General features: G+C 45.6%; 1 protein-coding gene across 2 annotated transcripts; it reads right to left on the reverse strand.

Annotated features, from left to right (window-relative positions):
- Positions 1-17805: 17805 nt before the first annotated feature.
- OPLAH (5-oxoprolinase, ATP-hydrolysing) lies at positions 17806-79648 on the reverse strand. Of its 2 annotated transcripts, none has more exons than XM_044295320.1 (27): positions 79442-79648; positions 49853-50037; positions 49585-49776; positions 49333-49447; positions 47472-47595; positions 47188-47383; positions 46926-47091; positions 42113-42251; positions 40260-40327; positions 39390-39655; positions 37115-37227; positions 36862-37032; positions 34381-34518; positions 34149-34287; positions 31071-31183; positions 30374-30525; positions 30125-30285; positions 28770-28871; positions 27395-27569; positions 26742-26926; positions 23091-23237; positions 21753-21887; positions 21356-21505; positions 20953-21110; positions 19640-19800; positions 18556-18653; positions 17806-18110 (listed from the first exon to the last, which is right to left on the reverse strand). In XM_044295320.1, the coding sequence occupies exons 2-27, from the start codon at positions 50018-50020 to the stop codon at positions 17961-17963; spliced, it is 3882 nt and encodes a 1293-aa protein (XP_044151255.1). In that variant the 5' UTR covers positions 50021-50037; positions 79442-79648; the 3' UTR covers positions 17806-17960. The 2 variants fall into 2 exon arrangements, with proteins under 2 accessions (XP_044151255.1, XP_044151254.1); XM_044295319.1 differs by having other exon boundaries at positions 79238-79494.
- Positions 79649-144179: the final 64531 nt, after the last annotated feature.

Consider the following 144179-nt stretch of genomic DNA (forward strand, 5'->3'; position numbering starts at 1 on the left):
ATTAGAATGTATTGGCTCCGATGAGCCAATTTTATTGCTTTGCGAAGTCTCGCGAGCCTTTGCGCAATAACTTCATAAATTAATTTGTGCTGTAAAAAAACATTTCCCGAACTCGGGTTCAGTTCCAAGGAAAATGTTTTTTTACAGTACTTTTTTTCATCGGAGCCAATAGATTCTAATACTGTACGGAGCTCCTGCTCTGTACAGTATTAGAACAACATTTTATGTAAATCGACTTTGGATGTTTCATCCGAAGTCGATTCACTCATCCCTATTTATTACTGTCTATTGCTCATTTCTTATGTTGGTCTACCATCTGGCAGCCAAAATAAGAATTGCAGCATTAATGCTCTGGGTCTCGTCAGCGAGACTCAGAGCATTCAAAGCAATTTTAAAAAAAACTCAGAGACACACTCACTTTTCTTACAACTCTGAAGTTTGGCAAAAAAGTTTGGCAAAATATTGAGCAAACATGGTTCACATTTGGCGTCTTTCAAACCCTTAGTGACCCCCCAATACACCTTTTTACGGCAGTCACTAAGGGGTCTTTTTAAGGTGGGTGCTGCATGGTTGTCCTGGGCATCGGAGAGCACGGCTGTAACATGAGAGCTGTGCTCTTGCTCTAATAGCCCAGACCATCAGGAACGCCGATCCGGGCTGTTTAACCCCTTTCATGCTGGGGGTAATAGCGCACAGCACATGTAAGCGGTTACAGAGGGCGCGGACTCTCCCATCCCACAAATGAGATGGCGGGGTGCCGACGGCAGTGCCGGTAGCACCAGGCCTGCCTCCAGCAATTTCCCAGCGGGCTGTGGCTCTCTGGCGCAGGCTGCTGGTGAATGTCAGTATAGCAATGAAAATAAAGTATATTGCACTACTACAGGAATAGTGCAATGTATTTTAGAGGCGATCAAAAGATCACCTATTAAAGTCCCCTTTAAGGACTACTAAAAGGGTTAAAAAAAGATGTATTAAAGGAGTTGTCCAAGTAATTTTATTGAAGACCTATACAACATTACTTCACGACTCACTGCCGCCATTGAATTTTTTTTTTCCTCTAGGTAGATTTTGGTGAAATGATTAGAATCTGCACAGTTCGGTCATACTCTGCCCCCATTGTACAGAGGAGACACACTGTGAGGTAAAGTTACCTCATTACATATGTCAGCCTGAGCCTTATTCACACTGACCTATGAACAGGCATTTACAGCTAAGTGCTCTCTCTGCCCTATAACTATCACCATTCTGCTGTGCGGCCTAAACACCTATCCTCCCCAGCAATGGCGCCCCCACAGAGCTCCTCCACTGCCTTCTCTCCTCCACACTCCTCACAAAATGGCGCCACTCCCCTCAGAACACATCTATTACATCCCCACAGGACAGAGCAGATGTCAGAGGACAGAATCCTAGCGACACCTGGTGGTGGGAGGAGGGAACTGACGCGGCCTCTCCTGCTGGGATTATCAGTATTCCAGTGCCCTGACATTGATCACAAGCTACAGCAGATGTTATGGGGGCTCTGTGGCTGCAGTCACAGTTATGGGGGCTCTGTGGCTACAGCAGATGTTATGGGGGTTATGTGGCTGCAGTCACAGTTATGGGGGCTCTGTGGCTGCAGTCACAGTTATGGGGGCTCTGTGGCTGCAGTCACTGTTATGGCGGCTCTGTGGCTGCAGTCATTGTTATGGGGGCCCTGTGGCTGCAGTCACAGTTATGGGGGCTCTGTGGCTGCAGTCACTGTTATGGGGGCTCTGTGGCTACAGTCACTGTTATGGGGGCTCTGCGGCTACAGCAGATGTTATGGGGGCTCTGTGGCTGCAGTCATTGTTATGGGGGCTCTGTGGCTACAGCAGATGTTATGGGTGCTCTGTGGCTGCAGTCATTGTTATGGGGGTCCTGTGGCTGCAGTCAATGTTATGGCGGCTCTGTGGCTGCAGTCACTGTTATGGCGGCTCTGTGGCTACAGTCACTGTTATGGCAGCTCTGTGGCTGCAGTCACTGTTATGGCGACTCTGTGGCTACAGCAGATGTTATGGGGGCTCTGTGGCTGCAGTCACTTTTATGGGGACTCTGTGGCTACAGCAGATGTTATGGGGGCTCTGTGGCTGCAGTCACTGTTATGGCGACTCTGTGGCTACAGTCACTGTTATGGCAGCTCTGTGGCTGCAGTCACTGTTATGGCGACTCTGTGGCTACAGCAGATGTTATGGGGGCTCTGTGGCTGCAGTCACTTTTATGGGGACTCTGTGGCTACAGCAGATGTTATGGGGGCTCTGTGGCTGCAGTCACTGTTATGGCGGCTCTGTGGCTACAGTCACTGTTATGGCAGCTCTGTGGCTGCAGTCACTGTTATGGCGACTCTGTGGCTACAGCAGATGTTATGGGGGCTCTGTGGCTGCAGTCACTTTTATGGGGACTCTGTGGCTACAGCAGATGTTATGGGGGCTCTGTGGCTGCAGTCACTGTTATGGGGGCCCTGTGGCTGCAGTCACAGTTATGGGGGCCCTGTGGCTGCAGTCACAGTTATGGGGGCCCTGTGGCTGCAGTCACAGTTATGGGGGCCCTGTGGCTGCAGTCACTTTTATGGCGGCTCTGTGGCTGCAGTCACAGTTATGGGGGCTCTGTGGCTGCAGTCACAGTTATGGGGTCTCTGTGGCTGCAGTCACTGTTATGGCGGCTCTGTGGCTGCAGTCATTGTTATGGGGGCCCTGTGGCTGCAGTCACAGTTATGGGGGCTCTGTGGCTGCAGTCACTGTTATGGGGGCTCTGCAGCTACAGCAGATGTTATGGGGTCTCTGTGGCTGCAGTCATTGTTATGGGGGCTCTGTGGCTACAGCAGATGTTATGGGGGCTCTGTGGCTGCAGTCATTGTTATGGGGGCCCTGTGGCTGCAGTCAATGTTATGGCGGCTCTGTGGCTGCAGTCACTGTTATGGCGGCTCTGTGGCTGCAGTCACTGTTATGGGGGCTCTGTGGCTACAGTCACTGTTATGGCAGCTCTGTGGCTGCAGTCACTGTTATGGCGACTCTGTGGCTACAGCAGATGTTATGGGGGCTCTGTGGCTGCAGTCACTTTTATGGGGGCTCTGTGGCTACAGCAGATATTATGGGGGCCCTGTGGCTGCAGTCACAGTTATGGGGGCTCTGTGGCTGCAGTTACTGTTATGGCGGCTCTGTGGCTACAGCAGATGTTATGGGGGCTCTGTGGCTGCAGTCACTTTTATGGGGGCTCTGTGGCTACAGCAGATGTTATGGGGGCTCTGTGGCTGCAGTCACTTTTATGGGGGCTCTGTGGCTACAGCAGATGTTATGGGGGCTCTGTGGCTGCAGTCACAGTTGTGGGGGCTCTGTGGCTGCAGTCACTGTTATGGCGTCTCTGTGGCTGCAGTCATTGTTATGGCGTCTCTGTGGCTGCAGTCACTGTTATGGCGTCTCTGTGGCTGCAGTCACTGTTATGGCGTCTCTGTGGCTACAGTCACTGTTATGGCGGCTCTGTGGCTACAGTCACTGTTATGGCGTGTCTGTGGCTGCAGTCACTGTTATGGCGGCTCTGTGGCTACTGTCACTGTTATGGCGGCTCTGTGGCTGCAGTCACTTTTATGGCGGCTCTGTGGCTGCAGTCACTGTTATGGGGGCTCTGTGGCTGCAGTCACTGTTATGGGGGCCCTGTGGCTGCAGTCACAGTTATGGGGGCCCTGTGGCTGCAGTCACAGTTATGGGGGCTCTGTGGCTGCAGTCACAGTTATGGGGTCTCTGTGCTGCAGTCACAGTTATGGGGGCTCTGTGGCTGCAGTCACTGTTATGGGGGCTCTGTGGCTACAGTCACTGTTATGGGGGCTCTGCGGCTACAGCAGATGTTATGGGGGCTCTGTGGCTGCAGTCATTGTTAAGGGGGCTCTGTGGCTACAGCAGATGTTATGGGGGCTCTGTGGCTGCAGTAATTGTTATGGGGGTCCTGTGGCTGCAGTCAATGTTATGGCGGCTCTGTGGCTGCAGTCACTGTTATGGCGGCTCTGTGGCTACAGTCACTGTTATGGCAGCTCTGTGGCTGCAGTCACTGGTATGGCGACTCTGTGGCTACAGCAGATGTTATGGGGGCTCTGTGGCTGCAGTCACTTTTATGGGGGCTCTGTGGCTACAGCAGATGTTATGGGGGCCCTGTGGCTGCAGTCACAGTTATGGGGGCTCTGTGGCTGCAGTTACTGTTATGGCGGCTCTGTGGCTACAGCAGATGTTATGGGGGCTCTGTGGCTGCAGTCACTTTTATGGGGGCTCTGTGGCTACAGCAGATGTTATGGGGGCTCTGTGGCTGCAGTCACTTTTATGGGGGCTCTGTGGCTACAGCAGATGTTATGGGGGCTCTGTGGCTGCAGTCACAGTTGTGGGGGCTCTGTGGCTGCAGTCACTGTTATGGCGTCTCTGTGGCTGCAGTCATTGTTATGGCGTCTCTGTGGCTGCAGTCACTGTTATGGCGTCTCTGTGGCTGCAGTCACTGTTATGGCGTCTCTGTGGCTGCAGTCACTGTTATGGCGTCTCTGTGGCTACAGTCACTGTTATGCGTGTCTGTGGCTGCAGTCACTGTTATGGCGGCTCTGTGGCTACTGTCACTGTTATGGGGGCTCTGTGGCTGCAGTCACTGTTATGGGGGCCCTGTGGCTGCAGTCACAGTTATGGGGGCCCTGTGGCTGCAGTCACAGTTATGGGGGCCCTGTGGCTGCAGTCACAGTTATGGGGGCCCTGTGGCTGCAGTCACTTTTATGGCGGCTCTGTGGCTGCAGTCACAGTTATGGGGGCTCTGTGGCTGCAGTCACAGTTATGGGGTCTCTGTGGCTGCAGTCACTGTTATGGCGGCTCTGTGGCTGCAGTCATTGTCATGGGGGCCCTGTGGCTGCAGTCACAGTTATGGGGGCTCTGTGGCTGCAGTCACTGTTATGGGGGCTCTGCAGCTACAGCAGATGTTATGGGGTCTCTGTGGCTGCAGTCATTGTTATGGGGGCTCTGTGGCTACAGCAGATGTTATGGGGGCTCTGTGGCTGCAGTCATTGTTATGGGGGCCCTGTGGCTGCAGTCAATGTTATGGCGGCTCTGTGGCTGCAGTCACTGTTATGGCGGCTCTGTGGCTGCAGTCACTGTTATGGGGGCTCTGTGGCTACAGTCACTGTTATGGCAGCTCTGTGGCTGCAGTCACTGTTATGGCGACTCTGTGGCTACAGCAGATGTTATGGGGGCTCTGTGGCTGCAGTCACTTTTATGGGGGCTCTGTGGCTACAGCAGATATTATGGGGGCCCTGTGGCTGCAGTCACAGTTATGGGGGCTCTGTGGCTGCAGTTACTGTTATGGCGGCTCTGTGGCTACAGCAGATGTTATGGGGGCTCTGTGGCTGCAGTCACTTTTATGGGGGCTCTGTGGCTACAGCAGATGTTATGGGGGCTCTGTGGCTGCAGTCACTTTTATGGGGGCTCTGTGGCTACAGCAGATGTTATGGGGGCTCTGTGGCTGCAGTCACAGTTGTGGGGGCTCTGTGGCTGCAGTCACAGTTGTGGGGGCTCTGTGGCTGCAGTCACTGTTATGGCGTCTCTGTGGCTGCAGTCATTGTTATGGCGTCTCTGTGGCTGCAGTCACTGTTATGGCGTCTCTGTGGCTGCAGTCACTGTTATGGCGTCTCTGTGGCTACAGTCACTGTTATGGCGGCTCTGTGGCTACAGTCACTGTTATGGCGTGTCTGTGGCTGCAGTCACTGTTATGGCGGCTCTGTGGCTACTGTCACTTTTATGGCGGCTCTGTGGCTGCAGTCACTTTTATGGCGGCTCTGTGGCTGCAGTCACTGTTATGGGGGCTCTGTGGCTGCAGTCACTGTTATGGGGGCCCTGTGGCTGCAGTCACAGTTATGGGGGCCCTGTGGCTGCAGTCACAGTTATGGGGGCTCTGTGGCTGCAGTCACAGTTATGGGGTCTCTGTGGCTGCAGTCACTGTTATGGCGGCTCTGTGGCTGCAGTCATTGTTATGGGGGCCCTGTGGCTGCAGTCACAGTTATGGGGGCTCTGTGGCTGCAGTCACTGTTATGGGGGCTCTGCAGCTACAGCAGATGTTATGGGGGCTCTGTGGCTGCAGTCATTGTTATGGGGGCTCTGTGGCTACAGCAGATGTTATGGGGGCTCTGTGGCTGCAGTCATTGTTATGGGGGCCCTGTGGCTGCAGTCAATGTTATGGCGGCTCTGTGGCTGCAGTCACTGTTATGGCGGCTCTGTGGCTGCAGTCACTGTTATGGGGGCTCTGTGGCTACAGTCACTGTTATGGCAGCTCTGTGGCTGCAGTCACTGTTATGGCGACTCTGTGGCTACAGCAGATGTTATGGGGGCTCTGTGGCTGCAGTCACTTTTATGGGGGCTCTGTGGCTACAGCAGATATTATGGGGGCCCTGTGGCTGCAGTCACAGTTATGGGGGCTCTGTGGCTGCAGTTACTGTTATGGCGGCTTTGTGGCTACAGCAGATGTTATGGGGGCTCTGTGGCTGCAGTCACTTTTATGGGGGCTCTGTGGCTACAGCAGATGTTATGGGGGCTCTGTGGCTGCAGTCACTGTTATGGCGTCTCTGTGGCTACAGCAGATGTTATGGGGGCTCTGTGGTTGCAGTCACAGTTGTGGGGGCTCTGTGGCTGCAGTCACTGTTATGGCGTCTCTGTGGCTGCAGTCACTGTTATGGCGTCTCTGTGGCTACAGTCACTGTTATGGCGTGTCTGTGGCTGCAGTCACTGTTATGGCGGCTCTGTGGCTACAGTCACTTTTATGGCGGCTCTGTGGCTGCAGTCACTTTTATGGCGGCTCTGTGGCTGCAGTCACTGTTATGGGGGCCCTGTGGCTGCAGTCACAGTTATGGGGGCCCTGTGGCTGCAGTCACAGTTATGGGGGCCCTGTGGCTGCAGTCACAGTTATGGGGGCTCTGTGGCTGCAGTCACAGTTATGGGGGCTCTGTGGCTGCAGTCACAGTTGTGGGGGCCCTGTGGCTGCAGTCACAGTTATGGGGGCCCTGTGGCTACAGTCACAGTTATGGCGGCTCTGTGGCTGCAGTCACTGTTATGGCGGCTCTGTGGCTGTAGTCACAGTTATGGGGGCTCTGTGGCTGCAGTCACAGTTATGGGGGCTCTGTGGCTACAGTCACTGTTATGGCAGCTCTGTGGCTGCAGTCACTTTTATGGGGGCTCTGTGGCTACAGCAGATGTTATGGGGGCTCTGTGGCTACAGCAGATGTTATGGGGGCCCTGTGGCTGCAGTCACAGTTATGGGGGCTCTGTGGCTGCAGTTACTGTTATGGCGGCTCTGTGGCTGCAGTCACTGTTATGGGGGCTCTGTGGTTGCAGTCACAGTTATGGGGGTTCTGTGGCTGCAGTCACAGTTATGGGGGCTCTGTGGTTGCAGTCACAGTTATGGGGGTTCTGTGGCTGCAGTCACAGTTATGGGGGCTCTGTGGCTGCAGTCACAGTTATGGGGGCTCTGTGGCTGCAGTCACAGTTATGGGGGCTCTGTGGCTGCAGTCACAGTTATGGGGGCTCTGTGGCTGCAGTCACAGTTATGGGGGCTCTGTGGCTGCAGTCACAGTTATGGGGGCTCTGTGGCTGCAGTCACAGTTATGGGGGCTCTGTGGCTGCAGTCACAGTTATGGGGGCTCTGTGGCTGCAGTCACAGTTATGGGGCTCTATGGCTGAGACCCTGCTACAACGGACAGGATCAATCATGTAAGGATAGGCCATATCAAAATCCTTTAAGGGGTGGACCCCTGGGATTGTGCATGTTCGCGATTGCATTAACTCCAGCAGCCTTATTCTTGTGAGATGCAGGAGATAAATTCCTGTGGCTTAAAATAATCAAATTTTCCATGTACTTTACTTTTAATCCAGAGATGAAGAAGGGCCGACTGGCAATAGATCCTACAGGGTAGATTTCAATGCCCAAGGGGTCGCCTGAGCAGGGTAAATAAAGATATGATGCTCCCAGCAAAGGGAGGTACTTTTGTATCAGATGGGTGGCCTCCTGAACTCAACTGTATTGCTGTCCTCAGAAGCTGTCATGGCTATATGGAGCAGATGAGAAATGAGAACTTCTACATCAGAGGAGACATCGCTGGAAGTAAGAGGTATGCAGAGCTGTATTCTCCTGTATTACACACAACCATTTCTAGGGTTTACAAAGAATGGTGTGAAAAGGGAAAAACCTCCAGTATGCGGCAGTCCTGTGGGCGAAAATGCCCTGTGGATGCTAGAGGTCAGAGGAGAATTGGTCGACTGATTCAGGCTGATAGAAGAGCAACGTTGACTGAAATAACCACTCGTTACACCCGAGGTATGCAGCAAAGCATTTGTGAAGCCACAACACGCACAACCTTGAGGCAGATGGGCTACAACAGCAGAAGACCCCACCGGGTACCACTCATCTCCACTACAAATAGGAAAAAGAGGCTACAATTTGCACGAGCTCACCAAAGTTGGACTGTTGAAGACTGGAAAAATGTTGCCTGGTCTGATGGGTCTCGATTTCTGTGGAGACATTCAAATGGTAGAGTCCGAATTTGGCGTAAACAGAATGAGAACATGTATCCATCATGCCTAGTTACCACTGTGCAGGCTGGTGGTGGTGGTGTAATGGTGTGGGGGATGTTTTCTGGGCACACTTTAGGCCCCTTAGTGCCAATTGGCCATCGGTTAAATGCCACGGGCTACCTGAGCATTGTTTCTGACCATGTCCATCCCTTCATGACCACCATGTACCCATCCTCTGATGGCTACTTCCAGCAGGACAATGCACCATGTCACAAAGCTCAAATCATTTCAAATTGGTTTCTTGAACATGACAATGAGTTCACTGTACTAAAATGGCCCCCACAGTCACCAGATCTCAACCCAATAGAGCATCTTTGGGATGTGGTGGAACGGGAGCTTCGTGCCCTGGATGTGCATCCCTCAAATCTCCATCAACTGCAAGATGCTATCCTATCAAAATGGGCCAACATTTCTAAAGAATGCTATCAGCACCTTGTGGAATCAATGCCACGTAGAATTAAGGCAGTTCTGAAGGCAAAAGGGGGTCCAACACCGTATTAGTATGGTGTTCCTAATAATTCTTTAGGTGAGTGTATATATAAAAGTCCAGCGAGATTGATGTTGATAATATAAAGCATAGGGGTAATCATATATATCATATATACAACAGAACGTCCAGCAATAGACCCTATTGAAAGATATAATGACTATATTTAATGAGGAAACTATAACTCTAACAAAGTCAGATCGGGAGGGCCACAGATGAGTAGGACAAACTGGGTAAGCGGTGGGGAAGATATCCCTGCCACTGTTACCCTGATCTAGTCCTATGCCCAGGGACGTCTCCTGGTGGTGGGGACTCCCTGTCCTCGTGCCTAACCTAAAACTCCTAACAAACCCTAATAAGGTGAAGATAGGAGGAATGCTAGTAACGGAGAGTGGCCCCCCTCGAGGATTGACTAACACAAAAAACACCAAAGAATACAATCAAAGAGGTGTCCACAGTATACGACCCTCGTGACCTATTGCCAGGAGGTACCGGGTACACCTAGTGGTTAAAAATTACGTAGACAGAGCATACACACAAAAGGAACATATATACGAAAATTAAATGATGTACAAAAGATGCAGAATTAACCCCGACGCGTTTCACCCACGGAGTGGGATCCTCAGGGGGTAATGCGAGATAAATATATAAAGTATAGAAGGCCCAACTAAAAGATGCAGTGGGCCCCGTCTAATGATAATACGTAATTAATAATTGTATTATGAAAAAACAGACACCAGACCCAACCAAATTAATAAATAAAGTTGATAAATCAGCCCCCGAAGGAGAGTACATACAGTCAATGGGAAATGAAGTGAACGTCAGGATGACATACGTCCATGCGAGATTGCGTCTCTAATGGAAACATAAATGTAGGTATAAGAAAAAAGAGAACAAAAACAGATGCGCGTACACATCTAAATTAGTACGTAGATGAACGGATACCTGAAAACAGAGGGAGCAGCCCTATCTCACAAAGGTAAATAGTGCGGGTGCTCAGAGAGGGGCATCAAAGATGATGACCCCACATCATGGTGGATGAGGCTGCCGTGCACTCCCAATGTGAGGATTGCTCGCTGAAAATAGCTCTTATGGTGTAGAGCTATCCACCCAAGAGGACCTAAAGATAAACAGAGGCTAATATGTTAAACCTAAAGCCGAACAGTTCCAAAACCAAAAGATCATTAGGGTGGGTACTCACATGTTAATGGAGCTGATGAGAAGAGGGTCTGGAGCAACAAAGATGGAGACCAACCTCCCCCTTATTTATGTGAATTAACCGACCCGCCGTAAAAAATAAGGACCTCCCCCAGATTAGTGGCCGCGTCAAATGCCGCTTGTATGGTGCGTTCCACAGTGGGACGCACACCCAGGGCTGGTGACTGAGCCGCTCCCGGGCAGATCATGCGTTCCACAGTGGGACGCACGCCGAAATCACCTAATCGCGGCACTGCCGGGCGGATATCCGGTGTATGAGCCGCACTTCCTGTATGCCGTCATTATGCGTCTCAGCCTGAAACGCATGCCGTGGATGATGCTTCCGGATTAGATCCGAACCGGGTAACAGATACAGGGAATATAAAGATGATCGTGCACACTCCTCAGAGAGCCCTAAATTACGGTAATAGAGGGATGATATTAATAATGATGACCTCTAAAGATCTATAAAATACATGGCGGAGCGCTAATGACGGTCTATGTTGACTGATACAAATTGCTAATTGAAAATTAGAAAAGGGGGGGGCGCAGACGGGTAGGGGTGGGGGGGGGGTTAAAATTGTGCAGAGAATAGAATGCATAGAGAAATAGAATAACATACTCAAAATGTACGGTAAAAGACTGGCTACCGTACTAATAACCGGATGCCAGATACACGGTGTGCTTGGATATAGAGTGACACCTTCGTAAATAATACGTTCGGGTACTTCACGTACCCAGGCTACGAAACAGGGAAAAGTAAATAATTGTACGGATGGCCAAACTGGCAAATGGGACCTAACAGGGAGAGTCACCGCACAGGGCCAGGGATGCAGCAAAACAGAATAAATGCAATATGATAGAAATATGTATCATTAAATATAAACAGATGGAAAATAAAGAGGTAGAGCCTGTATGACAGGCGAAAAAAGTGTGGGAGAGAATAAGAAAAATATATATAGGGAAGATTAAAGGCCCCAGACACAAGTAGTGCTCATAAAAAGCAAGAAAAAGTTAGACACTCATTGAGACCACGAGGAGATTGTGAACGGAACCTGTGTATCCATTCGCTCTCCTTTTGTAAGATTCGCCTATCCCAGGCACCTCCACGTGGGGAGGGGGGCACCAGTTCAAGGACCGTAAACCTAAGTACAGAGGGATCCCCCCCATGACAGTCATTGACATGGGTGGCCAAGGGTGTTGGCTCCTTCTTGGCTACATCGTTAATGTGTTCAAGGATCCTTCTCCTGAACTCACGTATTGTTTTACCCACGTAGTCCATGGGACAAGGACACTGGCAAAGATACACCAAACCTTTAGACACGCAGTTGATAAAATCGCGAATCTGATATGACTGACCCGTGGCCGAGCAGGTGATGGTCCTCGCAGTCGAGATGTATTTGCAGGCCTTACATCTCCCGCACTTAAAGACGCCGATAGGTTTACGGTCGAGCCAGCAGCCACCTCTCATTGGTGGTGAGAAGTGGCTGCGGACAAGGCGATCTTTTAGGCTCCTACCTCGTCTATATGAAACCAAGGGGTATTCGCTCACGATGTCCGACAGGTCGGAGTCCATCTGTAATATAGGCCAATATTTGGTGAGGACTGCTCTAGTTTCGCGATTGGCCGTGTCGAAGTTTGCAATGATCCGTGCTGGTTGGGGACCATCAGTGGTTCTACATCTCGGAACCAGAAGTTCGGTTCGAGGTTTTGCTGCTGCCCATTGAAAGGCCTCCCGAAGTACTCCACTGGGATACCCCCTTGCCAGAAGTCTCTGCTGCAGATTCCCAGCCTCATTAAAAAAGGAACTATTGTTGGAACAGTTCCTCCTTACCCTGAGGTATTGACCTCTGGGTATGCCTCGTTTAAGGGCAATGGGATGGTGGCTGCTCCAATGGAGCAGGGAGTTTGTGGCAGTACTCTTACGATAAATATTGGTGGATAGAGAGTCCCCTACCTTAGTAACCCTTACATCGAGGAAGGCTAGAGACACCGGGTCCATCTCGTATGTAAACCTGAGGCCAACCTGGTTCTGATTGAGGTCCAGGACAAACTGTTTGAAACTATGAGGGTCACCCTTCCAGACAACAAACACGTCATCTATATAGCGTGTCCAAAATTGAATATTGTCTGCCCACCAGACAGCGTGGTCCGGAAACACGTGGGTATCTTCCCACCAGCCCAGGAAGAGGTTGGCATAAGATGGGGCACATGGACTGCCCATTGCCGTCCCCCTGAGCTGGTGGTAGAACCGCGCATCGAACAGAAAAAAATTGTGATTAAGGGTGAACCTCAATAGTTCAAGAATAAACGCGTTATGGGGAAAACAATGGATACCCCTAGTTCTTAGATAATGGTCAACAGCCTTGAGACCCTGGTCGTGTGGTATGGAACTACCGTATTTTTCGCCCTATAAGACGCACCTAGGTTTTTGGGGAGGAAAATAAGAAAAAAAATTTTTTTAACCAAAAGGTGTGCTGTGGGTTTGGAACTAATGGTGGTCTGTGGATGGCACTATTACTGGGGATCTGTGGATGACGGACACTGTTATGGGGGATCTGTGGATGACGGACACTGTTATGGGGGATCTGTGGATGACGGACACTTATGGGGGGATCTGTGGATGACGGACACTGTTATGGGGGGATCTGTGGATGACGGACACTGTTATGGGGGGATCTGTGGATGACGGACACTGTTATGGGGGGATCTGTGGATGACGGACACTTATGGGGGGATCTGTGGATGACGGACGGATAACTGACACTGTTATGGGGGGGGATCTGTGGCTTGCACTGTTACAGGGGGGGGGGGGTCTGTGGCTGACACTGTTACAGGGGGGATCTGTGAATGGCACTGTTATGGCCTGGGGGGGGTCTGTGCATGGAACTGTTATGGGCTGGGGGGGGTCTGTGGGTGGCACTGTTATATATGTGCCATCCACAGACCCCCCCAGCCCATAACAGTGCCATGCACAGACCCCCCCCAGGCCATAACAGTGCCATCCACAAATCGCAATCCGAACTGCCCCCCCCTCCTCCCGCCCGCCGCACAAAATATAAGTTGTCATATTGAATTAATAGTTATTAAACATGCCCCCCAACTCCTATTACTACCTTTCATCCTAATCGCTGCTGTAGAAATCAGGCAGGCAGGACAGCCGGACGGCGCGTCTCACTGACGTCACTTGCCTGCGCCGCCTACTTCATTCATAAAGTAGGCGGCGCAGGCACGTGACACGAGTTACGCTGCCGCCCGCCCGCCTGGCCTGAATTCTACAGCAGCGATTAGGAGGTAAGGTAGTAATAGCAGTTGGGGGGCATGTTTAATAACTATTACTTCAATATGAGATCTTATATTAGCATACCGGAGTGGCGGGGCGGTGCTATACTACACTGACTGCACCGCCCCGCCGCTATTGCCGGCCCCCAGCTCCGCCCAGTCCCTCCCCGAGTCCCCGCTCTGCTCATACATCGCTGCCAGCGATGTAAAAGTGGCAGCATTCGCCCCATAAGACGCAGGGGCATTTCTCCCCCATTTTGGGGGAAGAAAAAGTGCGTCTTATGGGGCGAAAAATACGGTATATAGAGCCTCGACGTCAATGCTGCCCAGTAAAAAGTCTGGATCAAGATTCAAGGTATTGATTTTATTGAGGAAGTCCATCGTGTCCCTCGTGTAAGCCGGGAGGGACACGACGAACTCCCCCAGAATCTGGTCCAGATAGATGCCACAGTTCTGGGTCAAGCAATTGACGCCTGAGACTATCGGACGACCCTTGAGGGGAGAGGTCCCCTTATGGACTTTCGGAAGTTCATAGAAAGTGGCTGTAAGTGGATTGACCGGCAGAAGAAAATCATATTCAGCTGCACTTATGACTTTGTTCAATACCCCCTTGTTCAAGATATTCTTGAGTTCCACTAAATACAGTTGAGTAGGGTTAGTGGATAGGACCTCATAACACCCTCTGTCCTTCAAGAGGTCCAGACACATATTTCTGTACCTGTATATATACACACAAGCAGTTGTCGCTCCCTCTCTACAAACACATATTTATATTGTGCTGTATTCACATCAATATTTTGTTTTCTGTTCTTCTAAATCGTCAGAAGAACAGAATAAAAATAATCCTCTTATTTTGCATCCGCTTTTGTCAGTTTTGTCAGAGATCCGTTATTTTGAATGGGAGAAAAAGTGAAGGACTTTTTCTGCCATCCAAAATAACAGATCTCTGATGGAACTGACAAAAGCGGATGCAAAATAAGGATTATTTTTTATTCTGTTCTTCTGACGGATCAGGAGAACAGAAAACAAAATGTTGATGTGAATACAGCACAATATAAATATGCGTTTGTAGAGAGGGAGCGACAACTGATTATGTGAACACAGCCTTACAAATATATGTAATGTATATAGAGAAGCTTATAGAAATAAATGCACAGACACAGTACAGACTAGTAATCTACAGGGTGGGCCATTTATATGAATACACCTTAATAAAATGGTAATGGTTGGTGATATTAACTTTCTGTTTGTGGCACATTAGTATATGTGAGGGGGGAAACTTTTCAAGATGGGTGGTGACCATGGCGGCCATTTTGAAGTCTGCCATTTTGAATCCAACTTTTGTTTTTTTCAATAGGAAGAGGGTCATGTGACACATCAAACTTATTGGGAATTTCACAGGAAAAACAATGGTGTGCTTGGTTTTAACGTAACGTTATTCTTTCATGAGTTATTTACAAGTTTCTGACCACTTATAAAATGTGTTCAATGTGCTGCCCATTGTGTTGGATTGTCAATGCAACCCTCTTCTCCCACTCTTCACACACTGATAGCAACACCGCAGGAGAAATGCTAACACAGGCTTCCAGTATCTGTAGTTTCAGGTGCTGCATATGCTGTGAAGATACGAGATGTTTGTAGCAAAAAGATCACAGAGAGGCGCGGAGCATCATCGATCATGTTACTGCTCCGAGTCTCTGCTGTCCGGAACGGGGCTTGGCTCTGTTTCACGCAGCAGATTACCCGCACGGCATCCGCTCGTGAGATAGAGCTCTAATATGCGCGTTCACGTCTCACTAGCAGTCAGCTCAACCGGGAAGCAGCTGTTACCTCAGGCTGAACAGTGTCTCGAGCTGCTGGCGTTGACGCAGCCCGTCCTAGTGAGCGTAGTGGGCCTTCTAGGACGTGTTTCTGACGCAATGACTTGATGGCAGCCATTTTAGAGTCCCACACTGATAACCCCCTAGGGCAAACTAACTTCTTTGGATAAATAAAGGTACTTATGAATGTTTTTACTATGACACATTATTTCTTTTTTTTATTTAGTTTAGTTTCCCGGAGCACCCCTTTGAGGTGCTTTGAGGAAAGGTTAAGGTCCTCATTAATGAGCCATCGGACTACTTTTTATTCCCTACTGGATTATTTGGTGCCAGATTAAAGGACTTTATTAAATAAAATTGCCATGCTTAGAATTTCTGGTGCACAGCGCAGGTGAGAGATTACAGGGCCAGATGAGAATAGTTCTCAGAATCATAGGGAAGGAACAACGGTGCACCGATGGGAAAAGTCCCGCCCTCAGTGCACAAAGAACTCATCTGCATATCTCTTCAAATGACCCTTTCTGACAATTAAAGCAATGGTTTACCATAAGAGACGATCACAACTTAAAGGAGTTGTCTCAACATGGACAATGTCTTATAGGTGCGGGTCCCACCTCTGGGACCCGCACCTATATCGAGAATGGAGCCCCGCAAGGTGGTGGCTGGAGGACTCCGGTCCGGCCACCACCAAGCCGGCTCCCATTCATTTCTGTGGGGCCGACAGAAATATCCGAGCCAGCGCTCGGCTATTTTCGCCGACCCCATAGAAAATGAATGGAGGGCGGCTGCACATGCGCAGTGCGCCCTCCTTCACTTGCGGGGCTCCGTTCTCAATATAAGTGCAGGTCCCAGCAGTGGGATCCAGACCTATAAGACAATGGGGGCATATCCTAGCGATATGCCCCCATTGTCCTTGATGAGACAACCCCTTTAAATGTCTCCCCTAGCACTACCCGACACTGTGTTTAAGGTGAAAGACCAAGACCTCTTTCACACGGGCGTCGCGTGTGAGGGCCGTATAGGATGCGGGTACGTTGCAGGAAAATGCGTGATTTTTCGGCGCAAGTGCAAAACGTTTTAATGCGTTTTGCCACGCGCGTGAGAAAAATCGGCATGTTTGGTACCCAGATCTGAACCCGGAATTCTTCACAGAAATTCGGGTTTGAGTTAGGTATTCTGTAGATTTTATTATTTTCCCTTATACCATGGTTATAAGGGAAAATAATAGCATTCTTACTACAGAATGCATAGTAAAATGTCCATTGAGGGGTTAAAAATAATAAACAAATTTAACTCACCCCATCCACTTGGTCGCGTAGCGGATCTCCTCTTCTTTCTTCAGGACCTGGCAAAAGGACCCTTGATGACGTCACTGAGCTCATCACATGATCTATCACATGGGCCATCACCATGGAGTTGGATCATGTGATGAGCGCAGTGACATCATCAAAGGTCCTTTTCCCCCATGTCATCAAAGAAGAAGACAGAAGAGAAGCTGGGCTGCTCGAACAAGTGGATGAGTTGAGTTACATTTTTTATGTTATTTTTTTAACCCCTCCATCCCTAATTTACTAAGCATTCTGTATTAAGACCACTATTATTTTCCCTTATAACCATGTTATAAGGGAAAATAATAAAGATCGGGTCCCCATCCCGATCGTCTCCTACCAACCATGTGTGAAAATCGCACCACATCCGCACTAGCTTGCGATTTTCACACAGCTACATTCACTTCTATGGGGCCTGCGTTGCATGAAAAACGCACAATATAGAGCATGCGGCGATTTTCATGCAACGCACAAGTGATGCATGAAAATCACCGCTCATGTGCACAGCCCCATAGAAATGAATGGGTTCGGATTCAGTGCGGGTGCAATGCGTTCACGTCACGCATTGCACCCGCGCGGAAAACTCGCCCGTGTGAAAGGGGCCTAAAGGCTATCTTCTACTTTGCTACCAATTATTTATTTTTTCATTATTGCTCCAAAGATATAAAAATGCTTCCTTCCTGCTAATTCATTGTCGTTTTTAATCTTCAGCTCCTATGCAAATCTATGTGCCTCCATGATAACAGAGAAGAAAAATGTCTTGTGTAGTCGGATCCTGCAGCCATACTCACATCTGTCCTCTACTTCTTCGTAACTTATCAAATATATATTAGCAAGTATGGAGTAAAGTGTCGAGGTATCGACTGAAGTGTGACTACACAGGGCTTGTTTGTAGTCTGTTACCATGGAGACATACATAGACGTTATAGACACAAAACTACAGTATGTTACTCATTTTCAATCAAGACACATTGTCCACTTCCTTCATTTCTAATTTGAGATGAATTTGATGTGTGGCGATGTGATATCACTGAGACGTAAAACATCACGAGCAGACGATCTCCAGGATATAGAGAAGGAGATAGAGATGACGCTTATGAAATCAAAATCTGAGATTCCTATTTTTAATAATAGAACTCTGCCATATATTTCTCACGATCAGATCATAGCACATGTAGGGGACAGACGTCACCCAGCCCCGGTCTCCTCAGCGTCTATACATTGGTCATTCATGGATCTCGGCAGGAGGTTGTCACACAGTCTCCTGAGCCATTCGGTAATCGTAGACGCTTCCCCGCTCCGCAAAACTGCGACTTTGACTCTTCGTAGGCATCAACGTCTTATCCCCCACGTTGTGATCACCATATCCTCCTCCACCGGGAGTATGAAGTGTGAACACGTCCTGCGGAAAGAAAATAAGGTTACTCATATGTTCCACCATAATTAGGCCAGTGTCTCCATGACTGGTCCCTCAGCTTCACCTAAAAGCAGCTCATCTGTTTCAGGCAAATACTGAAATGCCAGGATTAACCCATTAATGACCAACGGCGTACTGTATACGTCATGATGTGGTGTTAGTTACCGCATCTTGACGCTGCTGTGGCATCGCCCCGATTGATCATAACAGAGGGAGGGAGCTCCCCCCATCCATCGGGCCGCTGCTCTGCTGTGTCATGAAGTACAATGTGTCACTAGAAAACACTCTCAGAATGGCTTGGGTAAATAAAAGTGTTTCAAAGTTCTTACCACATAAAGTGATACATGTCAGATTTTCAAAAATAAGCCTGGCCACGAAGGTGCAAAATGGGCCGGTCATTAAGGGGTTAACCATGTATTTATTCTCTTACCCCAGGTTGTAACGAAACAGATGTTTTCCCTCCCAAGTTTATGGTTTTTCCTTCGCTCCGATGCAAGAGGTTGAGTCCAGGCGCACCAGGAGATCCACCTAAAATTTGCAGGTAAAGGTGGTTAAAGGGGAACCTTTAGGGGGATCTCTGTGACCATCTCAGCAGAACAGTTGCCCATTGCTGCACACTCTGCATTTTCCAGCCGTTGCATTCTGCACTGAAGTCTATGAGAACTGCAGAAGGAGCCGAGGATGCAACATCCGGGAATGGGCAAATGAAGGTCACTGGACCGCTGTTCTTCAGATAGTGTGGGTCCCACCTAAGGCCAACTTTAAACTTGCGGCAAATCTATCCGGCAGCTGTTCCGGCACCTGCCGGTGTTCTCCAGATCCAGCATAGTCAGGTAATGCCATGTGCCCTCCGGACCCCACTGACTATAAGGGGATCCGGACGCTCCCCAACATAAATGCCAGGATTCAGCTTGACAAAAACTGTTGCGTGCAGCAATTTTTTTCCAGCCAAATCCTGGCATTTATGCTGGGGTAGCGGTCGGATCCCATTAAAGTCAATGACGTCTGGCGGGCATGCGCCACTATCCAGCTATGCCAGATCTGGAGAACACCGACAGGCTGGTCTCTGCGGGATAGCTTTGCTGCAAGTGTGACGTTAACGTGACCTATCATTTATGGTATGGACTTTGCATATCCCAGAAATGCTCAATTGGGTTTTTTCTGTGATCCAGTAACCCCCACCTTAAAGGGGTCATTAGTATCTGATGGGTGGGGTCGCGCCTTACCAAGGAGCACACCGCACATGCGTGAGACTTCTGGCTGTCAATCAAATAAGAGAGGGGGCGTGCTTACCTTGACTTGAAGCTGACCGACAAGATAGCGCTGATGGAGCTTGAAATATAGTTTTTTTAGGCTATTGAGCATCAGACTACCGGATCAAAGATAGGACTATGAACAGACTGGGGGCCACTATAAGGTAATGCTGGCGGTTTTATATGCGTTTTTCAGGTGACAGGTTCCCTTTAAGGTAATTGTCATATAAAGCAGGAAGAGGAGGAAAGTCTGAACTTCACCTTGGATGCCGTATGGTTGGAAAACCCTTCGTTCAGTGAGAACGGACAAGATGACGTGTTCTCGGAACTGCAGCTCCCGAATGACTCCATCCCCCCCACAGAAGGTCCCCCGACCACCGGAGCCTGGACGTAGCTGGAAACGTTTCAGGATTACTGGGTACCTAAAGACAGGCAGAGTTATCCACCACCAAGGCTCGAAGAGACTCTCCTGGGATGTCTATTACACTCAGGCCTTCAACCCATCCCCACCAGTGACCAGTCACAGACTCTCTAAGGCCTCATGCACACGGATGTATTTTCTTTCCGTGTCCGTTCCGATTTTTTTTTGCGGACCGTATGCTAGAACCATTAATTTCATTCAAATTACTCTGTGTGCATTCCGTTTCCGTATGTCCGTATTTCCATTCCACAAAGAAACAGAGTATGTCCTAATATTGTCCGGATTACGGACAAGGATAAGACAGTTCTATTGCAGGCCGGCTGTTCCGTTCCGCAAAATTCGGAATGCACGCGGACATCATACGTATTTTTTGCGGACCACAAAATACATAAGGTCATGTGCATGAGGCCCAAGGCTGTAATTATCGCTTAATACACGCCTTTAGATCTTACTATTATTTGCAGTATAGATGACCAAACTTTAAAGGGGTCATCCACAGTTAGTAAAACTGACCTTTTTCTTCCAAAAACAGTCCAAAGCCACGCCTGTCCATAGGTTGTGTCTGGTATTGCAGCTCAGCTCCATTGCAGTCAATGAGGCCGAGATGCAATACCTCAAGAACAACTTGTGGAGGGGGGGGGGGGGGGTTAGGAAGAAATGGGCTAACCCTGGACAATCCCTTGAAATAAATTTTTCCACCACAGACATTTATGGCAAATCCACAAGGGACCCTCGTTCTCATGAGCAGGACCACTACCTATTAGACATTAAAGGGGTATTCCGATGGTAGCAAGTTATTCCCTATCTACAGGGTCCTACCTCTGGGACCCATACTGATCACAAGAACCCCACAGCCTGCGCGGCCCCACAAAATGAGGTTGAGAATGAGAATCTCCATTCATCTCTATGGGACCTCCGGAGACTGACTGCTTGTACTTCACCATCTCCATCAATTCCATGGAGCTGGAGTGTGCACACTCAGCCTGTCACTCCACTCATTTCAGGAGGGTACCCATTCTTGTGACCGGTGGGGGACCCAGGAGTAGGACCACCACCGATCCAATAGTTATCTCCTCTCCTGTAGATGGGGGCACCAGGCTATAGCCGGGCCGTGTATACATTCATATAATGGGGTTCAGCCTAAGATACATACCGTTTCTCCAGAATCTCCGGGTCTGTAATCCGCGTGTTGGTCATGTGACTATGAATACCGCTTCTCCCGACCCAGTGTGGGCCGGCTCCAGCACCGCCGGCCACCGTCTCATAGTATCCGATGTTCTGGTTTCCAAATGTGATGTTGTTCATACAACCCTGGAGAAAAAGGGAACCTGGAAGCAATGTCGGGTCTGTGGTATGACGGATACCGCCGGTCACCACTTATAAAGGGATCGGTCGGATTCTGTCGTCTATGTTGTACTATGGATGGATCCTGAATTACGGAGGCTACGGGAGGTGACTACAGTGCCTCACGGTGGTCATACTGCAGAATACAGTTCTTACAGGACCGCACACGGCACAGGGTCCGCACACGGGGAGTGCACCTTCAGACATCTCACCTGTGACGCTGCACACACTTGAAAGGCCTTAAAGATGACATCAACAATCCTCTGTGACGTCAGCACATTTCCTCCCACAACTGCCGCGTCCGGAGAGGGATCCAGGATAGACCCTTTTGGGATGATGACTCGGATGGGCACAAGGCAACCCTAAAAATACACATTAAAAGGGGTTGTAGAGGATTGGAGAAACATGGCTGGCTTTTTTTTTTTCTAAAACAGCACCGCACCGATCCACAGGTTGAATGTGGCACTGGAGCCCGATTCACTTCATGGAGCAGAGCTGCAATACTAAGTACAACCTAAGGACAGGTGTGGCGCTGTTTCTCCAAAAAAGCAGCCCTGTTTTTGTAGTTCAATAGAAACCCCTTTAATTATCAGTTACATTACTACTGACCTGGTTAAGTGGAATATCTTGGCCCACCATGCAGCGCAGACAGTAAATGAGGGCAGAGAGGGTGATGGCCCGAGGGGCATTACAGTTCCCGAAGACTTCATATCCGGAGTCGGTAAAATCAAACACAGCGCTCCCCTATGACAAAGGGAACAGTCTCATATCCTCCAAAAAATATCCGCAAAAGTATAAAAAAACAAATAGATGTGCCCCTAGTGGAGTCATCAGGAAGTACACTGTAATGCTATTTTTACCTTGACTTCTGAGACTAAAAGACTCGAGCTCAGAGTGAACTGTAGAATAGCTTACTTTTATACATGTTAATAAATCCATTGCGAAGTTAAAGGCACCCGTCAGTAGAAGCTACCCTACTAAGCTGGGCATGCTGACTATTAGGGTTAATTCCGGCGAGTATAACGATACCCGTCTTGTGAAAATCGGTTTAAGCGTTCCTGAAAAAAAAAGACTTTTATACTCTGTGCAAATGTGGGCCAATAGTGGAAACACGAGGCGCATGGAGGGGCTAGGCTCCACCCCTTGCCTAAAGGATATGGGTGTGCCCCGTGCCTGTATTATGGACTTGAATTGGTACGCAGTCCACAAGATACGGGCAGTACGGAGGCATGGATCAGAGGCCCCCGGAAGGACTACAAAGCCAAGCGTCTCCGACAGATCGAGGACCCATTCAAGTCCTTTTATTTTTACGCAAGCTAAATTGTAAAATAATCTTGGAGTAAGTATCGCAAGTCAAACTAAGGTCTCTTTCACGCACCCGTGTCAGTGATGACCATGGTTCAACCAGGAAGATGTCTGTGAAGGATCCATGTTTGGTCCGTGTGTCCGTTTTTTGCTCCCCATGTGTCTGCTGTAATCCACAGACACTGCTAGGCTGAGCAACGGTCCACAAAATCCACAAACCCAACATAGATGGCGGCTGTGTTACGTCGGTGGTTTTCGCTGATTTGTATGCTACAATGTGCGTGAGGGATCTATAATCACGGACAAAATAGGGCATGCTTCAGTGGTGTCTTCACAGACTCTTGATCAAAATCAATGGACACGTAAAAGGTCCATGTAGACCACGGCCAGCACGCGTACGCCAATTTACTGAAGAGGCCTTAACTCTCCACCAGCCACCTAATAATACATTTATACTATCCGAGAGCCCGGACCTTCTCTCTCTGACATCAGGAGAGATTTTGGAGGCCCCCATACACATAAGATGGTTGGTCAGGTCCGCCAGAGTTGTCTGGTGTGTCCAGCATTCATCTAATGAACAGTTTAGCACCCACCATACACAAGAAACCAAGTCACAGCGCACTACAGCACGCGCTCCGTTACCTCTTCTTTGTTGATTGTCACCTTCAGCTTGATAGGAGACCCATCATCCATATAATCCACAGAGTCCACCTCCAGTGCTCCGCTCTGCCGCTCCCACCGCTCAGCAAACTCCCGCAACATCTCTCTGACTGCCACCTCTGCATTGGCCTATGTGGAAAGATACAAAAAAAGCATTGTACGCCCTTATCCATACCAAGGTATATAATACTGCAGAGAGTGACCCAGGAGAAGAATAAAACAAGACACAGATCTATCAAGCTACAGAGACAAGTCTGTCATATGAGGAGTGACACAGAGAAACTAGGCAATCAACCCCGACTGGCTCAGCTTTCTATTACTGTACATGGGGAGCAGTATTATAGTAGTTATATTCTTGTACATAGGAGCAGTATTATAGTAGTTATATTCTTGTACATAGGAGCAGTATTATAGTAGTTATATTCTTGTACATAGGAGCAGTATTATAGTAGTTATATTCTTGTACATAGGAGCAGTATTATAGTAGTTATATTCCTGTACATAGGAGCAGTATTATAGTAGTTATATTCTTGTACATAGGAGGCAGTATTATAGTAGTTATATTCTTGTACATAGGAGCAGTATTATAGTAGTTATATTCTTGTACATAGGAGGCAGTATTATAGTAGTTATATTCTTGTACATAGGAGCAGTATTATAGTAGTTATATTCTTGTATATAGGAGCAGTATTATAGTAGTTATATTCTTGTACATAGGAGCAGTATTATAGTAGTTATATTCTTGTACATAGGAGCAGTATTATAGTAGTTATATTCTTGTACACAGGAGGCAGTATTATAGTAGTTATATTCTTGTACATAGGAGCAGTATTATAGTAGTTATATTCTTGTACATAGGAGCAGTATTATAGTAGTTATATTCTTATACATAGGAGCAGTATTATAGTAGTTATATTCTTGTACATAGGAGGCAGTATTATAGTAGTTATATTCTTGTACATAGGGAGCAGTATTATAGTAGTTATATTCTTGTACATAGGAGCAGTATTATAGTAGTTATATTCTTGTACATAGGAGCAGTATTATAGTAGTTATATTCTTGTACATAGGAGCAGTATTATAGTAGTTATATTCCTGTACATAGGAGCAGTATTATAGTAGTTATATTCTTGTACATAGGAGGCAGTATTATAGTAGTTATATTCTTGTACATAGGAGGCAGTATTATAGTAGTTATATTCTTGTACATAGGAGCAGTATTATAGTAGTTATATTCTTGTACATAGGAGCAGTATTATAGTAGTTATATTCTTGTACATAGGAGCAGTATTATAGTAGTTATATTCCTGTACATAGGAGCAGTATTATAGTAGTTATATTCTTGTACATAGGAGGCAGTATTATAGTAGTTATATTCCTGTACATAGGAGCAGTATTATAGTAGTTATATTCTTGTACATAGGAGGCAGTATTATAGTAGTTATATTCTTGTACATAGGAGGCAGTATTATAGTAGTTATATTCTTGTACATAGGGAGCAGTATTATAGTAGTTATATTCTTGTACATAGGAGCAGTATTATAGTAGTTATATTCTTGTACATAGGAGCAGTATTATAGTAGTTATATTCTTGTACATAGGAGCAGTATTATAGTAGTTATATTCCTGTACATAGGAGCAGTATTATAGTAGTTATATTCTTGTACATAGGAGGCAGTATTATAGTAGTTATATTCTTGTACATAGGAGGCAGTATTATAGTAGTTATATTCTTGTACATAGGAGGCAGTATTATAGTAGTTATATTCTTGTACATAGGAGGCAGTATTATAGTAGTTATATTCTTGTACATAGGGAGCAGTATTATAGTAGTTATATTCTTGTACATAGGAGCAGTATTATAGCAGTTATATTCTTGTACATAGGAGCAGTATTATAGCAGTTATATTCTTGTACATAGGAGCAGTATTATAGCAGTTATATTCTTGTACATAGGACCAGTATTATAGTAGTTATATTCTTGTACATAGGAGCAGTATTATAGTAGTTATATTCTTGTACATAGGAGCAGTATTATAGTAGTTATATTCTTGTACATAGGAGCAGTATTATAGTAGTTATATTCTTGTACATAGGAGCAGTATTATAGTAGTTATATTCTTGTACATAGGAGGCAGTATTATAGTAGTTATATTCTTGTACATAGGAGGCAGTATTATAGTAGTTATATTCATGTACATAGGAGGCAGTATTATAGTAGTTATATTCTTGTACATAGGAGCAGTATTATAGTAGTTATATTCTTGTACATAGGAGCAGTATTATAGTAGTTATATTCTTGTACATAGGAGGCAGTATTATAGTAGTTATATTCTTGTACATAGGAGCAGTATTATAGTAGTTATATTCTTGTACATAGGAGCAGTATTATAGTAGTTATATTCTTGGACATATGGAGCAGTAATATAGTAGTTATATTCTTGTACATAGGAGGCAGTATTATAGTAGTTATATTCTTGTACATAGGAAGCAGTATTATAGTAGTTATATTCTTGTACATAGGAGCAGTATTATAGTAGTTATATTCTTGGACATAGGAGCAGTATTATAGTAGTTATATTCTTGTACATAGGAGCAGTATTATAGTAGTTATATTCTTGTACATAGGAGCAGTATTATAGTAGTTATATTCTTGTACATAGGAGCAGTATTATAGTAGTTATATTATTGTACATAGAAGCAGTATTATAGTAGTTATATTCTTGTACATAGGAGACAGTATTATAGTAGTTATATTCTTGTACATAGAAGGCAGTATTATAGTAGTTATAGTCTTGTACATAGGAGGCAGTATTATAGTAGTTATAGTCTTGTACATAGGAGCAGTATTATAGTAGTTATATTCTTGTACATAGGAGCAGTATTATAGTAGTTATATTCTTGGACATATGGAGCAGTAATATAGTAGTTATATTCTTGTACATAGGAGGCAGTATTATAGTAGTTATATTCTTGTACATAGGAGGCAGTATTATAGTAGTTATAGTCTTGTACATAGGAGCAGTATTATAGTAGTTATATTCCTGTACATAGGAGGCAGTATTATAGTAGTTATATTCTTGTACATAGGAGCAGTATTATAGTAGTTATATTCTTGTACATAGGAGCAGTATTATAGTAGTTATATTCTTGTACATAGGAGCAGTATTATAGTAGTTATATTCTTGTACATAGGAGCAGTATTATAGTACTTATATTCTTGTACATAGGAGCAGTATTATAGTAGTTATATTCCTGTACATAGGAGGCAGTATTATAGTAGTTATATTCTTGGACATAGGAGCAGTATTATAGTAGTTATATTCTTGGACATAGGAGCAGTATTATAGTAGTTATATTCTTGTACATAGGAAGCAGTATTATAGTAGTTTTATTCTTGTACATAGGAGCAGTATTGTAATAGTTATAGAGATATTAAACACGTTGGGAAGCTTTGTGGTGCACAGACGGCCTGCATCTTGCCATAAATTAGGTACAACCATTGGCAGCACAGGTCATCCGTCTTGATAAATCTCTCCCATTGATTTAGTGAATATAATAAATTATTTACAATAGGATATATATATATAATCGATGACTGCTGTTGCGCAGTAATTCGGATGTAAGACTGACCTGGATATGTCCCATGTAGGCCTGTACGACTTCTAATCGATAGATATCAATTAACTCATTTACTAACTGGATGCCCTTCTGGTTGGCTGCCACCTGTGCTCGCAAATCGGATAAATTATCATGGAGGTTACGGGTCCCACTGCTGCCAGGTATCAGTCCTGGAGCCATCAGCGCCTCAGTGACAGCTGTTGGGATTCATGGGTGTAAGAGACAGAAGATGTTTAATGGCACTTATATAATATGAAATAACAGGACCCATAAACTACACACAAATACACACATCACTGAAGTGACAACTATCCAGGTTCTATTGAAGACATACATACTAGTGTCAGAATATAACCCAGTATCATAGAGGACAAATAATCTGTCATGTGAACAGGATCAACCCTATTAAACGAGACACACTGACTGGTAGGGTTGAGCCTGCCGATTAAAATGATACTTGTCTTTGAAAATCGGTTTCTCTTCTGCCCCATGCCTACCTTTAAAGCAAGTAGTGACATCATTCATACCCTGACACTGCGCATGGTCACTGTATGTGGGGTGGATTGCAGGTGTTGGAGGCCTCTGATGCTGAACCTCAGAAATTTTGCTATTTGCAATATTTAATGCTCTGCCTGCACCACCTGGATTTTTTTATGTCCACTCACCTTCTTCTTGGAATGTTCCTTCCTTCACAAGTTTGAAAGAAGTAAAAACGGCCCCTTCTTCCTTTAATGACTTGGAATGTGGTGGCATGGAGCCGGGGGTGATGCCTCCAATGTCAGCATGGTGCCCACGGGATGCTACGAAGAAAACTGGACGAGGAGCTTCCACCCGGAAGACCTACAGGAGAAGATTTACAAGAATACAACGAAAAAATACATAGAAGGGCACACGACTGTTTGTATTTAGAGGTCCGCAAAACAGGCATCTGCAAAAACAAAACAAAACGGATGACATCTGTGTGACGTCCGTGTTGCATCCTTTTATTTGCGGATCAATTGTAACAATGCCTGTCCTTCACTTACTGGAAGCCTTTTGGCTCCAGGAGAGGTATAGGGTGGACTCTCATTGCATTCGTTGGGGGCCATCTGGCACCAGGAGAGGTGTGGAGTGGGCTCAGCATGCATGTTGGTACCTGCATCCCTGGATTTAATGGAAGCCATTTTGGCACCAAAAATGAAAAAAATTAAGGTGGGCCCAGCATGCATGTGGAACCTCCCTGAATTGTATGGTAGCAATCATGGCACATAAGAGGTAGAATTTAGTGTTAGGTTCCCGTCTTACAGAGATTGCCTTGACGTATGGCAGACGGGCCCAAAAAGTTTGTACAATCTTAAATTTACTTAATAAGCATAGCATTAGAATACTTTTTTGCACTGTTTTTGGTTTGCAGAGTGCTGTTGCATTGTATTTTTTTCTTAATGCCTGTCCTTGTCCGCAAAACGGACAAGAATAGGACATGTTCTATTTTTTTACAAAATGGACATGTGGACATATGGACACGGAATGCACTCGGACATTTCATATTTTTAAAATTTTTTTGCGGCCCTGTTAAAATGAATGGTTCCACATACGGGCCGCAAAAAAATGGAAGGAACACGTACAAAAATACGTTTGTGTGCATGAGCCCTAAGAGGGAACCGCTGGGAATTGAATACTGACTGGCTGCCCTTAGGATAGAACGTCAATATTTGACGAGGATACAACTCCAGGTACCCACGGAAGTCAACATACTGTAGTTAAAAGGGGTTGGCCCATTTCAGACATTGATGGCATTTTGCTAGGATATGCCATCAATGTGCATTCTGGAGATAGGTGGGACCTGCACCTATCTGATATGGATGGCATATGCTGGTGATATGCCATCAATGGGCAAACCCCTTAAAGGCGCTGAGCTCTTGCGAATGGGACTAATGGGGCAAAACCAGACTGATATCCGGCTGTGCCTGTACGAACAGTGAGAGCGATGTGAACAACACCATATAAAACAGAGAATAATTCTTCTGAGGCACAGACTGCTGGGGCTGGGTAAGTACTTACTGGTGTGATCACCGTCAGGTCCGGCAGGTGACTGCCCCCGGCACACGGGTGATTGCTCAGAATCACATCCCCTTCTTTCAGATCATCTTGCAGGTTTTTAATCTAAAGCCAAACCAAAAATTATAAAATTAATTACTATATGATTTGGACAAATCTCTTAACAGCTGAAGTATCCAGTGTAGTATGTTTTTTTGGTAACTTATTACAATTTCTTTGTGAAGATTTTGGTTTCCATCATTCACTGCGTGGGACGAATAATCTGTTCATTTTATTTCACAGGTTATTAAAAGTCCAGTGACTCCAAATAGATATTTCTTTATTAATTTTAAACTTTTGCACAATTTTTTTTTCAATAGAATTGTTTTAAAACCTTAGGCAATTTCTTTTTAATAAACATTAACTTTCTTTATTTTATAATCCCTTGATCGCTGCAAAACATTGCATACTTCTTTACTGCAGGGTATAATTGCAGTTTTATATACCACTTTTATTAGGAAATTGTGACTTAAAGGCTATGTACACTTTCAGAGGCAATTTTTGTTTATGATTGCATTTTACTCATTTTTGGCTAAAAATCATCTTTTCAGTTTGCCTTAATTAAAAATATTGAGCCGTTCTGTCACAAAGGGTTAACCGTTTCTAGCTGTGTGACTGGTACTTTCACTTTCTGCCGGTCATCTAATAAACCTTATCTGTAAACTACTAAGAGGTCATAAACACTTAGCCATATTCTTATCAGTAAGACAAGTATTGAGCTATAATGAGTGATTATAATCTCAGAGAGCAGAGATAAGGAGCCTGTCTGCTCCCCAACTGACGGAAAAGAGAAAAAATCCACAGGCTGCTTCGAGAGCATGTCAGCTCTGTACAGAAAAAGGGGCTCCATATTTTTAGAACAGACAAATTGAAAAAAATTATTTTAGCTCAAAATGAGTACAATGCAGTAATAAGAATATTGCCCCCAGAGGTCAGGACCCTTATCTCTTAGCCGGAGCACAAAGCGATTACAAAGATCATCTCTCGCTCTTGAGGACATGTCCTGTGCAGTATTATGCAGACAACCACTTGATGTGAATGAACCCTGTGTAATACTTTAATTAGACTCTAGAGGTGCTGCAGAGAAACTGAACACTCGCTGCCAGGTTTCTAGCTACAGATTACAGCTGATCGCTGGATGTCCAAGTAGTAGGACAGCTTTGTGATCAACTTTATCTAATTGTTGAGAATGTGCAACAACATGGATAGAGGCAAAGACAGAAATCATGAACATGTCAATAATGAAAACGTTCCAGAAGTCAAGATGTTCTGGAGAACCTCTACTGGGTCTCCATGAGGCGACATGCACCCAACCTTACCTGAAATTGGACTGTTTCCTGCATGGCTCCTAAATGCACTGGAATATGGGGAGCATTGGACACCAGACCCCCATCAGGACCAAAGAGCGCACAGGAGAAGTCCAGACGTTCCTTGATGTTGGTGGAGATGGCTGTTCTTTGAAGGATACGACCCATTTGTTCTAGAGGAAAGGAGATTACGTTTTCATTAGTATTGGAATGGATGTAGATAAAATAGCCCCATAACAAAAGACAATGTAAGATTCTGACCGGCTATGCTCATGAATCGGTGGGAAAAGATGGACAACTGAATGGTGTCGAGCTCTGGTCCAACTGTTTGCTGTTTTCCGCTCCCTACAGAGATCTGGATATCGCCATACTCCGTAATAGACGCGGTGCAGTCTGGTTCCACCAACACAGTGCTAGAATAAAGAGCAAGCCAACATGTTGATTCCAGCCAAATACTCTGGATCACGAAATCTAGAAGTGTGAGCCTAGAGTTTAATCGCACGCTAGATTTCTTTCCAGAATCCACACAAGCGCTGGCATTAGAGCCCGAAGCCACCATGTTTGGACATTAGCCCCTTGGCACACGATAATAAAACTGGCCTTCCCAACAGACTTCACGATGCAGTTATGTCAGGGGGGTCATGCTGGCACAGCAGTAATGGGCGGACACCTGTGATAAGGCACCCCCGCTCTAATGAGCAGGATCAATGCTGATCACAGCATCTATGTGGTACAGACATGGGAGGGAGTTCTCCCTGTTTCACTTTCGCGTGGGGATGACAATTTAGATCTGGCATCCTGGACCTATTTGATTCCTCCAGGGCTATCCTCCTCCGATATCTATTAGGGCAGAACTCAGGTTGCTGTTTTTTGTAGAGAAAATTATTAAGTATTATAGAAAATTATGTAGAAAGCCACCATAGAAGTTATACTGTAAATTCATCACTGACGTCCACACCTGTTCTTATCGATGATAATGGCTGGTCCAACGATTGTGTGGTCACAGGACAAGTCCTCCAGAAGATACACGCTGGTGTCCATGTAGCCTTCTTCAAAGTAGCATTTAGTGACCTGCGAGGAGGAATCAAAGGAAAGGGTTCTCAGGTATCAAGAACTGAGGAGGTGAGGTCTCTACTATAATCTATATCCACTGGGTGAGCGGGTAATGCCAGGTATTTAATAGCAGAGTGGGGTGTGACGGTGGAATATATCGACAGGTGAGTGGTGTGTGTGACATATCCAAGGGGTGAACGACTTGTGTGTAGCATGTTTGTGAATGGATCTTAAAGGAAATGTGTCACCAAAATTTTTATCTGCCAGTTAAAACCTGATAGTAACACATCTCCTTTTTTCTAATCTCTTTTTTTTTTTCGATTACAGATTTATTTATTCTATTTCCTGTACATGATTATGGGGGCGGCCATCTTACCCAAGCTATTGTTAACAGTTTTTCCAAAGCATTAAAAAAATTGTTTTACGGCATCCCCATGCGCCATAGTCAAGAGGGGTCAGGAGAAGACCTCATTGACTTCTGTGGAAGAGTTTTCTAGACATGCTCTGTGCCCTGTGCAGAGGTCATTGTACAAGGAAAGAATAGATAAGCTCTGACAATCATCCATTGTGAATGGAGGATCCTGTCTTATCTGTCATTCTAATCCTGCCTGTAATGATATCACCTCTGTGTATTGATGAGCAGATAACTGCAGTAAAGTGATCTGTACAGACCAAGAAGTGGCATCTATTATCAGGCTCAGTGACCAGTGCGAAAACTGCAGGATTTTATTGTTCTTCTTTAAATATAGATATTGACATGGAAAATTCTAAATATCAAAAAAAGTCTTAAAGAATATGTTAAACATAAAAACGTGATTTAAAAAAATAGGTAATTTTCTGATGACGATATTATCTTTAAAGGTTAACCGAGCTTCTCACAAACTAAAGGGGTATTCCCATCACATACAATGGGGGCATATCGCTACGATATTCCCCCATTGTCTGATAGGTAGGACCCGCACCTACAACAAGAATGGAGTGGGGGGAGCTGTGGCTAGAGGACCCCAGATGTCCCGGAGTCCGTCCACCACTAAGCGCTGCTCCCATAGAAGTGAATGGGAGCGCACCGCGCACGCGCAGGCCTTGCTCCCATTCATTTCTATGGGGCTCGGCTATTTTCAGCAGCCCCATAGAAAAGAATGGAGGGTGGCTGCGCATGCGTCCTTCGTTCATTTCCCCGCTCCGTTCTCATTGTAGGTGAGGGTCCCAGAGGTGGGACCCGCACCTATCAGACAATTGGGGCATATCCTAGCGATATGACCCCATTGTCTGAGATGGCAAAACCCCTTTAACTTCTGCTTTTGCTGGGGACAGTGTCAGAAACCATTCCAGCCTTCCCCACTGCTCTGGTCGCTTATAATGACTTCTAGCAGGCCCCAGTGTGATAGTCTTGCATCTAACAGTTGTCCTCAAGCCTGGGGGAGCGTCCTAATAAAGGCAGTCTGCCAGTACTAGACTGGTCTAGACTTCCTTTCCCATGCTTCTAGGCCAATGGCCAGTAAGCCCTATCCTAATCCTTGCCCCTATCCTCAGCACACATAGTGTGTAAGAGACAGTTTATGCTCTCAGCACACAGATCTAGGACTCAGAAAGCAGATTATCATGACAGCATACAGAAGGCAAAATAATTGCAGGTCACAGAAGAGCATGGATGGGGAGAAGGAAAGAGTCAGAAAACAAGGACACAATGAATACAGCTTAGATGGGGCAAGGAATATGCTAATAAGTTAAAACCATCACATGCAGAGGCACACAAGCGCTTCATAAATGAATTCCATTATGACTGGAGAACGAAATGCAGTTACGATGTACTGAAGGGAAGATGTGGCTGTCTATACACAGAAAACAGCAGTCTGAGATGCTGAGCATTCTGCATTGTTCAAGCTCTGAGTCCTGGATGGGGAAGGGGCCTCTGCACTGAGCTCTGGAGCCAGCCAGTGAAGAAAGACATGCCCACTTCCATCAGTCCATTTATGCTGCTAAGGATAGAATTTGCCTAATAACTGTGAGACCCCTAATGGCAGATATTTCAGAAGTGTTTTTAAGGTGGACAACATGAATATTTTAAATCTAAGTGAGTAACCTAAAGGGACCTTTTAGAAGAAATTGTTAGAAGAGTTAGTGCCATTTAACGTTTAGTTGTTCGGTGGTGTGGAATGTGTCTAACATGTGTCCGTGACCAATGTGTGCGCAGTATATGATGTCCAGCAGACATGGCATGTGTAAAACTTTTATTAAAGAAGGATGAGTGGCGCAAACAATCACTCATCTCTTGTTTTCCATATGTATATACAAGTGAACCCTAAATTCCACCCACACCTCTGTTTCTGCCTACTTGCACGACCACACTAAGTGGTGGACCAAAACTGGTCGACGGTCCTTGTTTATTTACGTGCTGGGGCTTACCAGGGAAAAAACAACAAACAAAGCGACAGGCAGGCACACAAGTACTGAGAAAAAACCCAGAACCAGAGTACTCAGAGTCAAACATACCAAATCGAAACCAAAAGAGGACAATAAAGCCAAATCAGCAGATCACTAAACAATACCAATCCGAGGTCATACACCAGCAGTCAAGTCCATGTCCAAATAAAGTACCTCAGGCAGAAGCGAGTCCAAGAACCAACCCATGGTCAAACCATAAGATGCAAAAAAGCCAAATCAGAATCCAAGAATTGAGGACAAAAGTCAGGAGGTCAGAACAATTTACAATCCAAAACGTTGGTGAGATATATATAACCATTTACAGATTGTCTGTTTAAAAGCCCCGCACCATCTGGTCAAGTGACACACAAGACATCACGTGGCCTATGACGTCAGAACTGATCAGACTGTCTCCCTGGCAAACAGGTACGCAGGGAATGGCGTCTGCCGGCGCTGGTAATGACAGTAGATATATCTCTCAGTGGTGTTACAGCCATTGAGGGGAGGAGGACACATGCATGGAAACACTAAGTAATCACCGCCTGTAGGATTAACTCACCAACTCCACACGAGCCGGCTGTCCACTTGGCTTGATCCGAGATTCGCAGCGGATGCCAGTGCTGCCTGTCCCTCGTACACGAATGTCGTCCACAACAATATTCCGGGATGGGATAGTGAATCCAAACTCCTTCATATACCTGGTGAAGGTCACACTCAGGATCAAGGCCCTTATAATTAGCTTCAGTAATCAAAAATATGATTTGGGGTACAAAAACAAAAACCTGCCTTACCTGGCTGTGAAGGCCTCCTTGAAATCCCCCACACGGCAGGAGTTGGGGTTCACAGGGTATCCCCTCGCTGAGCACATTAACGCACAGTCCGTTCGCTCATAGCGGAGATGTAGGAAGGGCTCAGTGTCGATCTGAGACCTGTGTACAATAATACGAGTGAGTGAGGTTGCCCATTGTTCTGATAGTCTAAAGAGCTAACAATCTAAAGTGCCATTGCTTTTCTCTTTCTCCTGGACATGGACCTCTGTCAGAATTAGATCAGGCATATGGCGGTGATGGTTACTGTTTTGCAGTACTGCAGTACAGCTCACATTGCTTGTCCATCCAGGAGAGGTGGTGCTGCATTTTAGATTACCTAGCTGCTGGACGGAGCTCTGGTCTGAACTATGGACAAGCAGAAGAGGAAACTGTACCGTTATCATTTGTAGTAACATAGACTATATGAAACTAATAATACTTAATCCGGTACAAGCCATATAAGTCCAATTATCTAAACCACCAGGGATGCAGGCACTAACCTCTCCAAATATCTAGACCACCAGGTATGCAGGCACTAACCTCTCCAAATATCTACACCACCAGGGATGCAGGCACTAACCTCTCCAAATATCTAGACCACCAGGGATGCAGGCACTAACCTCTCCAAATATCTAGACTACCAGGGATGAAGGCACTAACCTCTCCAAATATCTACACCACCAGGGATGCAGGCACTAACCTCTCCAAATATCTAGACTACCAGGGATGAAGGCACTAACCTCTCCAAATATCTACACCACCAGGGATGCAGGCACTAACCTCTCCAATAATCTAGATCAGGCATGCTCAACCAGCGGCCCTCCAGCTATTGCAAAACTACAACTCCCAGCAAGCCTGAACAGCCTACAGGTATCAGCCTACAGCAGGGCATTGTGGGAGTTGTAGTTTTAAAACAGCTGGAGGGCCACAGGTTGAGCATGCCTGATCTAGATCACCAGGGATGCAGGCACTAACCTCTCCAATTATCTAGACCACCAGGGATGCAGGCACTAACCTCTGCAATTATCTAGACCAGCAGGAATGCAGGCACTAACCTCTCCAATTATCTAGACCACCAGGGATGCAGAACAAATCAAGGTAAAAAAAAAATATGTAAAACATCCTGCACGATATGATAATGAATGTTGTGGATGTACATGGCTACATTTATACAGTCACAGAAAATAATGCACTATAATAATAGATGCAAGCATAAAATAAGCCCTCACACCACCAGGGATGCAGGCACTTACCTCTACAATAATCGAAACCACCTATGAAGATGATATTAAATGCTCTTGGTCTCTAGAACACCAGGAATGCATGTCCACAAATCTACTGTAAATCAGAAGGAATGCTGCCCTAGACGGCCTGGGAAGTGGGTATTAACAAGTAAACTGACCTAGGACAGTAGGGTGATAGTAGATAGTGATATTAACTCATCGGCTTCTCTAGGCCACAAAGGATACAGAAACTAACTTCTCTGCTAATCAAAACCACCAAGGATGGTGACTTTCACTACTCTGCAGACACTATCCTCCTAAATCAGTGTTTCCCAAACAGTGTGCCTCCAGCTGTGGCAAAACTACAACTCCCAGCATGCCCGGACAGCCAAAGGCTGTCCGAGCATGCTGGGAGTTGTAGTTTTGCCACAGCTGGAGGCACACTGGTTGGGAAACACTGTCCTAAATAACCAATACTCCCAGGCAGGGTGACATTAACATTTCCACCGCTTTAGGCCACCAGGGATGCAGAAAGTAAGCACGAATCTAGAACAAAAGGGATGTGACATTAACTCTCTGCTACCCCAGACCACCCAGGAAGAGGACATTAACTCATACACTGTACTAGACCACCTGGGATGGAAACATGTATTTCTCCACTACTCTAGGCCATCACGAATGCAGGAAGTAACCTATCCACTAATCTGGACCAACACGGACAATGGCATTAACTCCTCTGTGGCGTTAAACTACCTGGGATGTTGACATTAACTCCACCTCTGCTCCAGAACACCTGGAAGGTTGTGAATAACTCCTTTTGCTGCTCTAGACCACCAGGGATGCAGGAAATAAACTCTTCACTAACCAAGACCACAAGGGATAGCGACATGAATTCCTTTACTGCTGGAGGTGTGCAGTAGCAATTAAATCACCTAGACCACCAGGGATTGGAACATTGACTGCACCCCTGCCTTTGACCACCACAAAATAAGACATTAAATTGACTGCAGGGAACCATATGTATTAATCCTTTCCTATGAAAAGCTGCTATGTACATGGCTGGATGGCCCTGGTCTTTGTGGCAAATCAGCTGCAGTGGCTCCAGTATTAAAGACAATGTCTGTAATGACACAACCCCTTTAACCCCTTAATCTAGAAATTCAATTTTCTACAAAAGTATGAAAATAATACTTATTTCCGCCAAGAACTGATAGCTTTCACATATGGCGCCTTCTCCTACCGCTGAAATCCTTGTTGCTGAAGGGCTTCAATGCACTGAGTCTCCAGAGCTGCAATTCTCTTCTCTAGGAGTGGGAAAGATTCTTTACTATACAGCATAGAACATGGCTCCTGCGCCTCATGTACCACATCCGCCAGTGCCATGCCGTACGCCGAGAGGACACCGCCGTATCTGAATAAAAACCATACGTTAAGGTCAGTACTAAATAAACCAATCAATTGTTTCCAGAGCATGAAAAAAAAAAGCAGCTCACTTGTGGATGAAGACAGTCTTCATGCCAAGAGAACGAGCGATCGCACAAGCATGCTGCCCTCCTGCGCCGCCAAAACATGCCAACACGTGACGAGACGTGTCATGACCTTTAGCCTATAGACAAAGAGGATTAAAAATTGTAAAACTTATAAAATGTTATTAAAATAGAACAACTGAACTGAACCCCACTAGTCTCCTATATTACATTCATCCCTGTAATATACTCCAGAGCTGCACTCATTATTCTGCTGGTGAAGTCACTGTGTACATATATTACATTACATTACTTATCCTGTACTGATCCTGAGTTACATCCTGTATTATACTCCAGAGCTGCACTCACTATTCTGCTGGTGCAGTCACTGTGTACATACATTACTTATCCTGTACTGATCCTGAGTTATATGCTGTTTTTACTCCAGAGCTGCACTCACTATTCTGCTGGTGCAGTCACTGTGTACATACATTACTTATCCTGTACTGATCCTGAGTTACATCCTGTATTATACTCCAGAGCTGCACTCACTATTCTGCTGGTGCAGTCACTGTGTACATACATTACTTATCCTGTACTGATCCTGAGTTACATCCTGTATTATACTCCAGAGCTGCACTCATTATTCTGCTGGTGCAGTCACTGTGTACGTACATTACTTATCCTGTACTAATCCTGAGTTACATCCTGTATTATACTCCAGAGCTGCACTCACTATTCTGCTGGTGCAGTCACTGTGTACATACATTACTTATCCTGTACTGATCCTGAGTTACATCCTGTATTATACTCCAGAGCTGCACTCACTATTCTGCTGGTGCAGTCACTGTGTACGTACATTACTTATCCTGTACTGATCCTGAGTTACATCCTGTATTAAACTCCCGATCTGCACTCATGTATGTATACAGTAACTTCATTAGCAGAATAGTGAGTGCAGCTCTGGAGTATAATACAGGATGTAACTCAGGATCAGTACAGGATAAGTAATGTATGTACACAGTGACTGCACCAGCAGAATAGTGAGTGCAGCTCTGGAGCATAATACAGGATGTAATTCAGGATCAGTACAGGATAAGTAATGTAATGTATGTACACAGTGACTGCAGCAGCAGAATAGTGAGTGTAGCTCTGGGGTATAATGCAGGATGTAACGCAGGTTCAGTACAGGATAAGTAATGTATGTAGACAGTGACTCCACCAGCAGAATAGTGAGTGCAGCTCTGGAGTATAATACAGGATGTAACTCAGGATCAGTACAGGATAAGTAATGTGTGTACACAGTGACTGCACCAGGAGAATAGTGAGTGCAGCTCTGGAGTATAATACAGGATGTAACTCAGGATCAGTACAGGATAAGTAATGCAATGTATGTACACAGTGACTACACCAGGAGAATAGTGAGTGCAGCTCTGGAGTATAATACAGGATGTAACTCAGGATCAGTACAGGATAAGTAATGTATGTACACAGTGACTGCACCAGCAGAATAGTGAGTGCAGCTCTAGAGTATAATACAGGTTGTAACTCAGGATCAGTACAGGATAAGTAATGTACGTACACAGTGACTGCACCAGCAGAATAGTGAGTGCAGCTCTGGAGTATAATACAGGATGTAACTCAGGATTAGTACAGGATAAGTAATGTATGTACACAGTGACTGCACCAGCAGAATAGTGAGTGCAGCTCTGGAGTATAATACAGGATGTAACTCAGGATCAGTACAGGATAAGTAATGTAATGTATGCACACAGTGACTCCAGCAGCAGAATAGTGAGTGTAGCTCTGGAGTATAATACAGGATGTAACTCAGGATCAGTACAGGATAAGTAATGTATGCACACAGTGACTCCAGCAGCAGAATAGTGAGTGTAGCTCTGGAGTATAATACAGGATATAACTCAGGATCAGTACAGGATAAGTAATGTATGTACATAGTGACTGCACCAGCAGAATAGTGAGCGCAGCTCTGGAGTATAATACAGGATGTAACTCAGGATCAGTACAGGATAAGTAATGTATGTACACAGTGACTCCACCAGCAGAATAGTGAGTGCAGCTCTGGAGTATAATACAGGATGCAATTCAGGATCAGTACAGGATAAATAATGTAATGTATGTACACAGTGACTGCATCAGCAGAATAGTGAGTGCAGCTCTGGATCAGTAATGTAATGCATTTATGACATGTCTGTGCTGTTTGTGTAGAATTATTCTGTATGCAATCAAACTAAAGGTCATTTCCATGGATGTTGATATCACCGTCGTCGCCTGTCAGCACCTGAGTGAGGGATCTGATCGGACGACACATGGCTTCGTTGGCCACTCGGATGAATCCCATGGCCACTTCCTCAATGCTGAGTGAAGCTCCTCCCCCTGGTCGGCCATGCTGGAACTGATTAATCTCCAAAGTGAGTTCCTTAAACATGCATATTGTGTCTTCCTTTGAGAGAGGCTGATCCTCAGACGGACCAAAGATCCGAGGAAAGTAATCAGGGAGGAGACGGCCGAGACAGAGATTGGCGTCCGTCACAGTCAGCGGCCCCCCTGGAGAGGAAGGAATGTGGTAATTAATAACATCTGGGATAATAATTCTAGTGAGAAATGTAAACACAAAGGGGGTTATCTATTAGGACTGGCGTTTTAGTCGCCGGCCTTAATAAGGCCCTGCGCTGGCGGTGGCCTCTACACAACTTCTGCGGATCCACCGCTGCTCCTAAACCTACGCCAGCTCCCTTCTGCAGACCTGACGTGAGCTGGGAACAGTCGCAGAGTGCGGCACAACAAAGACGTATTTCTGTTCGCAAATCTGCCACAAAGGCTATTAGAATTTATCATTATACAGTGCTTACTACTAAAAAAGAATCACTATATTGTAGTGAAGATGGAGGAGCTCACTGTGTAAGTATGAGGAACATATTAACTCTCTAGGGTTGTGCAGGATTAGAAAATCATGGTTGCTTTCTTCCAAAGGCAGCGCCACACCTGTCCACAGGCCGTGCGGGGTATTGCAGGTCAGCCCCCTATTTACTTCAATGCAAGATCGGACACAACCTGAGGCCGGATGTGGGAGACAGCAGCCATGTTTTTCTACTCTGGTAAAACCCATTTAGGCCATGCTCACAAATAACCCCATATTCACATCCATTACCTTTCCTGTAACAAGCGGGTCCAGGGTGGGCGCCTGCAGACTCCGGTCCAACCACAAACAATCCCGACCTGCAAAAAATTTATGTTTTTTTCTTAATTTTAATATATATATATATATATATACATATATATATATATATATATATATACACACAGTCCTGATCAAAAGTTTAAGACCACTTGAAAAATTGCCAAAAATCATATTTTACATTGTTGGATCTTAACAAGGTTCCAACTAGAGCTCCAACATGCAACAAGAAGAAATGGGAGGGAGACAAAACATTTTTTGAGCATTCAATAATTGAAAATAACGATTAAACTGAAACAGGCTGTTTTTCAGCTGATCAAAAGTTTAGGACCACATGCCTTTAAAAGGTCAAATCTGTGCAAAGATGTGGATTCATTGTCATTTCCTGTCAGGTAGTCACACGTTGTGATGGCAAAGGCAAAAAAACTCTCCCTTTTTGAACGTGGTCGGGTTGTAGAACTGCATAAGCAGGGTCTCTCACAGCGAGCCATCACTGCTGAGGTGGGACGCAGTAAGACAGTCATTTGGAATTTCTTAAATGATCCTGAGGGTTATGGACCCAAAAAGTCAAGTGGAAGACCCAAAAAAATTTCACCAGCATTGAGGCGGAGGATCCAATTGGCTGTCCGTCAAGACACTGGACGATCCTCGACCCAAATTAAGGCCCTTACTGGTGCTGACTGCAGCCCTATAACCATCAGACGGCATCTGAGACTGAAGGGCTTCAAAAACAAAAAACGTCTTCAAAGACCTCGTCTCCTCGAACGCCACAGAACTGCTCATTTGGACTTTGCAAGAGAGCACCAAACATGGGACATTCAAAGGTGGAAGAAAGTTTTATTCTCTGATGAGAATTTTTTTTACCTTGATGGTCCTGATGGTTTCCAACGTTACTGGCATGACAAGCAGATCCCACCTGAGATGTTTTCTATGCGCCACAGTGGAGGGGGCGCCATAATGGTCTGGGGTGCTTTTTCCTTCAGTGGAACAATGGAGCTTCAGGAAGTGCAGGGGCGTCAAACGGCCGCTGGCTATGTCCAGATGTTGCAGACAGCATTCCTCATGACGGAGGGCCCTCGTCTGTGTGGTAACAGGACAACGCTACAGTACACAATGCCCGCAGGACAAGGGACTTCTTCCAGGAGAATAACATCACTCTTTTGGCCCATCCTGCGTGTTCCCCTGATCTAAATCCAATTGAGAACCTTTGGGGATGGATGGCAAGGGAAGTTTACAAAAATGGACAACAGTTCCAGACAGTAGATGGCCTTCGTGCGGCCGTCTTCACCACTTGGAGAAATGTTCCCACTCACCTCATGGAAACGCTTGCATCAACCATGCCGAAACAAATTTTTGAAGTGATAAACAATAATGGTGGAGCTACTCATTACTGAGTTCATGTTTGGAAGTTGGATTTCTGTTTTGGGGGTTTAGTTTTTTTGGGGAGGTGTGGTCCTAAACTTTTGATCAGCTGAAAAACAGCCTGTTTCAGTTTATTCGTTGTTTTCATTAAATTGAAGGCTCAAAAAATGTTTTGTCTCCCTCCCATTTCTTCTTGTTGCATGTTGAAGCTCTACTTGGAACCTTGTTAAGATCCAGCTATGCTAAATAGGATTTTTTGCCATTTTTCAAGTGGTCTTAAACTTTTGATCAGGACTGTATATATATCTATCTCCAGATATTCCTGCTGTGATTATTATTGCTGGCTGACACTTATAAGGACACAGCTCTGAGGGTAAGGTCATATATAAAATTGGTGTTTAGGTACAAACATTAAAGAGTGCACAGTCACTACCATTGGAGCACAGCCACCCGCAGACACTTACCTAAAGAAAAGCATGGAGCCCCCTCCAGCAGCCACGGTGTTCACATCCAGCTGGGGGGCCTGAATACTGATCCCAGCTGTGGTGGCCTCAAAGACATGTTCATACTCTCCTGCATAGCGGCTGACATCTGTGGAGGTCCCTGTAATAGAAAGGAGGGAAGCAGTAATGTCAGGTATTGATCTATACATCCCCATCACATGAGCCTTATCAGAGCACAATACCATCATAACAAGGGTCCCCCATCAGGACACCTCCATAACAAGAAGAGCAAAAAGATGATACAAGGAGGATCTACACCTCTAGTGGACACAGCACAGGAAAAAGATTGAATTAAATAGACATCCTGTATTATAGTCCAGAGCTGCACTCACTATTCTGCTGGTGCAGTCACTGTGTACATATATTACTTATCCTGTACTGATCCTGAATTACATCCTGTATTATACTCCAGAGCTGCACTCACTATTCTGCTGGTGGTGTCACTGTGTACATACATTACATTACTTATCCTGTACTGATCCTGAGTTACATCCTGTATTATACTCCAGAGCTGCACTCACTATTCTGCTGGTGCAGTCACTGTGTACATACATTACTTATCCTGTACTGATCCTGAGTTACATCCTGTATTATACTCCAGAGCTGCACTCACTATTCTGCTGGTGGAGTCACTGTGTACATACATTATATTATTACCCTGTACTGATCCTGAGTTACATCCTGTATTATACTCCAGAGCTGCACTCACTATTCTGCTGGTGCAGTCACTGTGTACATACATTACATTACTTATCCTGTACTGATCCTGAGTTACATACTGTATTATACTCCAGAGCTGCACTCACTATTCTGCTGGTGCAGTCACTGTGTACATACATTACATTACTTATCCTGTACTGATCCTGAGTTACATACTGTATTATACTCCAGAGCTGCACTCACTATTCTGCTGGTGCAGTCACTGTGTACATACATTACTTATCCTGTACTGATCCTGAGTTACATCCTGTATTATACTCCAGAGCTGCACTCACTATTCTGCTGGTGCAGTCACTGTGTACATACATTACTTATCCTGTACTGATCCTGAGTTACATCCTGTATTATACTCCAGAGCTGCACTCACTATTCTGCTGGTGCAGTCACTGTGTACATACATTACATTACTTATCCTGTACTGATCCTGAGTTACATACTGTATTATACTCCAGAGCTGCACTCACTATTCTGCTGGTGCAGTCACTGTGTACATACATTACTTATCCTGTACTGATCCTGAGTTACATCCTGTATTATACTCCAGAGCTGCACTCACTATTCTGCTGGTGCAGTCACTGTGTACATACATTACTTATCCTGTACTGATCCTGAGTTACATCCTGTATTATACTCCAGAGCTGCACTCACTATTCTGCTGGTGCAGTCACTGTGTACATACATTACATTACTTATCCTGTACTGATCCTGAGTTACATCCTGTATTATACTGCAGAGCTGCACTCACTATTCTGCTGGTGCAGTCACTGTGTACATACATTACTTATCCTGTACTGATCCTGAGTTACATCCTGTATTATACTCCAGAGCTGCACTCACTATTCTGCTGGTGCAGTTACTGTGTACATACATTACTTATCCTGTACTGATCCTGAGTTACATCCTGTATTATACTCCAGAGCTGCACTCACTATTCTGCTGGTGCAGTCACTGTGTACATACATTACTTATCCTGTACTGATCCTGAGTTATATGCTGTTTTTACTCCAGAGCTGCACTCACTATTCTGCTGGTGCAGTCACTGTGTACATACATTACTTATCCTGTACTGATCCTGAGTTACATCCTGTATTATACTCCAGAGCTGCACTCACTATTCTGCTGGTGCAGTCACTGTGTACATACATTACATTACTTATCCTGTACTGATCCTGAGTTACATCCTGTATTATACTGCAGAGCTGCACTCACTATTCTGCTGGTGCAGTCACTGTGTACATACATTACTTATCCTGTACTGATCCTGAGTTACATCCTGTATTATACTCCAGAGCTGCACTCACTATTCTGCTGGTGCAGTTACTGTGTACATACATTACTTATCCTGTACTGATCCTGAGTTACATCCTGTATTATACTCCAGAGCTGCACTCACTATTCTGCTGGTGCAGTCACTGTGTACATACATTACTTATCCTGTACTGATCCTGAGTTATATGCTGTTTTTACTCCAGAGCTGCACTCACTATTCTGCTGGTGCAGTCACTGTGTACATACATTACTTATCCTGTACTGATCCTGAGTTACATCCTGTATTATACTCCAGAGCTGCACTCACTATTCTGCTGGTGCAGTCACTGTGTACATACATTACTTATCCTGTACTGATCCTGAGTTATATGTTGTTTTTACTCCAGAGCTGCACTCACTATTCTGCTGGTTATTAATGGGAACAGGTTAGCTCCTATAAAACCCTGCATCGGTTTGGATTCTAGCATCAGATTACTGTACACTGCTTGCTGTAATGACACTTTGCAGAGTGGAAGCCATCAGGCCAATGGAAAATATTGATGGTCACTAACTTTTCACACAAACTTACATAAATCACAGTACAAGCGACCACAAGGAATGTTTTGGATTTTTCCAGCTGTTTATCTCCCCCCCACTTTTACCTTTCTTATTGCTTTTCTCTTTGAAAAGTGCTTTCTGTCACAAGACATACTCCATAGATTTAGAAGAACCACATTTGACATGTCAATACAAGTGTATAGATAGGAGAGGGGGAGGAGTGAGCAGCAGCATGAGTGAGAAAGAGGAGAAACACACAGACAAGTAGACCGCTGGAGTTACGAATAGTAAGGCTACTTTCACACTCGCGTTGCTGGATTTAGGCAGGCAGTTCCGTCGCCGGCAATCTGTATGCAAACGGATACCATTTGTAGACAGATCCGGATGCGGATCCGTTTCACAAATGCATTGCAATACCGGATCCGTCTCTCCGGTTGTCATCTGGAAAAACGGTATTTATCTTTTTCACATTTTTAAAGGTCTGCGCATGCGCAGACCGCAAAACCGGATCAGTTTTTCCGGAACACTTGGGGCCGGATCCGGCATTAATGCATTTCAATGTAAAATAATGGCAAGTGTTCCGGAATTTTGGACAGAGAAAATACCACAGCAAACCGTACAGTGACTGAACTGAAGACATCCTGAACGGATCGCTCTCCATTCAGAATGCATGGGGATATAACTGATCAGTTCTTTTCCAGTATTGAGCCCCTAGGACAGAACTCTATGCCAGAAATGAAAAACGCAAGTGTGAAAGTACCCTAATACATACAAAGTTTATATCTCAGCCCATATAAGTATTATTATTATTATTATTATTCAAAAGCATACAGGTTAGTACTCTGCATGTCCTCCATGATTCTCCTCTACTTTCTGTGTGCAGCTAGTCTCTACCCACCATGTATGATTCTCCTCTACTTTCTGCGTGCAGCTAGTCTCTACCCACCATGTATGATTCTCCTCTACTTTCTGTGTGCAGCTAGTCTCTACCCACCATGTATGATTCTCCTCCACTTTCTGTGTGCAGATAGTCTCTACCCACCATGTATGATTCTCCTCTACTTTCTGCGTGCAGCTAGTCTCTACCCACCATGTATGATTCTCCTCTACTTTCTGTGTGCAGCTAGTCTCTACCCACCATGTATGATTCTCCTCTACTTTCTGTGTGCAGATAGTCTCTACCCACCATGTATGGTTCTCCTCTACTTTCTGCGTGCAGCTAGTCTCTACCCACCATGTATGATTCTCCTCTACTTTCTGTGTGCAGCTAGTCTCTACCCACCATGTATGATTCTCCTCTACTTTCTGTGTGCAGATAGTCTCTACCCACCATGTATGGTTCTCCTCTACTTTCTGCGTGCAGCTAGTCTCTACCCACCATGTATGATTCTCCTCTACTTTATGTGTGCAGCTAGTCTCTACCCACCATGTCTGAGAGAACTACAAATTAGACATTTAGCATGCACAGGGGAAAACTGCAAAAAATGTCAGATACATGTCACACAGCGCCAGAATTAGTGTTATCACTCATGTACTGCACTATTGATTAATGCTAAGTTGACATACACTTTGAATGTCCTGGGTTTGCATGCTGCTGGTGTAGCCAACCATTCCTTTTAGTGCCACGACAGCATCATACAGGGAGCGTGCCCTTTGTCGTAAAAGTACAAACAACTAGTTTTCTTTACTTATTTAACTATATTGTAAATGCTGCAAATGTCGCCGAGGTGATTCGCCAGATGATTATTTTTTTCCTATCCTTGAACGCATACATTACAAGCATTGCTCTGGTGACAGTATTGTACTCCACTGGTGAGGTCAACCAGCGTTTTACATGGTAGCTGAGGACACACATTTGCTACTAGTGTTCCTCATACTGAAACGAAGCTTTGGCTGTACAGACGAGGTAACCAGCATCTTGTATGTTCAAAGAAGCACGCATTAGCCTAGACTGTACAATAACAGGTCTGGCCAGCATTATTTACCCACCCATTTTTAATGCATATCAATAAAAGACACATTTTAAGTGGATGTATAGTAATAGTTACAGCGTTATTAAAGAAGCCACCAGACACTGAACAAGCAGGGGGTGTAAGAAAATGTGAACTCTGGTTCATGTAAAACTAACAACCCATGCTGTGAATATAAAAGATGCTAACAAACTTCTACTGCAGATCACATGTAAACTGTAGAAGGGGTTTCTAGGATGATTGGACCTGTCTGATCCCCCACTGGTCTTCTATCTCACCTCCCATATCGAAGCCAATAACAGGCTGAGGATTTTCAGGTTGATAGGTGGTTATGGCGTAACCTACCACTCCCCCTGCTGGTCCAGAAAGGATTGCGCGAGACCCACTAAAGCTGTGCATCGGGGTCAATCCTCCATCTGAGCGCATGAAGAGAACCTGGAGGTCCTGCATAAAAAAAAAAAGACACGAGATGTGAAACTGGCGTCACCATTACACAAGGAGCAACACTGTATGGTCAAACACAAAGATTCTGCATCTCACCTTCAGCTGGTTTTGAAAGCCCCTACGAAACCCATCCAGATACCTCTGTATACATGGGGTGAGATATGCATCAGCACAAGCCGTGTACCCCCTTGGCACCATTCGAATCATAGGAATTACCTCTGAAGAAAGAGATACATGGGTAAAACCCATTGAACGTGCCAGATCTCCAATCTGATGTTCATGGGATGACCACCTGGGGAGGAAACACAAATAAGCAACTCATGAAAAAGAATGGAAACTGCCATGAAGACAAGATACCCTTACTACATACCACCACTCACGTATAAGAATGCATAAGGACCACTGCCAGGCTGCGGATCCCCCGGGACAAGACATCCTGCAGTATATTCCTCAGGTTCTCCAAGTTTACTGGCTCCCAGACTTCTAGAGTATCACCAGTTGAACCTAAAAATGGAAGAATACCCACTCAGATATAATTTCAGCCCAAACAAATCAAGAACATTACAACCCTTACGGTCAGAGATGGCACCATCAACTCCCCGAGCACCTGAAAACCATCATGAGTGAAGTGGAGAAGGAACAGAAAAAGTTGGGATAATAACTGGTCTGGTTCTTACCCGAAGCCTGTCTCCAATCTACACTGGAATGCCATGAATGGGTCCTTCCATCAGTTACCTCACTCTACGATGAACCCAAAATCACTGGAGTCTTGAGTTAAGCACACTTAAGATACATTTACATATCCAAAATTGGCAAACTTAGAGAGAAAGTATCACCCAAATTTTTATCTGCCAGTTAAAACCAGTTAGCAATCTTTTATTTTCTGACTCCAGTTTTTTAATTCTATTTCCTGAACATTATTATGGGGGCGGCCATCTTGTCTGAGCAGCATTTACACAGCATTTAAAAATTGCTTTCCAGCAGCCCCATGGTCCATAGACATAATGGTCAGGACCTCAGTGACTTCTATGGGAGAGTCTTCTAGGCTCTGTGACCTGTGCACAGGGCCTTGTACAAGGGAACTACCACAACCACAAATGGAGGATTATCCCTCCAAAATTTGGATTGATGGTATTAGAGATGAGCGAAGCGACTTCGGATGTCATATCCAAAGTTGCTTCGCTAAAAAATTCATTATAATAATGTACGGAGTATTAGAATGTATGGGCTCCGATGAGCCGAAGTCGCGCGCAACTTCAGTAATTGATTATTACAGTGAAAAACCTTGGAACCGAACTTCAACCGAGTTTGGTTCCAAGATCGCAAGTGTTTTTTCAGAGTAATAATAAATTAACAAATTATTCAACGCAGTCTCGCGCGACTTCATGAATAACTTACTTCGGCTCATCGGAGGCCAGACAAATCTCCGTACAGTATTATAATGAATTTTTTAGCGAAGCGGCTTCGCTCATCTTTAGTTAGTATGTATTCTTACCGTACTTTTCACTTTATAAAACGCCCCCCCCCCCCCCCGCAAAGTGGGAGGAAAATAGCTGTGCGTCTTATATAGCGAATACTAGTGAGCGCTTCCATTATGGAAGAGCTTACTAGTATGCCTTAGGTGCCGGGAGTAGGGAGTGAAGTGCTGCAAGCGTTTGTAATACTCACCCTCCTGGTCTTCATTCCTGGGCCGGCGCAGCACTGTACTCCTGACCACGTACGGTGTCAGGACGTAGTGAGCGCACTATGACCTGATGCTGCACGCAGTCAGGTGACAGAGCAGCGCAGGACGGGAATACAGGGGAGCACGACTTCTGCCGGAGGTGGAGAGGAGCCGCGGCACAGGACAATTAGGAGATGGTTTTTATTTAAATCTGATCTGAGGTCTGATGGGGGTCTCACTATGTGGGCTGATATAAGGTCTGATAGGGTTCTGACATGAAGGGCTGATGTGATGTCCTGACTCCTGATAAGGGGGTCAGATGGGATGTCCTGATATGGGGGACTGATCTGATGTCCTGATATTTATGGGGGTCTGATCTGATGTCTTGATATTTATGGGGGTCTGATGTCCTGATATTTATGGGGGTCTGATCTGAGGATCTGATATGAGGTCTGATGAAAAATATTTTTTTCTTATTTTCCTCCTCTTAAACCTGGGGTGCATCTGATCATCGGGTACGTCTAATAAACCGAAAAATATGGTAAGTTTTACGCTAAAGAGCTGAGGGTTCTTCATACCTATGAATGTCTTCAGAGAAGGGTCTTTTGGAAGCTGACAGCCCTCTTGATGTAGGACGACTCTTTCTTCCACCTCTATGACCTCTTCATACAGAACCTCAGGCATCCGAATTTCCTGAGGAAGAAAACAACAGAAGATGGTGAAACTTACAAAACTGGTAACAGGATCCCCACCAAACCCATGTGTCAATGATAATAAGTCTTGGGCTTTTGTCCGCTATGGCCCAAGATGTACATAATATGGACGGTTACCAAGTCAAAGATTTTGGGCCGCGCCTGGTTTCCAATATGAAGCAAATCCTTGAAGCCTTTTGTAATTAGTAGAGCGATCCGCTCTCCTTTTCTTTCCAGAAGAGCGTTGGTTGCCACTGTGGTCCCCATCCGTATCCACTCTATCTGCTTTGTGTCCAGAGGACAGTCCCTGGGATACGTACAACCAGTCTCCTGGGAGAAGTACAATACATCAATATAGACCAATGAACGTTGTCTATGAACTTGGTTGCCGTTTTGCGCCTCTTACCTCTTCTAGGATCCTCCGGATGCCCTCAGTAGGAGCGTCCTTGTAATTTGACGGGTCTTCAGACAATAATTTCATGACACGAACCTTTGCTCCAGGACATCTTGCAAAAACATCAGTGAAGGTACCACCACGGTCTATGGCAAACTGGAACTTCTGAAGGTCAGCCATTATCTGTCAGATGCCACCTATAAGAGACAGACATTGGCATGGAAAAAGCTAAAAAAATACAATGTGTAAACCAAACAATGAAGAGGACATCCTCCAATTGCATGCAAAACAGCCGCAACCTCTGCACTATGATTGACAGGTCCAAGTATTATGATGGTTTCACGCCTGGCCCTGTCAATCAAAGTGCAAAGGGTCAGGCAGTTGCAGAGAAAACAGAGTCTCTAGGTGTAAGGGCAATGCCCCCATTGCTCCTAGAGGCTCATTTGCATATAGTAAATTTTCATTTTTCTCACCAATGTGGGCACATATGAACATGGGACCAACACAGATGTCTCCAGCTGCCAAGTGCACATGTAACAGGTCAGCCAGTGTCATAGGGACAAATCTGCTGACAGATGCCCTTTAATAGGTTATTCAGGGTGAAACATAAATAGGATAAAAATTAAATAAAAATGTATAGGTACTTTCCTTAATAGTGCCGAAAAAACAAAAACAAAAAGTTGTCTGTCTTCAAACCTCAAACCGTCAGATCAATGAAAAAAAAATTAACAAGTTCTGGGGAATGAAATGTAAAGTTGAAAGAAACAAAAAAAATTTGTTGGTCATTGAGGCCCAAACAGGCTGAGTCATTGACCCTTCACGACCACTGACGTACTGTTGTATTACTGAGTGCAGAGAGTTAACACTCAGAGCCATAATATTACATCCCAGTGATGGCATGGGTTCATGAGCGGGGCCCGCGTCATCACTCCCGGCAGTGGAAGTCCTCAGATACTAAGGTCAATAGAGACTGTGGCATGTGAGTATTTAGACAGGATGGAGGGAGCTCCCTCTCTTCTCGGACTGAAACCATGAGATTATGTTTGACGGACTCTAGGCCTGTCATGCTCTGGCAGGATGTAATAAGCGGTCTTAAAATTTCTATAAAACCTTTCAGTGGGGAGCTGATGTCCTGCATGACTTCAAATACGTCCAAGACTTTCTATCTGAACCTGTCTGAGAAGGTTAGTCAGTTGTTTGTTACTTGTGTTTTTTATTTCATAAGTGAGATGACTACTTCCCTTTGCCCTCCTATCTTTAGGTGTACCTACTATGTCCTGGCTTTGTAACATCTGACAGATAGTATACTCTCTTTTGTACTATGTAAAAATTCCTTTAAAAAAATGAAACAAACAAAAGAAATTCTATAAAATCTAAGCACAATAGCTTAACCCCTTAAGGACCTGTGCCATACATGTATGGCGCTGTGATCAGGCTGGTGCAGGAGAAGCGCCCTCCCGATCCGCGGCAGGGGTCCGGAACTCACTGATAGCCGGATCCCTGCTGCATGTGCCGGCATCGGTGAAATCACCAATGCCGGCGCATTAACCCTTGATGTGCCGCGGCCAGCGCTGACCGCGGCACGTGCGATGTGTGGAGGCAGGGAGAGAACAGCCATCGGGTCCCCGCGCTGCTGCGACGGGGACCCGATGGCAGGGAAGTCAGCCCGATGCCTTCCTTAGGCATCGTGGCTGCCTTCCGTGACAACCTGTGAGATCCAGCCCCCTGTATTACACTGAGTAATACACTTACAACCAATGCATCACAAATTCACAATACAGAAGTACTGTAATACATTGTAAAGGGGTTTCCCTTTAGCTGAAGGGAATCATGTAAGAAGGCAATGTAAAGTCAAGGACTCTACACAGACACAAATATGGCCTGCAGGTCCATGCAAAATCGCAGACTGCCCTGCTAAGAGAGTCCCTCTCTGTCCAAATATCCCACGCACCTATGTTATATGTTCTTTATGTTATTATGTTTCTCCATGCAGATTCTACCATTGCGTACCTGACATATGCTCACAGAGGGCGCGCTGCCACCTTGGTGGCTTCGTCCATGATAGGGTTGATTCATGGCTCAATAGATAGATGCATGTTCATTTCACTTCTCGACCTCAGGCGGGACCCTCGCTCCGTCACTGAAAGACCGTCTCCCGTTTACACACTCGTCTCCGTCTTTGTAAGAGACGTTGTGCCCTTCTCCATAGAAGGCATTTTTTGATACTATCTCTATCCCTTTCCTCCTCTTTATCTGCCCCGTCCCCCCCTTTTTTTTTCTCTCCTCCGTTCCTTTCTTGTTTTTGCAACACATCTCCCAAATTAGACCTACTAGCTCAGGGAATCATGCCACCTAGATAGGAACCCATTTGCTTATACTTACCACTAGACCTTTACAGGTTCTCTCCGCTCATTCTTTCTTCTTCTCTTCTGCTTGTAATCCCAATCTTATTACGTTGCTGAGAAGCTCAGGAGTCTTAGACATCTTTATCATATATATACAGTACAGACCAAAAGTTTGGACACCTTCTCATTCAAAGAGTTTTCTTTATTTTCATGACTATGAAAATTGTAGATTCACATTGAAGGCATCAAAACTATGAATTAACACATGTGGAATTATATACATAACAAAAAAGTGTGAAACAACAGAAAATATGTCATATTCTAGGTTTTTCAAAGTAGCCACCTTTTGCTTTGATTACTGCTTTGCACACTCTTGGCATTCTCTTAATGAGCTTCAAGAGGTAGTCACCTGAAATGGTCTTCACTTCACAGGTGTGCCCTGTCAGGTTTAATAAGTGGGATTTCTTGCCTTATAAATGGGGTTGGGACCATCAGTTGCATTGAGGAGAAGTCAGGTGGATACACAGCTGATAGTCCTACTGAATAGACTGTTAGAATTTGTATTATGGCAAGAAAAAGCAGCTAAGTAAAGAAAAACGAGTGGCCATCATCACTTTAAGAAATGAAGGTCAGTCAGTCAGCCGAAAAATTGGGAAAACTTTGAAAGTAAGGGCTATTTGACCATGAAGGAGAGCGATGGGGTGCTGCGCCAGATGACCTGGCCTCCACAGTCACCGGACCTGAACCCAATCGAGATGGTTTGGGGTGAGCTGGACCACAGAGTGAAGGCAAAAGGGCCAACAAGTGCTAAGCATCTCTGGGAACTCCTTCAAGACTGTTGGCAGACCATTTCAGGTGACTACCTCTTGAAGCTCATCAAGAGAATGCCAAGAGTGTGCAAAGCAGTAATCAAAGCAAAAGGTGGCTACTTTGAAGAACCTAGAATTTTCAGTTGTTTCACACTTGTTTGTTATGTATATAATTCCACATGTGTTAATTCATAGTTTTGATGACTTCATAGTCATGAAAATAAAGAAAACTCTTTGAATGAGAAGGTGTGTCCAAACCTTTGGTCTGTACGGTATATATTTTTTTTTTATTTTTATTTTTTTTTGCATTCGCTTCTCTATCCTCTGTCCAAAAACTCCACCTTTCTATAGCAGATCACTTGTTGAGACGATGGCTCCACCTAGTGTCAAGCTTGGCTCATTGAATGTCGGAGGATTTAATTTCCCGCTTAAAAACGCTCTAAAGTGCTGTAAACCAGAGAGAGGGTGCAGATTCTCCTATTACAGGAGACGCATTTCAGGCTGGGACAAATTCTGAGTATACATTCTAAATATTACAATTACTGGGCTCGCAAATGGAAGGGGGGGCTTTATCCTGTATTTCCTTCTCTGCACCAAAGTCTGAAAATAAGGCTTATAGCACGATCACTATGGTGTCTATAGGTAGCTAAAATGGCTCTAAGGCAGTGCTTCAACTATATTTGGAGGCTCAGGGGCAACAGGAGTAGTTACTGTGGCACTGATCACCTATAGACATTAGAGAAGCACTAGTGGTGCAGGGTTATCACCCTTGCCGAATTAAGTCTCCAGGGGCGTAGGAGTGCAAATGACTGGCACCTAGACTTGATTCGTTGGCTGGGGAAGCCACTGTAGTGGATTTAATATAGGAGACGGTCTTGCAGTCTCCCATCCTCCAAGGCATCCACACTGGATTAAATCTTCAGCAGGGTATACTCAGACTTCCGCCCATCTTAACCAGTGGTAGAGTCCAGAATTCTAGATGAATCAGTCTCTTCCCACTCTAGGGCCAGACTTTTCAGTCAGACATAGCTTTTGGTACCCTGTACCAGACTAGAGAGGTCAGTGTCAGCTAAAATGCAATTTAGGTGCACGTTGCTATGGGCGACGGCAACAGAATTGGTGCGTGGCTCCTTTAAGAGTTGCTGCAACTGCTCAATTTCTGGGAGTATGGTGTTCTGGCAGACAGATTATAACCCCTAACAGTCTTTAGACAGGTTTTTTTCACAGCAGTACTCACTCAGATCCACGAATGGTGTTTTTTTTTTCGTCCAGAGTCCAGAGCAGAAAAGACTGTACCAAAGACTTTTCCAAGATGGCCGCTGCTTCACTTCCTGTATGGGCAAATGCAGCGTTTTCTTTGTCCTCCTGGGAACTTGTATTCAGCACTTTAGTTCCTGCTGCTGTAAGACTGGTTTCTCTGTGGAGGCGCGCTGTTTGGTTCCCTCCTCTCTGCTGGGTGGATGTAATCCTTCTCCAGAGCCGATGTCCACATCTAAGATGGCCGATTAACCCCTGCTCTGCCACAGTGCTGCAACTGATGCAGACCCACACTCTTAAGCAGTAAATACATGCAAAAAAAAGTCTCTTTTTCTGGGGGTTTGGTGATTACTGTAGCCTGTAGTGTATAGGCACAAAGGTAAATCCTGTTGTATGTAGGAACAAAGGTAAATGCTGTTCGCTGACGCCTCTTTTGCAGCGGTCAGGTACAGGTGGATAATATTCTGTATTTGTTGTGATGCCAATTGCAGCGTGCGCAGGGTACTATCCCAGGGCCCTTCCAAGGTGTTATAACGCACGTCCCAGATTAGGAATGCCAGAGTGGGGTAATGGCCTATAATGTCTCTGTAGTTTGGGGGTAGTTGTGTCACGGCGTCTCCTACCTGAGTACGGCCGGACTCCTGGCTCACTTGCAATAAATTTGAGTGTAGTGATAGTAGGAGTAATTGAGGAACTTTGCAGAATAAATGATGTCCCGACCTTTAGATGAAGTTCAAACGTTGCTTTGGTCTCTTGTTCCCAGCAGGTTTTGGCAATGACAGGCAGGAACGAGTACTTCTGCTTTAAATGTGGAGCTTTATGGATAAACGTCTGATTGGTAGCTCTGTACTTGTGGCAGGATTAGCATCTGTATTTCTGCTGTGTGGGGACAGACTACCTGAGGAAGAATAGACTTCCCCTAGGACTCTGGACTTATCTCACAGATGGATTCTCAGGGGATGCTTTCTTCCTGGAACTCTGCAGTTTGTCTGTAGTTTCTGCTTTCTTCATCCAGCAGAGCCAAGGGTGCTCAGACTGGGCATATGGCCAAGTCTCTAGTGGAGCCGTGCCCCTACTTTCTTCACTAAGGAGGGAGTACTACTCAAAACCCTCCCTTCCCTAGCCCAACTCTCTCTCTAGAAGGGGGGGGGGGGGCAGGCAGAATAGAACTAGATTGTTCCATTCTGAACTGCCATAACATTTAACATAGATTTATATGCACATTTCTGGAGGATATAAGCAAAATCGCTTCTGATGACAGTATAAAGGATCTTAGGAGATAGTAGCGGGGTAGAGGAGTGTAGTAACACAACTCTGGGGTGTTACATTTACACCCTAAAGATAGGGACTATACTTATTCTCCTCAATCCTATAGTTGACTGGACATGTTCTGGATATCTCACCATGCCTTGACTTTCTATCCAAACACACACACAGGGACTTCGATATGGTCTGACCACGCCCCACTATACCTGTCTCTTGAACTACCGGGACTGACAGCTAAAGAATGGATGTGGCGAATAAACAAGATCTTGTTACATTACAGTGTATGCAGAGCTGAGATACAATCCGTCAATAGAGAGACAAACTAGAGACCGAGAGATTCATTGCCAAAGAGAGAAAAACTAACCCTAAAATGTTTTTCAATTATATAAATGGTAAAATGTAAAAATCTGAAGGTGTCGGCCCTCTACAGAGAAATGAGGGGGGGAGTCGCAGAGAGCGACGAGGAGAAAGCAAAGCTATTAAATATTTTTTTCTACACTATATTCACTGTCAGATAGGAAAATAAACTGTCAGATGAAATGCAGAATGTAAAAGTTAATTCCCCATTAAAAGTGTCCTGTCTGACCCAGGAAGAAGTACAACAGCGACTTAAAAAGATTAAAATAGATAAATTGCCAGGGCCAGATGGCATACACCCCCATATCTTAACTCCTTAGGACACCTTAAGGACCAGGCCATTTTTTGCAAATCTGACCAGTGTCAGTTTAAGTGGTGATAACTTTAAAACACTTCGACTTATCCAAGTTATTCTGAGATTGTTTTTTTCATCACATATTGTTCTTCATGACACTGGTAAAATGGAGTAAAAAAATATAATTTTTATTTATCAAAAAATACTAAATTTACCCAAAAATTTGAAAAATTAGCAAATTTCCAAGTTTCAATTTCTCTACTTCTATAATACATATTAATACCTACAAAAATAATTATTACTTTACATTTTCCATATGTCTACTTCATGTTAGGATCATTTTGGGAATGACATTTTATTTTTGGGGGACGTTACAAGGCTTAGAAGTTTAGAAGTAAATCTTGAAATTTCTCAGAAAATTTCAAAAATTAACTTTTTAAGGACCAGTTCAGGTCTGAAGTCACTTTGTGAGGCTTACATAATAGAAACCACCCAAAAATGACCCCATTCTAGAAACCACACCCCTCAAGGTATTCAAAACTGCTTTTACAAACGTTGTTAACCCTTTAGGTGTTCCACATGAATTAATGGGAAATAGAGATACAATTTCAAAATTTCACTTTTGTGGCAGATTTTCCATTTTAATATTTTTTTCCAGTTACAAAGCAAGGGTTAACAGCCAAAGAAAACTCAATATTTATGGCCTTGATTCTGTAGTTTACAGAAACACCCCATATGTGGTCGTAAACTGCTGTACAGGCCCACGGCAGGGCTCAGAAGGAAAGGAATGCCATACGGTTTTTGGAAGGCAGATTTTGCTGGACTGTTTTTTTTTACACCATGTCCCATTTGAAGCCCTCCTGATGCCCCTAGAGTAGAAACTCCAAAAAAGTGACCCCATTTTAGAAACGACGGGATAGGGTGGAAGTTTTGTTGGTACTAGTTTAGGGTACATATGACTTTTGGTTGCTCTATATTACACTTTTTGTGAGGCAAGGTAACAAGAAATAGCTGTTTTGGCACCTTTTTTTTGTTATTTACAACATTCATCTGACAGTTTAGATCATGTGGTATTTTTATAGAGCAGGTTGTCACGGACGCGGCAATACTTAATATGTATACAATTTTTTTATTTATGTAAGTTTTACACAATGATTTCATTGTTGAAACAAAAAAAAACATGTTTTAGTGTCTCCACAGTCTGAGAGCCATAGTTTTTTCAGTTTTATCTTAGGTAGGGTATGATTTTTTGCGGGGTGAGATGACGGTTTGATTGCCACTATTTTGGGGTGCATATGACTTTTTGATCGCTTGCTATTACACTTTTTGTGATGTAAGATGACAAAAAAATTGCTTTTTTTACACCATTTTTATTTTAAAAAATGTACAGGGTTCACCTGAGGGGTTAGGTCATGTGATATTTTTATAGAGCCGGTCGATACGGACACGGCGATACCTAATATGTCTTTTCCCCCCCCCCCTATTTTTTACCACTTTTTTTTTACTTTATTTGGGTTAAATGACGTTTTTGTTTATTTTTACTTGAAACTTTACATTTTTTGGGGGGGAAACATTATTTTTTAAACTTTTTTTTACTTTATTTTTTGTCCCACTTTGGGACTTCAACTTTTGGGGGTCTGATATCTTTTACAATGCATTTCAATACTTCTGTATTGAAATGCATTGGCTGTATGAATAATATTGTGTGTATTACTCATATAGCTTCCGGCCTGTGAGATCCAGGGGGCTGGATCTCACAGGCTCGTCACCGGAAGGCAGCGCAGAGGCCTAAGGAAGGCATCGCGCTGCCTTCCATGCCATCGGGTCTCCCCTACAGCCGCATGGGGACCCGATGGCACCTGCTCCCGCCGCCGCCGCACCATTTAAAAGCCGCAAACGGCAAGTCTGAAATGACCTGCGGTTTGCGGCGATCACCGACATGGGGGGGGTCACGGGACCCCCCTTCGCATTTAGCCAAGGTGCCTGCTCAATGATTTGAGCAGGCACCGGGTTCCGATCACCGCCTGCCGGTGATCGGAAATACACAGGGCGTACAGGTACGCCCTGTGTCCTTAAGTACCAGGATTTCAGGGCATACCTGTACGCCCTGTGTCCATAACAGGTTAAGAGAATTAAGTAATGTCTTAGCCAGACACTTATTTCTGATATTTACAGACTCTATACTGAAAGGGAATGTCCCACAGGATTGGCGCATGGCAAATGTGGTGCCAATATTCAAAAAGGGTCCAAAAACAGACCCCGGAAACTATAGGCCGGTAAGTTTAACATCTGTTGTGGGTAAACTGTTTGAAGGTTATAAGCAGCCGGCTCACTGCGCACAGTGCTTCTACTTCCGGCGGCTGCTACATTAATTATTATCACAGGGATCGCAGGTCAGTGAATGTAACGGAACATTAGATTGCATAGAAAGGGGGAATAGAAATGTAATTTTAACTCCTAAGACTCCTGTGCCCAGCCTTCTGTCTCCCAGGGAAGATTGGGAGGCAGAAGCATAGCGTCTGGCTGCACAGCCCGTCTTTTCTAATCGGAGATGGATGGCCCTTAGCAACGCTCTTTTGAAGAGTGCTGCTAAGGGCCATTTCAGCCCCAGTTTTCTACCAAAAATAAACGTTTTGGCTAAATAAAGTCTATTGCAAAATTGTTACCCATCACTTGCCCTACACTTTTAGCAAAAAAATAAAAATAAAATATGACAGTTATCCTTTAATTAACTGCAATATCAAAATATATTCCAAATTACTAGCAAACCGCCATAACAAAGTAATCCCTGGAATTATCCACAAGGATTAGGTGGGCTTTATCCCAGGCACGGAGGTTAGGACAATACTATCAACCTAGATAAAAGTATGTGCTCTTTACACAAATCCCACGGCTAGAGTCAAGACTAATGGTATGCTTGCTTCTTCCTTTGCTATCAGAAATGGGATTCGTCAGGGATGTCCACTCTCACCCCTGCTATATGTTATAGTTATGGAACATCTAGCTAACGCTCTGAGGAAAAAATTTAGATATCACAGGAATAAATGTAAGGGACCACCAGCATAAATTGGCTCTCTATGCCAATGACCTGCTTATGTATGTCTTAAACCCCCCACATCACACTCCCATCTATTCTCATGGAGTTTCAGAAGTTTAGACATCTCAGCAATTTTAAAATTAACCTCAACAAAAGTGAAATGCTGAATGTCTCGCTCCCAGCCGCGGTAGTCCAACAGGTACAAAGCTACTTCCCTTTTAAGTGGCAGACCAAGAGTGTAACTTATTTGGGGCTACAAATACCTACTCATCTGCATCTCTTATAACCGCTAAACTACCTATCCTTACAGAATAAAACTTTGGAGGACTTACAGAAATACTCCCTGAAGCCTTTGTCATGGTTTGGCAGGATCAGTGTTATAAAGATGGATATAGTACCGAGATTTCTGTATCTCTTCCAAACGATACCCATATTTGTGCCCCAGACATTTTTTAAGGCCCTTCATAGAGCCATAATTCGCTTAGTTTAGGGTTCCGGTAAATCCAGAATAAAATTTAAGACATTGACTAAACCTAAAGTCAGAGGGGGAGTAGGGTTGCCAGATTGACAACTGTATCACACATCGGCAATTCTTATGCGGATGTTAAATTGGTCACATGGGTTATCTGGAAAACTTTGGGTCCATCTACAGCGAGATCTTTCCCCAATGGAACTACTGGTAGCCCCATGGATGACTCAAGATAACAGACCCCCAATTGAGGAGTGTCCCTACTTAGTACGCCACACCATCTCTCAATGGGACAGCTGGGTCCTAAATTTCCAGATATCACACAGATCAGATCCCATGACCCCTCTTATGGGCAATTCAGCTTTTTATACCGGGATTCAAGGTGAATACGTTCTCAATCTGGCAAAGATCCTCATGTCCTACGGCCCGAGACGTACAAAAAAATGCAAATGTGCTTCAATATGTCTCCCTGGTTCCGGAGGACAGAAGACAGGGCTCAATCTGGCTTGCTTATGCGCATCTGAGGGCATTCATAGGCGGCTTGTTCGCTCATCAGAAACTCCCTGACATGACGGACTGGGATACACTTTTTTTAAAACCTGATATGCATGGCAAACTGCTATCTCAGTTGTATACAATCCTGTTAGATCTGAGCAATCCAGACATAGCTCCCTATTTCAGAAAATGGGAAACAGACCTACAAATCACCTTTTCATCAGAAGATATCCTCAAGATGTGTGTGTTCTCTCATGGATTGTCTATAGCAGTGGTGCCCAACCATTTTTCGTCTGAGGGCCGCACTAGACTTGGTATAAATTTCGCAGGCCGGAACCAGGTAGTTTTGCCAGAAAGAAATGCAAACGCTGTGAGGGGGCACGTGTGAGCATTACTACTGTGAAGAGGGCACATATCTGGCATAACTACTGTGAGGGTGCACATATCTGGGAATAACTACTGTGAGGAGGGCACATATCACGGTATAACTACTGTGAGGAGGGCACATATTAGGGCATAACTACTGTGAGGGGGCACGAGTGAGCATTACTACTGTGTTTTACATTACTTGAACTGGATAACCCTTGGACGCTGCAACCCCGGGTATGGCTATTACCCCTGAGAGTGACCTTCTTGATCCTGTGGCCTCGATGCGGGGCGCTGCAGATTTTGGCATGGAGCCCTACATTTCTGTCTCTCTCTGTTTCTCTTTCCTTTTTTTTTTTTTTTTTTTTTTATTAAAATGAAAAATGGTTATTTAGACACCATTGGGTGTGACACTATGTGTTTGAATTGAGTGCACCAACCAATTGAATTTTTCATAAAATATAAATAATAATAAAAAAGATCAAAAAATCATATTAAAAAATATGTAAATAAAATATAAAATATAATAATAAAAAATAAATAAAAGATCAAAAAATCATATTCAAAAATATGTAAATAAAATATAAAATATAAAAAATAAATAAAAAATAAAAAATAAAAAATTAATAATAAATTCTAAAAAGTTATTAAATATAATAAAAATCATAAAACAAAAAATTAATGAAAAATTAATATAAAATAATAGTAAATCAAAAAAATATAAAAAATAGGTGAAAATAATAAAATAAAAAATTAATAAATAATAAATAGACCTAAAACAAGTAATAAATAAGCGTAATAATTATAAATAATAATGTAAGAAAAATCGTTTCAGAAATATATATATATATATTTGGGATCTTTAGCAAATTAATTATCACTATTTTGACACTTCTTTTGGTGTGTTCTTGCGATTAATCTATTCTTTTTCTGAAATTATTTTTAATTTTTTTTTTTTTTTTTTTTTTTTATGCTTTTTTTCAGAGCAATACTTGTCTTTCATTCTTTATTTTAATTTTGGGTCTCTCCTTTTTTTGATTCTGATTTATTGCTTTGTATAAACTATGTGCCAAGTCTGGTGCAAAAGGCCTGCCTTTGCTCTTTTTCTTTCTCCGTTTACATCTGCAGTTCCCCTCGTCGCCGCCACATGCCGGGATCTATGTCACTTCCGACCATTGACACGCAGTGGGAACCATGCGGGCCGGCGCGTGCTGCTACTTCCGGTCTTTGGAACGCAGCGCGGGCCGGTCTGGATGGGCGCATGCGCGAACGGCACATCCGGACGCCGTTCGCTTCCCACAGCGTGTCTATACCTGCACCATGGGAGATTTCCCCCATCTGCCTCTATGTCGCTCCACGTTAATAAGGTAGTTACCGCCCCTTTGTTACATCTGGTATGGTAGGGTAGGGTATTACTTGATTATTTGATACACATATATATCTGATGATTGTCATTGGGAACCAGGCACTCCTGAGGAAGCCAGCAAGCCTGGCGATACGCGTGGGGCTTTCTTTCTGATCGCCACAGATACCCCCCATCATGCCAATACCATGATAAGTATCTATTAACTCTTATTCATTGTTGATGGATCTCATGCACTTTATATTTTGATATGTTGATGGATGTGGGGGTTCATACATGAAATTGTGGTGATTCAGATGGGCATGCGCCGATACACGGCTTACATGGCCCGGATTTGTTGTATACAACGATTTTAAACTTTTTTATGCTGTGTCCGTTTCCTAAATAAACTTGTATATTTTGTAGATGTGCGGCTCCTGTCTCGGTATTCTTTCTTCTCTTTTGTTACATTGTGCTTTATATACCGAGGGCCGGCACTCTTTTCCTTGATTTTTGGATGTGCCCCTATTTTTCTTAGATTGCACTGTGAAGAGGGCACATATCTGGCATAACTACTGTGAGGGGGCACATATCTGGGCATAACTACTGTAAGGGGGCACATATCAGGGTATAACTACTGTGAGGAGGGCACATATCAGGGCATAACTACTGTGAAGAGGGCACATATCTGGGCATAACTGTGAAGAGGGCATATATCTGGGCATAACTACTGTGAGGGGGCACATATCTGGGCATTATTACTGTGAGGGGGCATGTGATGTATACATGTGTGTAATGTATGTAGTGCAGTATGTGATGATCACACACTGCACTACATACATTACACACATGTATACATCACATACTGCACTGTCACCTTCTTCTGCAGGTCCACCTTGATGTCTGGCTCTAGGCTTCAGTCAGATCCTCCACCGCCATGCTTGCACCGTGTACCTGACACCACCAGGAGCTGGCCCCTCCTCCTTTCATCTCCCGCCGGCTTCTCCTACAGCAGGGCGCTCTATCTCTCCAGTGCCCGCCCAATCTTACCAATCAGGGCGTAGCTAGAAATGACTGGGTCCCATAGCAAAAAAAATGTATGGGCCCCCCCGTCCAGGATCTCCCACCCCCACATACCTATCGGACCTCCCACCCCTTCCAGAGCTCCCACCCAAACACCCCTCCAGGACCTCCCACTCCAACATACCCACACCACTCTCTAGATCCCCCCTTCAGTGTCGTCCACAGATCCCCCCCTCAGTGTCGTCCACAGACATCCCCCCTTCAGTGTCGTCCACAGATATCCCCCCTTCAGTGTCGTCCACAGATCCCCCCCTTCAGTGTCCTCCACAGATATCCCCCCCCTTCAGTGTCCTCCACAGATATCCCCCCCCTTCAGTGTCCTCCACAGATATCCCCCCCCTTCAGTGTCCTCCACAGATATCCCCCCCCTTCAGTGTCCTCCACAGATATCCCCCCCCTTCAGTGTCCTCCACAGATATCCCCCCCCTTCAGTGTCCTCCACAGATATCCCCCCCCTTCAGTGTCCTCCACAGATATCCCCCCCCTTCAGTGTCCTCCACAGATATCCCCCCCCTTCAGTGTCCTCCACAGATATCCCCCCCCTTCAGTGTCCTCCACAGATATCCCCCCCCTTCAGTGTCCTCCACAGATATCCCCCCCTTCAGTGTCCTCCACAGATATCCCCCCCCTTCAGTGTCCTCCACAGATATCCCCCCCCTTCAGTGTCCTCCACAGATATCCCCCCCCTTCAGTGTCCTCCACAGATATCCCCCCCCTTCAGTGTCCTCCACAGATATCCCCCCCCTTCAGTGTCCTCCACAGATATCCCCCCCCTTCAGTGTCCTCCACAGATATCCCCCCCCTTCAGTGTCCTCCACAGATATCCCCCCCCTTCAGTGTCCTCCACAGATATCCCCCCCCTTCAGTGTCCTCCACAGATATCCCCCCCCTTCAGTGTCCTCCACAGATATCCCCCCCCTTCAGTGTCCTCCACAGATATCCCCCCCCTTCAGTGTCCTCCACAGATATCCCCCCCTTCAGTGTCCTCCACAGATATCCCCCCCCTTCAGTGTCCTCCACAGATATCCCCCCCCTTCAGTGTCCTCCACAGATATCCCCCCCCTTCAGTGTCCTCCACAGATATCCCCCCCCTTCAGTGTCCTCCACAGATATCCCCCCCCTTCAGTGTCCTCCACAGATATCCCCCCCCTTCAGTGTCCTCCACAGATATCCCCCCCCTTCAGTGTCCTCCACAGATATCCCCCCCCTTCAGTGTCCTCCACAGATATCCCCCCCCTTCAGTGTCCTCCACAGATATCCCCCCCCTTCAGTGTCCTCCACAGATATCCCCCCACACCCAGCGCCGCCTCCTAGCTAATTTATTCACTGCACTTGCCTCTGTGAAATTGAAGAGAAGCGCCGTAATCTCGCACAGGCGCACTGGCAGAGGCCAGGAAGACGGTGCATGCGCACTTCGATGCCTCTGCCAGTGCGCCTGTGCGAAATTATGGCGCTTCTCTTCAATTTCACAGAGGCAAGTGCAGTGAATAAATGAGCTAGGAGGCGGTGCTGGGTGGGGAGATTGCGGGCACAGGCAGCATCGCTTTGCTGCCTGTGCAGTTCGCAGCGCGCCCTGCGCTAATAAAGTCCTGTCACTGCGCGGGCCGCATGACACGGCTTCGCAAGCCGTAGGTTGGGCATCACTGGTCTATAGCATCACATGCAAAAGAAAATAACTTTAATATCCTCTCCAGATAGTACTATTGCCCATCAACGCTACATAAAATGTTTCCTAGTGTCTCCAATTTGTGTTGGGGATGTGGAAAAGATGAAGGAACTATGCTTCACATTTGGTGGTCCTGTAAGGCGATAAAAAGATTCTGGGATCAGGTATTCCAGATCTATGGCAGATTTTCAGGGAACATGATAGGAGAGTCACTTTGGGTGTATTAGCTTTGTCTCATTCCGGGTACTCTAGCTCAGATGAAAAAGAATGCTTTGAGGTTTTTCCTCATAGCAGCGCGTATGGTAATACCGAGGCACTGGAAGTCCGATGGGGCACCCTCTCTCTGTAAATGGGCAGGCGAAGACAGACATTTGTTGTTGAGTGGAGGAACTGATCGCACACTCGCATGATCAGAGGGATAGATTTTACACTAGGTGGAACCCCCCATATGAGTTTCTTAGTTCCACACATTTCTTTCTGGTATTGAGAGAGCTAGATGGAAGATAAGCTCTAATGCGGAGATGTGATTTGAGTCAGACATTCATCATATACTTCCCTTTTTATTTTTTCCTCCTCTTGATTTTCTTTTTCTTCTTTTCTCTATTTCCTGCTTCTATGGCACACAGGTATATGCTAGTACAGAATAGCATCTCTAATGAACCATAACAATGATGTTTAATATTAATACTGAAATATGTTTAAAATGTTGATATAAAATACAAACTGTGAGTATTTGTATTCTTGAATTGAAGCTTTGAATCCAAATAATTCTGCTGTTCAATAAAAGGAGAGTAAACCTAATCAGGAGCTGTGTTGGGAGGGCAGAAAAGTGCAGATTGCGCTCACATTAGCCTCCAGATGCGGGGTGTAATACTTTACTTTAGGCAATATCTTGCAACCAATAAGGGTGTGTCCCTCCATGGCAGGCAAACACTTCTGCAACATTATTTGTACCAGTTGCTAATCCACACTTCTACTTTGGAATGTTGAAAACTACACAGGTAAGCCAAACTGCGCACTAGTGTGCTCATGCACTGGAGAATTCTAAATACGGTCCTTTTTAAGACTGGTCATCTCTACAGGGCTTTCTCTAAACCTCCCTTGCACCTGGTCAGCTTCCTAGAGACGTTATAGCTCTATCCTGGATGGTACCAGGTCCAGGATAAGCTGGCCTCTCAGCTTCACATTCTTGTGCTTTCTTCTTCTAGCCCTTGCTAGGCAACTCTAAGCTAGCTGGAATAGACTTGTATGAACTGGCTCTAGAATGTTCTGCCCTCTCTTATATAGAGATTAAAACCAGCCTCATCTAGGGGTGGCTAACAATATGGCCTGTGATTTCTATATACATACAGAAAGTGCAGCATAAGTGTAAATTACACAGAAGCATATTATTTGCACTTTATTTTGTAGTTTGCAGTATGATGTAACTCTCGGAGCAGGATGCTACAGTAGCAATAATTAGGTATGTATGATAAAAGCACAATATATCGGAAAATCCACATAATAGAAAAAAACACCATATTGCTATTCCCCACAATAAAGTACATAGTAAGTGCTATGGCTATAGTTAGACTCATGGAGGTACTCTTAAATGGTGGCATAAAAAAATAGAACTGATCTGAAAATGTCCTCATTTTGCTATGTCAATGAAAAAAAAAAAAAAAAAAAGATTGCTTTTTTTTTCATGTGGAGATAGAAAAACAAAAAGCTGCATCCTTAATGATATCTACTCATGATAGGTCATCAATATCTGATTGGCGGGTGTTTGACTCCCGACACCCCCGCCGAAAAGCTGTTTGAGAAGTTTGTTTCGATGAAGGTTGCATCTTTTTCCTAGGCCAGTGTTGTCATGTTTATTGGTCACATGGACTATGCACAGCTCAGGCCTATTCCAGTGCCTGGACTGCAATACCAAGAACAGCCTATCCATTGTATGGCACTGAGCTTGGTATGCTATAACCAGGCCACATGCCCTTCAAACAGCTAATCGGTGGGAGTGTCCACCAGTCAAATATTGATGACCTTTTTAGAGGAATAGGTCATTAATATTCTACATAAAAAATAATAATCTTTAAGTACCCAAATAGGCTGCATCCTTAAAGGGGTTGGCTCATCTTAGACATTGATGGCACCCTTGGGACCTGCTCCTATCTATATAATGGGGCTCTTGAAGAGAATGGAGAGCAGCCACACATGCACGGCCATTCTCCGTTAACTGCTATTGGAGTTCGGAAAATAGCTGAGCGCTGGCTCATCTAATTTTGACAGCCTGGTATCAGTGAAGGGAGCTGTGGCCACGCTTGCGCAGGATGCTCTTTATTCAGTGCTATGGGATGAATGGGGAACACACCGTGCATCCTTTGCTTCGGGGCACCCATCTGGAGATAGAAGCGGATCTCAGAGGTGAAATCACACCTATCGGACATTGATGGCATATCTTAGCGATATGCCATCAATGTCTGTGATGAGCCAACTGCTTTAAGGGGTTAAAGGGGTTGTCTGGGCTGAAAGAATAATATTTTTTAAAAAGTCGGGATAACTTAATAATAAAACAAGCTATGCTTAGTGATCCCCTGCTGCTTCCATTCCAATGCTTTTCAGGTCCACCAATAGCCTCCACTTCCTGGTCTCTCTCAACAGGACAACCAATCAGCGACCGAGGTGGGTGACCACTGCAGCCAGTGATTGGCTGTGCAGTCACATTTCCTGTGTTGAGAGGTACCAGGTATTAAAGTCTGTTGGGGACCTGGGAAGCTTTGGAACGGCAGCGGTGAGGTATGACTTGTTTTATTTTAAGCCATTCCAATAGGAAATTCACTGGTCAGGCAACCCCTTTACGGCACTAAAATAAGGGCAACACACAGAAGACCCAAATCAGCAGCAATAACAACGTACATAGGGGGAGGGGGATAATGGACATAGCGAGAGTGAAAAGTAATATCCCACAGAACTAGTGAATTGGATGATGGGGTTAGTTGTCATGAGGCAAAGATTTGAAGTTATAACAGCTGAAGCAGCAGAACTCTTCCGCACCTTCCTCAATCAGTAACCATTTGTCTCCAGTCTCCGATTTGAACGTTTTCTGCTTCGATGGGACAAAATGATAAGCCAGGGTGAAGATTATCCTTGTAGGAATTCACGGCCGTGTAATGATTAACAGTCTGCTGAGGGCAGAGGGTTCTGTGTGAACCTCCCGGTAGCCCCTGCTGGAGCTGAACGTCCTTCGTCAGGACTACAACACATCAGTTATTACTGAGGACAATGACTTGCAATGCCAAGCTGTCAAACAGTGCTTCATGTAAACGCCCCCTTAAAAAGGCTGGAGACTCTTGTGCTGATGGAACCAATGTACCGTCTGCCAGCAGAGGTGGAGCTGGCACGTCTTCCACCAAGTGCACCAAGCACCGACCCACCACCCCATCCCCGGCTACCTACCCCCTGTACACCGGGATTTGCAACAGTCCCTTTAATACAGGGTACAACTGACCTGTTCTAAGCGGCCGTCTACTGAACTGATTTCCAACATCAGGAGTTTTCTTGGCAACAGAAATGTATGATTTCCAGTTCAATGACCTGTTATCATCTCCTGTCCACGGAGGCGTCAAATACAACCCCACCGCATGTTTATATTAGATAACACACGAAATAGACACTAATCACCGCCAAATAACACAGTGCTCACACTCTATACAGATAATACAATAGCCAACACCTGCAGTCCTATGTAACACCACCGATAATGCAGTAGATGTTACCTGCAGTCCCATGTAACACCACAGATAACACAGTGATAACTCTCTATACAGATAATACAATAGCCAACACCTGCAGTCCTATGTAACACCACCGATAATGCAGTAGAAGTCACCTGCAGTCCTATGTAACACCACAGATAACACAGTGATCTCTCTCTCAGTACAGATAATGTAGTAGATGTTACCTGCAGTCCTATGTAACACTACAGATATCACAGTGATAACTCTCTGAGTACAGATAATGTAGTAGATGTTACCTGCAGTCCTATGTAAAAGGATAGGACTCCAATCAACCATGGTATATGGAATCAGTAGTAATAGATGACGTGTCTTAGTATCCACATTTTTGTGACATGTAGCCATATTTTTTTATCCAAAAAATGCAAAAAAATGGCTGTCTCAAAGTAATTTGCATATAACTTAACTAATTTATGTATATAATACAACAGACAAAAAAACAATACATAAATATAAATAAATAAAAACCCCAGAATTCATACGCCCTATTATATGATCTTGGTCCCTTTAACCCTTTCAACCCCGGACCAGTTTTCCTGCCCAGGCCATTTTTTTGCAAATCTGACCAGTGTCACTTTCTGTGGTAATAACTTTAAAACGCTTTTACTTATCCAGGCCATTCTGAGACTGTTTTCTCGTCACATATTGTACTTCAAGACAGTGGCAAAATTGAGTAACAAAATCTCATTTTTTGTTATAAAACAATACCAACTTTACAAAAAAAATGGCAAATTTGCAAAATTTCCAAATTTAAATTTCTCTACCTTTATAATAGATAGTAATACCTCCAAAAAAAGTAATTACTTTAAATTCCCCATATGTCTACTTCATGTTCGGATCATTTTGAAAATGACATTTTATTTTTTGGGGACGTTTAAAGGCTTAGAAGTTTAGAAGCAAATCTTAACATTTTTAAGAACATTTCAAAAACCCAATTTTTTCAGGACCGGTTTAGTTATGAAGTCACTTTCCGGGGCTTACATATTAGAAACCACCCACAAATAACCCCATTTTAGAAACTACACCCCTCAAGATATTAAAAACTGATTTTACAAACTATGTTAACCCTTTAGGTGCCCCACGAGAATTAAAGGAAAATGGAAATGAAATTTCAAAATTTCACTTTTTTTTAGCAGATTTAAAATTTTAATAATTTTTTTGTGCAACACATCAAGGGTTAACAGCCAAAGAAAACTCAAAATCTATTAGGCCTCCTGCACACGACCGTTGTGTGCACCCATGGCCGTTGTCCCGTTTAACGTGTTTTTATGCGGTCCCATTGACTTTCAATGGGTCCGTGGAAAAAAATTGGAAAATGCACCGTTTGGCAGCCGCATTCGTGATCCGTGTTTCCTGGCCATGAAAAAAATATGACCTGTCCTACTTTTTTCACGGCCACTGGTTCACGGACCCATTTTAAGTCAATGGGTCCGTGAAAGAACACGGATGCACAGAAGATTGGCATCCGCGTCCGTGATCCGTGGCCGTAGGTTACTTTCATACAGACGGATCCGAAGATCCATGGCAACCAGGACGCTACTGCAATATTAGAAGCATCATACTTACCTGCTGCGCTGTCTGTGACCGGCCGGGCGCTCCTCCTACTGGTAAGTGACAGATTATTAAGCAATGCGCCGCACAGACCTGCCAGGCAGCAGGGGGCAGTCATGTACACAGTTCGTAGGATATTCTAACTTGAAGCGTCCCCATCACCATGGGAACGCCTGTGTTAGAATATACTGTCTGATCTGAGTTTACACGATCAAACTCAAATCCGATGGTATATTCTAAAATAGAGGCGTTCCCATGGTGATGGGGACACTTCTGACTTTACATTAAAAGTCAATGGGGGGCGGATCCGTTTGCAATTGCACCATATTGTGTAAACGTCAAACGGATCCGTCCCCATTGACTAGCATTGTAAGTCAGGACGGATCCGTTTGGCTCCGCACGGCCAGGCGGACACCAAAACGACTTTTTTTTCATGTCCATGGATCCTCTAAAAATCAAGGAAGACCCACGGACGAAAAAACGGTCACAGATCACGGAACAACGGAACCCCGTTTTGCAGACCGTGAAAATATACTGTCGTGTGCAGGAGGCCTTACCCTGAATCTGGAGTTTACAATAACACCCCATGTGTGCTCAAAAACTGATGTATGGCTGCACAGCCGGCTTCAGAGTGGAAGGAGCACCATAAGGCGTTAGGAAAGCGGATTTGGCTGGAATGGTAATTGGGAGCTATGTCGCATATGAAGACATGCTGAGGTGGCCCTATAGTGGAAACCCCAAAAAAGTAGCACCATTCCAGAAACTTCACCCCTCAAGGAATATTTCAAGGTGTGTAGTGAGCACCTTGACCCATCAGGCGTTTAACAGAATTAGGAAACACTTGGCTGTGAAAAGGGAAAATTACTATTTTTTCTAGAAAAAGCTGATTTACACCCACATTTTTCCCTTTCACAAGGGGTAACAGGACAAAATGCACCCCACATTTTATTCCCCTTTCTCCCCCGAATACGTCAACACCCCATATGTGCTCAAAAAACGATGTTTGGGCGCACAGCAGGCTTCGAAGTGGAAGGAGCACCATATGACTTTTGGAGAACGGATTTAGCTGGAATGGTAGTTGGGAGCTGTGACGTATATGAAGTCTCCCTGAGGTGGCCGTACAGTGTAAATCCCCAAAAATGTTACCCCATTCTAGAAACTACATCCCTCAAGGAATATTTCAAGGCGTGTAGTGAGCACTTTGACCCATCAGGCGTTTCACTGAAATAGGAAACGCTTGGCTGTGTTTTTACAATTTTTTACAGAAAAAATTGCTTTAAACCAACATTTTTCACTTTCACGAGGGGTACCAGGACAAAATGCACCGCATATTTTGTTCCCCATTTCCCCCCGAATACGCCAACACCCCACGTGTGCTCAAAAGGTTATGTATGGGTATCTGTTTCTCTAATATATCGACTGATGTAAAGGCTTGCCGAGGTATCTTTGCCTTGGAAATTGTTAATTTTGTCATGCCTATTGGTGTATACTCATATGTCTATGAAACAATAAAAAACATTTTTAAAATAAAAAAAATTATGTATGGGTGCATGGCAGGGTTCAAAAGGGAAGTAGCGCCATAGGGCTTTTGGAGGACAGATTTTGCAGAATTGGCTTTTGGTAGATATGTCGCATAGGAAGACACTCTGAGGTACCCCTAGAGTTTAAACCCCCAAAAAGTGACCATATTTTGGAAACTAAACCCCACAAGGAATATTTTAAGGTGTGTAGTGAGCACTTTGACCCATCAGGTCTTTCACAGAATTAGGAAACGCTTGGCTGTGAAAATAAGAAATTACTATTTTTTTCCAGAAAAAGTTGCTCTACACCCACATTTTTCACTTTCACAAAGGGTAACAGGACAAAATGCACCCTACATTTTGTTACCCACTTCCCCCCGAATACGCCAACACCCCATATGTGCTAAAAAAATTTATGTATGGGTGTATGGCAGGGTTCAAAAGGGAAGTAGCGCCATAGGGCTTTTGGAGGACAGATTTTGCAGGATTTGTTTTTGGGAGCTATGTCGCATAGAAAGACACTCTGAGGTACCCCTAGAGTGGAAACCCCCAAAACCGCAGAGTGCACCTGTCTTTGATATTATTATATTGTTATATTGATTATTACATCCACATAATTGCTATCTTGTGTCGGATGTTTATTGTGGTACTTGTGGTTCGCTGCGGGCATCCTCCACTGTATGCATTTTTGCTGGGGATCGCCATTAGCAACGGGCCACAAGTGCAGGATCTGCTCCCCTGTTTATATATGCACAACTGCATGTGGGTTTGAGCACTTCCTGCCTGTTTAATACCACGCCATTCTTTTCAGTTTGTATACCCCCAAAAAGGGGTAACATGACAAAATGCACCCCACATTTTGTTCCCAATTTTCCCCCGAATACGCCAATACCCCATATGTGCTAAAAAAACGGATGTATGGCTGCACAGCAGGCTTTATAGTGGAAGGAGCACCATATGGCGTTAGGAGAGCGGATTTAGCTGGAATGGTAATTGGGAGCTATGTCGCATGTGAAGACACCCTGAGGTGGCCCTACAGTGGAAACCCCCAAAAAGTGAACCCATTCTGGAAACTACACCCATCAAGGAATATTTCAAGGTGTGTAGTGAGCACTTTGACCCATTGGGCGTTTCACAGAATTAGGAAACGCTTGGCTGTGAAAAGGAAAAATTTCAATTTTTTCCCCAAAAAGTTGCTTTACACCCACATTTTCCACTTTCACAAAGGGGAAATATGACAAAATGCACCCCACATTTTGTTCCTCATTTCCCCCCGAATACGCCAAAATTATGTATAGGCGCACAGCAGGCAAACGGCAAAATATGAATTTTGCTGACAGGCCTGAATTGGCAGACATGGATTTTAGGAGCCATGTCGCATTAAATAAATTTCCTGAGATCCCCGGAAATGAAAAACCCCTAGAAGTGGAAAGAGAGCCCCCATACGAACATTTTAAGTGGTGGAAAGGGTGCTTTTCAGCAAACGGGTGTCTCAAGGAAGGCAGAAATAGTAGAGAAAGAATTTCAAAGCACACATTTGTAAAAATGAAGATTTACTAGCAGACACCAATTTTTCACTTTCACAAGGGGTTAAAGGAGAAAATGCACCCCAGTATATGTTCCCCATTTTCTCCCCTTTGTGCAAACCCCCCATTTTGTAGTCTGCTGTATGGGCGCACAGCAGGTCTCTAGAGGCAAAGTGCAAAGTTTTTTGCAGGCCTGAATAACCAGGCGGAGATTTTAGCTGCCATGTCGCATGAAATAAATTTCCTGAGGTCCCCAGAAATGAAAAACCCCAAAAAGTGACCCCATTTTGGAAAGAGCACCCCCGTACGGACATTTTAATGGGTGGAAAGGGCACGGTTGTCTCACAAAAAAAAAAATTATGTAGTGGTTGTTGGAAAGTGGATATGCAAGCGAGGTGGACTAAATCAGAGATATAAAGTGGAAATAATACATGGAGCATAAAGGATGAAATTAAGTTAATACTCCATGAATGTGTGGTAGATTTTAAAACACTCCTTTCATGCAGAGGCCAGGTTTTTCAGGGCAGGTTTCACAGTGGTAAATGGTGTTCTTCCTAATACTCCTTTTTGAACACACTCTGCATCTTTTTTGGGTCCTTCCCTTTCTTGCTGTCTGGGGGACTTCAGCTGGGAAATGTTGTCCTGGTACAACACGGCCACTGTGACTTACAGAAGTACTGGGGCCCTCTTCTGCTTGGTTTGGAAGAATTAGGGCCTTGATCACTACTTCTTGAAAGTGAACCACTGAGGTCACTGTTTCTCTGAGGGGTCGGCACCACTGAGGTCACTGTTGCTCTGAGGGGTCAGTACCACTGAGGTCACTGTTTTTTCATTTTTACTATTTGGAGTGCTGCCCATCTTTTTTATTTTATATATATATATATATATATATATATATATATATATATATATATATATATATTAGGGATTTGCTCTGGTAGGCAGGGTAAGCGGATGCAATACAGAGGCAAAACCACGGTTGAAAAGCAAAAGTCAGTGTTTATTCACACAAAGGGCAGAAAAGAAACACAATACTAGGCAGGGCCCTGGTGTTAATTCACACAGCAAAAGTGCACAGAACTCAAAAACGCGTCACTTGGCAGACCACAGCAGGCTTAAGGGCGCCTGGCTTCCAGATGGCAGCTCTCCTGCGACTCTCAGTCTTGTAGTATGGCAGAACTCCTCAGCTCTCAAACCACAGCGCTGCACTATCACCTGGAGGTTCATTCCACACCAGCTGAGCTGCTGGCTGGGTTTTTAAACCCCAGCCCAAAACCTGGCCTGGAACGTGGGGAACAGCCACCCACCCTGCTCTTTGGCTGCTCCCAGTAAGAGCCGGCCCGGATTGGCTTTTCAGCGACACTAAGTAAAACAGTGTCAGCGAGCACTAGCTGCGGCTGACACAGAAAATTACCGATTCTTATCTCACCAAGGCCAGGAGCCTCGGTGACATGTACCTTTCTTCAATGACGGACCCCTGCACCTTCCTACAATATATATATATATATATATATATATATATATATATATATATATATCTAACGACCCCTAACTGAAGCTGTTTTTTCACACCAAAAAAACGAAACCTAAAAAATGTGCAGATGCTACCGAGCACACTACTGATCGTGCGTGCAAAAACTGGCTATAAATTTTACTTACTGTATATCTATATATATATATATAACTCTGTATATATTAATATAAAGCCCCAACTACTTTTTTCTTATTTTTTTCAACCCAAAAAAATTCAAAATTTGCCAAAAAATCAGCACAAATAATCCGCAGGTGCTGATCAGGCAGGTACGCACTGAACAGCACTTGGCGGTCACAGCTCGCACGCAGAAAAAGTGGTGCAGAGCTGGAAAACGGTTAAAAAAGATAAAAAAAAAGGTGCATGGACCAAATGGCGTCCGTAAAAGTATGGGGGGGGGGGGTACGTGAAGGGACAGGGATCTGAAACAGCTGCAAATGGAAAAAATTAATCTGTGCAGCTATTCCAGATGTTCTTCTTTCTTCTTCTTTTCAACAGGAAAGGGGTTAAAACGCAGTGGTGGTGCACCACAAGTCCCAGCAAGCCACAAGCAGCACATAACCTCTCTGCATGCAGTCACCAGCTAGAATGGCTGCCTGCAGGGAGGTTCTGCCTCTTCCTATGCAGCTGGAGCGTTGTTCCAGCCACTACCAGCGCTGGCAGGGGGCCCAAAACACTGGTGTCCCCTACCTGACCTCATGTAACGACTTCTGTCTGTGGGAGACGAGCGCTCATTGTATCAGGATCCGTGAGTAACAAATACATGAAGCATTGCTGAAAACAACTACAGATTAAAGAGAGCGCTTTACTAATATAATATATGCGCATTACATATGAGTTAGGTTTGGATACTTTCACACTAGCGTTTTTCTTTTCCGGCGCTGAGTTCCGTCACACAGGGGCTGAATACTGGAAAAGAACTGATCAGTTTTATCCTATTGCATTCTGAATGGAGAGCAATCCGTCCAGGATGCATCAGGATCAGTGATGGACAGTTCGGCGTGTTCGCCCGCGGACACATGCCGGCTGCCATCTTAACTCACAAGTCCGGCGAAGCACAGGTAAGGCTACTTTCACACTTGCGCTAGGTGCGGATCCATCTGGTATCTGCACAGACGGATCAGCACCTATAAATGCAAACAATGGTATCCGTTCAGTGCGGATCCATCTGCATACAGCTTTTTCAGATCTGAGTTTTCACGATCGTGAAAACTCATATCCGACAGTATATTCTAACACAGAGGCGTTCCCATGGTGATGGGGACGCTTCAAGTTAGAATATACTAAGAACTGTGTACATGACTGCCCCCTGCTGCCTGGCACCACCTGATCTCTTACGGGGGGGCTGTGATCCGCACAATTAACCCCTCAGGTGCCGCACAGACCTGCGCAGGTAAGTATAATCTAAGTAACCATGGCAACCAGGACTGCAGTAGCATCCTGGCTGCCATGGTAACCGATTGGAGCCCCAGCGATTAAACTGGGACTCCGATCGAAAATGCCGCTCCGCTGCCACCAATGATAGGGGGGGGAGGGGGGTTGTTAGCCTGTGGCCACTGCCACCAATGCTTTTAATACTGGGGAGGGAGGGGGGGGGGCCGCACTGGCCACCAATGCTTTTAATACTGGGGAGGGAGGGGGGGGGGGCGCACTGGCCACCAATGCTTTTAATACTGGGGAGGGAAGGAGGGGGGCCCCACTGGCCACCAATGCTTTTAATACTGGGGAGGGAAGGAGGGGGGCCCCACTGGCCACCAATGCTTTTAATACTGGGGAGGGAGGGGGGAGCCACACTGGCCACCAATGCTTTTAATACTGGGGAGGGAGGGGGAGCCACACTGGCCACCAATGCTTTTAATACTGGGGAGGAAGGGGGGGAGCTGCACTGGCCACCAATGCTTTTAATACTGGGGAGGGAGGGGGGACGCACTGGCCACCAATGCTTTTAATACTGGGGAGGGAGGGGGGAGCCGCACTGGCCACCCATGCTTTTAATACTGGGGAGGGAAGGAGGGGGGGAGCCGCACTGGCAATCAATGCTTTTAATACTGGGGAGGGAGGGGGGAGCCGCACTGGCCACCAATGCTTTTAATACTGGGGAGGGAGGGGGGTCTGGCCCCTGCTGCCTGGCAGCAACCGATCAGGGGGCTGAGATCCTCACAATTAACCTCTCAGGTGCGGGTGCTGCCAGGCAGCAGGGGGCAGTCATGTCCACAGTTCTCAGTAGATTCTAACTTGAAGCGTCCCCATCACCATGGGAACGCCTCTGTGTTAGAATATACTGTCGGATCTGAGTTTTCACGCTCTAACTCAAATCTGATGGTATATTCTAACATAGAGGCGTTCCCATGGTGATGGGGGCGCTTCAAGTTAAAATATACCAGCGGATTGGAGAAAACTCCGATCAGATGGTATATTAATAGGGACTCCTGACTTTACATTGAAAGTCAATGGGGACGGATCCGTTTGCAATTGCACCATATTGTGTCAACGTCAAACGGATCCGTCCCCATTGACTTGCAGCGTTTTGGTGTCCGCCTCCAGAGCGGAATGGAGGCTGAATGGAGCCAAATTGATGCATTCTGAACGGATCCTTATCCATTCAGAATGCATTGGGGATGAACGGATCCATTCGGGGCCGCTTGTGAGAGCCCTCAAACGGATCTTACAAGCGGAACCCAAGTGTGAAAGTAGCCTAAGCCCTTACCTGTGTCTGCGCCGTGAACCGGTCTGAAACAAATGCGGTCACCGGGAGCAGGCAGTTCCGAGAACAGCCGCCGGGGGCCTTCATCGGGCTGTTCTCGGAACTGCCTGCCCCCAGTGACCACATTTGTTTCAGACCGGCTCGCACTGAATGGTGTTTTGGACAGAGGAAATACTGCAGCATGCTGCGGTATTATCTCTACCCAAAATTCCGGATCAGTTGCCGGCATTTATTTACATTGAAATGAATTAGTGGCAGAACCGGATGTGAAAAAAATATATAACGGATCCGTTTCTCCGGATGACATCCAGAGAGACGGATCAGTTCTTGCAATGCATTTTGAAGACGGATCTGCATCCGGATCCATCTACAAATGCTGTCCGTTTGCATGCAGATTGCCGACAGGCAGTCCCGGCGACTCTGCCGCAAGTGTGAAAGTAGCCTTAAGGCTAGGCCTACACGCCGACATTTGTCGCGCGACAATTTTTATAATGGTAGTCTATGGTGTCGCACTGCGACATGCTGGATTTTTCTGCGACTGTCGAGTCGCAGTCGTCGCATTGAAACACCATAGACTACCATTATAAAAATTGTCACGTGACATTGGTGCGACAAATGTTGCAGTGTTGTTGTGCCCTATCTGTCCCGCAGACCTAGCCTGACTGGCAAACAATACAACAAGCCACTCAACGACAAGGGAGCATTGGAGCGGACTGTTAGGCTCCATTCACACGTCCGCAATATCGTTCCGCAATTTGCGGAACGGAGTTGCGGACCCATCCATTCCTATGGGGCAGCACAGTGTGCTGCCCGGACACGGAATTGCGGACCCGCACTTCCGGGTCCGCAATTCCGTTCCCGAAAAAAATTGCGGACAAGAATAGGCATATTCTATAGTGCCGGCAATGTGCGGTCCGCAAAATGCACACACTTTGCCGCTGAAAAACAGGTCGGATAAGTAATGAATATTCTCCACCAGTGACTGCAGGAAAACCTGAAGGAAAAGACCCCAACAGCTCAGTCCGGTCCGAGTGACTTAGATAATTTAGCAGCCGACGTCCTGGAATGTGAGAGCACGGAGAAACATACCGCACAGCGCGGAGGATCATACCGCACAACGCGGAAGATCATACCGCACAGCGCAGAGGATCATACCGCACAGCGCAGAGGATCATACCGCACAATGCGGAGGAACATACCGCACAGTGAGGAGGAACATACCGCACAGCGCGGAGGATCATACCGCACAGCGCGGAGGATCATACCGCACAATGCGGAGGAACATACCGCACAGCGAGGAGGAACATACCGCACAGCGAGGAGGAACATACCGCACAATGCGGAAGATCATACCGCACAGCGAGGAGGAACATACCGCACAGCGCAGAGGATCATACTGCACAGTCACCTGCAGGTGTAATCCCAATGCCGTATTCTCGGCAGTTTCCAGGACAGCTGTTCTAGAGAGCGCACTGCTGCATTGTATAAATCATGACTGAAAATTAAAAAAATCCAACCGCGGTCACATGACGTCACAGGTACACGAGACGTCTAAGAGTACTTTCACACTAGTGTTTTTCTTTTCCGGCATAGAGTTCAGTTCAGTCTTTTTGACTGTTCAGGACGGGGATAATACCGCAGCATGCTACGGTTTTATCTCCGGCCAAAAATCCGGAACACTTGCCTGAATGCCGGATCCGTAATTTTTTTCCATAGGAATGTATTAGTGTCGGATCCGGCATGCAAAATGGAAAAAAAATATTGAAACTGATCCGTTTGTCAATATGACAAACGGACAGACGGATCCGTTCTTGCAATACATTTGTGAGACGGATCCGTCCACAAATGCTGTCCGTTTGCATGCAGGTTGCCGGGTCACTCTGCCACAAGTGTGAACATACGCTTAGTGCGATAACAAAAATATTTCAAAAACTTTAGTATAGTTTTGGGCGTCACATGACCCTGTCACCTGCAAATTATGGATTGTGTATATCCGGTCACCTACCTGCTTCTCCAGGACCGGACGCCACCTCTCCAAGGTCAGCTGCTAAAATTCCTCCCTTTGCAGACAAACGGTGGACAGATAATCCCAGAATCCCTGCAGGAATAACATCGGGGGGCACTGCCCTGTGTGGAGGGGAGAGGTGCAGAACTCTCCGCCAGCACTGACTGCGCACACACAGATACACGAGGAATGCCCCGTCCTCACCTGATGCTGCTGCTCCTCAGCCTTCTGAATGTCATGCATACATTTGCTGAGCCTTCCCTGGTGCACTGAAGGGGTTAACAGCATTCCTGAATGTAGCTTTTTTCCCCACACGCCTCCTAATGAGCCAATGAAAAACCAAGAGTGGAGAGCAGCCGCCTGTGATTGGCCGGGGCAGTGTAAAATCCCGCCCAGCAGGCCAGACATTCAGATATAAGCTGCAGCCACATGTGCCCAGAGTTGTGCATTCTGCCGGGTCATGTGACATGAAGTGAATGGAGACAATAAAGTGAATGGAGACCTGTACGTGGAGCCGATGACACAGCAGCAGAGGAGGAGCGGCCAGAAGGACGGACATGCTGAAACATACAAGTACTTCATCCTGCACAGTCCTTATGTCCCACTGCTGCAGCTGGAAAAACACCATGGACAGGGGCGGACTGACGACTCATGGGGCCTCTGGGCAATAGGAGATTATGGGGCCCCTGTGTCCCCGCCCACCCTCAAGTCACATCCACACACAGCCCACCCACATATCGTGCCGCACCCGCTCAAGGCTCATAATATAGTAGATGTCCCCTGCAGTCCTATGTAACAACACAGATAACACAGATAACACAGTAATGGCTGAGTACAGAAAATGTAGTAGTGTTACCTGCAGTCCTATGTAAAACCACAGATAACACTAGTGCTGATAATGTGGTAGTGTAAGGCTACTTTCACACCTGCGTTAGGTGCAGATCCGTCTGGTATCTGCACAGATGGATCCAGTGGTGTTGCTAGGGCTGGTGTCACCCGATGCGGTAGAACCTGTGGACACGCCCCTTTTTACTGATAATGTAGTAGATGTCACCTGCAGTCCTATGTAACACCACAGATAACACAGTGATAACTCTCAGTAAGATAATGTAGTAGATGTCCCCTGCAGTCCTATGTAACACCACAGATAACACAGTGATAACTCTCAGTAAGATAATGTAGTAGATGTCACCTGCAGTCCTATGTAACACCACAGATAACACAGTGATAACTCTGAGTACAGATAATGTAGTAGATGTCACCTGCAGTCCTATGTAACACCACAGATAACACAGTGATAACTCTGAGTACAGATAATGTAGTAGATGTCACCTGCAGTCCTATGTAACACCACAGATAACACAGTGATAACTCTCTGAGTACAGATAATGCAGAAGATGTCACCTGCAGTCCTATGTAACACCACAGATAGCACAGTGATAACTCTGAGTACAGATAATGTAGTAGATGTCACCTGCAGTCCTATGTAACACCACAGATAACAGTGATAACTCTCTGAGTACAGATAATGCAGTAGATGTCACCTGCAGTCCTATGTAACACCACAGATAACACAGTGATAACTCTCTGAGTACAGATAATGCAGTAGATGGGTGTGAGCCCCCAGATTTCAGAACACGCACAGTGTGACCTGAAGTCTGGGGCCAGGATGCGGCAGTGTGGGCCACATTCTCAATTCCCCCCCCCCCCCTCCCCCAACCCTATTGTGAAACAGATATGTGGATGGACATTATTATATACAGTAGAATACCGCCCCATACCTGTTACACCCAGTGACATCTCCTGTGATATAGATTTTCCTCAGCGTCTTCATTCGGAGATAAAACCGCCACGATACCTTCTTTCATTTTTAGATTCCTCACTTTACTATCATTATACACAGGGGGCCATAATATATACTAATTATACAAAGGGGCAATTATATATTATAATAATACAGAGCAGCAATTATATACTAATAATACAGGGTGGGCCATTTATATGGATACACCTTAATAAAATGGGAATGGTTGGTGATATTAACTTTCTGTTTGTGGCACATTAGTATATGTGAGGGGGGAAACTTTTCAAGATGGGTGGTGACCATGGCGGCCATTTTGAAGTCGGCCATTTTGAATCCAACTTTTGTTTTTTCAATAGGAAGAGGGTCATGTGACACATCAAACTTATTGGGAATTTCACAAGAAAAACAATGGTGTGCTTGGTTTTAACGTAACTTTATTCTTTCATGAGTTATTTACAAGTTTCTGACCACTTATAAAATGTGTTCAATGTGCTGCCCATTGTGTTGGATTGTCAATGCAACCCTCTTCTCCCACTCTTCACACACTGATAGCAACACCGCAGGAGAAATGCTAGCACAGGCTTCCAGTATCCGTAGTTTCAGGTGCTGCACATCTCGTATCTTCACAGCATATCCATTCAGGGTGCCGGTGAAGTATGACCAGAGACAGTACTGCCCAGAGGATGCATATCTCTGCTGTCCAGTCCATATACCAGGCCTACCACCAGTATTACCCAATATACCTCCTGCACACCCCACACCTAACACTCAGGATGCTGTCACACTGACACTATATCTGACTCACTGTCAGTGTCGCTCGACGCTCATCCAGGCTGCCTGCTGTGGAGTCCTGAGGCGGCACACCTGCGCAGCTGTCTTCTTCTTATCGCTCCGGCTCCGCAGTGTCTTTCCCGCCTGGAAGGTGGGCGGAGCTTTGTACTGCCGTGCGCGCCCTGGTGATTCTTCAGCGCTCGTTCTGTTGATACTGCTCCTCACTCTGCGGCGCAGCAACAAAGCAAAACTCAGTAAGTTCATAAAAAGTTTTTCTGCAAGCGGCGGCCAGCGCCCCCTGCAGTCTGGCACACGGGGCCACGCCCCCTTTAGAAAAGACCGGCGGTGTAAAAACCAAGAGATGTGACTATATTTTGCCACTTTTCAGGAACAAGAGACATTATCTAAGAGGCAGGAAATAACTTCTCAGAGAGGGGGGGATGGGAGTCCTACCAGAAAGTGCTGACAGTGATTCCAGCTAGTAGATATCCAGAAAAATAAAAAACGGAGACAGCACGTCCAAAAAGGTGCAAAAAGTGGAATTTATTCCGGATGCAACGTTTCGGCTGCGTGGTAGCCTTTTTCAAGCATGCATATACATTCAAAGGTGGGGTTTAAATACCCACATACAGAAACGTGAGGGGGAGTGACCTGTGATGCAATTAACTTCATTATTATCAGCAGTTTGTAATAACATACCTTAACCCTGATGTGCCAGTGTGCTTGGGCGGGTAGCCTGAGGTATTGGAGCCATGAGTGACGCCATGGTGTGTAATGTTGAAGCCATATGTGATGCCATGAGGGACGCCTAAGAAGGTCAGGTACAGATGGAGCGCATCTGCGTTCCAGAAACGAGCCGCCGAGGTCGTCACTTCCGGTTCCGAACCTCCGTGGAACGCACCTGCGTTCCAAAGCGGCACTTCCGGTTGGACGACTTCCGGATGCCGGTGCCGATCATATGTGGAACGCATATGCGTTCCAGCCCGACTCTGCTTGCAGTATGAGAGCCAGGAGAAGTGCGCTCTATGAATTTCACTCTATTTATGCAGAGGATCAGTGTTAGGCGCACTATGTGGGGGAAGATAATGATAAATGGCACGAATTCCGGATGGAAAGCTCAAATGTTATGTGGTGCGCATGCGCAGTAACGTTAGGTGCAATATCGGTGGTATCCCTGAATGCAGGAGACCGGGCAGGAAAAAGGGGAATGGGCATGTGCGCAATAGGATAAGCCTTTTTGGACGTGCTGTCTCCGTTTTTTATTTTTCTGGATATCTACTAGTTGTTCGACTAGGGGCTTTTTACCACCCCGCCTGGAGACGAGCACCCGATACATTATTATCAAGGAGTGCTGTCCACCCATATTTTTTCGCTAGTGATTCCAGCTGGGAGGACAACTAGCCCCAGCATGTGCAACCTGTTATTATGTGATATCAGAGGACATCACAGGAGTAGGTAGAAGAGGAGAGGACTACAACTCCCAGCATCTCCTTCACTCAATAAATCCATCCCTTCTCTCTTTTCTTCTACTTCATACAACACCCCGCCCCCTGCACTAATCACATGACAGTGACATCATCACAGGTCCTTTCCTACAACTTCTCTCCACTGCTGAGCTCCACCCCTCCTGATCACATGACAGTGACATCATCCCAGGTCCTTTCCTACCACTTCTCTCCACCCCTCCTGATCACATGACAGTGACATCATCCCAGGTCCGTAGTCACTGGCAGTGCTAGCAGACAGATCGCTTACTGAGGGTAGGGGGTGCTAGTGGTGTTGGGTCTGCCAGATGACATCACTCACCTCATCAGACTGGTGTCACCCGATGCGACCCGCACCCCCTTGCAACGCCACTGGACGGATCCGCACCTATAAATGCAAACGATGGTATCCATTCAGAACTGATCCGTCTGCATAACTTAAAAAAAAAAGTCTAAGTCAAACGGATCCGTCCTGACTAGAGATGAGCGAACTTCTGTTTTAAGTTCGGCGTCTAAAGTTCGGGGGCGGGTTAGCGGAGAATCCCGATCTGGATCCGGATATGGATTCCGACTTCCGTTGTGGTCCGTGGTAGCGGAATCAATAATGGCCGATTATTGATTCCGCTACCACGGACCACAACGGAAGTCGGAATCCATATCCGGATCCAGATCAGGATTCTCCGCTAATCCAAACCCGAACTTTAGACGCCGAACTTAAAACAGAAGTTCGCTCATCTCTAGTCCTGACTTTACATTGAAAGTCAATGGGGACGGATCCGTTTACAATTGCACCATATTGTGTCAACGTCAAACGGATCCGTCCCCATTGACTTACATTATCAGTCAGGACGGATCCTTACGGCTCCGCACCGCCAGGCGGACACCCGAATGCTGCAATCAGCGTTTTGGTGTCCGCCTCCTGAGCGGAATTGAGACTGAACGGAGCCAGACTGATGCATTCTGAACGGATCCTTATCCATTCAGAATGCATTGGGGCTAAACTGATCCATTTGGGGCCGCTTGTGACAGCCCTGAACGGATCTCACAGGCGGACCCTGAAATGGCAGTGTGAAAGTAGCCTTACCTGCAGTCCTATGTAAAACCACAGATAACACTAGTGTAGATCATGTGGTAGTGTCACCTACGTCCTTCGTGTGCCTCCCTGTGTCTCTCCCACGGACACCATGCTGGCGGCGCTGCCTCCTCTTCCATCTTCTTCTTGCTGAGCTGCGTCAAGACATGGGAACACTGTGGGCATGGTGATGGTGACACACAGGGACAGACACACACACACAGGGATGGACACACACAGGGACAGACACACAGCTAGGCCTCACCACACTCCAGTGGGGTGACAGGAGGAGGGGGGAGCAGGGTTACTAGTGGGGAGACAGGAGGAGGGGGGAGCAGGGTCACTAGTGGGGGGACAGGAGGAGGGGGGGCAGGGTCACTAGTGAGGTGACAGGAGGAGGGGGAGCAGTGTCACTAGTGGGGTGACAGGAGGAGGGGGGAGCAGGGTCACTAGTGGGGGGACAGGAGGAGGGGGGGGGGCAGGGTCACTAGTGGGGGGACAGGAGGGGGAGCAGGGTCACTAGTGAGGTGACAGGAGGAGGGGGGAGCAGGGTCACTAGTGGGGTGACAGGAGGAGGGGAGCAGGGTTACTAGTGAGGTGACAGGAGGAGGGGGGAGCAGGGTCACTAGTGGGGGGACAAGAGGAGGGGGGGGCAGGGTCACTAGTGGGGGGACAGGAGGAGGGGGGGGCAGGGTCACTAGTGAGGTGACAGGAGGAGGGGGGAGCAGGGTCACTAGTGAGGTGACAGGAGGAGTGGGGGGGCAGGGTTACTAGTGGGGAGACAGGAGGAGGGGGGAGCAGGGTCACTAGTGGGGGGACAGGAGGAGGGGGGGCAGGGTCACTAGTGAGGTGACAGGAGGAGGGGGAGCAGGGTCACTAGTGGGGTGACAGGAGGAGGGGGGAGCAGGGTCACTAGTGGGGGGACAGGAGGAGGGGGGCAGGGTCACTAGTGGGGGGACAGGAGGGGGAGCAGGGTCACTAGTGAGGTGACAGGAGGAGGGGGGAGCAGGGTCACTAGTGGGGTGACAGGAGGAGGGGAGCAGGGTTACTAGTGAGGTGACAGGAGGAGGGGGGAGCAGGGTCACTAGTGGGGGGACAAGAGGAGGGGGGGCAGGGTCACTAGTGGGGGGACAGGAGGAGGGGGGGGCAGGGTCGCTAGTGAGGTGACAGGAGGAGGGGGGAGCAGGGTCACTAGTGAGGTGACAGGAGGAGTGGGGGGGCAGGGTTACTAGTGGGGAGACAGGAGGAGGGGGGAGCAGGGTCACTAGTGGGGGGACAGGAGGAGGGGGGGCAGGGTCACTAGTGAGGTGACAGGAGGAGGGGGAGCAGGGTCACTAGTGGGGTGACAGGAGGAGGGGGGAGCAGGGTCACTAGTGGGGGGACAGGAGGAGGGGGGGCAGGGTCACTAGTGGGGGGACAGGAGGGGGAGCAGGGTCACTAGTGAGGTGACAGGAGGAGGGGGGAGCAGGGTCACTAGTGGGGGGACAAGAGGAGGGGGAGCAGGGTCACTAGTGGGGGGACAAGAGGAGGGGGGGGCAGGGTCACTAGTGGGGGGACAGGAGGAGGGGGGGGGGCAGGGTCACTAGTGAGGTGACAGGAGGAGGGGGGAGCAGGGTCACTAGTGAGGTGACAGGAGGAGGGGGGAGCAGGGTCACTAGTGGGGTGACAGGAGGAGGGGAGCAGGGTCACTAGTGGGGTGACAGGAGGAGGGGAGCAGGGTCACTAGTGAGGTGACAGGAGGAGGGGGGAGCAGGGTCACTAGTGGGGGGACAAGAGGAGGGGGGACAGGGTCACTAGTGAGGTGACAGGAGGAGGGGGGAGCAGGGTCACTAGTGAGGTGACAGGAGGAGGGGGAGCAGGGTCACTAGTGAGGTGACAGGAGGAGGGGGAGCAGGGTCACTAGTGAGGTGACAGGAGGAGGGGGGAGCAGAGTCACTAGTGGGGTGACAGGAGGAGGGGGAGCAGGGTCACTAGTGGGGTGACAGGAGGAGGGGGAGCAGGGTCACTAGTGAGGTGACAGGAGGAGGGGGAGCAGGGTCACTAGTGGGGTGACAGGAGGAGGGGGGAGCAGGGTCACTAGTGGGGTGACAGGAGGAGGGGGAGCAGGGTCACTAGTGAGGTGACAGGATGAGGGGGAGCAGGGTCACTAGTGAGGTGACAGGAGGAGGGGGGGCAGGGTCACTAGTGGGGGGACAGGAGGAGGGGGGAGCAGGGTCACTAGTGAGGTGACAGGAGGAGGGGGGAGCAGGGTCACTAGTGGGGTGACAGGAGGAGGGGAGCAGGGTTACTAGTGAGGTGACAGGAGGAGGGGGGAGCAGGGTCACTAGTGGGGGGAAAAGAGGAGGGGGGGCAGGGTCACTAATGGGGGGACAGGAGGAGGGGGGCAGGGTCACTAGTGAGGTGACAGGAGGAGGGGGAGCAGGGTCACTAGTGAGGTGACAGGAGGAGGGGGGAGCAGGGTCACTAGTGAGGTGACAGGAGGAGGGGGGAGCAGGGTCACTAGTGGGGTGACAGGAGGAGGGGGGAGCAGGGTCACTAGTGAGGTGACAGGAGGAGGGGGGAGCAGGGTCACTAGTGAGGTGACAGGAGGAGGGGGAGCAGGGTCACTAGTGGGGTGACAGGAGGAGAGGGAGCAGGGTCACTAGTGAGGTGACAGGAGGAGGGGGGAGCAGGGTCACTAGTGAGGTGACAGGAGGAGGGGGAGCAGGGTCACTAGTGGGGTGACAGGAGGAGGGGGAGCAGGGTCACTAGTGGGGTGACAGGAGGAGGGGGGAGCAGGGTCACTAGTGGGGTGACAGGAGGAGGGGGAGCAGGGTCACTAGTGAGGTGACAGGAGGAGGGGGAGCAGGGTCACTAGTGAGGTGACAGGAGGAGGGGGAACAGGGTCACTAGTGGGGGGACAGGAGGAGGGGGGAGCAGGGTCACTAGTGGGGGGACAGGAGGAGGGGGGGCAGGGTTACTAGTGAGGTGAAAGGAGGAGGGGGGAGCAGGGTCACTAGTGGGGGGACAAGAGGAGGGGGGACAGGGTCACTAGTGAGGTGACAGGAGGAGGGGGGAGCAGGGTCACTAGTGAGGTGACAGGAGGAGGGGAGCAGGGTCACTAGTGAGGTGACAGGAGGAGGGGGGAGCAGGGTCACTAGTGAGGTGACAGGAGGAGGGGGAGCAGGGTCACTAGTGGGGTGACAGGAGGAGAGGGAGCAGGGTCACTAGTGAGGTGACAGGAGGAGGGGGGAGCAGGGTCACTAGTGAGGTGACAGGAGGAGGGGGAGCAGGGTCACTAGTGGGGTGACAGGAGGAGGGGGAGCAGGGTCACTAGTGGGGTGACAGGAGGAGGGGGGAGCAGGGTCACTAGTGGGGTGACAGGAGGAGGGGGAGCAGGGTCACTAGTGAGGTGACAGGAGGAGGGGGGGCAGGGTCACTAGTGGGGTGACAGGAGGAGGGGGGAGCAGGGTCACTAGTGAGGTGACAGGAGGAGGGGGGAGCAGGATCACTAGTGGGGTGACAGGAGGAGGGGAGCAGGGTTACTAGTGAGGTGACAGGAGGAGGGGGGAGCAGGGTCACTAGTGGGGGGACAGGAGGGGGGGCAGGGTCACTAGTGGGGGGACAGGAGGAGGGGGGGCAGGGTTACTAGTGAGGTGACAGGAGGAGGGGGGAGCAGGGTCACTAGTGGGGGGACAAGAGGAGGGGGGACAGGGTCACTAGTGAGGTGACAGGAGGAGAGGGAGCAGGGTCACTAGTGAGGTGACAGGAGGAGGGGGAGCAGGGTCACTAGTGAGGTGACAGGAGGAGGGGGGAGCAGAGTCACTAGTGGGGTGACAGGAGGAGGGGGAGCAGGGTCACTAGTGGAGTGACAGGAGGAGGGGGAGCAGGGTCACTAGTGAGGTGACAGGAGGAGGGGGAGCAGGGTCACTAGTGAGGTGACAGGAGGAGGGGGAGCAGGGTCACTAGTGGGGTGACAGGAGGAGGGGGAGCAGGGTCACTAGTGAGGTGACAGGAGGAGGGGGGAGCAGGGTCACTAGTGAGGTGACAGGAGGAGGGGGGAGCAGGGTCACTAGTGAGGTGACAGGAGGAGGGGGGAGCAGGGTCACTAGTGAGGTGACAGGAGGAGGGGGGAGCAGGGTCACTAGTGAGGTGACAGGAGGAGGGGGGAGCAGGGTCACTAGTGAGGTGACAGGAGGAGGGGGAGCAGGGTCACTAGTGGGGTGACAGGAGGAGAGGGGAGCAGGGTCACTAGTGGGGGGACAGGAGGAGGGGGAAGCAGGGTCACTAGTGAGGTGACAGTTGGAGGGGGAGCAGGGTCACTAGGGGGGGACAGGAGGAGGGGGGAGCAGGGTCACTAGTGGGGTGACAGGAGGAGGGGGAGCAGGGTCACTAGGGGGTGACAGGAGGAGGGGGAGCAGGGTCACTAGTGAGGTGACAGGAGGAGGGGGGAGCAGGGTCACTAGTGAGGTGACAGGAGGAGGGGGGAGCAGGGTCACTAGTGAGGTGACAGGAGGAGGGGGGAGCAGGGTCACTAGTGAGGTGACAGGAGGAGGGGGGAGCAGGGTCACTAGTGAGGTGACAGGAGGAGGGGGGAGCAGGGTCACTAGTGAGGTGACAGGAGGAGGGGGGAGCAGGGTCACTAGTGAGGTGACAGGAGGAGGGGGGAGCAGGGTCACTAGTGAGGTGACAGGAGGAGGGGGAGCAGGGTCACTAGTGGGGTGACAGGAGGAGAGGGGAGCAGGGTCACTAGTGGGGGGACAGGAGGAGGGGGAAGCAGGGTCACTAGTGAGGTGACAGTTGGAGGGGGAGCAGGGTCACTAGGGGGGGACAGGAGGAGGGGGGAGCAGGGTCACTAGTGGGGTGACAGGAGGAGGGGGAGCAGGGTCACTAGGGGGTGACAGGAGGAGGGGGAGCAGGGTCACTAGTGAGGTGACAGGAGGAGGGGGGAGCAGGGTCACTAGTGAGGTGACAGGAGGAGGGGGGAGCAGGGTCACTAGTGAGGTGACAGGAGGAGGGGGAGCAGGGTCACTAGTGGGGTGACAGGAGGAGAGGGGAGCAGGGTCACTAGTGGGGGGACAGGAGGAGGGGGAAGCAGGGTCACTAGTGAGGTGACAGTTGGAGGGGGAGCAGGGTCACTAGGGGGGGACAGGAGGAGGAGGGAGCAGGGTCACTAGTGGGGTGACAGGAGGAGGGGGAGCAGGGTCACTAGGGGGTGACAGGAGGAGGGGGAGCAGGGTCACTAGGGGGGGACAGGAGGAGGGGGAGCAGGGTCACTAGTGGGGTGACAGGAGGAGGGGGGAGCAGGGTCACTAGTGAGGTGACAGGAGGAGGGGGAAGCAGGGTCACTAGTGACCCTGCTTCACTATGTAAAGGATGCGCCCCCCTCTCCCCTTCCAGCCTCTGTGCCCAGGGGAATGTTGAGGCTCTGCAGGCTCTGTACCAGTGTGTATGAGAAGAGCGCAGGCTCCATACCAGTCTGTATGAGAAGAGTGCAGGCTCCGTACCAGTGTGTATGAGAAGAGCGCAGGCTCCGTACCAGTGTGTATGAGAAGAGCGCAGGCTCCGTACCAGTGTGTATGAGAAGAGCGCAGGCTCCGTACCAGTGTGTATGAGAAGAGCGCAGGCTCCGTACCAGTGTGTACGAGAAGAGTGCAGGCTCCGTACCAATGTGTATGAGAAGAGCGCAGGCTCCGTACCAGTGTGTATGAGAAGAGCGCAGGCTCCGTACCAGTGTGTATGAGAAGAGCGCAGGCTCCGTACCAGTGTGTATGAGAAGAGCGCAGGCTCCGTACCAGTGTGTATGAGAAGAGTGCAGGCTCCGTACCAATGTGTATGAGAAGAGCGCAGGCTCCGTACCAATGTGTATGAGAAGAGCGCAGGCTCCGTACTAGTGTGTATGAGAAGAGCGCAGGCTCCGTACCAGTGTGTATGAGAAGAGCGCAGGCTCCGTACCAGTGTGTATGAGAAGAGCGCAGGCTCCGTACCAGTGTGTATGAGAAGAGTGCAGGCTCCGTACCAATGTGTATGAGAAGAGCGCAGGCTCCGTACCAATGTGTATGAGAAGAGCGCAGGCTCCGTACCAGTGTGTATGAGAAGAGCGCAGGCTCCGTACCAGTGTGTATGAGAAGAGCGCAGGCTCCGTACCAGTGTGTATGAGAAGAGTGCAGGCTCCGTACCAATGTGTATGAGAAGAGCGCAGGCTCCGTACCAATGTGTATGAGAAGAGCGCAGGCTCCGTACCAATGTGTATGAGAAGAGCGCAGGCTCCGTACCAGTGTGTATGAGAAGAGCGCAGTGTCACGGTGTCTACTGTGACAGGTGTTGGAAGATCTAAGAGACTGACTGCACCTGATGTGATCTGACAGCCTCTTTGGTATCACTTGTTTTCAGTGTTGTTGCAGGTATGACCACACCTCTTGTCTCAGGTGTAGCTTAGTGGTCATTACTACACCTCTATTTAGTCTGGCTTCACCCATCATGCTATGCTATTGATAGCTTCAGTTTGGTGTTGGAAGTGCTGGTGTATGGTCCTTTTCTGAGTTCCTGCTCATCCATTTACTTCAGAAGTTAAGTGTCACTTCCCTTTCATATTTTGTTGTTTCCCCTCTGACTTTGTTACTAGGACTCAGGGAGACGCTGGTTCTTTCTTATTGGAAGGAACAGGCGGTCTCAAGCCCAGACACTACTCCAGGACTATTCAGGATTTACAGGGTCTTAGGTTCCAGTGTATGAACATCCCTACCTTCAAGGTCCGTTCATATGGATAGGAGTCAGGGCTAGGATTAGGGTTTAGGGCCTAGTTCCTTTTCCCTTCCCTCCTGTTGTCGGTGTGGTGTTACCTCCCACATCACTACGTGACAGGCTCCGTACCAGTGTGTACGAGAAGAGCGCAGGCTCCGTACCAGTGTGTACGAGAAGAGCGCAGGCTCCGTACCAGTGTGTACGAGAAGAGCGCAGGCTCCGTACCAGTGTGTACGAGAAGAGCGCAGGCTCCGTACCAGTGTGTACGAGAAGAGCGCAGGCTCCGTACCAGTGTGTACGAGAAGAGCGCAGGCTCCGTACCAGTGTGTACGAGAAGAGCGCAGGCTCCGTACCAGTGTGTACGAGAAGAGCGCAGGCTCCGTACCAGTGTGTACGAGAAGAGCGCAGGCTCCGTACCAGTGTGTACGAGAAGAGCGCAGGCTCCGTACCAGTGTGTATGAGTCCTTACTATGGTATGTATTAGGGCTGCCACAATTAATCAACGTTATTGATAATATTCGATAACAGCCGATTCCTTGCGGGCGGGAGGTCAGGCGCTATGCCTGCGGGTCCCGTAAATCCCGCATGCTCCAGCACCACCGCAGTTAAGTCCCTGACCCCTAACTTTCAGTCCCACCTTCCTCTGACCCTCCGCTCACCAATCAAGCGCTGCTCTTTCCCCCCCGCGCAACCTGATGCGCAACGTCGCGCATACATTTATGGAGCGTCAGCCTGCCCTGGAGGTCCTCACCCATACCACGTTAAGCCCACCTACCTGTAGGCCAGATGCCCGCTGTATAATGTGCCCTGCTCGGGGCTCATGCTGCCACTGTTACTGCCGCATTGCCACAGTGTCCCAGGCCTTTGCACATTGCTATACACATGGGGGTATGTGCAAAGCATTGCACCCTAGTGTCTGTAGTACAAGTGCAAAAACAAAATTAAAAAATTAAATATGATATTGCCGTGTGGGTAACTGTTTGAACTATTAAATTATAATGTTACTGATGCTGTACAGCAACCGGCGTAAACGTAAAAAAAAAGTCCAAAATTGCTGCTTTTTAGTCACCTCACATCCTAGAAAATTGAAATAAATGAGATACGCCAGCTCAGCCAGCTAATCAGGATGATAATAGTAGGAGGAGTACTTGGAGATTTAATGTGCAATAATAAGCTGTTGGTCTACTACCTCCAGACCAGAGTCCAGTGGTGCGCAGTGTTCGCCAGCGAACACATGCGGGCTGCCATCTTTAGTAAGGTAGACTCATCCGTCCGGCGATGCACAGGTAAGCCCTTACCTGTGCCTGTGCCGGCAGCCCGTCTGAAATCAAATGCAGTCACCGGCAGTTTCGAGAACAGCCGCTGGGGGCCTTCATCGGGCAGTTCTCGGAACGGCCTGCTCCCTGTGACTGCATTTGATTTCAGACCGGCTCCCGGCAGAGGCACAGGTAAGGGCATCTACCTTACTAAAGATGGCAGCCCGCATGTGTTCGCTGGCGGTGCGGTGCAGTAGTGAGAATCCCCCTGAGAGACGCTGCAAGATGAGGAAGGGCTGTGGTGCGGGAAGTCAGTAGTGGATACAATTGTTAATATGCTGCTGCTGTTTTTTCTGTCCCTATTAGGTCTACCACCTCCAGAGTCCAGGGTGCGGGACTGCGGTTGTGAGAGACAGGTGTACACCGCTCTGCTGTGTAAGTCATGTCAGGTTATTTACCCTGTTTCCTGCATGTCCTAGTACTAAACCCCTCTCCCACCAGCACAAATTTTACGCTGGGTTCACACCTGAGCGTTTTACAGCGAGTTCAAACGCGCTGTAAAACGCTCAACACATGAAAACCAATGCTTCCATATGGCCCTGGTTCACGCGCTGAAAAACGCCCTACGCTCCAAAAAGTTCTTGAGCTTCTTTGGGGCGTTTTGTCGCTTGTTCCCGTACATAGACTTTCGGGAACGCGCGACAATGGGCGTTCGCTTGTCTCTGTATGCGCGATTGTAAACGCCGGTACAATCGCGCATACAGAGCGCTCCTTTCAGAACGCTCAGGTGTGAACCCAGCGTCAAGCATTTGCTTCAATTACAGAACTGCATTATGGCTGACGCTGGCGAGACTGTGACCCCTGAGAAAAGCGTGCGGACAAAGTCATGCAAGGCACGGGAGCACTTCACTCAACATCCATCCGACAAGTGGGTTGTCTGCAAAATCTGCAAAGCAGCGCTGGCGTGGCACGGAAGCACAACCGTGATGAACGAGCGCCGGAGAAGGAAACATGTTGGCGTCACAGAGGAAGCAATAGCCCCGTAAGTAATAAATGATGTATTATGCAGGTAAAAAGCTCTGTCAAACCTACTCGTATATATGAATGTGAGTAAGTTAGACAGAAAGAGATTTGTTTACTAATATATTGCTTTTCAATCATTTCAGGAAGAGGCAGCGCTCCGTGAGTGAATCTGTGCATGTGAGTCCCCAATGTACTCCAGCACAAGCTTCTGTATTAAAAATGTTAGTCACTAACATGCGACCACTGTCCGTGGTTGAAGACAAAGGATTCCACAACATGGTCAGTGCACTAAATCCTTCATACAAGCTTCCATCAAGAACCCATTTCACCACACTAATGGAGAGGAAGTACAAGGAGACCTTTCAGCATGTGACTGGTACCATTCACCATAATAAGAGCAGAATAGCGTTGACTGCAGACATAAGGACCAGCGTAGCAACTGAGGCTTACCTTGGCATTACCTGCCACTACATGGGGGATGATTGGAAGATGAATTCCATCTGTCTGACAACCATGCCCCTGGAGGAGAGACACACAGCTGCACACATTGCAGAATGGTTAGAGGAGGTTTTGGATAGATTTCAAATTCCACCTAAAAAAAAAAAGTATTGCCCTTGTCCATGACAATGCTGCGAACATCCTGGAGGAGAAGCATGGATGGTCCAGTATCCGCTGCACTGGCCACCCTTTGTAGCTTGTTATTAATGCTACAATAAAAATGCAGTTATTGATAGAGTTGTCAGAGGACTGGGTGAACATTTAAAAAAAAGTGAATTAGCCAGCACCAAGTTGAAAGAGAAGCAGAAGCAAATGGGTACAGCAGATCATAAGCTTGTGCAAGATGTCAGCACCAGATGGAACTTACTATATGGCTAAGGTGGCCAGTTACTGCAACCCTGTCAGACCCATCGGTTACCATAAAGGGCAAACATTATTGGGACCTAAGGCCAGAACAGTGGACTGTTCTTGAGGAGCTTTCTACTGCGCTTAAGCCTTTTGAGTGTACCACTGTGTCATGAGTGGACAAGAGTATCCATCTTTATCTTCAATGCCTTCACTTGTCAAGGGGTTGTTGAGGTCCAGTGAGCGTGCTTCCTTTGAAACTGCGGCCATGAGGAGCTTCCAAGCCACTGCAAAGGACCAGCTTCACAGCAAATGGCGTGATATCCTATCAGAACAGGTTCTAAATCCTGTCATTATTTCCGCTGCGCTGGACCCAAGATTTAGGAAGTTGAAGTTTCTGACACCTGAACAAATTATAACTGTGCAGGCAAAAGTGCAGACAGAGCTGCTTGCTCTAAGAAGAACCGAGATCCTGGAGGTGCAGCATGAAAACTACTGTCTACTTCTACAGCAAAGGATGGCAGTAGGGGGTCTAATGGCCAACGCGTTTCGAGTACATACGGTACTCTTCGTCAGGGATTGTTACACTCACTGCACATATTCCCACTATTTATAGTCTATGTTATCTGCCTCTCCCTCCCCCTATCTTTATTGTCACTACTCAAAACCAAACAGCTCTATTTCTGAATTCAACCCTCTTGGTAGCAATGTATCTAAGTTAAAAATCCACTCCGTCTCTTTTTTAGACTCCACCACGGGCGTCTATTTCTACCTTTTCTATACCCATGAATGACATTCCTTCCAGTTGTCCTTTGTGTACCTCGTAAAGTGTCTGGATAAGGGGTGTCCTATTGATTTTTTCTTTATATTGTTCATGTGTTCACTGATGCGTTTCTTTAATTTTCTCTTTGTACGCCCAATATAGAGCTTATTGCAGGGGCATCTAATAGCATAGATTACCCCTTCTGTACTACAAGAAATATGTCCCCTTATTTTTTTGTTCAAAATTACCTTCATGATTTTTTATACTTTGTATTTTTACTGTGTTATTTGCTGTGCTCTTACATGGTGCGCATCTTTTACATGGGAAAAAGCCTTATGGGAGGTTTGATTTGGTATTGTTCCTCTTTTTTATTGTTAGTCCTGCTCCTTTTGCTGGTTGATGCAATCTTATTGCCTATATTAGCTGCCTCCTTATATATGAATACTGGTGCTGCTGGTACAAGGTTGCCTACAATTTTATCTTCCCTTAATATGTCCCAATATTTCTTTACAATCTTTCTGAGGATATAAGTTTGTGTGTTATACGGGACTATGATGGGTGGTATTTTGTCTTTTATTTCTACTTCCTTTAGTTTTTTATTTTCTTTATTCTGTATTAATAATATTTCTCTATCATTTTAACTTCTTCTTTCTGAATTTCTACTATGTCCCCATTGTATCCCTTTGCTTCAAACTTTTTTCCTAATATTTCTGCCTCTTTCTCATATTCTTTTGTTTCAGTACAGTTTCTTCTTAAACGAAGAAACTGACTCCTGGGTATATTGTCTAACCATCTAGGTAGATGGCAACTTTCTCTGTTGATGTAGCTATTTGAATCTGTGGGTTTGGAATAGGCTTTGGTGCTAATGTGGTCCCCTATAGCATAAATGGTGAGGTCTAAAAAGTTTATTTCATGTTTACTATATGTTAAGGTAAAATCCAAATAAAATTCATTTTTATTAATCTCCTCTAAAAATAATTTTAATGCATATTCCCCTTTATCCCAGATAAAAATAACATCATCTATGAAACGCCGCCAGGGGACGAGGCCCGCCCGGAGCTCACCGTACGTACTCGAAACGCGTTGGAAGTTAGACCCCTACTGCCATCCGTAGTGCGCTTGCGGTGACGTCACCCGTTCAGAATTGGGCGAGAGCAACAGGTAACGGGAGCATACCGCCACCGGCCGGGGCGAACTCCCAGACTTGAATACCATTAAATAGTCTATGCTGAAGCCACCTTCCCTTGGATCTGTTTTTCCTGCTGCCCCACGTATAGAAGAGGAGTGAGGACCGCCGCATGGTACAAAACCACAGCACAGACACCTATATCAAGGTAGGATTGACATATTCCGATATCAGTGCTGTGGTATATATCTGTGTGAAAGTAGGAAGGTGGTGACAAGTTGGCTAACTATTGTAGAGTAGAGCGCGCAGTGTTACATTGTTTATAATCAATTGTGTCTTGTACGGCTGTGCTGTATAAAGTCTAACATAGCAGAAAACGGGACTGCTAAAACACTGTAGCGGCATTTAGTGTGGATAAGCGCCAGTTGATAACACTGTGTGGTTTTATCATTATGTAACTCCTAAAATTGTTTTAATATGGCCTTCGTACATCATTTTTCAAGTAACATCATATAAACCCCTTTTTTGTCATTTTGGTGTTTTTCCCGATTAATCGATGAAATTATTGACAACTAATCGATTATTCAAATAATCGTTGGCTACAGCCCTAGTACGTATTATAAATGTATACAATGTTGAGTTTCATGGTGTTTAAAGCAGCAGGCATCCAGCAGCTATGGCGCCTGCTGCGCTCGTTAGCGAACGCAATTTTTAAATACCCGACCGCTGACGTAAATTTACATGAGGCGGTTGGAAGGGGGTTAATATATTTAGAGATGAGCGAATCGAAGTGGAATTCGATCCGAATTTCAGGAAAAATTTAAATCGCACTGGATCCGAATTTCCTCATGCTCCGTGGTAATGAATCGCATTTTTTCCTAAAATGGCTGCTGCACGTGCGAGGACATGGAGCAAGGAACTCTGGGAATGCGGGAACACCCACAATGCCATGCATGCAGCCAATCAGCAGCCAGCCAGCCCTGTGATGTCACAGCCATATAAACAGCCTCAGCCATCCTAGATTCAGCGATTTTCCAGCATACTTAGTGCAAGGAGAGACGTCAGCAGGCGCTAGGGACAGTGGTAGGAAAGAGCCTCTAGGTGTAATGGTAACGCCCCCGTTGCTCCTAGAAGCTAATTTACATATATTTAAACATCACATTTCTCAGGAATGCGGGCACATATGAACATGGGACCAACACGGATGCCTTCAGCTGCCGAGCGCACATGTAACAGGTCAGCCAGTGTCATAGGTACAAAACTGCTGACAGATGGGCTTTAGAAAAACCACGACAGACACCAGAAGTATGCCTCAGACTTGCCAACTTTTGTTTTGGACAAATTTGTGGCGCTTTCCAGGTTCCATAAAATGTCTGCACGGCACAATGCTGTCCTTCAGCTTATTAGTGCTTCAGAAGTGATGAAAGATGTTTGCACCAAATATAATTTTGACATTTCTTTTATTTTCAGCACTGCTGACAATGGACGAGGCAGAAGACCTCGCCCAGCAGGAGAGTGTGACTGTGTTTTCCCCAAGTTCCAGCACCACTACAACACAAGACTCCTGAAGAAAGGCCTAAAGAGACTTTTCAGCCTGAAGGGGACACCCCTGAGCCATCTCACAAGGGACACCCTCTGCCTTCCTGAAAAACAGGTACTCTCATGCCTTGATAGACGCTCCGATCCTTAAGTACCAATCCTGAAAAAGAGCTAATGGGGTATGAGGAGGGTATAGTCTTGCTCCCTTCCTTTGATGTGTCCCTCATACGTTCAGTGGCGGATTATAATAGGGGCGTTTGGGTCAGCAGCCCAGAGCCCAGGGTGAGTGAAGGGCCCATTGCTGATTTGCCATCCAAAAAATGCCCCATTTGCGCCACAAGTAAGTAAACATTTACAAATTAATATAGCAATATACTCTCCAGCAGCAGCGCTTCACTTACGCACTGCCTGCTGCAGTAACAGCCGGGTCCTGCCCCGTCAGCGCCGCAGTGGAAGCTAGGCGGAAGAGTGAGGACTCAGAGCGGGCACGTGACTCGGTCACTCACTGCAAGCTCCTCCGGCACAGAAGGTGAAGCTGCTTATCCCCGCTGGCGTGCCCGTCCCATCTGTGACCTAACTAATGCCCGCCCCTCTCTTCTCAGTGCCATCCAGCTTCATCAGACCGCAGGCTGGGTCTGTGGGCGGCAAGAGGCAACTACAAGAAAGCGGCAAGGAGGACCTTCCAGGAGCAGCCAAAGCTCCATAGTAAATTTGAATGAATGTTAATGATGGGCAGCAGGGCAGGGGCTGTGTGAGTGTGATGGAGGCACTCAGAGCAGCAGTGGCAGAGAGACTCACTGAGGCCAGCAGCAGCCATTTTAGTCTGATTACACCCACTCTGCAGCTTTAGCTCTAATCTGACAGAAATGGCTGCCGCTGGCCTCAGTCTCTCTGCTCTGCCTCTCTTTTCACAGGTGCCACTGCTCAGCACACCAAGTGTTTGACCATCAAAATGGTGGATTATTAATTGCACACCAAGTGTTTGAACATCAAAATGGTGGATTATTAATCCCTGTATGATATTCATTTCAAAGGTGAGAAGTTAAATATATTTGTTGGGCACTGGGGCATATGTCAATCAGAAAGCCAAATCCAGAGCCTTTGTAAAAATCATCTGAACAAAAGTAGCAGTACAGTAGTAGATCACCCATAGCCTACACGTATGATATGGGTGATCTACTACTGTACTGCAAATTTTATTCATATGATCAAAGAAAAGTTTGATATTAACCAGGGCTTGCCGAAACTGGTTTTCTGTCCATTGGTCCGCGGTTGCCGGAAACCTTTGAGCCATGGGGAAGGCACATTGGATTAGGAGAAGGAGCTGTGGTGAGCGTCCTTTTGTTATTGTTTGGCATATATGTCCATCAATCAACCCCAACATTAGAAGCTGCTTCCTCATATTGTGTGGATCCCCCGAAGCTAACCCAAAGAGGCATAGACTCCTGTGGTATCTGGTAACAATATATTACCAGCAGTTCCCTGTAATAATTAATTTTTGTTTTTTCAAAATGGCCAAATAAATTTTTTTTTAATGATTTTTAAGTTCAATTGTTTTAACTTTGCAGATAAGCATCCAGTGCTTTCAGATATCAGCAACAACTGAACAGGACTGGATCCTCCATATGGGAAGGTAAGCTATTTCCCCCTATAATTGCACTTTAGACACTGCACTATTCTCACATTTGTTATACTCTGAGTGATACCATACATACCAAATTTCTACCATCATATTTTAATAGATGCATTCAACACAGAAATCAGGAGCTCAAAAAGGAAAGAACAGCAAAGAGAACAGCTTGCTAAAATGCCAAAGATAGGCTTCATTCTTCACAAAAGAAAAACCTCAGCCTGGAACAGACCAAGAGCCTAGCACCAGTGTAAATATATCCAAATAATATATCCATTGAATTAGAGTCATCTGATTCTGTATTAGACGGTTCATACAGAAGACCCTGTGGAATGTCCTCAAGATTTGGATGCGCATGACGAAATGGTGCAATTTCCTAGTGATCTAGAATGTGGGGAGAACATATCTCCAAAGAATTTTTGGAGTACTTTGTTTCCAAGGGAAGTAAGGTTTGCCAATATGTAGATGCTGACTTTAAAAAATAGGTGTATTTTCCAGTGATGGATATTGGCGTTACTGAAGGGAGCGGAGCTTGCGCTCTATGAGAGTGGATGCAGTTCTGAGGAGCTCCTAAAAGACTGCTGCAAAAGCGACCTATAAGCGACAATCCTCCAGCCAAAGCGACCTGGAAAGGACTGAGAGGAATAAAGCAAAGTGTGGGGAACAAAACAACGCCTCATTTGGGTGATTCGGCCCTTCGGTTTTTCAAGAAACCAGAGCTGTTAGAACATACAGTGCCTGAGCGCTGTGAAGCTACCAGACCGGAACAGCCACAGCGGTCACCAGCACTGCAACAAGCCCGGTCAGTGAGTAAAAGGACTCGTCCCGATTGATTGTCTGCACCTAAAACAAAAAACTTTATACAAGCGGACTTTATAGTATGCTGTGTGGAATTCTGCCTAGAACACAATTATTTTTGGTTCAAGGGCGATCCTTTATTATCCTAATTTGTTATTTGCGCTTAATTTCCATTGGTATGGCAGGTTTCCTGTCTGTTGGTCTTAATACGGACACATGGTTGGATGAGGCGAAGGAGGTCTTCTGTGACAAATCATATGTGCAAAAAAAATTCATTCCCTCCTTTAAAACTGCTTTTAAGGAACTGAATAAATTATATAAGGAACATTTATCGAGCTGGTGGGAGGTACAGAGTCTTGATAACTATATCAAGCATGGCATTGTTCCTAGGGGCCTGAGGATCTTAATTACTCCTGTCAGTCGACAGAGAAGTCCCGGCTTCAGTAACCGTTGGGAACAATTAGCCACCACCAGCTCCCTCCAGTTCATGGCATTGTTGTTGGAGGAGGAGAAGCTTCAATCTTGAGAATCTGGGGGAAAGATTAAAAGCTCAGATTGAAGTCACCAAAACCTTTACCCAGGATCCTGACTTTATTAACAAAGAAAAATTGCTACAGTCTTCCATAGAATAGTATCAGTTCTATCTGAGGGAAAGGAAGCACCGGCAATTCACTAAGGACCTTGCCGAATTTAAAGAAAATAAGGCGTACTCTGTCCTTAAAGATAAAGTCACCCTCAGGGAGGTGGCCTCCGAACTATCTACCACGGAGACTGACCTCTCTGATAGTGAACGTGAGCAAACTAGCACAGTATCAAGGAGGAAGACTCAGTCTAGGAGGGGTAGGGGACGGGGAGGTAGGGGAAGGGGTCAACCCCAGAGTTTTTTAGATCAGGCAATCCCCTATCCACTGAGAAACAGGTCCCAGACTCGGGACCAGCAGGCCCCCAGGTAATAAATCTGTCTAAAAGAGTACTTAATAATACTGAAATGGCTGTTCTGAGTAAGGGTCTATCTTTCGTCCCAACACGCCGTTTTGACACCTTTACCTGGACTAAGGATTTACATCTGTTCATTAGGAAACTTAGGTGGCGTAAATTTATTAGACACAAGGATGAACGGCAGTGTCAGGAATTGGGGATTCCCTTAAATATTCTATCTGATGTTAGGCTGCTGTACAATTTGGATGAACCAGATGGAGGCTTTTCTGGTCTGGGTCCTTTCACGACCCTTAAAAACAAAAGTACTAGGATGCCCCCCTCTGGGGATATATCATGTTTGGACATTTTTCTCCAACTTGTGACAGCAGACCTTAAACACATCACATCTCTCCCCTCTTGCCATAATTGCACTAGGGGGAATGGGAAGCCATTACTTCACTCAAGAATTACCCCACGATCACCGTCAAACCCTCGGATAAAGGGGGTAACACGGTGATCCTGGATACGGCCGATTATAGGGCTATGTGCGAGCAGATCCTCCAGGATAAAAAAAGTTATGAAGTCTTGTCATACAATCCAACAGACTCATATCTAGTTGAACTTTTGGATATTCTGCAGGATGCCAAAACCAAGAAACTTATTTCTGCGGAAGAACTTGAGTTTCTGTACCCAAAACATCCGGTAATTGCTACCTTTTATAGCCTACCAAAAGTGCATAAGGGGACAACTCCCCTAAAAGGTAGGCCAATTGTGTCCGGTGTTGGCTGTATCAGCCAAAACCTGGGTATCTATATTGACAAAATCCTTATGCCCTTCGTGGTGTCCCTGCCATCTTATGTCAGGGACACCATGGACCTGCTGAGGAGACTTGATGGGGTGAGTATTGAACCACAGGCCATTCTGGGTAGCATCGATGTCGAGGCACTGTACTCGTCTATCCCCCATCAAGCCGGTCTCCAGGCAGTTGGACACTATCTGTTTTCTCAGCATAACACCTTTGTCCTGAGACTCCTGGAGTATCTGTTGACGCATAATTTTTTCTATTTCGGACCAAAACTCTACCACCAGCTCAGGGGCACGGCGATGGGTTGTTCCTGTGCGCCGACGTATGCCAACCTGCTCCTGGGCTGGTGGGAGTCTACCTGTGTGTTCTCTGAGGAGATGTTGTCAAGTACCGGGCCCATAGGTCTGTGGGCCCGTTACATTGACGACGTCTTCCTCATTTGGAATGATTCAAAATAATCTTTCTGTGATTTTGTAGAAAAACTTAATCGCAACGACATAGGCCTGAGGTTCACACACGAATCGGACCCGATTAGCCTTTCGTTCCTCGATATTTCTATATCGAGGAAGGACAGTGAGGAACTTTCCACAACTATTTTTAGGAAGCCTACTTCCACCAATTCGGTCCTTCACTGGAGCAGCAGCCATCCCACCCCCCTGAAGAGGGGCATTCCGTATGGTCAGTATCTACGCCTTAGGCGCAACTGCTCCGAGGGATCCGAATTCAAGAAAAAGGCTAACGAATTAAGGACCAGATTTCTCAACAGGGGGTATCCTGACAAGGTACTCAGGCAGGCCTATCAGCGGGCGGCCGATACGGCTCGTCCGGACCTCCTGGTGCCTAGGGTAAGATTGCCTCAGGACCAGAAGATCCGACTGTTAGGCACCTTTGATGGCTGTGCCGATAGGATACGAGGGATCCTTAATAAACACTGGCCCATCTTGTTGATGGACCCTGATATTAAGGAAGCCGTGCACGACTACCCCCAGATAACATTTAGAAGGGGTAGTAATTTGAAGGACCTTCTCGTGCACAGCCACTTCACACCAGTCCCTAGGCAAGGCACCTGGCTCGACCGCAGGCCCACGGGCTGTTTCAGGCGCAGTGGCTGTGTGGCCTGTGGTTTCATCCAACCTGGCAAAACTTTTTACAGCTCAAACTTGTCAAAAACTTTCCCCATCAGGGATTTTATTAATTGTAAGACGCAGGGCGTCATCTATAAGATCACCTGCGAGTGCGGTTTGGAATACGTGGGAAAAACGAAACGTGAGCTGCGCAGGCGCCTTGGCGAACATCTTGGCGACATTGCCAATAACAGGGACACAACAGTATCTAAACACGTACACGACTACCACCAGGGGAACGCAAACTGCATTCGGGCTATCGGAATTGAGAAAGTTGCGCGTTCGGCCCGTGGTGGAGACTGGGACCGCGTATTATTACAGAGAGAATCCCGCTGGATTTACACTCTGGCCACAGTCTCACCCACGGGTCTTAATGAACAGCTTAATTACAGCCGTTTTATTTAGTACACTGGTGACATTCATAATTGTACTGTTTTCCATATAATATTGTATGACTATTCTTTTCCCGTCCCCTCACTGTTTCCCTGCCCTTCTTTCTAATTCCATTTCTCCCTTTGCCCCCTTTATGTGTCCGTTTGAGACCTACACAGTCTTGATTCCTATATTAATTTTGAGCCATTGAATACCATATTCATACTGTGCGCAGCTGCATATCAGGAGCTGCGAGGTCCGACGGTGCCTGGGAATGGCGTCCCGTTTGCCTGGCAACCGTCATGTGATCACGCCTGTATCAGCGTGATAGGACGTGGTGACGTCATCGCTGTCATTCATGTCCGCCCCTTTGCCTCCCTCCTCCTATGCGATGTATCGCTCTGCGCATGCGCGGGCGTGCACCGCTCATTCTGAATGTGGGAGGCGTGTCTTAGCCAAGCCTCATTCTGGGGCTGGCTCGCTTTTCAAAAGGAAGCAATTCTCAGGTGCTCCTTAGGCTACATCAGCCCAGGCGTCTAGATAGTTAGTAGGAGAGGGGCTCTACATCTTGAACCCCCTCTTCCCTCATAGCTAACCAGCCCACTTTGATCCACATCTGGATCACAGTGAAACTTTATTTCTATGCAGAGTGCACAATTGACATCTCTGTCAGTGCACCCTGCACAGGTTCAGCCCAAGCAGACCGTGTTTCCCCTGATGAGCCTGTTACTCATCTTCTTCAGCGAAACGTGCATGTAGGGATCAGGTAAGCGAGGGCCTTCTAGGGCGCACAAATTCCAGGGTGAGGTTCCTGTAGGTGACTGGTGGCGGTTCACCGCTATCCGGTCACATAGGCCAGTGTAGGGCTCTAGGGCATTACTAGGGCCAGCCAGCACTACAGACCACCCTGCATTACGCAATTACCAGAGCAACGGTGTGCACATCCATCAACACCAGCCGGACAATTGTGGATCCAGAAGCCTTTCATCTGAGTGGTAGGACCATACGGTTATTTTTGGTGCCGCCGAGCATCCCTTTTCACAGTTTGACTTGATACAGGGTACCAGCTTTTCCGTGTGGCAACCCGCCGCGTTGCTTCTGATTTATGTTTGTTTATTTATCGTTATATCTTGGGACCAATTTTCTAATTATACTAATTAAATGTTAAGTTTTAATTTGACCACTCAATACATAATTTTTCTGTCTGACTCAGGTGGTCATCCTTTATTATCCTAATTTGTTATTGGCGAATATTACTTACAGAAGGTCGGAACGGCGATGGGGGCGAAATTCGCCCCCAGTTTTGCAAAAAAAAATTCTGACCATGTGGGAAAAACAATACATTGACCCCGAGGTGAACCAGTTTAAAAAAAGTGGGACATTAAGAACTTGGAAAAGATATATAGATGATTGTCTGGTGATATAGGAAGGAGAAAAAAATCAGCTGGAGGCCTTTATTGCAGGATTAGAAAATAAGGAATGGAACTTAAGTTTCACCAGCACTGTCAGTGCGGTTTCGGTTGACTTTTTGGACCTGACCATATATGTGGAACAGGGACAGCTCAAAACTAAGACCTTTTTTAAACCCACAGATGTCAATGGGTACATAGATCTAACCAGCTGCCATTATGCCCCCTGGCTGCAAAATATACCCAAGGGACAGGTCCAGAGAATCCACCGCAATTGCACTGACACAGCTATTTTTAAAAAGCTGAGTAAAATAATAAAAGAACGTTTCCTAGAAAAAGGATACGAGAATGAGAATCTGGAAAGCTGTATAAAAGATATAATAAAACAACGAGAGGGGACCCCAAATAACCCAAAAATACCAAAAAAGACCACTGACTTTTAGTTTTTCGTTCATAACCCAGTTCACACAATGTTCTGGGGAACTAAAAAACTGGTCCATCCTGAAAAATGACCCAGTACTCGGACCTGCAATTCCTGAACAACATATAGTCATCTACAAAAGAGCACCCAATTTACAAAACAAACTAGTACATAGTGCCAACCGACCAGATGATAAAAATAAAAAACCGTTTCAATTGGTGTGGTTTTTGCATTGCCTGTAAAAATAGAAAAAGAACAAAGATCACAAAACAGTACTATAGTCAATAGCACTGTAAAAGACAAACAATTGGAAGTAGTGGGAGAGATGACATGCCACAGTAAAAGGGTTGTATATGTACTGGAGTGCCCTTGTGGCCTCCAGTATGTAGGACGGACCATTAGACCCCTCAAGGTCCGAGTGCAGGAGCACATAAGAAATATAAAAAAGGGTCTTGAAAGTCATGGTGTTTCGGCACATTATAAAAAATGTCACCCAAAAAATCCAGAGGGACTAAAGTTCATGGGGGTGGAATTAGTACAAAACCACTGGAGGGGAGGAAGCTTTCTAGAGAAAATTAATAAAAAAGAAAGTAGGTGGATATATGAATTATGTACGCTACAACCAGGGGGCCTGAATGTAGACTTTGACCTGCAAGCCGTGTTAAATTAGATTAATAAACTGGTAGAACGAGTATTCCCATGTGAATTAGGACCTAAAGATTTGCGGTTTTTCCCCTGAGAACTAGGAGATACAAGTAAAGGGTTAAAGTGAAGGAAAAAGAGAAGGTGCTTGGAGTAGCACATCAGAAGCTTGATTAACTCTAGCCTACCAAATAAAAAGAAGGGGGAGGGAGAGATGAAGTGTGCCCCTGACGAAGCTCAAGGAGCGAAACCTGGGTCGGGCAAAGAATAAGACGCTGGGATTTTTAATGCAAATTTTTAAGAGCATGTTTGTGAGTATGTGCCAATAAACTTTTTAAAACAGTTATCGGAGCTTCACTATGGTAGGAGCTACTTGTATCCACAGAGACTTTTAGGAAAAGAAATTGGAAATAGTAGCAGACTCATCTGGTGTATACCTGAACCAAGTCTGCGGTTAAACCCTGTTTGATTGTATGTGAACGTGGATCTCCGCAGGATATTGCATACACGCCTTGGTTGGTGTAGTGCCGTGTAAGTACAATCTGTGCACTGCAGGGTAAATCAACCGTACGGATTTACACTATTATAACTTTTATCAGTTGCAGGATATCCACAAATAGGACATTTGCCGCCCTCGGTTCTTTTTCTAAAAGGAGACGGAGAAAAGAAAAAAACTGTTTGTATACCGTCTTTTTATGACATGCGCGGTCCGAACCCTATATATATATACTCCGTGAAAGTGTGATTGACCCCACAACACTCCTCGGACCTGCAGCGCAGCATTTTTGCGGACTGGTGATTAGATAATTTTCTTTTGTACTGTAAAACAAAAAACTGACTGAGACTCAGCGAGACTCCACAATAATTTACTATACAACTGTGTATAAAGTGCACACTCGATACCGGAAGTGGATTACAGCGGCGCGAACGGCCGCCATTAATAGAGGACACCGCTGCATAACAGCATCCCCACAGCGATCCCACATTGTACAAATAACAAATTGCTGTTGCACAGTCTAAGCACCGGGAAGCTATTAAAAACTAATAGAACGGAATCACCGTCGCAAGAACAAACGCAGTTGCTGTCTTGTTTGCTGTAAACCGCAATATAGCAGATACAAGCGCAGCTTCAAAGCCCAGATCCAGTGACACACAACACTTATCATCTGTGCTAACCACATTAAAAGCGCTGAGATACAGCAAAGACCCACTTTAATCAACTATATATATATATGCACACAAAGCGCATTTCCGAAACCGGAGCGGCGCGAACGGCCACCATTATAGAAGACACCCTTTCACAGCAGCGATCTTGCAGTGACCTAGCAGGGTGTAAATGATTAACGCTACTGAAAACTCATAGAGCCAAGTAGCTTTAAAATCAACAGAAAGGAACAGCCTAAGCAAAATAAAGGCAACTGCTGATCTGATTCCAGTGAACTATAGTATAACAGATACCAGCGCAGCTTTAGAGGCACAGTTCCAGCGTTTTCCACCAGTCACCAAAGACAAACACACGTAAAGCAAGAAACAAGCAAAGATTTGAAGAAAATCTACCGTACTGAACTGTACAACTATATTTAAGAAACCTACACATACGTAACAGGAAGTGATACAAAGCGACGCAAAAGGCCGCCACAGCACAGACCACGATCTCACAATAGCGTCTCTATAAGATACGAAACTAGAGTTGCTGAAATTCACAGAAACGCAGCTATAAAAAAGAATCATTAAAAAGAGAAACTTCCGCAGTAAACATTTTGGCTGCTGACTTAGACGTGGTAAACCATACTACACGTTACTCTCACCGACCATATATGTGAAAGCAAGTATTCAGCATAACCATCAAAAGAATTTGCTTTCTCTAACTATACAACACAGAAACCTTAAGGCCTCTTTCACACGGGCGTTGCGGGAAAATGTGCGGGTGCGTTGCGGGAACACCCGTGATTTTTCCGCGCGAGTGCAAAACATTGTAATGCGTTTTGCTCTCGCGTGAGAAAAATCGCGCGTGTTTGGTACCCAAACCCAAACTTCTTCACAGAAGTTCGGGCTTGGGATCGGTGTTCTGTAGATTGTATTATTTTCCCTTATAACAGGGTTATAAGGGAAAATAATAGCATTCTGAATACAGAATGCATAGTAAAATTGCGCTGGACGGGTTAAAAAAATAAAAATAAAAAATTAACTCACCTTAGTCCACTTGCTCGCGTAGCGCGGCTTCTCTTCTGTCTTGATCTTAGCTTTTTGTAGCAACAAGGACCTTTGGTGACGTCACTCTGGTCATCACATGATCCATCACCCTGGTAAAAGATCATGTGATGACCGGAGTGATGTCATCACAGGTCCTGTTCAGCAAAGGAGACAGAAGGAGATGCCGGGCTACGCGAACAAGTGGACTAAGGTGAGTTAAATAATTTTTTATTTTTTTTTAACCCCTCCAGCGCTATTGTACTATGCATTCTGTATTCAGAATGCTATTATTTTCCCTTATAACCATGTTATAAGGGAAAATAATAATGATCGGGTCTCCATCCCGATCGTCTCCTAGCAACCGTGTGTGAAAATCACACCGCATCCGCACTTGCTTGCGGATGCTTGCGATTTTCACGCAACCCCATTCATTTCTATGGGGCCTGCGTTGCGTGGATTATCGCACCGCAACGCATAAAGAGGAGCATGCTGCGATTTTCACGCACCGCATAAGTGATGCGTGAAAATCACTGCTCATGTGAACAGCCCCATAGAAATTAATGGGTCGGTATTCAGTGCGGGTGCAATGCGTTCACCTCACGCATTGCACCCGCGCGGAATACTCGCCCGTGTGAAAGGGGCCTAAGTGTGACACTGAAAAAGTCCACATTTAACATCAGAAGTGAAGCTCAGTGACGCAAATTGGCCACCATTATAAAAGTTCTACTTAGTAACAACTACTTCACAAAGATAATAATGCAAAATCAAAGATCATCCTACAATACAAGGGGCACCAATGTGATGCACATAGTGACAGGCACCCCACAGAAAGGAAAAAGATTGCACTGGACTCCTAAAACCTAATCCAGACTTCACCGAAAAAACTACACACCAACTCCATCAGTACAACAAGTACTGAGTTATCACCATCAGAATCTTTCTCCCCAGACAACAGCCCTGTAAAACAAAAGGCTAAGTGGAGTGATGAAGAACAACAAGACACACAAACTGATCTCCCTATCCCAGGAGATGCAGATAAAGAATCTGACCCAGACAAACTCCTTAATGCATTACCATCTACTGAAAAATCAGCATCAGAAGCTTTCATCAAAGAATCCCTGATGTTACTAAGAAAGTCCTTTCTACAAGACATCTCACAAGTGATCTCTCCTATCAACACAAAACTCAAGAAAACAACAAAAAGAGTCTCCCACATAGAAACAATTGCACTGTACAAAATACAATTGCAGACCAAGTAAACGACCATACAGACAAAATAAGCCAACTGAAACTTAACTGTTGGATTTCCACTTAAAACCTATTGTGGAAACCCTGCCATCGTTAGTCAGAGACACCTCTGACTTCCTGCAGAGGATACAGGGGATCACGTTGGATGAGGATAATATCATGGTAACTTGCAATGTAGAGTCCCTCTACACTAGTATTCAACATGTAGATGGCTTGCGAGCAGTAGAGTTCTTTCTCTCTGCCAGCAACTTGCCGGGGGACTTTGCATAGTTTTTACTACAACTCCTCAAGTTTGTGCTTACGAGGAACTTTTTTTCTTTTAACGGGTCCTTTTTCCTGCAGCTCCAGGGGACAGCTATGGGGGCGGCGTGCGCGCCGGCGTACGCCAACCTGTTCCTAGGGCTGTGGGAGAGGGACCTTTTTCTGTCAGACAGACACGTCATCATGGACCGCGCCATTTTATGGGCGCAGTACATAGACAACGTCTTCTTGATCTGGCAGGGAACCAAGGAACAGCTCCATGATTTTTTCAAATTACTGAACACTAACTCCAGAAATATAAAGTTGACCTATACATACCACAAACAGAGGGTTGACTTTCTGGATGTATCAGTGTTCAGAGACACTGGCGGCCACCTCAGGACTGACGTCTTTCGCAAAGAGACAGCCGTCAATGCGTATCTACACGCAACCTCCCTACATCCCAAGAGCACCATCTCTGCAATTCCCGTAGGCCAATTTTTGCGCATTCGTCGGATATGTTCCGACGATGCGACTTTTGAGAGACAGGCCAGTGATTTGAGGGACCGTTTCCTTAGTAGAGGTTATAGTCACCGGTCCATCAAAAAGGCCTACTGGCGGGCAAAAACTCAGTGCCAGTCCCAATTGTTGCAAAACAAAAAGGAGAGGGTACCAGACAAAAAAGTTAGATTTATTAGTACTTATCACCCATATTGGGATGAGATGAGGAGTTGTTTGGCCACACATTGGCCTATTCTACGCACGGACCCAGTCCTAGAAAAACACGACCACACGACCCCTTGTCACGGCATGCAGAACTAATACCCTGCGAGATAATCTGGTAAGAGGATACTTACAGCCGGCTCCTACCCAGCTCTTCGCCGGACAGGGTAGTCCCAGGACTGGTTTTAGACCATGTGGCAGGTGTGCTGCGTGTCCTAATATGGAGCGCTCTTTCGAATTTGTGGATTCCTCTGGCACCAGGACGTTCAGAATCAATCAGTCCCTCACGTGCTCCAGCACTCAGGTGGTATATTATGCCAAATGCCCATGCCCCATGATCTATGTGGGATTGACTACACAGGAACTGAGGGTCCGTGTGCGGGAACACGTGAGGAACATATTGAATGCGCAGGAACTGGAGGAGGTTAAGGTTATTAAACCTATTGCGAGGCATTTCAAAGCATTTCATTCATGCAACCCCAGGCTCCTCTAGGTGAGGGGAATTGACTGCATCCGGGTAGATTTACGTGCTGGCAATATATTCAAGAGACTAGCCCAACGTGAGAGCCGTTGGATCTGGACCCTGGGGACTTTACGTCCCAGGGGCCTGAACGAAAACTTGGGTTTTCGCTTTTTTGTAGCCGCTGGGCCCACAACTGTGGATCCCATCATTTCTTTTAACAGTATATGTATACTTATTACAAATTTGATTGACTTTTCTTTTTGTCTCTCTCCAGTACTTCATCAGTTTTTTACAGGACGCCACATCCACTTATCCTCCATCTGACTTACTATCATATCAGATTCCTCAATCCGGCCATATATATTTTTACTCTTCGGAACTTCTGTAACACATTTGCGTGTATATTTTTCACATCCGTATTCATGTCAATGTATTCTCATGCTGTTGTGGTATATCTGTGTTGGTTCACTTTATTTATTCACCAGCACCTATCACTAATTAAGTTTTTTTTTTTTTTTTTTTGTTCAGCACATTGCACTTTATTTATATGTATGAATTATAGTGTTTTTTATATACTTCGTGAGTGTCATATATTTTTCATTCATTCATGGCACTTCAGGTCATTGCACGTACATACGGATACATTCATGTGTTTGGTTTCATTGTATGCCTTTTCATCCAATCATGGATTTATTGATTATCATGTATATATGAATCATTAATCATGTTTATACTCTGTTGTACATATGTATGCACTTATCACTTTTGTATGTATCTATGGTCAACTATGTATACCTGTGCGTATCATTGTCTATGCATATATGTATATACGTGGTCATCATTTATCATATTTATTGTATTATATATATCTTATATTTTATCTTTTCATTTGTTTAAATATATCACATGATGCATGTCTTTATCCGTATGGGTATATATATATAGATATGTGTCTTCAGTAGTTTTCCCTTTCTGGTTCGTTTCCATGTAATGATGGAGGTGTCCGGACTTTGGAGTTGATAGGTGGATGTCCATTGCTCCTCCCCCGCTGCGATGCGTGCGCGCGCGCGTCATCCGGCACCCCGCGCCTGTGCGTTCTTACGTCATCTCCGCCCGGTCAGGTGACCCTGTCACATGAGGTGGGCGTGGCTTGGCGGGACGCCGGCCGCGGGGTGGCCGGATGTGTTTGCGCTGGAATGTTCGTGCGCCGATTAGCTGATGCACCTGGGGACGAGTCAGTGCCGGCCCCTGATTGGTCCAGAGAGACTTTAAAACAGCTGATTCACAGTGATGGCGCTACCCCCTGACGAAGGTTCGCCGAAACGCGCGTTGGGGTAGCGCCACCCTGGTTGTTTCACTCCTGGTCTGTTCTAGGTGAGTCTCGGCTGCTATCCCACTCCTATAGTTCTATAGAGTGACTTAGACTCCTTCCACACGTTTGGCTTCGATTCATTGTGGCATGCTGTTTACTTCTTATCTTTCATTTTTTCCTCACTTCACAGCCCTTTGTTTCATAGATATATATATATTTTTTTTCATGCCCGTGTTTGGCTTTTGCAGCTGATTCGGACTCACCTTTTATTATGTATATACATTTGGCTCATGGGCTGGTCACTGTACCATGTACATCCCGTTGACCTCCATATATTTATGTATTGTTGACCGGTGTGTTCCTCCCAGGGTGGCGCTGTTCTTTTCCTTTCCCTGCTCCCTTTTTTCCTGTCCTCTGGCATCACATGTATGTAATTTTAATCATGTTTTGTTATACTACAATAAAATGTAACATTTACTATTTGGTACTTTGAGCTCCATTTTCTTTGTTGTTCTGCCATTGTACTCTGGAGCTTGTACCGAGTTTCTTTTGAGGGGTGTCTTTTGTGAATACATTGGGTGGGCACCGCCCCCTATCTTCTTTCGGCAGCCCTGGGGTTCTTCCCCCTTTCTCCTGAAACCTAAGATCACAGATCTAGAAGACAGGAGCAGAAGAAATAATCTCAAATTTCGTGGAATTCCTGAAAACATATCTAATAACAACCTATTCTGCTTCTTAAAAGAGTTTATAAAAAACCTAATACCAACTTGCTCAAAAAGAGACACTGAGATCGACAGGGCCCACAGACTACCCAGACCAAAATCCATTCACCCCTCAGTCCCCAGAGATGTAATTGCAAGGATATACAACTAGTCTTCCTGATAATTTCAAGGACATTACAGTATTCAATGACCTATCAAAGACTATGATTCAAGCTAGAAGGAATTTCTCACAAATTACCTCTACCTTGAGAGACAACAACATCCCCTACAGATGGGGATTTCCTGTGAAACTCCTCCTCCCCAACGAGGGAAAGATGATAGTCATTTCAACAGTAGAACAGGGACTTGATCTTATAAAAGAATGGAACCTCATCATCTAAACTGATTCTGGAGCCCGTGACATGGACAGAAAAAGAGACGGTCGAAGGAATGCCATACATCATCCTTCCAAGCATCGCTGATGACGTCTTCAAACATCTGGATGGACCACTGAACTCAGCAGCGGTCGACGAGACAACTAGAGAAGACAGGACTTAATTTTTTTTTCTTCTTGAAGAAAACCCTGTCCTACCTCAACTAACTGAAACAAAATTCTCCTCACATTCCTCTCTATCCTTCCACCCCTCTCACCAATCCCTAACTCCCTTTTTTAATTTATCCCTGCCTCCCAAACCAGGTAGCATTGAGCTACACCTCTAAAAAACCTATACTTTACTCTCAGTAACTGTATTGTGTTTTCTTCTTTATAAGTTTGTTTTAATGGTTTAATTTACTTTGCCCAACAGGGCATACCAGCGAGTTTAAACCTCCTCGGCTTCATCTCCAAACAACTTACCCTCTCATCTTAAACGGTAAGAGTCTACATACACCACACAAACAGACTCACGACACAGACTTCCATCCGTTACATTACTGACCCTAATTCCTGGATCCGCGGTGTAACATAGGGAAAGAACATGTCTCTCACTTTCACTAGTTTAAACGTAAGAGGACTAAACAGTCCACACAAAAGGTCCTTTCTGAAAAAAGAAATAAAACAAACTAACCCAGATGTTCTCTGCATCTAAGAGACACACTTTAAAAAACATAACCATCCTGACCTAAAAATCCCAAACTTTTCGCATACATTTATAGCAACAAATGAAAAAAAGACTGCAGGCGTCCTAACAGCCATCAAAAACTCAGTTACATTTAAACTACTAGATTCAGTTATTGACGCGAAGGGGAGATACATTATCACTGTTTGCGAACTCAACAACAAAATCCTAACAATAGCCAACTTATATGCATCAAACACAGGGCAAATCAACTTTTTTTAAAAAGTTACCAAACACATAACTAGAATTAAAAAAGGCACACTAATCATTTGCGGAGACATTAACGCAGTAAACGAAGCACAGATAGACGCGACTAACTACCTTAGAAAATACAGGATCACCATTAAACAATGGCTGCAAGAAGAACTATATGATGTATGGCGATGGTTCCATAATCAAGAAAGAGACTACAGGGAGTGCAGAATTATTAGGCAAGTTGTATTTTTGAGGATTAATTTTATTATTGAACAACAACCATGTTCTCAATGAACCCAAAAAACTCATTAATATCAAAGCTGAATATTTTTGGAAGTAGTTTTTAGTTTGTTTTTAGTTTTAGCTATTTTAGGGGGATATCTGTGTGTGCAGGTGACTATTACTGTGCATAATTATTAGGCAACTTAACAAAAAACAAATATATACCCATTTCAATTATTTATTTTTACCAGTGAAACCAATATAACATCTCAACATTCACAAATATACATTTCTGACATTCAAAAACAAAACAAAAACAAATCAGTGACCAATATAGCCACCTTTCTTTGCAAGGACACTCAAAAGCCTGCCATCCATGGATTCTGTCAGTGTTTTGATCTGTTCACCATCAACATTGTGTGCAGCAGCAACCACAGCCTCCCAGACACTGTTCAGAGAGGTGTACTGTTTTCCCTCCTTGTAAATCTCACATTTGATGATGGACCACAGGTTCTCAATGGGGTTCAGATCAGGTGAACAAGGAGGCCATGTCATTAGATTTTCTTCTTTTATACCCCTTCTTGCCAGCCACGCTGTGGAGTACTTGGACGCGTGTGATGGAGCATTGTCCTGCATGAAAATCATGTTTTTCTTGAAGGATGCAGACTTCTTCCTGTACCATTGCTTGAAGAAGGTGTCTTCCAGAAACTGGCAGTAGGACTGGGAGTTGAGCTTGACTCCATCCTCAACCCGAAAAGGCCCCACAAGCTCATCTTTGATGATACCAGCCCAAACCAGTACTCCACCTCCACCTTGCTGGCGTCTGAGTCGGACTGGAGCTCTCTGCCCTTTACCAATCCAGCCACGGGCCCATCCATCTGGCCCATCAAGACTCACTCTCATTTCATCAGTCTATAAAACCTTAGAAAAATCAGTCTTGAGATATTTCTTGGCCCAGTCTTGACGTTTCAGCTTGTGTGTCTTGTTCAGTGGTGGTCGTCTTTCAGCCTTTCTTACCTTGGCCATGTCTCTGAGTATTGCACACCTTGTGCTTTTGGGCACTCCAGTGATGTTGCAGCTCTGAAATATGGCCAAACTGGTGGCAAGTGGCATCTTGGCAGCTGCATGCTTGACTTTTCTCAGTTCATGAGCAGTTATTTTGCGCCTTGGTTTTTCCACACGCTTCTTGCGACCCTGTTGACTATTTTGAATGAAACGCTTGATTGTTCGATGATCACGCTTCAGAAGCTTTGCAATTTTAAGAGTGCTGCATCCCTCTGCAAGATATCTCACTATTTTTGACTTTTCTGAGCCTGTCAAGTCCTTCTTTTGACCCATTTTGCCAAAGGAAAGGAAGTTGCCTAATAATTATGCACACCTGATATAGGGTGTTGATGTCATTAGACCACACCCCTTCTCATTACAGAGATGCACATCACCTAATATGCTTAATTGGTAGTAGGCTTTCGAGCCTATACAGCTTGGAGTAAGACAACATGCATAAAGAGGATGATGTGGTCAAAATACTCATTTGCCTAATAATTCTGCACTCCCTGTATTCTTACTACTCAGCAAGTAGGAACTCATATTTACATATCGACATGTTTATAACACAGGCTTTAACCCTCCGTGACATTATCTCATGTTCGATAGGCAATATAACCTGGTCAGATCATGCTTCAGTGACACTAACAATAAAAAAAAACTCTATCCAACTAATACCTACATTTGGAGAAACAACACTTTCGTGATGTCCCACACAGAGATTAACAAAAAAATTTAAGATCTAATCCAAGAATTCTTCACAATAAATAACCCCTCGATTGACAACCCATTAACAATTTGGACAGCAGCAAAAGCCTATATCAGAGGCATACTAATCCAGCAGTCAGCAAAATACAATAAACAAAATAACCTAAATCTAAAACAAACTCTAGATAACATAAAAAATTGGAAAAACAACACAAAATGAACACCTCTCTCACAATACAATTGACCCTGAGAGACGAAAAAAATTAAACTACACGAGCTTTTAGTGGGCCAATTCATCAAACAAGCCAACAAAACAAAAATAATTTACTATACAGACTTTAACAAACCTACCAGATTAATGTCCATAAAAGCAAAAGGAATAAGAACAAAAAATTTAATTCACCACCTAAAAACGAACCCACTTCGAGCCACTACCTCTAATCCAATAGAAATCGTTAACGAAATTGCTGAATATTACAAGTCTTTATACAATTTACAGACAGACAAATCATCTACACACCCACCTCTGGAAGAGATAAAAAACTATCTAGATAATTGTACATTACCCCATGTAGACCCTGCCGAAAAAAACAAATTGGCAGATCCCATCACAGAATTAGAGGTCAAACAAACCATAAAAAAATTTAAAATCAGAAAGTCACCTGGCCCTGACGCATTCACATCTGAATTCTATTAACTTTTTGAAGAATCGCTGACACCCAATATCACTTCAGCTTTTAATAAAGCATTCACGACAGGAGTCTTTCCAAAATAAATGTTAGCCGCAAACATCATAACTCTCCCTAAACCCGGGAAAAATCCAGATAACCCAGGTAACCTACGCCCCATATCCTTACTAAATGAAGACATAAAAATCTATGCTAAAATACTAGCAGAAAGATAAAAAAACTCCATGCCAAGTCTGATAAATCAAGATCAAATTGGATTTACACCCGGAAGACAGGCACAAGATGGAACTAGAAAGGTCTTGAACTTAATGGTTAAAGCCAATCAAAACAAGATGCCCTCTCTGCTGTTATCCTTAGACACAGAGAAGGCCTTTGACCGGGTAAATTGGGTATACATGAAAGAGGTACCAAGAAGATTTGAACTACCTGACCCATACATTAAAGCAGTTCTCTCTATGTATTCAGCTCCTTCAGCCAGGGTTCTATGCAACGATGTACTTTCAGACCATTTTCACATCACTAACGGCACTAGGCAGGGGTGCCCGTTGTCCCCCCTACTTTTTGTGCTTACCATAGAACCATTAGCAGAACAAATAAGAAAAAATAAAGACATCGCAGGCATAACCTCTGCAGGACTTGAAAACAAAATAAACCTGTTTGCGGATAACGTATGACTGACACTTACTAAACCCGAAACATCCCTGCCCAACCTCCAACTAGAACTGGAAAAATACAGTAAACTCATCAAAGTCACAGATCTACGGAATAAATATCTCCACACAAGTCAGAGAAAGATTAAAACAAAAATTCCCATATACCTGGAACGACAAATCAATAACATACCTAGGAGTAGAACTAGCACATGACAACAAAACTATTACCGTATTTATCGGCGTATAACACGCACTTTTCCCCCCTGAAAATAGGGGGCAAATGATGTATGCGTGTTATACGCCGATATAATGTTAAGAAGCCATGTTTTTACAGGATTAACAAGTACCGTATACACCATATACACCGCCGATATAATGTACATACTGTGCTGTTCTTTTCAAATTTAATTCATGCACTGTATTATTATATCTCCTTTTACTATGTTGTTTCTATGTATTGTTTCTCTGCTGCCATCTGCTGGCCGGAATTCGTATGCTGCACGCCTTGTTTCTTGTCTATAAAGTTTTTCTCTCTGGGCGTGGTTTTAGCAGCCTTGGTCCTTGTCACTTCCTGTAGCCATTTTCAGTGCTGCACTCCTTGTGACTGGAGACTCACACCTTGGCTTGTGAAGGCATCAGTTTTTGACCAGCAGTTGCCTCAGCAGTTAGCCTCAGGAAAGACATCCACATGACAGCATCTACTCTGCTACTGCATTCCTGTGTTGCATCACCGTAAGTCACTGCTCTGGATCAAATAAACCCACGTTTGATTGCATCCTCATGTCTACGTCTGGATCCATCTAACCTGAGCATCTGCCGGTCCGGTCTGCTCCACTGCTTGGATACGAAGGTAGGACAGTCACACGGTCATTATCAGTTACACCTTCATTCGCCTTCATGTGGGGACAGAACAGTCAAAAACTGCCTTAAAGCCTTATACCCCAGTCAATATCTGTCTGAATGTCCAATGCCCGGCTACAGATTCCCTCAGAGCCCAGTGCCACACTCAGGAACCTCCCCTGCAACAGGCCCACTCGCAGCAAATCTGCCCGGCAACAGTGCACGTCCCATAAACCTAAGGGGAAGCACAGCGTGTCCGCAGTAGATATACTCTCGCCTGGAAGTCCTCCACTACTCGCCAAGCCACTTTCTACATCCTATATTAACCCTTGCTCACATGATATAAGAACTGTTCACGCACGCGGCGCCTCCCTAAAACCAAAACCCCATAATTCACTCAAAACACTTTAGGAACCTCATCGGGGTGCCTCATCTGAGCCGCACTGCAATTTTCAGCCCCCAATTCAAAAGTTCAATTTCTTAAAGAGACAGCGCACCTTAAATCAAAATGGCCGAAAAGGATCTCGTACAGTTCCCCAGTGATGAAACAAAGCAAATTCAACCTGATACTGATCATTATGAAGAGCTGGAGGTAGAACCCACACTTCCAGCAGACCAAGTCATGCGACCAAGGCGCTCTCTCAAACCAACTATAAAGATCACGGAAAACTATCACACCAGGAAAGATGAGCTATGTGACAACCTGGAAGAGCTATGGGAAAGAGTTTCCTCCCTCATATCAGGACTTAAGTCCTCCTCAGGCGATGCCACCAGTTTACAAGTTGCCGTCGGGCGGCTGAACGCAACCCATGAAAGATACAAGAGACTGTCCACAAGGTATATAACCTTTCTAAAAGACTCTAATATAGAAGAAGCCCCATCAGAATTGTGCAAGGCAGAATCAATAGACAGACAAAGAGACGCCATGGTGCTGGACGCTAAAGATAAAGTGGAACTCTGCATCTCTCAGTTGCAAGAAACTAGATCACATAGGTCGCATTCATCCAAACATTCCTCGCGGTCCTACAAATCATCATGCTCTAGAAGCTCCGCCCTGAGCGACAGATTACTAGAGGCCCGTATAAATGCAGAGCAATCCAAAGTGAGGCGTTCCTTCACCGAAAAAGAAGTCCTTGCGAGGGCAGAAGCACAGACAGCGGCCAAGAGGGCTGAAGCGGAGGCAGCGGCCAAGAGGGCTGAAGCAGAGGCGGCGGCCAAGAGGGCCGAAGCGGAGGCAGAGGCCAAGAGGGCAGAAGCAGAGGCTCGAATAAAGATCCTTGAATCGGAGAGGGAAGAGGAAATTGCATTAGCAAAAGTAAGACTACTTGAGCAAGCATTGAGCCAAGGCCTTGATTCAGTCTGTTTACCACCAGAGGAGATAGACGATCCAGTTGATCGCACCAACGACTATGTACTGAAACAGTTATCTGCACCACCCCCAGTGTGCAGTACTGTCCAAGCCAATAACACTGAAACCTCTAAGCCAGCTCTACCCACAGTGCCAGTGACACCCACAGCACCCGAGCAATCCCAATAACAGTTCGCCCAGATGCGCCCTCTCAAGGACAGCTATTACAGCAAGATGGCTACCAGGTGTTTCCTGGCTTACCTCCACAGCTCAAGCAGCAGTCATCAGAATCTACAGAGGCTAGACCACAGCTCAACCCTGCAGCAACATCATTCTACCCGGAAGCATCTCACCCTTTCACGCCATGCAGCCCTATACGCCCCAGGGGCATCACAAGTTGTCATGGCAACAAGCAGTGAGAAATCAGATATGTCTGAGTTTGCCAGGTTTATGGTGAGCAGAGAGCTAATTAACACCAGTCTCTCAAAATTTGATGACCGTGCGGAGAGCTACAGAGCCTGGAAGGCAACCTTCAAAGCCGCCATCGCCAACCTCAACCTAACCGCAGAGCAGGAGCTCGACCTCTTGATTAACTGGCTGGGCCCAGGCTCCACAAATCGCATCAAGAGCCTTAGAACTGTCTATGTGGGACAAGCAGAAGCAGGTCTCGCTGCAGCCTGGCAGAGACTCGAACGCACCTTTGGCAGTGCAGAAGCAATAGAGAAGGCACTATTCAGGAGACTGCAGAACGTTCCCAAGATCAGTCTCAAGGATGTCCACAAGCTTCAGGATTTAAGTGATTTGCTCATGGAACTGGAGCTCGCCAAAAGAGATCCTCGTCTGTCCGGGCTGTGCTACCTGGATACTGCCCATGGGGTGAACCCAATTGTCGTGAAGCTACCATACAGCCTGCAAGAGAAGTGGGCGGCATCAGTCTCAAGGTACAAAAGAGTGCATGACGTCACCTTTCCCCCATTTATTCATTTCTGTAGGTTCATCGATGAACAGTCCCAGATGAGGAATGACCCCAGCCTCGACTTCCTGGAGTTCAATACTACAGCTTCAGTGACGCCATCATCAAGGTATGAAAGTATTGTGCATAAACACAGAGACTTTAAGAGCAGCGTGAATGTTAGAAAGACTAACCTACCATCATCTGCAGTACCCACTGGTAAACAGTACACTACCTCATCAGGAGACAAGGCCTTCAATCGTGAATGTCCCATTCATAAAAAACCACACTCGCTGAACAAATGCAGAGGATTTAGATCCAAAACCATACAGGAGCGCAAGAAAGTCATCACCGAGCTTGGGGTATGTTTCAGGTGCTGCGCTTCATTGGAGCACATGGCTAAGGACTGTAAATCCATTATCAAGTGTGAGGAGTGTCATAGTGAAAGATACGCCTCAGCTATGCACCCAACTCCACTCACAAGGGATTCACCGGCTGCTGTCACCACCAGTCCCGCTCCAAGTCATGGCGGGGAGCCCCAAAATAACGCTAACACAGCCACTGCTGTTTCCTGCTCATGCTTGGACGTATGTGGGGAGGGCCAGAGTGAGAAATGTTGTGCCCGCATATGCCTAATCAAGGTCTACCCGGAGGGGCTACCAGAAAAGGCAGTAAAAATGTATGCCATCATTGACGACCAAAGCAACCGCTCCCTAGCAGGACCTAAATTGTTTGAAGCCTTTGGAATAAAGGGACCATCAGAACCCTACATCTTAAACACCTGCTCGGGTCGCATAGAGACTAGTGGCAGGAGGGCACAAAGATTCATCGCTTGTTCCGTCAGTGGGAATACAGAAATACCTCTACCGACGCTGATCGAATGCGATCAAATACCCAACCATAGGGATGAAATTCCTACCCCGGAAGCTGCATTTCACCATCCACACCTAAGGCACCTAGCCAACGTTATCCCAGCTATGGACAACAACGCCGAGATTCTACTCCTGCTTGGCAGAGACAATCTAAGGGTACACAAGGTGCGTCAACAGTGTAATGGTCCCGACTATGCACCATACGCCCAGAGACTGGACTTGGGATGGGTAGTCATAGGAAATGTATGCTTGGATCAACCAAGAGTCCACTCTTTCAAAACGTACGTGCGTGGAGATGGACGCACAACTTGCATTAAGCCTTGCCCTCATCACTACGAGGTGAAAGAGAAACCTCCAGACCTCATACAACCACCTGACGACATTCCTCCCTGCTTTGCCGACAACTTGGGAAGATTAGTCTTTCACACAAGCAAGGACTATGATAAAGTAGCTTTGTCAGTAGAAGACAGAGAATTTATCAAGATAATGGACAATGAGTTCCTTAAAGACGAAACCAATCACTGGGTTTCTCCATTACCCTTCCGAGCTACCAGGGTGAGACTCCCGAACAATAGGGAACAAGCTCTGTCTAGATTTAACTCTCTTCAGCGTACCATGAACAGTAAGCCTGAGATGAGAGAACACATCGTTGCCTTTATCGACAAAATATTCCGCAACAACCATGCAGAACCAGCTCCATCCTTAGGGAAGAACGACGAGTGCTGGTACTTGCCTTCATTTGGAGTGTATCACCCACGAAAACCTAATCAAATTAGGGTTGTTTTCGACTCAAGTGCCAAAGATCAAGGTGTATCTCTTAATGATGTCCTTCTCACAGGTCCTAATCTGACGAATAACCTAGTTGGAGTGCTGATGAGGTTCAGAAAAGAGCTCGTTGCCATCACCGCCGACATTGAACAGATGTTCCACTGTTTCGTAGTCAGAGAGGACCACCGGAATTCCCTCAAGTTTCTGTGGTACAAGAATAATGACACCAACGCAGAGATGGCAGAATATCGAATGAGGGTACACGTATTTGGAAACAGCCCTTCACCTGCCGTGGCAACTTACGGCCTTCGGCGCACTGCATTAGAGGGAGAATCCGACTACGGTAAAGACGCCAGAGACTTTGTAGAAAAGGACTTCTACGTAGCCGATGGACTCAAATCACTACCGACTGAAGAAGCGGCTATTGATCTGCTCAAGAGGACTCAAAGTATGTTGTACCAAGCTAAACTTAGACTACACAAAATTGCTTCGAACAGCCTGGCCCGTTATGAGGGCCTTTGAATCAGGCGATCATGCACCAGGATTCAAGGACATTAACTTGGGACTGGACAGTCCACCTGTGCAGAGGAGCTTGGGCCTCAGATGGGATCTCTCGGCTGACTCCTTCGGTTTTCAGATAAGTTGCGCAGACAAGCCATTTACAAAACGAGGTGTCCTATCAGTGGTAAACAGCCTATTTGATCCGCTGGGATTTGTAGCACCCATCACTATACAAGGTAAATCTCTACTGAGACAGTTCTCTGAAACAGTCAAGGATTGGGATACCCCACTTCCCTCCGAGAGAGAGCAAAAATGGGAAGCCTGGAAGCGATCCTTGTGTGCCTTGGATGAGATCCACATCCCGAGATGCTATGTTAAAACCTCACTTTCCTCTAGCATAAAGAAAGAACTCCATGTGTTCTCAGACGCCTCTACGGAGGCCATCGCAGCGGTTGCCTATCTGAAGGTGACAGAACCCAACAACCAAAATCATGTTGGATTCGTCTTTGGTAATGCTAAGTTAGCCCCTAAGCCCGATCATACTATTCCCAGACTGGAACTTTGTGGGACTGTGTTGGCAGTGGAGATTGCGGATTTCATACAACAAGAACTGGGTGTCGACATAGCTGAAGTCCAGTATTACACCGACAGTAAGGTCGTTTTGGGTTACATCCACAATCGGACCAAGCGATTTTATGTGTACGTTAGTAACCGCATAGAGAGAATCAGGAGATCCTCCAAACCCGAACAATGGCACTATGTACCGTCCGAACTTAATCCAGCAGATCACGCCACTAGGCCTATGTCTATAGGTTCCTTTACTAACTCTACTTGGCTTACAGGTCCAGAGTTTCTGCTCGGAGAGGCGGACGAATGTGTACAGGAAGCTTTCAGCATCCAGGATCCAGATAATGATCCAGAAATCCGCGCTGAAGTTAGTGCATTAGTCACTGGAACAAAGCAAACCGCCAGCTTCGGTTGTCAGCTGGATGAGACTCGTCAGAACTATTGCGAGGTTAGTGCACATTGCAAGATGTTATCATAATACTCTCCAAGATAAAGATTGTCATGGTTGGCATGCCTGCCATAAACCCTTCTCTGCTGAGAACATCTCTCATAGTGAGTACCTCATAATACGTCACGTCCAGCAGGAGAATTTCAACATAGAATGGAAGTGTTTGTACAACAAACAGCAGATTCCTTTAAAAAGTCCTCTCGCCAACTTAAATCCAGTTATCGACAGTTTTGGCTTGCTGAGAGTTGGTGGTCGTTTGAATCAAGCCCACCTGGGAATTGCAGAACAAAATCCTCTCATCATTCCCAGCAAACATCATATCACCATCTTGCTAATCCGATACTATCACGAAAGGGTCGAACACCAAGGCAGGCAAATTACTGAGGGCAAATTACGGTCTGCAGGCCTTTGGATCATAGGTATGAAAAAACGTGTGGCCCAAGTACTGCATCAGTGTGTGCACTGTCGTAAAGCAAGAGGGAAACCACTACACCAACAAATGGCCGACTTGCCTGCGGATAGACTATGTACAGAGCCGCCTTTCACCTATGTTGGCCTAGATGTCTTTGGGCCATGGATAGTGTCCGCACGCAGGACTCGCGGCGGTCACGCAAACAGTAAGCGTTGGGCTGTACTATTTACTTGCATGAGTGTGCGAGCAGTTCACATAGAAGTGATAGAATCTATGGACACATCCAGCCTTATTAATGCCTTAAGACGGTTCTTAGCAATCAGAGGACCAGTAAAACAATTAAGGTCTGACCAGGGAAGCAACTTCATTGGAGCCTGTAGAGAACTTAACATCGACACCAAGTCCATTCAAGATCAGTTGGCGGAAAAAGGTTGCACCTGGATTTTCAACCCTCCTCATAGTTCCCACATGGGGGGCTCCTGGGAGAGAATGATCGGCATCTCACGCAACATCTTAAATTCTATGTTGATGGATGTAAACTCGTCTAGACTCACACATGAGACTCTAGTTACCCTTCTCGCTGAAGTTTCGGCCATTATCAATTCAAGACCCCTTGTGCCAGTGTCTATGGATCCTGAGACACCAGCCATACTGACTCCGGCTATTCTACTTACCCAAAAAACTGAGAGTACGCTTATTCCTAGTGGAGAATTCACTCATGCTAACATCTATCAAAAACACTGGAAACGTGTACAATATCTAGCAGATTACTTCTGGAACAGGTGGCGAAAGGAGTACCTCAGTATTCTTCAAGGAAGAAGAAAATGGCAACACAACAAACCTAACTTAAAGGAAGGAGACCTTGTATTGATGAAAGAGCAACAAACCGAAAGAATTGACTGGCCTATTGGACTAATTTCAAAGGTTTTCCCTAGCAAGGATGGCAAGGTCCGGAAGGTGGAGTTGAAGATCTTCAGGAAGGGCGAACTTAAAACGTTCTCAAGACCCATTAATGAACTCATCTTAATATTACCCATCGAGAACGTCCCTGCTGGGTGAACAGGACTGTATCTAGGTTTGCAGATCTTCTCCATTCCAAGTTGGAAAACAGGACTAATCTATGTTTTGCATTTTAACATGTTCTTTTACAGGTTGTTTTATATTTTATGGACATTCATCATAGTGAAATCCCCAAAGTGAATTTCAGACGGGGAGTGTGCTGTTCTTTTCAAATTTAATTCATGCACTGTATTATTATATCTCCTTTTACTATGTTGTTTCTATGTATTGTTTCTCTGCTGCCATCTGCTGGCCGGAATTCGTATGCTGCACGCCTTGTTTCTTGTCTATAAAGTTTTTCTCTGCTGGGCGTGGTTTTAGCAGCCTTGGTCCTTGTCACTTCCTGTAGCCATTTTCAGTGCTGCACTCCTTGTGACTGGAGACTCACACCTTGGCTTGTGAAGGCATCAGTTTTTGACCAGCAGTTGCCTCAGCAGTTAGCCTCAGGAAAGACATCCACATGACAGCATCTACACTGCTACTGCATCCCTGTATTGCATCACTGTATGTCACTGCTCTGGATCAAATAAACCCACGTTTGATTGCATCCTCATGTCTACGTCTGGGTCCATCTAACCTGAGCACCTCCCGGTCCGGTCTGCTCCACTGCTTGGATACGAAGGTAGGACAGTCACAAGGTCATTATCAGTTACACCTTCATTCGCCTTCATGTGGGGACAGAACACATACCGCACAGCAGCGAGTGGATCAGTAACAGCGTGTGGAGTGTGAGTAACGGCAATCAGTAGGCAACGGCAAGCCCAGGCAACCCGCGCCTTCCTCACGTCTAATTCTCGCGGCCGTCGGAGCGTAACCACGGTAACGCTCTGCACTGCGAGACTTTGCAGACTCGCGAGAGTTTGCTGTCTGAGGCAGGAGAACTTGTACCCGTCAGGTACAACTAAAGTAGTGAAGTAAACTGGAGTGGGGTTATTTCTATAAAAAATATACCGTATATACAACAGTAGATTCTTTTTAACAAAGTGCTAGTGCATTACATAGATGCTGTGCAGCAGTGTGCACAGATTTAAAGGGGACCAGAATGGCAAAATAAATCTGCTGGGGGGCAAAGAAATACGGTACTGTTTGACAGGGGGATGGGATCTAAGAGACACACAGGACCCCATCCCTGCAAAGGATCACACAGCACATCATCAATCATAGGTAGCGTGTGTATGTGAAGCTGACGTTTGGGAAATGCCTCACTACTTATGATTGGCGTTGTGCAGAATGTAAATTTACACACCCCTGATACTACCTTACTCTTTTTTTTTATTTAAAAAAGTATAAAGGTAAAAAGTATACCACTGCAGTGTGACTCATCCTGACACTCTGACGCTGAAAAAAACTGCATTCATAACCGTACTTACGGTATTTCCCTACTACTGGTATCCCTAATGGATTTAAAACAAAAGCGTGGAGCATATACAGCTGCTTTCAAGTTGAAGGTTGTGGAATATGCCAAGCAACATGGAAATAGGGCTGCAGCAAGGCATTTTGGAGAGCCACCAACAGAATGCACAATACGAGAGTGGCGAAAAATGGAAGAAAAACTCAAGACATTATCAAAAACAAAATGCAATTTTTGCAGCGGTATTGCTAAATGGCCAAAATTAGAAGAACAGGTGAAGGAATTTGTACTTAATCATAGAAAAGCTGGTATTGCTTTATCAACAAAAATGATCATTATTCAAGCAGTGAAAATCAGCAAAGAGTTGCAAATACATGATTTCAAAGGAAAAGCATCATGGTGCCAAAGATTCATTAAGAGGCATGAGCTTCGGATGCGAACAAGAACCAGGATTGCCCAGCGTATGCCAGATGATTATGAAGAGAAGATAATACATTTTCATAACTTTATTATCAAACAAAGGAAAAGACAAAATTTTGAAATTGGTCAAACAGGCAACATGGATGAAGTACCACTCACCTTCGATGTTCCTTCAAACAAAACTGTGGAAGCAAGAGGTGCCAAGACAGTAACAATTAAAACTTCAGGGCATGAAAAAAATCATTATACCGTGGTCCTTGCTGTCACTGCAGATGGAAACAAGCTGCCACCATTGGTCATTTTTAAAAGGAAAACTTTGCCTAAGGAGAAAATTCCAAGTGGCATACAGGTGCATGTTCATCCCAAAGGTTGGATGGATGAAGAAGGCATGAAGCTTTGGATTAGAAATGTATGGGAGAAGCGCCCAGGTGCTTTGTTAAAGAAGCCATCCTTGTTAGTACTGGACTCATTCAGATCTCATCTTACAGAACCAACAAAGAGAGAATTTCAAATGTGCAAAACAGAAATAGCAGTCATTCCAGGAGGACTTACATCACAATTGCAGCCATTGGATGTTTGCATTAACAAGCCCTTCAAAGCCTTAATGCGTGAAGAATGGAATAAATACATGTGTGATAAAAACCAAGATGAAGTTACGAATTCTGGGCGAATGAAAAGACCTGGCATTTCAAAAGTTTGTCAGTGGATAAAGACTTCGTGGGACGCAGTTAAAGAAGATATTGTTATCAAATCTTTTAAGAAATGTGGCATAAGTAATGCTTTGGATGGTGAAGAAGATGAGCTGATTTATGAAGATAGTAGCAGTGAAAGCAGCAGTGTTCATTACGATTTTGAAGATAGCAGTGAAGATGAAGAGTTTCTTGGTTTCCCAGATAGCGATTTCTGAGTAAACTTTTGTAAAAACAGAATATCCAAGTTTCTTTGTTAAAACAGTTGCTTTTACTGTCCTTTTACATTATTTACCTTATAAGTGGTAATAATATTAATAAAAAAAAAGTTCTGAGCTACCCTTATTTTGCTTCAAAGTTCTTTATTTGAAATTTAATTTTTTTTCCTGAAATTTCCCTCTTAAAATGAAGGTGCGTGTTATATGCCGATAAATACGGTATATCAGAAAACATCCCAAAAACCTTATAGAATACAAAAAAAGATCAAGACAACTATCTGAGATCTGGTTGGAGCTGGTTTGGCAGGTTAACATTGTATAAGATGTTCATCCTTCCAAAACTGTCCTACCTATTTAGAGTGTTACCAATTTCCATTCCCAAGTCATATTTAATTAAGTTTCAGTCTCAAATGTCCAGTTTTATATGGAATAAAAAAAAGACCCAGAATCGCTGCATACTACAAAGCAAACCTATTGAAACAGTCAGCAGAATGGTTTAAGCCTACAGATAACCAAAAGCAGTGGGTTAAAATTGAAGCAGTAATAAACAATGTGAAAAACTGACATCATGTAGTCATAAACAATGATAGAACAAGACGTAAATCTCAACCCTTCACTTCAACTGTTAAAGCGGCATTCGAGGCCTGGAAATCAAAATAATTTTCTCACATTGATCAAAGACAAATGATCGCTCACAAAATTCCCCTTTCATCATTACACTCTTATACTGGACTACACTCTCTTTCAGTCTGGTCAAATAAGGGAATATCATTCATACACAACGTTATACACAACGGGAAAATTAAAAGCTTTGACTCCCTAAAAGACCAATATAACTTAGACCCAGAAGAAATAAAAACCTATCAAAAACTCACAAAACACCTCAAAAAGTCCCCTACACAAGAAACCTGGCTCCCTAACAACATATCAGACTTTATTACAAAACCAAGTCAAAACAAGAAAGAATCCACTAAAGTATTATACGACATATACAATAAAGACTCCCAATTTGCTGCTTTACACTCACACAGCAAATGGGAGACCGAACTTGGAAAAACTATTCACCCTAAAGAGTGGGAGGCAGCATGTAATAATATCCGCAAAGCAACTACTTGTATTTCACATAGAGAGCAAATATACAAAATGCCCTCCAGATGGTACTTCACAACCTCTATCCAGACCATTCTGACCAATGCTAGAAAAACTGTGATGGAGTTGGAACGATATATTCTGGTCCTGTCCCAGACTGAAAAAACTCGGCAAAGACCTAGAAAGTCTCCTGTTCTTACTAACAGAAAAAAAGAATATCCTTACTCCAGAACTGATTCTACTGAACGTTGGTCTAGAAAACCTACCAGCAGACTGGAGATTTCCGATATACCACATTGCAATCGCTACAAGACTTCTCATAGCCAAATCTTGGAAAACAACATACATTCCAGGGATAAATGACATTATCTCTGCAGTGTCAAACAACTATACTGCAGAACAAGCTTTTGCTTGGCAACTCGGAAATAGCCAAAAATGCAAAAGGGGCTGGAATTGCTGGTTATCACACTTTCCAAAAAAACTTAAACAGGGTCTCTCTCAACATTTACACAAAACAAAACCATCCATTCACTCAAGACTCTTTCCTTGAAGCCGAGAAGAAACTCTAATCTCAAGTTTGAGTTTGTGTTAATACTTGTCAAATGAGCCGCTTGACTTAATGCTAATAAAAACAACATCCCAAGGCTCGAATGTTGAGTTCTACCATATTATATGGTAAACGTTTCATGTTAATCCCTATTCTGTTAACATGCTGTAACAAAGTTATGCGAATCTAAAACTACAACCAAATATACTGTCAATAATATGTTGTAACTAAACAGCAAGTAAATATTTTATCAATGTTTGTAATATCATAAATTTACTTTGTTTTAAGACCTCAATAAAAAATATATTTGAAAGATATTATCGTTACTGTAAAAAATCATTCTTCACTCATGTTAACCTCAAAACCAAAGAAATCTCATACACAAGTTGGTTATGTTATTCTCCATGTAATGGAAAGGTTAGAATATGAAATGCTGTACTGGCGCAAGGTACTTAACCCCTTAAGGACCAGGCTCATTTTCACCTTCAGGACCAGGCCATTTTTTGCAAACCTGACCAGTGTCACTTTAAGTGCTCATAACTTTAAAACGCTTCGACTTACCCAGGCCGTTCTGAGACTGTTTTTTCGTCACATATTGTACTTCATGACACTGCTAAAATTGGGTCAAAAAAGTTAATTTTTTTGCATAAAAAAATACATTTTTTACCAAAAATTTTGAAAAATTAGCAAATTTCAAAGTTTCAGTTTCTCTACTTCTGTAATACATAGTAATACCCCCAAAAATTGTGATGACTTTACATTCCCCATATGTCTACTTCATGTTTGTAGCATTTTGGGAATGATATTTTATTTTTTGGGGATGTTACAAGGCTTAGAAGTTTAGAAGCAAATTTTGAAATTTTTGAGAAATCTTCAAAATCCCACTTTTTATGGACCAGTTCAGGTTTGCAGTCATATTGTGAGGCTTAGATAATAGAAACCTCCCAAAAATGACCCCATTCTAGAAACTACACCCCTCAAGGTATTCAAAACTGTTTTTCCAAACTTTATTAACCCTTTAGGTCTTCCACAAGAGTTGATGGCAGATGGAGAAACAATTTTGAAATTTCTATTTTTTGGAAAATTTTCCAATATAATCAATTTTTTCCAGGAGTAAAACAAGGGTTAACTGCCAAACAACACTCAAAATAGGTTGCCCTGATTCTGTAGTTTGCAGAAACACCCCATATGTGGTCGTAAACTACTGTTTGGCCGAACGGTAGCACATAGAAGGAGGGGAACACCATATGGGTTTTGGAAGGCAGATTTTGCAGGACTGGTTTTGTTTATACCATGTCCCATTTGAAGCCCCCTGTTGCACCCCTAGAATAGAAATTTCAAAAAAGTGACTCCATCTAAGAAAGTACACCCCTCAAGGTATTCAAAACTGGGTTTACAAACTTTGTTAACCCTTTAGGTGTTCCACAAGAGTTAATGGCAGATGGAGAAACAATTTTGAAATTTCTATTTTTTGGAAAATTTTCCAATATAATCAAATTTTTCCAGGAGTAAAACAAGGGTTAACTGCCAAACAACACTCAAAATGGGTTGCCCTGATTCTGTAGTTTGCAAAAACACCCCATATGTGGTCGTAAACTACTGTTTGGCCGAACGGTAGCACATAGAAGGAGGGGAACACCATATGGGTTTTGGAAGGCAGATTTTGCAGGACTGGTTTTGTTTATACCATGTCCCATTTGAAGCCCCCTGTTGCACCCCTAGAATAGAAATTTCAAAAAAGTGACTCCATCTAAGAAAGTACACCCCTCAAGGTATTCAAAACTGGGTTTACAAACTTTGTTAACCCTTTAGGTGTTCCACAAGAGTTAATGGCAGATGGAGAAACAATTTAGAAATTTCAATTTTTTGGAAAATTTTCCAATATAATCAATTTTTTCCAGGAGTAAAACAAGGGTTAACTGCCAAACAACACTCAAAATGGGTTGCCCTGATTCTGTAGTTTGCAAAAACACCCCATATGTGGTCGTAAACTACTGTTTGGCCGAACGGTAGCACATAGAAGGAGGGGAACACCATATGAGTTTTGGAAGGCAGATTTTGCAGGACTGGTTTTGTTTATACCATGTCCCATTTGAAGCCCCCTTTTGCACCCCTAGAATAGAAATTTCAAAAAAGTTACTCCATCTAAGAAAGTACACCCCTCAAGGTATTCAAAACTGGGTTTACAAACTTTGTTAACCCTTTAGCTGTTCCACAAGAGTTAATGGCAGATGGAGAAACAATTTAGAAATTTCTATTTTTTGGAAAATTTTCCAATATAATCAGTTTTTTCCAGGAGTAAAACAAGGGTTAACTGCCAAACAAAACTCAAAATGGTTTGATTGATGTAGTTTGATTGGTTTGATGGTTTGATTCTGTAGTTTGCAAAAACACCCCAAATGTGGTCGTAAACTACTGTTTGGCTAAACGGCAGGACATAGAAGAAGGGGAACGCCATACGGTTTTTGGAAGGCAGATTTTGCTGGACTGGTTTATTTACACCATGTACCCTTTCAAGCCCCCTGATGCACCCCTAGAGTAGAAACTCCATAAAAGTGACCCCATCTAGGAAACTACGGGATAAGGTGGTTGTTGTTTTGGGAAAATTTTTGGGGTAAATTAGATTTTTGGTTGCTCTATATTACTCTTTTTTGAGGCAATGTAACAAAAAAATTTAATTCTAAAATTGTTTCTACATTCGCTATTTAGTTTTGTGGAACACCTAAAGGGTTAACATAGTTTGTAAAGTAATTTTTGAATACCTTGAGGGGTGTAGTTTCTTAGATGGGGTCACTTTTTTGGAGTTTCTAGTCTAGGCTACATCAGGGGGGGCTTCTAATGGGACATGGTGTAAAAAAAAAAAACTGTCCATCAAAATCTGCCTTCCAGAAACCGTATGGAGTTCCCTTCGTTCTATGCCCTGCCGTGCGGCTATATAGCCATTTACGACCACATATGGGGTGTTTCTGCAAACTTCAGAATTGGGGCAATAAATGTTTAGTTTTGTTTGGCTGTTAACCCTTGCTTTATTACCGGCAAAATGGATTTAAATTGAAATTTTGCCCAAAAATAGGTGTTTTGGCACCGTTTTTATTTTATATTTTTAACACCGTTCATCCGAGGCGTTTGGTAAAAAGTTATTTTTATAGCGACGACTTTTACGCACGCGACGATGCCCAATATGTATGGCTCTCAGACTTTGGAGACACTAAGCAGGCATCCTAAAACTGCGGCCCTCCAGATGTTGTAAAACTACAATTCCCACCATGCCCTGATGATGGCTGTAGGTTGTCTGGGCATGCTGGGAGTTATAGTTTTACAACATCTGGAGGGCCGCAGTTTGAGGATGCCTGCACTAAAACTAATATTTTTTGGGGAAAGAAAAATTGTTTTCGTGTCTCCAAAGTCTGAGAGCCATAGTGTTTTATGTTCTCTAGTGAACTGTTGGGGATTATAAAAATTTAGTACTCCATGGAAGTGTGATACTCCCTGAAGCAATCGATAATGCAGAGGCCCGGATGATCGGGGCACGTGTCACATTGAGTTGTGGTGTCCTTCCGTATCCCCCTCTTGTGACACACTCTGCACTTTTTTTGGGTTCGTCCCTTCTTTCCAGTATGGGGGACCACACCTGGAAAGTGTTGGCCAGGGACGATCCGGGCGCCTCCAGTTCCCGAGGTACTCCGGCCTGCTCTTTCCCGGTCCGAAAAGATCAGGTCTTTGAGGACTGCCTCATAGAATTGGAGGAATGTCCCTGTGCTGCCAGCGCTTCGGGATAGTACAAAAGAGTTGTACATGGCAACCTGCACCATGTAGACCGCAACTTTTTTGTACCATGCCCGGGTTTTGCGCATGGCGTTATATGGCGTGAGGACTTGATCAGAGAGATCAACTCCTCCCATATACCGATTGTAGTCGACGATACAATCGGGCTTGAGGACCGTTGCCGCGGTACCTCGCACAGGGACTGGGGTGGTGCTGTTACCGTGGATTGTGGACAGCATAAGGACATCCCTCTTGTCCTTATACCTGACCAGCAACAGGTTTCCACTGGTAAGTGCACGGGTCTCACCCCTGGGGATAGGTACCTGGAGGGGGTAGGCAGGGAGGCCGCGTTGATTTTTCCGCACGGTCCCACAAGCGAACGTGGATCTGGCGGCAAGGGACCTGAACAAGGGAATGCTGGTATAAAAGTTGTCCACGTACAAGTGGTAACCCTTATCCAGCAGTGGGTACATAAGGTCCCACACGAGTTTCCCGGTAACACCCAGAGTGGGGGGACATTCTGGTGGTTGAATCCGGGAATCTCGCCCCTCGTACACACGAAATTTGTAAGTGTACCCTGAGGTACTCTCACAAATTTTGTATAGCTTCACGCCATACCTCGCCCGCTTTGTGGGAATGTATTGGCGGAAACTGAGTCTCCCCTTGAACGCAACGAGAGACTCATCAACCGCGACCTCCCTTCCAGGTACGTAGGCCTGCTGAAATGTGGCCCCAAAGTGATCGATGACCGGCCGTATCTTGTACAGCCGGTCATAGGCAGGATCACCTCGGGGTGGACATGCTGCATTATCGGAATAATGCAGACATTTCCGGATGGCCTCAAACCGGTGACGTGTCATGACCATACTGTACAGTGGGGTCTGGTACAGGACGTCCCCACTCCAGTATTGCCTGACACTGGGTTTTTGGACTAGACCCATATGCAGCACGAGGCCCCAAAATGTCCTCATCTCGGCTGCACTGACCGGCGTCCAGCCACCGGGTCTAGCCAAAACTGAGCCTGGGTTTTGAGCGACGAACTGTTGGGCGTACAGATTCGTCTGCTCCACCATCAAATTCACCAGTGGGTTACTGAAAAAAAAACTAAAAAAGTATATTTCAGTAAACCCCACTGTGGGAATCTGGATTCCAGGATTGCCAGCGAAATCCGGAATCTCAGGCTCAAAGTCCACTGGGGGACACCAGCTAAGTTCATCGGCAGGGGGCTCCGGTGAACTTATTTGGTGGGCCGGGAAACCAGTACGAACCCCAGGGCGGCTCGTACTAGGGAGGCATATGCCCAGATTGCCTCCGACTCTGAGAGCCCCAGTGAGGATGCGGATGACAAAAGGAACGTGGGGTCATCCTCATCCTCACTGGGGCTCTCAGAGTCGGAGGCAATCTGGGCATATGCCTCCTCGGCCGAGAACACCCGGCGGGCCATGGGTGTGTGTGTGTGCGTGTGTATGTGCGTGCGTGTAAACCTTTATTCTATGTGCGTGTGTGTGGGGGCACGGGTGTTCACGTACTAAAAAGTCCAGGCAAAAAAAATGGGCAAGTGTTAGGAAAAAAAAAAAAAAAAAAGTTCAAACTTGCTGATCAGCGGTTCAACGCTGATCAGCGGTCGGTGGGGTGGTGGGGCGGGCGATGCGCTAACAGTGGACGGACGCTAAAAAGTGCCGGCCAGTCAGCGCACGCAGAAAAAAAAAAAGTGGTGGTGGGGGAAGGGTCTGGTGGTGGGGGGAGGGGGTTGGTGGGTAGGGGGGGGGGGCTGGTGGTGGTGGGGGGGATGCGGGGGGGGCTGGTGGCAGGGGGGGTCTGGGGTCTGAAAGTTGAAAAAAAAAAGTTTGGAATAAATGTGCTTTTTTTTTTTTTCTAACTTTTCCCTTCTATCCCTGCCTAAAGGTGCCTCTCCCTCACTGACCCTAACCTACCTGGGTGGCGATGGGTGCAGGAGGGTGATGGATGCCGATTTAGGGGGACACAGGAGCTGGTGCTGGACGATGCTGCACGGTCAGGGTGCTGGACAGAAAGAGGAGGGGAGAGAGGAGCGCAGGAAGTTTGAATCTCGCGCCTCTCTCCCCTGCACCAATCAGCACCCTGGACAGCGGCGTTCAGCACCAGGGCCAGCTCCGCCTCTGCAAATCCTCGGACTGCGATTGGTGGTGTAAAATTACGCCACCGATCGCAGTCTTTTTCCGGTTCATCGGGTCACAGGACACCCGAATGGACCGGAAACGCAGAAAACCGCAGGTCTGAATTGACCTGCGGTTTTCTGCGATCGCCGATACGGGGGGGTCCAATGACCCCCCCTGCGTTGTTACGGGATGCCGGCTGAATGATTTCAGCCGAAATCCCGTTTCGATTAACCCCCGCGGCGCCGGAATTCAGATTTTAAGTCAGGACGTACCGGTACGTCCTCGGTCCTTAAGGACTCGGGAAATAGGGCGTACCGGTATGTCCTCGGTCCTTAAGGGGTTAAAGGGAACCGGTCACCGGGATTTTGTGTATACAGCTCAGGACATGGGTTGCTAGATCGCCGCTAGCACATCCGCAATACCCAGTCCCCATAGCTCTGTGTGCTTTTATTGTGTAAAAAAAACCCTGATACATATGCAAATTAACCTGGGATGTGTCCTGTATATGAGATGAGTCAGGGACAGGAGACATCTCAGGTTAATTTGTTGCATATGTATCAAATCGTTTTTTTTTTCCACACAATAAAAGCACACAGAGCTATGGGGACTGGGTATTGCGGATGTGCTAGCGGCGATCTAGCAACCCACGTCCTCAGCTCTATACACAAAATCCCAGTGACAGGTTCCCTTTAAGAGATGTAGAATTGTCATCCAGCACCTTACTGAAAGAGGCCTTCCGCTGAGAAGGCAAGGATGAAATTATTGGCTCCCCCCATAACGGAAATTATTTAGGGATCTTAGAAGTTATGGCACATGTTGATGCTTTTCTTGAAGAGCATCAAGCATTGTGCTAACAAAGGAAAAGGCCACACATCTGATCTTTCCTCCACTGTCTATGAAGAACTTATACTAATTTTAGGGCCAAAGTTCTGTGCAAAATTATGGATGAGTTGAAGAAAGCTAAGTTTTATTCCATATCTGTAGATTCTACACCTGATATCACACACTCTGACCAGTTAACCTACATTGCCCAATATGTGTTACCAACAGGCCCTGTTGAAAGTTTTTTTAACATTTTTACTAGTATTTGGTCACTCTGGCAAAAAAAATAGCTCAGCTAATTTTGGATTTCCTACATAAGCATAGAATTAATATCAAAGATTGTTGGGGTCAATCTTATGATAACGCTGCCAACATGAGTGGCAAGTACAATGGTGTCCAAACTATAATAAGAGAGCGATGCTGTTACGTATCATTCATCCCATATGCAGCACACTCTCTTCATCTGGTGGGTAAAAACAGTGCAGAATGCAACCAAGTTGTCTACACGTTTTAATGATCTTGAACAACTTTATGTTTTTTTTCTTCAGCTTGTGGAAAAACAGAAAGCTTTAGGTCTCCCAGGTGTTAAGCATCTTCCTGGTACCAGATGGTCTGCACAATATGATGCTGTATCAGCACTCTACGAGGGTTATGAGTCTATTTGTGGTCTGTTAGAGTGCATGTCCTCTGACACTGACTATTTTTCATGTAAAAATGAAGCCTGCTCTTTGCTGGACAAGTTTTCTGAACTTGATTCTACTATCCTGTTAGTTTTTTGGAACTACAAACCTTTCGCTGCAAGAAGCTGCCTTGAATGTAAACACTGTAGTTGCTTTACTGCAATCTCTTTTAAGTTTTGTACAGAGCTAAAGAGAAAATTTTGACCATTTTGAACAGAAAGCAATCGCGTTATGTGGCCAAAGCAATTATAATGCTGCTCTAAAGCGTTTTTTGGCCACGTAATCCACGCTATGATGAAGGGCAAGGAGAAAGCACTGTACTGACACCAAGGGAGAAATTCAAATTTGATGATTTTACCATTGTCATTGATCACTTATATAGTGGTTTACAGCAAAGACTGGAGGCTTATAACGATCTCTGCTCCAAGTTTGGATTTTTATCCAATTTGTCTACACTTGCTACTTCTAAAATTCGGGAAGCTGCTGCAAACCTGGTTCAGTCATATCCAGATGACCTAATGCCAGATGTGACTGAAACAGAATTGATTCAATTTTCAAGTTTACTCTCTACTTCAAAGTCACAAACAATGATATCCTGTGATGAGAAGATACCAGAACCACATATGTTCTTATTTCTTCATCAAAATGGCCTCACGCAAACCTTTTTCAACACTGAGATAATTCTGAGAATATATTTATGTATGACGGTCTCAAACTGCATAAGTGAGAGATCCTTCTCAAAATTAAAACTGATTAAAAATGAGCTAAGGATTTAAATGGGACAAGAGAGACTCAATAAATGTAATGCGCATTGAACATGAGCTATTAAGAAGTTTAGACCTATCAGAAATCATCAATGATTTCAGCTACAGAAAGTCTCGAAGGAAAATTCTTTAAGAAGTTTAAGATGTTAACTTCCTTTTACAGAGACCGATAATTAGGCCTAGTTCATATTTCAGTCTTTTGGTCTGTGATTTCCATTGGTAACTGAGTCACAAAATAGGTGCAAATATTGAAATTGTACCTTATCTTTGTGTAGGCCTCACTTATGGTTTTGGCTCACATTCACTGATTTAGTCAATGACTAAATCACAGAAGTGTAAACTAGACCTAAGGCAAATTATTAGGGAAAAGTTGTAGTAGAAAAACTGGTTCCCAATAATTGCCTTGTAAAAAGCTGCCAGCAATAATCTGCTAAACAATATTGTTCATTTGTTAATGGTGTTTTTCCAAAATTAAGAGCTGAAGGGCTGAACCTGGACAGCCCTCCATTTTCACCCAGGCAGTTCATGCTCTGATGCTCTCCTTTGCCCTGCGCTAAATTGCACAGGGCAAAGGCATTTTTCAGAGTTCCGGTGACGTACCGGGGCTCTCTATGGGGCTGACAGGGCACTGGAGCGCATCGGAGCATGAGATGCTCCGATGCTAGGCTCAGGGGGGCTGCCGGGGTGAAAATAAGGGTATGTCCAGGTTCAGCTCTGGACAACCCCTTTAAATATTTTTTTTTCCAAAAGTCACAATAGAGTGATCACTCGTCCCCATACAGCAGAGGTGAATGCTTTATGTTAGAGGACCTCTCCTCTCTCCTGACATGCCTGTTTTAATAGCTTCATGTATTCCCCATGTAATAACAATTCTGGAGCATCTATTCTTATGGCTCTAGGTTGTACCGTTCCTTTATTATTTCTACTAGAAGTTATGAATCAATTGCTAGCAGTCTGCAGTAAGGGTACAAAGGGGTGGAAACCAGTTGGGGGGTGTACCTGCACAGTCTGAAAATGGCAGCACTGATTGGATACAGTGAGTTTGTGCAGGTACACCCCCACCAACTGGTTACCACCCCTCTGTGCCCTTACTACAGATTGCTAGCAATTCATTCATAACTTCTAGTAGAAATAATAAAGGAACGCCACAACATAGAGCCATAAGAATAGATGCTCCAGAATTGTTATTACATGGGGAATGCATGAAGCTGTTGAAAAGGGCATGTCAGTAGTGGGAAGAGGTCCTCTTGACTGCACATTCATCTCTGCTGATCAAGTAGTTATTGGGAACTTTTGGTTTGTCTATGATTGCATAAAACATCCGTCCCTATAAAAGGAACTTTAGCGTAAACAAAGGCAAGGCTTTGGTCTATTGAGAAATGTTTGCATGTGGACATACATTGCAATTTTCAGAGCTGCTAATGACTGTGAAGTTAACAACAACATAATATTTCAGTTTTATTAACCAGTTAAAGAAGTACTCCATACTATTTTTGGCCTATATAGTGCAGAATAGTCTATTATAAAAAAAAAAGAACCTGCCACCAAGTAGTAAAGTTCAAATCGGCTGTATGTTGTAGAGCAGAAGGATTGATATAAAATATCAAAAGATATAGAATAAAACTTGGCTTTCTTTAACTCAAATAACAGAATAAAGTGGTTTTAAAAGGCAGAAAATGTTCAAAACCCCATATGCTGTTGCGCATTTCTAACTGGGGGACCAAATCCTGCACATGTGGTGTGTTGCTAACAGCAGTCCCCAGCAGAATTGCATACAATGGAGGATGCCAATCACATAATTTAATAAAAAGGAAAATTGTATGAATTTATTAATAACGTAAGATAAACACATTTTTTATTAGCACATACACTCGTCCTTTACAACATTATCATAAAATGGCGAAGCTTTTCCGGAATTTCAAGAACATCCATGGTTTGCAACGTAAAAACAAAACCCATAGGACTTCCAGTTCCGGCGCGCACATGTAAGGACAGGAGAGTAATCGGCTCCGCCCCCCCCCAAGCTCGAATACCAGAGATCCGGCACAACCAGGGGCCCCTGACCCCACTCAAAATCACCCTGAACGATCAGGGAATCCTTTATGGACAAGTTCCTGACTAAGTGCGGCTCTTAAATCTCACAACCAGCACTCCCGCTGAGCAAGGAGGAAAAAAAGCAGCGCGGCAAGATGGTGAACGCGACGGAGCGCACCAACAGACTCACAAGATCAGCCTCATAACCTCCTCAACGCCCTACAGAGCAGGCTACTACCGACACAAGGGAGGATGATGATTCTCTGTCTCCTAATCTAGATTTACCTGTCTCCTGCAAGGCCATGGCGATCGAGGTGGCCCGGCTCCTGGCACCGGACATAAAAGCTACCTTGGAATCGACAATCTCCACAGTGCTCCAACAGCTCCAAACTGAAGAACACCAGCAGGCCTCACAGATCACTGAGCTGAAGCAAAGGATCACGCTAGCGGATGAAGAGTTGGAAAAGACACATGGCCAGATCCAAGAAGTACTCGGCTTGAACCAGGTGCTAATAGAAAAGGTGGATGACCTGGAGAATCGCTCCAGAAGAAGCAACCTCAGAATCGTAGGCTTGCCAGAATTGGTCTCTTCTAACGAATTGCCACAGATTTGCGCAACAGACATGCCACAGGCCCTAGGATTGCAAGGCGATTTCATAGTGGAACGTGCCCATAGACTGGGACCCCAGAGATATTCTGAACAAGAATTGGGATCGCCTAGACTGAGGTCAGTCATTGTCCAATATCTGAATTATGCAGCTAAAGAAGCGATTTTAAACAAGTACAGGCGCAGTACCCATCCCCTAACAGCGAGGGGTCACAAGTTGTTGCTGTTCCGCGACTATTCGGCTGATGTCACCAGGCGCATGAGAGCATTCTCATCTAATTGCTCCTTACTAGTAAGAAAGAAAACCAAGTTTGCTCTTCTCTACAACGCTGCGAGTTTATCGCCCAAACGGAAGTATAGAAACTTTTTCAACCCCTAAGGAAGCATCGGAGATTCCAGAAGTGGAGAATAATATCTTCACATCTCAGCCCAACTCTTCACAGTTGCACCCATTCTCAGGCAGAGGAAGAAAAGAGAAGATGCTGGGACGCCGCGGATCTTCGAGACCACCCAATGGAGCTGACAAGTCTGCAAATGGATCTGACTGGGACTGACAGAAGACTCCATTTAAGATGGGACACGTGAGAATTACAGGGGTCATTTGTTAAAACTCCATGCTCTAAATGTTTTGACAGGGTGGTTATGTGGCTGCTATTTTCGCATGGGGAGATCTGTTTTATAGTAGGTGGGAGGCCACAGCTTTCGGTGGCTCACTGTATGATCGCTTACGGTTATAGTGGGGAGGTTGCGTTCTCTTATTTCACCACAGAGGGCAAGGGCATGACGGGGTTAAATGTTTCATTGTTTGAATTTGGAGATGGTTGGTGCCAACGGCCATACCCAACAATCTGCGAAAAAAGAGACGTCCAGAAATGGGTTATTTACGTTATGTTTAGATATATGGGGTGTTCTGTTTACGGGAAATGTGATTTTATTCCACTTTGGGGTAGCTGAACTACGCATGGTTTCTCAGGGACCGGGCCCTTTTCCTTGGGGTGAGTTTCTTGCGGAGATCTAGGCAGCGGACATAACATGAGAATAGCCATTCGGAATGTGAAGGGGCTGCGTTCCCAGTTCAAACGCATGTCGATATTGAAAAATGGCGCCGCCCCCTCCCCACTACGTCATTTAATTTATTCACTTCATCAGGCGTTCCTTCCTCCTCTCTTGGCCTACGGCGCCGCCCCCTCCCCATTACGTCAGTTATTTTATTCATTGCACCGGACCTCCCTTCCTCCTCTCTTGTCCTCCGAAATCCCGCGCAGGCGGAGTATCGGTGAGTGCCTGCGCCTGCACGATTCTCCTGTTCCCGAGGGCAACAGCCTCAATAGTGTCACTGGGCTTGGCGCATGCCCAGTGACATGGTGCTATTCAAAACTATTGGAAAGCTATTTACAGCGACCCCCAGGCGAAAGTCTATTCCCCAGGCTTTTTATCAGACAAAATAGATCTTAGGAAAGGAACCAGACAGGGGTGTCCTTTATCCCCCTTGCTATTTAACATAGCCCTAGAACCCCTGAATCAAATCTTTCTTACTACAGACCGGGGTATATGATAGGATCAAGGTAGGCAAAACGGAGATCAAACTAACATGATTTGCTGATGATCTACTTTTATATCTACAGTCTCCAGAAAAACATTTAAAACGGGTCTTGGACATATTGGAACACTATGGAAAGGTAAATGGATCCAATATAAATGTATCAAAGAGTCAGATACTGTTCCTCCACCCTGTGCGGCCAGATACTAGTCACCATTATGAGGTAGAAGTGAGGCACAACTATATTACGTACTTGGGGATAAAGATTGGGCGGACCCCACAATCCCTTTACTCTCTAAATTATCCCCCTCTCATCCAAAAAATAGAAAGGGAGCTTGAAAAATAGAAAGACTCATTACCCCTATCCCTTAATGCGAGAGCTCATCTCATAAAAATGGTCAGTTTCGCAAGGCTCCTATACCCCCTGCAAACAATCCCATTGTTATTGAAACATTCTGACATTAAAAGAATGCAATCAGCATTTACGACTTTTCTTTGGAAAAAGGAAAAGCGGGGTTATTAAAAGCTGACATTACTAAGATGGGAGTAGGGCCTTCAACTACCAAATATACGCCACTACAATTTAGCAGCCCTATTTAGACATGTTAAAGGGAACCTGTCACCGGGATTTTGTGTATAGAGCTGAGGCCATGGGTTGCTAGATGGCCGCTAGCACATCCGCAATACCCAGTCCCCATAGCTCTGTGTGCTTTTATTGTGTAAAAAAAACGATTTGATACATATGCAAATTAACCTGAGATGAGTCCTGTCCCTGACTCATCTCACATACAGGACTCATCTCAGGTTAATTTGCATATGTATCAAATCGTTTTTTTTACACAATAAAAGCACACAGAGCTATGGGGACTGGGTATTGCGGATGTGCTAGTGGCCATCTAGCAACCCATGTCCTCAGCTCTATACACAAAATCCCGGTGACAGGTTCCCTTTAAAGACTGGGTATGGGGCACATCGTATTACTCATAAAATCAGCTAGAACAAGAACTAGTGACCCCATGGGATCTTAAGGCAATACTACACACCAGATTTAAAGATATCCCTCTCCCCCTACATGCCCTTATGGTCATTGCCGTCTTTCCCACAGGGGAGGGAAAATAAAATGTATACTACTTGGAAACAAAGAGACATCACAACTCTACATGATATTGTAGATAACACAAAACAGAACTTAATATCCTGGGAAGACTTCCGCACGAAGTATGGGGTCACCTCGTCTCATTTCCTTCCTTTTTACCAGGTACTCTCCTACTGCAAGGCACAGGCGGAGAAGCTGGGAGATCCAGACAGACTGGGTTGGTTTGGAGCCTTACTAGGCCTAAACAAGTCAATACTCCCTTTATCACACTTGTACCGCAAGCTCCATGGTACACAAACTTTGGGACTTGCTGCAAAAACTTTTTCTACCTGGGAAAGGGAATTAAATGTACTACACCTGACAAAACTAATGAGGAACGGTTTTGAGCACATTCGTAAAGCTATATATAACGAACAATGGAGGGAAACCGAACTGAGAATTATGCATAAGGCTACCTATGCTTATGACCTGACATACCGAGATGCCTCAGCTCATTACTTAAGACATTGCCCTAAATGTTCATTAGCTAGTGCAGGACTTCTACATGGTCTGTGGGATTGCCCGAATATACAGCCTATTTGGAACCAAGCTGTTGCACATATTCAGTCTGTATGGGGAGTGGAAGTGGCACTTAACCTACAACAATGCATCTTTCAGGGTATCCCATTAGATCAGTCGGATGAAATGGGAGCAGGGGTGGCTGAGAAAGGTGTGCGTATATTGTTGATGTCGGTTAAGAAATCAATCCTAAGATATTGGCTACAAAAAGACATCCCCACATGGGAAGAGGTAATCGGGATCATGAAACAAATGTTCTTCATGGAGGGACTAGAGCTAGAACGACACAAGGAGCAGTCGACAGCCAAGTTCATAAAAAATGGAGGAAGTTTATTGAAACAAATCTATCGGAGGGGGAAATCAAAGAGTTATTGACTCCATTCCAGCATACAAAATGGTATCTAGAAGCCCAATTAAAGGGTACATTGGGAAAACTACAAATATAAGATAATTAGAATGAGTCGCTGGCACCTCAAAGTGGAAAAGATAAAACATAATACAAGTCATTTTTATACCTATCAGATGGCATTTAGGGATGTTAGGGGGTTGGGGAGGGAATCTGTTATAAAGTAAAAATTCTTCAAGACATCTTGATATTAGATGCTGTACCATATGAAAACTGTCTTTCTTTGTTTGCATCTCTTTGTAGAGGGGATGTATGCTATTCCTGATAATTGTCTTGAATCCATTAAAAATAAGTTGAAAAAAATAAAATAAAAAACCCCCATAAAACTATATAAAAGTGGTATCACTGTAATTGTACTGACCCGCTGAATGAAGAGAACAGATCACTTTTTAAAACAAAATGTTTATTCGGCTTTTACA

This window comes from Bufo gargarizans, chromosome 5, assembly GCF_014858855.1.
Source record: "Bufo gargarizans isolate SCDJY-AF-19 chromosome 5, ASM1485885v1, whole genome shotgun sequence".
In the NCBI taxonomy this organism is placed as follows: domain Eukaryota; kingdom Metazoa; phylum Chordata; class Amphibia; order Anura; family Bufonidae; genus Bufo; species Bufo gargarizans.

What these genes read in the sequence shown, in the direction of transcription:
- OPLAH (XM_044295320.1), bottom strand. Translation starts at nt 50,020, where the DNA reads ATGGCTGACCTTCAGAAGTTCCAGTTTGCCATAGACCGTGGTGGTACC. An exon ending in TCCGGAGGATCCTAGAAGAG is followed by an intron (nt 49,777 to 49,852) that starts GTAAGAGGCGCA and finishes TACTTCTCCCAG; the next exon opens with GAGACTGGTTGTACGTATCC. An exon ending in CTGTTTCGTTACAACCTGGG is followed by an intron (nt 18,111 to 18,555) that starts GTAAGAGAATAA and finishes TTCTTTCCGCAG; the next exon opens with GACGTGTTCACACTTCATAC.